Here is a 144,179-nt window from a genome sequence, read left to right as displayed (position 1 = left end):
TGTATATTTTATATGTAGATAAAGATAATGAAGACGATGCAAGTATTAAAACAACCTTGTCTAAGGAAGGATCAAATGATCTAGAAGATATTGATGCAGAGAAAGGAGATGATGGAGAATTAGAAGAATTTGATAATTGATATGGTTCATTTTTTAGACCTCTTTCAAATCACTACATATATGGAATTTGGAGAAAAGAGATTGTTTACATTACTAGACTAAAAGAAATTTCTTTTGCATAATAATGTTTGAATTACAACATGAATAGCTTCACTGCTTCAATAAGCAATTATTCACTAATATACGTGGATGGTAAACTTTTTGCCAGTTGACTGAGATATCAATTACAATTACAGTGATATATTTGAACTCTTGGCGAGAGGATTCACAACCTTCAACATTTTTTAGAGTTGTTGGAAAGAAAATAATGTTTAATTAACCTTATCATGTGTTTTCACTCTTTTTGTACAAAATTTAATTGCTAGCTCTGCAGGACAGTTGCATATTATTTTTCCAGCAACTTGAAATCCCCTTACAGAAGGATACTTGTTCACTATGATAGGATTATTGGATTAGTTATATTTTTCTATTACGACTTATATGTTGATTGCTTCTTCATTTGTTACAATTATTCACTAATTACAACATATATGTTGATTGTTTCTTGCCTCTTCATTTGTTATGACTTGATCTATCCTGTTATGTAGGAAGAGAACTGCGTTAGATTCTTTGTTGAAGGTGGAGAAGTAAATGAGACTTACTAGTGATGTGTTTGGAACAAAGAAAGCTGTCATTGATATTCTAGAACTTTGCTATAAATCACGTGCATGGAAGATATTGAACGATCATAAAATTTTGCCTTTGATTTTGAGCTTGCATGCATGGAAGAACAATATGAACATCTGATTGATTTTTCTTTCTCATAGAGTCATATACTTGCTGCAACCTGCATGTGATCTGTTTTGTGTACAGAGACTAAGTAATTTTGGAAGGATTATATGCCGGATGAACAGATTGTTTTCTAAATTTTGGTTGATTTAGAGATTGATTTTTGAATCTTAGCAGACAACAGTATTATTTATTGTGAGACTTTGTTGATTAAGTAATTCAATATTTCATTAAGTCGTGTATTGATTCAAGCACATAATTATAGATTCTTTTAATTTTTTTTTATTTTTTAAGTGAGTCTGTGGCCCGTGGGTTGGCCCGCCAAACCCGCAGTCCGCCTTAATTTGGGTTGGGTTGAGAATTTTTCAATCCGTTGAGATAGAGGCCCGGCCCGCCCCGCTCTGCCATATGCCCGAACCGCCATGGGTTAGCCCGCCCCGTCATAGGTTGGCTCGTCTGACAACTCTAATCAATACAAATTGAATAATCAATACAATATATATGAATGGCGTTTAGGCGTTGCCTTTTTCGTCTGCTTCTTGAGCACTTTATCTATTCATCTTAACTCGGAAGGTTAGGGGACCTGTTGTAATTATCATAATACTTCTGTGTTCCGCTCCAATTCATTAGCTTCAACTGACTTGGGAGACACACCTCAATCTAATATGATAAGAGTGAATTCTGATCGTACCAAAACTTCAACCAAAAAAGAAAGGTACGAGCGCAGCGACATGAGTAAATGTGTGTGTATATGTATATATATATACAGATATCAGATATTGATAGTCCCTTCATATTGTTCTTCATTTGGATTAGATATTATATCCTCCGTCGGGTTTACAAGAAATTATCATTCCTACTTATCAACTCCCTATTGAATTTTCAATTATCAAATGTCTAGTTAATTATAATCTATTTGAACTTCTTCAATATCATATATTTGATCCATCTTGACTTACTTAATATTTCACTTAAGCATTAAATATATTAATCAAATATCAAAATTTAACTCAAATTTAATTAACCTTGCTTTAGGCTGATTATACCGACATAAATTTGGAATGAAATTAATAAATTGAAAAAAAATTATTACCTCATTGTTTAGATAAAAATTCTGGTATAGCAAAGATACATAACACTAATGAAAAATTCTTTTATAGACTTGGTTTAAGAAAAATATAAAAGCAAATATTCTCTCAGGCCTGTTGTTGGGAAGGCTTGGAATTTTTAATGGTCCATCCAATTGCTTAATATATGATTAATCAGTTTTCTCTCACGGTTTAGTATATGCATTTTGAACCGTCCGATAAAGGAAACATGGACGTCTGGATCTATGCCAGCCCCATGAAGATGAGAAGGCGCCATAGGTCAAAGGGCCGTGTATAAACCTGCCGCACGTCGGATACCCTTGTCCAAAAGTGGCTTGTAGGGTTTTAGTCTTTGGCTTGCTGCACTGCTACTCATGAATTTCTCCCGGGCCATCACCGGAGTGCTATCTCCCCACTCCCGCAATTCCACCAAATGGTTTTTCTCTCTCGGTTCCTCCTTCACAACCCAGCAGCTTGCATCTCTCTCTTCCTCGACGCTGAAGCGCACTTCCAATACAATCACCGAGCCTAAGTCTGAGGCGTCCTCTCCTGGGTTGTCGTCTTTGCCTGCCACCGAAGCGCCTGCTCCCCCCTCCCTGGAAAATTACAAGAAGTCGTCGGACCTGCCGCGCCCGAAGGAGATACCCTTTCAACCGCAGATTCTTAACCAGGTGCACCTCGTCGGTTACGTCGGTGTGCCGGTTCAGCTTCAGATGTCACACAATGGATCCTGTGTCGCCATCTCGGTTCTTACCTCTAAGAAGATCGAGGGGCTACTTTCATTCAGGTGCGCTCGCTTCTAAACTTGACGCCTTGACTTGATGATAAAATTTTACTCTTGTTGACTTTGGTGTGGCTCTAGCCATTCCATTTTTGAAATACTATGAACAAGTGTTTTCTACACTAGAAACTAAAGATTTGTATCAATAGTTATGTTAGACTCATCGTGATTGAAATTCATCCTAGAAATTCGCTTAGTGATGACGTATGCTTTAGAAAAAAATGACCATATACTAGCAGCATGATTTTTAAAAACCACTTTACAAGGCCACAAACCACTTCTCTTCATCCTAATTTATTTGAAGGAGAAACCTCCCAGAAGATTGTTTTCTTTTCGATACTTGATGTAGTGGATTCCATTATACCCTTATAAATGAATTTAAATGGTCTCCTTGTTCACTACAAGTGATGAAAGAGCAAAAATTTGACAGTAGGACCTTCAATTTGCATGGGTAAGGATGTAATTTTGAAAAGAAAGCATTATAATTGTGTACAAATATTGTTGCTTGAGGTTTGGACTTTCTTGGTGTATTCATAGTTGTCAAAAGCGCTCGCTTTGCTTGCTTAAGCGCGAGATGCAAGCTTCATGCTTCTAAGAACTCGAAAGCACAAGAGGTTCAGGAAGCATTCGCCTTGTTGCGCTTCACGCAAAAGTGAAGCGTTCGCTTTTGCGCAAAGCGCAGAACTTTCCTCTTTTGTTCAGTTTTTTTATTTTTTGTTTTTTTATAAGTTTAAAGCCTTAAACCTCTTTAAATTTTCATATGCTTCAAACTGTTGCCTCTTCGCCGGCCTCTTGTCATTGGTAATCGTGCTTCTTTGTTCGCCTCTTCAAGGTAAGTGCTTCGTATCTCTTAATTTTTGTTTATTAGGATTTTTCCAATGTCTCCGCATCTTGTGACGCTTTCGGTGGCTCCGGATGCGTCGTGCCGTCATGGGACGCTTCCTGCGCAGTCGGAGTTGTCTGACAATGCACGTATTTTTTTTAAAGATTTAATTAAATCAAACAACTCCTAACTTAAATGAGGTATTTCGAATAGGTTTTATAAAGCCAAATTAAATTATCCCAATAAAATATATAAAAATATATTTAAAATAAAAAAATCAAATAAATTTTATTAATTAATATAAATCAGATTTAAAATTTATAAAAAATATATTTTAAATATTAAAAATATGATTAATTTATATGAAATCACATTTAAATATATAAAAATATATTTAATTTTTTTATTAATTCAAATAAATTAGAAAATCAGATTTAAAATTTAAATACATAAAAAATTTATTTAAAATAAAAAAATCTGATAAATTTTATTACTTAGATTTGGACCAAAAAAAATCTGATAAATTTTATTTCGAATGCAAGCGAAGCTTTCAAGTAGCTGAAATAGAATTTAGCCAACCTTTTGATCCTCCCAAAGCCTTTGTTGGGGGAGTGGTTGTGGGTGACAACCACTGAAGGAGACTCAGCTTAGTTCTCATCCAACAAGAAGGGGTGGCCCAAAAGCTTATATATTATATCAGTCACCTATTGAAGGGTGTCGAAATAAGATATACCAATTTGAAAAAATTGACCCTGGCACTAGTGATCATGACAAGGCAGTTATGTCCTAATTTTTTGTTGCATCCCATCATGGTGCTGACCAACAATTGCATGGCTAGGATCCTCACCCACCTAGAGTCTTTTGGGCGAATAGTGAAACAGATAATAAAGCTCAACAAGTATGACATATAATATTTGCCGACAATGACCAAGATCCAAGCTGCCTTCTTGGTTGAGACATTCTTTATAAAAGAAGAGGCACAGTGCAAGGTATTTCTGGATGGTTGCACTATTATGGAAGGTAGTGGAGTAGGGTAATTCTAATCTCCCCACTTAGGAACGAGATAAAGTTGATAGTCTGGAGAAAATTAAAACCTAAGTAATGGATGGATAAAGGATACGTAGGGGCAGTTCATTTCGATCTCCATGGGGCTTAACTTGAAGTGATGCAACATGTGATTGTGTAGAAGGTGAGCTACGTCAAACACCCTTCCATGGAGGGTCTCAATGATGAGAGGGAATGGACAAAGGGCTTAGGCAATCTTTAAGTTTGGTAGGGGTGGAAGTTCTTTCACCTAGGCTGTGGGGAATTGAAAAGGAATAGAAGGTCAAAGGTAAAATAATAAGCTCTTCCACCCTTTACGAGAAAGATAACATGCCGTCTAGGAATTGATAATCTGGCCTAGTGGTGAAATATAATACACATGCTTAAAAGGCGGTAGAAGAGAGGAAGCTTGAAGTATCAGTACACAATGGTTGTCTCAGATAGAATATAGAATGAGTTGGGGGCAAATTAGTTTGATGGGATGTTAAGATAGGAGGAAAGGTCACTATAAAAGGGGGAGCAAGTAACCGAAGACCACCCTTGAAATGTCCCACAAAGAAAATTGAGGATTGTTGGGCGTGAGATAGGGACGATCCGTGGGCTCAAGAAAGCTAAGTGAGTGTCATTCAGGATATAGTTTCCGTTATGGTAGATGAAGTTATGAGTTGGTCGTATGGAGGACGACAAGTGCTCATATTGAAAACCCCCACCTTTATCAGAGAGACCAAGTTCTTAGAAGCCATGAGATAGAGAGGAGAGAGATGACTTATAGGTTCGGTTGAAGAAAGGAGAAAACGTAGGAGGGGGTGTAAGGATAATAAAAAAAAGGCAACGAGAACTTGGGCTTTATACCTACTCTTGTGCATTACCAATCTGAGCATACGAGCATTCTTCGCAAAATCAGATGAAGATAAAGTTGCCATGCTATAATAGAGAGACAAAATTAGTGCGAGTGAAGCAATATAATAGCTAACTAAAAAGGGGGTAGGATCTAATTTGGGAAACATGCCTAATTCCACCATGATGATGTGCTTGTGGAGTTAGCATTGTGCGAAGGGTTTTTGGTGGCAGAAGCCGAACCGCCATTGCCTAGGTCACAACCCAACATGTGTGTAGACTTGACCCTGGGCTGGGTCTGGCCCGGGCCCATAACCTGGTCAACGGGCCGGTTGGCCGTTGACCGTTGACCTGGTTCGCCGGGCTGAACCGAAACTAGCCCGGTAACTTGCCGGGCCGGTTCCGACTCCTTAAGTGCAAAATCGGCGGGCCGTCGGTTTGGCTCGCTTGTTCAACAATTTTTTTTTACCGTTGGAATCGGCGGTTCCTAGTCGTTGGAATCGGCGGTTCCTAGCCGTTGGAACCGAACCGGCGGTTCCTAGCTGTTGAGAGAGGAGTGGTGGATTTTTTGTGACAAATAAATTGGTATCAGATAAAATCCCAAAAATCCAGAATGCCCAGCAAGTATCGTAACCTACTCTGATACCAAATAAATTGGTATCAGATAAACCTCGAAAATCCAAAACGAAGAGCAAGTATCGTGTACCTTGCTCTGATACCAAAAAAATTGTCACGCCCCAGGTAGTCCCTGTCAGAAGAAATTTCGACAGCATCTCCCTATACGGGTGACAATATGAATCCAGAATACATATATCTATATCTCGACCACACACGGCCGGAACAATACAATACAAATAAGAAACAAACCACGCAGTTTATATCAACATTCCACACAATTCAACATATAATCAATCCACGCAGTTTAATAAGGAAGGACGATATAGAATCCTCGAAGATATATGTAAACATCCTACTCCACTACAACGAAGAAAACAAATCCACGAAGTAATGAGAAAATCCACAGCGGAAAACAAAAGTAGCAAACCCGAATGTTCAATGTCCACAATACAAACCCACAATACAAGTATATAAGATGCAAAAGCAAAATATAATCCGACAAAGAAAATCCTCGCGATAATGGGCTATTGGAATATCTCCCATAGCCTCAACACGAAAAATAGTAATAACGGGTGAGTTTAAAGAACTCGGCGGGTAATCCAATAGATATATGCAAAGACATATAACCCAATAACATCCTGTACGATTACACTAAACCATGGAGCCTACGATCTGATTTCTAATAATACGACCTACGATGCAGTCTCTAACGATTATAATGAGATATGTATAGATGAAATAAGCATAATAACCAAGAATAGCATAAAGTACAGTCTATAGCAAGAATAATAAGAAAATGCATAATGAAATAAGCGTACTCACTGCGAGGCTTGGACTAGCGTGAGCATACACGGATAAAAATAGTCGGAAGCAGCATATCACATATGCGTATCGATCGTATCGATCACCAAATGCATCAATCATTAAGAATGCAATCCACGTATGATGCGATATACGTAGTCACCCCGAGCCGGCGGGTGGTAGTCTCACCCGTGATGGCGAGGCCGAGTGGGTAGGGCGTGACACCGTGCGCTCTGCCGTCACTACCCACGATGGTGGCCAGGTGGGCGGGATCTTGTCGGAGTACACCTATCCTCCACCTCGCATAGTGAGGGGCCTTGATGCTCTCGTCTCCGTGCGCTGATGGGGAGGGATCCCTACTGACCCCTGTATCGTGCTACCCACGAGCACCCCGGTGCACCTGACGACCACGGTTCGAACCGGGTTCGACGGTTCGAATCGCCGGTTCGGACAGTTCGAGCGAGTCGACCCTTAACCTTGCATTCACGGTTGATTGAAGCATGGTTCATTGAGCAAATCGGTTCACGGTTCGAGCCTTCACGGTTCGGTTCACGGTTCGTCACGGTTCAAGATTAATATGTTAAAAAAAATTAAAATTAAAAATTAAACATTAAACATTAAAAATTAGAAATTAAAATTTATTGAAAAAAGGGCTTGCACTTATTTAAGTTGCCTACGTATCCCTTTAGGGGAATCAAAGCTCACGTAGTTCTTTTACATTTTTATCCTTTTACATTTTCATTCACTTCCATTTCCTGTTCCTGTCGTATTTGTTCCTTCAGTATCAAAATCTTCAACTTCGTCATCTGAAAGTTGCATTCCTTGGATTCTTTTCTCCGCTCTGGTCCAATCGTCCAGTAATGCTTGGGCTTCCAATGAGTCGGGAGACAAAGTTGATCGTCGTTCATCTAATATGTTGCCGCCGGCACTGAACGTCTGCTCCACAGCAACAGTTGACACTGGACAAGCTAAAATTTCTTTTGCGATCACGGAGAGAACGGGAAAGCTTTGAGCCTTCTGTGACCACCACTTTAAGATATCGAAGTTTTCGCTATCTGCTTCATTAAAATCAAAAGAAGTCGTAAAATAATTCTCAAGTTCCTGTGTGGAACTTGAGGATCCTCGTGGACGTGTTGTCCGTTCTTTTAATAAGAGTTGTGCTTTTGTAAGTTTTAAATTACTACTAGTAGTTTGTTGAATTTCAGAAATATTAATTTGTGTTCCATATTTTGCATGATATTGATTATAAATATCATATAAATAAATTCTAACATCATATATAATATTAACTGGATCAGGGGAAGAAGAATCTTTAATTGGAATTAAAGCGTCATAATATAAAGTTAACATTTCTTGTAAAACTTCTAATTTAAATCTAGGATCTAAAGCAAATGCAATTAAATAAATTTCAGGAATTAAATAAAAATATTTTTCTCATTTAGTTTTCATAGCTAAGATGCAAGGAGATAAAGATTCATTATTAATATATTCATTTAAAACTAATACTATATTAGAAAAATTTTCTAAAACTAATTCAGTAGTGGGATAATAAACACCGGAAAGTTGTTCGGTTGCATCATTAAATACTTTTAAAATTTCACAAATACTACTACAAATATTCCATTGTTGTGAAAATAAATATATATTAGTATTAGTGTTTTGTGCAAAAAATGAACATAATAATTCCTTATATTGAAATGAATCTTGTAATAATTGGTATGTTGAATTTCAACGTGTTGGTACATCACGTGGAAATTTTTTAGGTCTCATTCTATTAATTTTACAAAACCTACCCCATTGTTTCATTATAGATGGATGAGATCATAAATAAGAAATTGCAATTCTAATTGGTTTAATATAACTTTCTAAAATTTTTAAACCATCTTGAACACATAAATTTAAAACATGGCATACACAACGAATATGAAAAAATAAACCTCCAATAATAGGTTGACAAACAAATTTTAGATCATCTATACAAGCGGTATTAGAACTAGCATTATCTAATGATATTGAAAATATTTTATGAGTTAAACCATATTCTTCTAAAATTAAACATAATAATTGTGCGATATTATGAGCATTATGTGATTCATCAAAAACTCTATAAGCTAATAATCTTTTTTGGAGGTTCCAAGAGTTATCGATCCAATGGCAAGTCACACCCATATACGAATGTGTTTGCCAATGATCACTCCAAATATCGGAACATAAAGAAACTTTATTATCTAATTTACTAAATTCATCAATTAAATTCTTTTTTCCTTGTTTTACTAATTTTTTAATTATACGAGTAAGTGTAGTCCTAGGAACACGTTTAGCACATGGATTAAGAGATTCTTTACAAAAATCTTCAAATGTGCATTTAGATCCAAAACTAAAAGAAAGATGTTCTACTAAACAAATTTAGCTAATGATTCTCTTAATTTATTATCCGAATATAAAAATAAACCTGAATCGGTACTACCGCTAGTTGAAGAAAATCTTGATAATTGTGTTTGAGAACGGTCGAGTCCATATTCCGTCGGGTGCTTCGTTTCTTCATGCCGTTTCAACGACCCATAGCCACGCCAGCTTGGAATTCATAGGAAGCATTGCAGTGCTTACATTTTGCACGCATTTCTCCGACGGAAGAGTGACCTTCTCAAAATGTTTAGTAAAAATAGAAGACTTTAGAGGAGGAAGTTCCGAACCTTAGAAGTAATTGCATCGGTACTTCCTTGTGTTTCGGGTGTCGGATTAGGAAGATGCTCGATCTCATCATCGGTGGATTGAATGTTGGGGTCCTCCTCCCGCGGATTCATTATTTGTTTTCCCTTCCGAGCTCGAGATGATGCACCTCCGCCCTCCTTCCATTGTAATTGAAAATTGAAAACGAAAGCGTGTAGAGAATACGAAAATGAGATTAAGAGTAGAGAAGATGTGTGTGAAAATGATGAAATGAGCTCTCTATTTATAGAGTTTTGATAGTAACGGACACTAAATTATAGCCGTTGATCAAAAAAATGATCGTAATCGTTAAAAAAATACCCAAAAACCCTCCAATGAACGCGGTTAACGGCTGATTCAATAATATGAATCATGGGTTAACCGTGTTCAGCCGTTAAAAATTTGTTTGGTGAGCCGGTTCAACCGGATTAACCGTGATTCGCCGGATTCTGACCGTGAATCGGAACCGGCCCGTGAGTTGCCGGCCGGCAACGGTCGGCGGCAACCGACCGTTGATCGATTCTGGAGCGGTCGAACGGTTCCGGCCCGGTCTAGGTGCACCACCGAGCAACTCGCTATACACACCACGGGTCGTGCCACTACCCATCAACGGTGGTCACGCGTATGCGAGCCCTCGTGTGGCCGACGAGCTCAACAATAATGAAGTGGTCGATCGCCCGATGCGATCATACAATATGGTGCGTGCGGCTACAGTATGTCATACCTGAACATATCCTCCTCCATATGCGTAGGTGCCAAAAAGGTAAACGCATATATAACAGAGATATAAGCAACATAAATCTAACAACATATAACAAGTACCTACAGCAACTAATCCATTGGAAAGTAACACTAAATGTACCTATCCATCTCCATAAACATATATATACATGGCAAAAGATAAAAGCATGCAGTTCTAAAGTAAAGCAACTAACAGAAGAAGCATGTGATAGGTATCAACTAAGCTAAGACCAGGGAAGAGATAAATCTACCATCTACCACTAGTAATTATATATAAACTATACATATTATAAGACAGTATCAAAAGATAAGTCAAAGGGTACCTGCCTCAAATAGAAGGTACAATCCAAATCCGAAGTCGAGACGCCCGTCTCGAATCAGAGTCTTAAATCTCCAACCTCTGCTCTTGATTCGCAGCCAAAGAGGTGCTGCTGGTACTAAAACAACCCCACAGCAACAGTGCAGAACCTCACTTAATTCCTAGCTCTAATCTGTTGATCCACACAAAGAAATGATGCTGCCAAGAAGGGTAGCTGCTGCTGGAGCTAAAGAAAAACTCCACAGAAATAGAACTTCGGATCCACAGAAACCACCTTGTTGAAATCAACCGGATCAAGAAGGATTCAAGCAAGCAGATGACTGATCAAGCCCACCTTCTAGCCTCTGCCCAATAGCTCAAGAACATCTCATCAAGACCTCCTCGGAATTCCTCCTCACCTCGAAACCCTAGGGCATCTTCCACACCAGCGATCGGATGGCACGGCTCAATCCAGTGGCGTCGATCGGGGAGTCGCAGACCGTGCTAGGGCATAGATCGGGGAAAATCTAGAGAAGAGGAATCGAAGCTAGTTTACCCTCGAAGCCCTAATTGCCTCTGGCTTGATCCATCGGCGTCGATCGGGAAGAAGGGTCGGCACTCCAGAGAACGGCTCGGGCAAGGGTTGAGAAGAGATCCAGATGATCCAAGCCTCCTGGTTCGATCTCCGGCGATGTACTCCTCAGGCGACGACCACGATTGTCGAAGGTTCGCCGGCTTCGGTTCGTCCGCGAGAGAGAACGAGAGGAAGAAGGGAAAAAGAATCGGGATCGGCGATGGGTTGGGGGAGGAAATAAGAAAAGAAAAAGGAAAAAGGGATTTATAATTAGAAACATTTTCTCACTTAAATGTGTATCCCAAACAGGCTTAATCCGAACCCGTTAATTCGTCCCCTCAAAACCTGTCGTACAAGCTCTGAAAAATTCTCAGAAAATTTCGAAAAATTCCCAGAAAATTTCTAAAAATTTTGGAAAAATTCTATAAGGCTATTTCCCAAATAACCCTATTTATTTAAATTTCCCAATATCTCACATTTTTTGTAACGATTAGGATCATTGGACCATTTTTTGATCAATGACTATGATTTAGTGTTCGTTACTATCCAAACTCTATAAATAGAAAACTCATTTCATTATTTTCACACACATCTTTTCTACTCTTAATCTCAATTTTATATTCTCTATACGTTTTCGTCTTTATTTCTACACACTTTTATTTTCAATTTTCAATTACAATGGAAGGAGGTCCTGGAGGTGCATCATCTTTAGCTCGGAAGGGAAAGGAAATAGTGAATTCACGGGAGGACCCCAACATACAATCCAAGATCGAGCACCTTCTGAATCCGATACCTGAAATACAAGGAAGAACCGATGTAATTACTTCTTAGGTTCGGGAAATTCCTCTTTTAAAGTTCTATTTTCACAAAACATTTTGAGGTCATTTTTTCGTCGGGAGAAATGTGTGCAAAATGTAAGCACTGCAATGCTTTCTATAAATTCCAAGCCGATGGCGACTATGGATCGTTGAAACGACATGTAGAAATGAAGCACTCGACCGTTCTTAAACACAGTTATTAAGATTTTCTTCAACTAACGGTAGTATTGATTTCGGTTTATTTTTTCGGATAATAAATTAAGAGAATCATTATCTAAATTTGTTTCCGTAAAACATCTTTCTTTTAATTTTCGATCTAAATGCACATTTGAAGATTTTTGTAAAGAATCTTTTAATCCATATGCTAAACGTGTTTCTAGGACTACACTTACTCATACAATTAAAAAATTAGTAAAATAAGGAAAAAAAAATCTAATTGATGAATTTAGTAAATTAGATAATAAAGTTTCTTTATGTTTCGATATTTGGAGTGATCATTAGCAAACACATTCGTATATAGATGTGACTTGCCATTGGATCGATAACTCTTGGATCTCCGAAAAAGGATTGTTAACTTATAGAGTTTTTGATGAATCACATAATATTCATAACATTGCACAATTATTATGTTTAATTTTAGAACAATATGAATTAACTCATAAAATATTTTTAATATCATTAGATAATGCTAGTTTTAATACCGCTTGTATAGATGATCTAAAATTTGTTTGTCAACCTATTATTGGTGGTTATTCGTTATGTATGTCATGTTTTAAATTTGTGTTCAAGATGGATTAAAAGTTTTAAAAAATTATATTAAACCAATTAGAATTGTAATTTTTTATTTATGGTCTCATCTATTTATAATGAAACAATTAAGTATGTTTTGTAAAACTAATGGAATGAGATCTAAAAAATTTCTACGTGATGTACCAATTTGTTGGAATTCAACATACCAATTATTACCAGATTCATTTTAATATTAAGAATTATTCTGTTTATTTTTTGCACGAAATACTTATACTAATATATATTTATTTTCACAACAATGGAATATTTGTAGTAGTATTTGTGAAATTTTAAAAGTATTTAATGGTGCAACTGAACAGCTTGCCAGTGTTTGTTATCCGATTGCTCAATTAGTTTTAGAAATTTTTTAATATAGTATTAGTTTTAAATGAACATATTAATAATGAATCTTTATCTTCTTGCATCTTAGCTATGAAAACTAAATGGGAAAAATATTTTTATTTTATTCTTGAAATTTATTTAATTGCATTTGCTCTAGATCTTAGATTTAAATTAGAAGTTTTAAAAAAATGTTAACTTTATATTATGATGTTTTAATTTCAATTAAAGATTTTTCTTCTCCTGATCCAGTTAATATTATATATAATGTTAGAATTTATTTATATGATATTTATAATCAATATTATGCAAAATATGAACCACAAATTAATATTTTTGAAATGCAACAAACTACTAGTAGTAATTTAAAATTCACAAAAGCACAACTTTTATTAAAAGAACGGATGAAACGTCCACGAGGATACTCAAGTTCTTGTGTGTGGAACTTGAGAATTATTTTAGACTTCTTTTGATTTTAATGAAGCAGATAGTGAAAATTTCAATATCTTAAAGTGGTGGTCACAGAAAGCTCAAAGTTTTTTCGTCCTCTCCGTGATCGCCAAAAAAATTTTAGCTGTGGAGTAGGCGTTTAGTGTCGACGGCAACATATTAGATGGACGACGATCAATTTTGTCACCCGACTCATTGGAAGCCTAAGCATTACGGGAGGATTGAACCAGAGCCAAGAAAAGAATCCAAGAAATGCAACTTTCAGATGATGAAATTGAAGATTTTGATACTGAAGGAACGAATACAACAGGAATGGGAAATGGAAGTGAGTAACAATGTAAAAGTGTAAAAATGTAAAAGAACTACGTGGGCTTTGATTCCCCATACCCTAAGGGGATACGTAGGCAATTTAAAAAAGTACACCAGCGGTTCCGAACCATGAACCGACGGTTTCGTACTGTGAATCGTAACCATTTTGGGTGATTAAGGTTAAGGGTCGACAATCGTCGAATCGACGATTCTGAACCATCGAACAGTCGGTTCCGAACCATGGTTAGGTCTAGATATGTGAAATCGTGGAATATCATCATTTGAGGTGTCTTAAATTCGAGTAAGGCGGATCGAGGCCCAAGAAGTAGATTTAGACCCAATCTATTTCTCCTTATTGCATCAAATGCCAATCTGTCCAAACACCTGTTGAGATTGAGACTCTGAAAGTTTAACTTCGTTTGACTTTGCTCCTTTAGCTGGGGGGATTCGTGATACCCGATGATATTACCGCCGACCACTTACCTGTTATAGAGGCCAGACACGAGCATACATGGACTAGTTTTTAATGACCTGAATATGATACTCAAACAAATGGGGGTTTTGAGTAGTCCCACGCTTTGTCTCCTAACTACTCCCCCACGAGGCAGGGTCCAATGCCCCGTGTGCTCTCAAAGTCGAATATCCTTCATACTTCCCTAAGCAAGTCTTGTCTAATTGGCGTTTTGTACAATTTCCTCCGATCATAAAGAATACTTGACGTTCTCTATTTTAATCATTCTACTTCTATGCTCTCAATTCTTTTATTTTTCTTATATTTAAAACTTTTTAATAAGGTCGACGAATATCATAGGTAAGTCTTGTCTCTTTTCCCATACTTTTTCAATTAATTATTTAAGAAGATGGATAACTTCTATTGTTGACCTTATAGACGTGAATCCAAATTAATTTTCGATCATTATGATCTCCTTAGTCTTTTTTCTATCACTCTTTTTTAAAATTTCATGTTACAATTCATTAGTTTAATGACTCTATAATTCATTCATTTTTTATATCTTTTTTGTTTTTATGTCGGGGATTATAACATTTAGATCAATTAACATATATTTTATTAAATTAATTAGAGTATTGTTTAGGCTCTCTCTGTTCCTTGTACATTTAATTCCAACATGTTCATCTAACTATAGAAGAAAGAGATCTCATGGGTTTTAGTAGTAATAGCTCTTATATATTAGATAAGAGAAAGCTGCTTTCACTTGACATTTCCATATCCGTTTTCATTCTACTAAAGTGCGCTATTCCACTGTTACTCTATTTCTACTTCATTCTTCCTAGAGTCAGATTTTTATAATCAAGAATAAATGTCAGCCCAAGAATGAGAATTAGGTTCAAATTGAATTGGACGTACTATAGATCATTGCTAAATGTAACAGGCAATGGTGTCCTTATGGCTCCTTTCCTTCTTGAAGTAAGCGGTTGCAATAAAAGGCATAGGGTATGGCAGGGAGTGACCTTTCTTGTTGATTTGACTATGAGTACACATTTCGCTCTTAAAATAATCACTCATTTTTCCCCTTCTCCCTGTTCCTTTCTTTGAATATTGATCAATTCATGGGATTAAAGGAAAGGGAAAAGGTCTAGTTGAATCAGTGAGGGAGTGATGGAGAGAGCTTATTACAAGCTCTATGAGTGCAAGTTGAAAGTTCATGATTCCAGTGAAATATAGCTTAGCTTGATTAATAATGCCTCATGTTGTTGGGTAAGATCATCATGAGATATGCCTGGAAATTGGATGCTTTTACTTAACTAGAATAAAGTTTGCAACTATGGAAATCCTCTTCCCTGCTTCAAGATTGTTTCGTAAGATCAAAGTACTCCTAGTTTCAAAAAAGTCTATATAATTGGAGAGAAAAAAAACCAATGGATCAATTTGTTGCAAGCTTATTGGTCAATTTTGAACATGTTCATACCATTCGAGGCTTTTTTCTCACATCTTATCACCTATTGGGGCTATAAAAGTATATTTCACAAGTTTGTTCTCTTGCATCTCACTCTCTTAGATAATACCACTTTATTTCTTGACCATATGCAAAATATTGCTTCATAACAAGGTTTAAAATCTCATTCTGGGCCATATCATACAAATTATATTTGGTTAAAAATTATATTTAAGTTTTTTAAAATATATTTGTCATTTTTATATTTCTTTGTTTGACCAATTTTAATTTAGATAGGTCAAATCATGCAAATTTGACTAATACCAAACTACCAAGTTCTTGTGACAGTTGTGATTGATCAATCCCTATTGGGATGTAAATGAGCCGAGTTTACCTTTAAACAATAAATTTACAATTAAATATTACACAATTACAGATCAATCCCTACTGGGGTGTAAAGGAGCCGAGTTTACCTTTAAACAATAAATTTACAATTAAATTATTACACAATTTAACAAATAAGTATTCATAAATTGTTTATGAATTTTGTTCATGAAACTTAATGAATCAAGTTTACAGTGTTTAAGCTTGTTTATTTAATATATTCTTTTGCATGAACGTAAACAAGCTTTATCAAGCCACCAAGCTTGTTCACGAACACATGATTCCTAATCCCCGTGTCACTTTGGTAATTTAGACAAGATGATGATTATCAACAAATTCTGAACTGAAAAATATACATGTTTGATTTGGTTGTTTCAAAAGTAAGGAAAAAATTTCGTAAATGATCAAAATTTTAATGTTGATGTAGAATGAACCAATGTCATTGTTGATCCTTGTTTGTATTCCTTTGTGTTATCAGGATCTCAGTAATTTTTCATGGTGATTTGGCACAAATTGCTGCCTGTCACTTGAAGGAAAATGATCTCATTTATGTGACCGGTCAATTAAGTGGAGATACTCCATTTGTTGCACAAGAAGCTTCTTGCACTAGCATTCAGGTAGAAGATATTCTCATCCTATATATATATATATATATATATATATATATATTGCTTATATGGATTTGACTTTATGCTTATCCATCATGTATTATTTTCTATTGATGTTACAATGAAGTTGCTCTAGCCTTTGAATTGATGATTGCCTATGTCCACAAAGTACAGCTGAAAAAGCACAATATTAGAGAGTTAGATTTATCTATTTCTTATTTGGCATAATTGTTACTGTCTATTCCTTTTTCTCTTTGATTAGTCTTTTTTGAAATTTCCATGGAGATTCCATACTATGTAGTAATGAATAAGTCTAATATGGATAAAGAAGTCAAATAAGTAGGATCTCCCTCTACTAGAGTTTGCCCAAATAAATTGTGATTGCAGTGCATCTATAATTAATAACTCAATCTTCAGACAAGTGAAAATGCCTAGAAGTAATTTATGCTGAAATTGGTATTCCAGATTTAGAGCATAAATAACAACATGCCATCTTAATTAGCACGGTGACCCAATTCGTTATAATATATGTTTGCTCATTCTTTACTTTAGTTTCAGTTGTGTTATACAAATTTTGTTATTAATAAAAAAGTCATTATATGCTTATTTAAATTATCTTAAATACCAATCTAATTAGATATATATTTCCTATGCAACTTTGGAATTAATTTATCTTTTAAATTTTGAATGATAGTTGACTTTGGTAATTCTCATGTTAGGTGTTAAAAATTTGGTATCTTTTAGTTTGGTTTGAAATGTTTCTTAATTTGGTTAGAGTTTAGCGAGTAGTTATGCATTCTCTCATTCCAAATGAGAGTTTTTTGTAATTGGGTTAATTTCTCCTTTGGTAAGATTTTGTATTCTTAAATTGCACTTGTTCAAGTCTTTTACATATGTTGGTATTTGTTACCCATTTTGCTTTATTTTATTTTTCGGTCTTAGTTGTGGTGCAATGGTTAAAAAGATCCAATCTCTCTCTCTCTCTCTCTTTCACTTAATAAAGTTCTCTATTTGGTGAAATTCATTATGAAAAATTGGTGTTGTATCAATTGGTATTAGAGATGAAGCTTGGTGGCACACTTCTTTACTTCCTCTCACATTCTTCTCTTATTCACATGCCCACCCTTTGTGGCCCATGTCCACTCATCATTTATTGTCATTATTCACATCTTTGTCTTTGTCTCTACTTGATGCTAGGTCGCCTCCTTATCAATTGACCATCTCCGCACCATATCTCGGTGACGTTGTTGCCACTCCCTATTTTGCCTTCCCATGTCCCTGTCACTCCTAGTGATGTTGTCCTGTGTTGTCATGCTCCTAGCCATGTTGTCCCTTGTTATTGCACTGGGTGATACCGTACCACATTGTTGCTTCCAACAATGCCATCTTGTGTTTTACAAGCTCCTAGCAGTGTCTTCTTGTGTTGTCATCCCTCTCAGTGATGCCTCCTATGCTATAGTTGCATTTCAACATCATCACTTTTCTCAATGTCGCTTCTAAGTTCATCACTTTCTCTTAATCTTTAGCCTACGTTTCACTTTCTCTAATGCATTTTTTTCCTCAACTTTGCTCTCTGATGCCATGACTTCCCATATGGCACCTATTTTGTCCTGAGAGCTGCTTCCTTGAGTAGTGACTCACCCACCCTTTAGTGCCATGAACCAACATCTATTGCTCGATGTGCAACATCATTGTTCAACTGTTGAGATTGGGCAAAGCAATGTATTCTTGTATGTATGTGGAAATTGAATTTGAAATCCAAATCCAATTCAGTTAAATCCAACCTTTTTTTTAAAAAAGAAAAATAGTGATAGTTAAAAAAAGTTTATTCTTGAGTTTTGTTTATAAAAAAGGAAATCAAGTTGAGGGCCCCACCATTTATGTGAGGACTAATATAAGGTAAGATTCACTACAATGTTTATTGCAAAAGACATTTACAAATTGCTAGAGGGAGAGTTGGAAGTGCAACTCATCTCATCAACTAAGTATAACACAAACTAGATGGCAACTTTGATATAGGAGTTGACTTACATGATCCCAACATAAAACATATTCACTTTGAAAATTGTGTTTTGTTCATTTAGTTTCTCAAGTGCATTTAATTAGTTTCTCACACAAATTTTGAACATCATCATTCATTTTAAAAAACACTAAAATACCATTATGTTACTATTTCTTATTGTTATCTGATTATTTTTTATTGTTAATATTAAAATGGTATAGACATATAGTTAGACAACTAATAAATATCTTAGTTAGTTGATGTGAGACCATGACACACATTAATCACGAAAGAGGGAGACAAAGAAGACTTGGTTAGCAATAATAAAACATAATTAAATTTATTTAAGTATAGATATATGAGGATATATTAGGAGATAGAGCTCAATTAGGTAGGAGGATTTATATATCCTACACTACTTAATGAGATAAATGCTTGGATGTTTTTATCGTTAATTTTTCACATTGTTTCTTTATAAGAATCATAACTTACAATTTAAATGATGTTAATGATTATTACTTTGTGTGTGCATATTTATAAATAAACATAAACTTGTCAAGTCACCTTACCATATGTTCAAGGATGATTCAATCGTGTCCCCTCAAGGCGGGGCGGTAGTTGAGGCATAGGGTGTTGCCACATGAGGTCTTGGGGTCAAAACTCGGCGAGTCCGAGCATGCCCTCCCCCATGCCTTGGCCACTTGTACTAATGGCTAGTAGCCACTCGTAATTTGCCTCCTCCGTGTTGGCCTAGGGATGGGTTGGCAGGGCTGCTGGGGCGAGCAAATCGCCTTTTGCCACAAAGAGAATTCAATCGTGCCTCCACAAGTTGGCAGGGCTACTGGGTGGTTACTCCAATAGGTCTTGAGGTCAATTCCTAAAGGTCAGTGGGTGTGAAATGTCTCGTTGGATGCTTGACCTCCCCATGCAAAGGCCGCTATGCTAGGGGAAAAATGCCCCCGTGATTTACTTGGATGTATCTAGCTGGAGGCTAACGAGCTGGAGCCAACGATATTAGCCACCTGAGGTGTGGGTTATCACTTTTTGCTCTAAAAAGAGGATTCAATTGCCCCTGGGGCAATGGTGCAGGGGTAGAGCGCCTTTTTAGTTTCCTAGACATCTAAGGATCAAGTCGCTTTAGTGATTTGACGGATGGATTTTTCTTAATGGGCGGTTGACCTAAGAATGCTGGGTTGACGGGCCGTCCACCGCGAGTGCTTTCCGATTTACCCTGATGACCTTGGCCGGGCTGGTCATCCCGAGTTAGTTGGTGTAAGCTAAATACCTGGTGCTAACTAAAAAAAAGAGGATTCAATTAATTTAACCCCTATTATATTTATTTATTTTTTTGTCTAATTACTTAGATTCCCATAATGAGTTGTAAGAAAAAATATATTTTACAAGTTATTGGATCATTCAATATTAGAAAATAATCAATTTCCCCTTATTTAACCTATTGGCACACCTTGTTCACTCATCTCTCTTCCCGTGCAACTTTTGCTCTTTTACATCTTGATTTTCACTCAAAGCCAATAGCCTACAATGATTTCGGACCATTTCCAACTATCTTTATCTTTAATAAGTGTGTTATTCCTTGTTTCTTGTGTCGAGTTGGAAGTGCAACTCATCTCCTCAACTGAGTAGAACACAAACTAGATGACAACTTTGACATTGGAGTTGACTTACATGATCCCAACATAAAACATATTCACTTTGAAAATTGTGTTTTGTTCATTTAGTTGCTCTGGTGCATTTAATTAGTTTCTCGCACAAATTTTGAACATCATCATTCATTATAAAAAACACTAAAATACCATTATGTTATTATTTTTTATTGTTAATATTAAAATGATATAGACATGTAGTTAGACAACTAATAAATATCTTAGTTAGGTGATGTGAGACCATGACACACATTAATCACGAAAGAGGGAGACAAAGAAGACTTGGTTAACAATAATAAAACAGGATTATATTCATTTAAGTATAGGTAGATGAAGATATATTAGGAGATAGAGCTAATGACGTAGGAGGATCTATATATCCTATGCTACTTAATGGGAAAAATGCTTGGATGTTGTTTTTATCATTAAATTTTCACATTGATTCTTATAAGAATCATCACTTAATGATATTTTACAATTGACATGATAAGAGGAAATTCCCCAACTTTCATAAATGACATGTGATCGTAAAGATTTTAGAAGTGAGAATCATAAAACCTAAATTTCCTTTATATGGAAGATGAGTTTGAAATTAATAGGAATTAGACCAATGATTCGAATGATGTTAATGATTATTACTCTTTGTATGTGTAAAATGCTTCGTTGGGTGCCTGACCTCTCCTATGCAAAGGGTCGCTGTGTTACTGTAGAAATGCTCCACGTGATTTACTTGCCTGTATCTAGCCGAGGGCCAGTATCTGCCTGAGGTGAGCGTTATCACCTTTTGCTCCAAAAGAAGATTCAATCGGCCCCGGGGTACCTTCTTAGTTTTTCAGACATCTATGGATTAAGTCCCCTTGGTGAATTAACGGATGAATTTTCCTTCATGGGCAGTTGACATGAGAACACTAGGTTGATGGGCCGCCCGCTGCGAGTCCTTCCTAATTTACCTTGGTGACTAGTGGAAAATTTTCATGGGGCGGATTAGTCGGCGTAAGCTGGATACTTGGTGCCAACTAAAAAAAGTGGATTCAATCAATTAAACCCTAACATATTTAAAATTTTTGTCTAATTACTTGATTTTAAAAGATTCCCAAATAATGCCTTGCAAGAAAAAATATATTTTACAAGTTATTGGTTCATTCAATATTAGAAAATAATCTATTTCCCCTTATTTAGCTCATTGACACTCTTTGTTCACCCATCTCCCTCCCCGTGCAACTTTTGCTCTTTTGCATCTTGCCTTTCACTCAAAGCCAATGACCTACAATGATTTCAGACCATTTCCAACTATCTTTATCTTTAATAAGCATGCTATTCTTTGTTTCTTGTGTCTTTCTTCTCATTTATTGGTAAATTTTTCATCATTTAATCTCAACATACTTCATACATTCATTAACCTAAGCGTCTCTTTTGAAAAGATTTACTTTCAATCCACTATCTCTTACTTATAATAAAAATTAATTCTTATGCCTATTGATTTAACTTACTAAATTATTTAACTATTAGTTCAACTTTCAAACTATGGGATATACTAATTTATTAAGGACATTTGAGCCTTTTACATATTAACTTTTTACATAAGAGCCATTGAGAGCATTTCCCCATTTAGATGTGTTTTCTTACTCATTGAAAGGGTCAAGCGATATGGAGAACAAAGTCAAGATCAATTCCTCAAAAATTAGAATGGGAAAGAAATACTGCTATTTTCCACATCAACCAAGGAAAGACAATTAAGAAACATACTTAACAAACTTGATGAAATAATTGCTGTGTGCTTAACAACTGATTGATAACTAGATTGGAATCAAGTTCTCCCTAGTTGGGAGAGTAATAGATGAATTAGAATTTAGTTAGAGTTAAATTTAATTCAAGTTTTAAATTTTTTTTTAAAAGTTATTTTAATTTCTAAATAGTTGATTATATTTATTCTGGTAAATTAACGTTGTTTTTAGGCGAATTAGCTAAGAAAACTAACTCTCTTTTAAGAGATCTTTTGATTAATATTTTCTTTATGTGAGAATTTTGTTTGATTTTTGATGTCACATCACTTCTTCGAACTGTTGAACCATTTGTTTCTAATTGGACAAAGAGATGAAGGAAAAGAATAATGCAAGAGTGGGCAGTGTCATGCAGGAAATGCGCTGGTCTTTCCATAGTATAATAAAGCCCTGTAAGAATACGATGCTTTGAGCGGGAGATCTACACAAATGTCAATGTTCCTTTCGTCATACTGTAAAAGCTCCTTTATCTTTAATTAGTCATCAAGTTTTCTTTATTTTTGCTCTGGTTTAGTTTTAGGTTGTCACACCCTTGGGGTGTAATTTCCACTTAGTAGGAGGTATGGTAAAAGGAAAATTAGTAGTTCAAGATAATTAATAAATTTAATAAACTTAATATATTTATATATATATTTTTCTAAAAATACAATGGAACTGTACAATGTAGTATGGTTAAAATAAAAGAATATCAAGCAACTCTATATGGAACCAATTATAAGCTTAAAAGGGTGTCTTTGCCTGCAAAATGGAGGCCAAAGAAAATAAATGAGAAAGTAAACACAAATTTTACTTAGTGGTGATTAGAATAGACGGGGAAAGATTAGCATGGATTTAAATTGTCATTTTTTAATCACTAGTTAATATAATTTTAATTTTTTATCATTTTAGCACCAACTAAAAAATATTGCCAATAATACATCTCCACTAATCTATACTAATGAATCAACTAGAATCACTAGAACTAGTGTCTTTGAGTGCAATAATATCATATGACGTATGGGCTAAAACCCTCATCGATTATATACAACAATATAACATCCTTGCATAAATACATATTGATTAGTATAAACAACTAACTTAAATTAACCTTCTTTTACTATAAGTTGCTAATTTATTGTATATTAGCATGTTATCTTCAAGTATGCTGTATATCTCATAAAGGTATAGGTATCAATATCTAACAACAACAACAACAACAACCAAGCCTTTTCCCACTAGGTGGGGTCGGCTGTATGAATCCTTTTACGCCATTGAGCTCTATCTCCTATTATATCATCATCTATATTTAAATAAATTTTATCTTGTTTTATTGTTGCTAACCAAGTCTTTTTTGGTCTTCCTCTTCCTCGTTTTATATGCATGTTTATCATAGTTTCACATTGCCTAACTGGAGCATTTATTGGTCGTCTAAGTACATGTCCGTACCATCTTATACGTGTCTCTATGAGTTTTTCCTCAATAGATGCAACTCCTACTTTCTCTCTAATGCTCTCATTTCTTATTTTGTCCATCCTCGTATGTCCACACATCCACCTTAACATCCTCATCTCTGCAACTCTCATCTTCTGCTCATGTGCTCAAGTCATAGTCCAACATTCAGCTCCATATAACATAGCAGGTCTAACTGCGGTTTTATAGAACTTACCTTTAAGTTTAAGAGGTACTTTACGGTCACATAAAACACTCGACGCTTCCCTCCATTTCACCCATCTTGCTTGTATTCTATGTAAGACATCTCTCTCAATCCCTCCATCATTTTGTAAAAATGATCCTAAATATTTAAATCCTCGGTTCCAGGCAACTCGTCCTCTCCTATCCTAACAATTGTTTCATTACTTCTAATATTGCTAAACTTAAATTCCAAGGTATCAACATCTAAATTAACCAAAATCATAAAAGGTCAAGAAGATTTGATGATAGGCGTAAATGACAGAGTAATAATAGGTAGTATCAATTGAAGAATAATTCAAAGTATATATTTTAATTTTTAAAATGGCAATTGACCAAAGAGCACAATTAAGTTGCGGAATGCCCAAAAGACACACCTAACTTTTTCAAAGGACGCACTTGTTTCCCATTTTATCCCCAACACTGTGGTGCTATATTCAAAGAGCAACACTACTGCAGTGTTGGATTTCAAAGATCAACACTACTGTGGTGTTGATTTTCAAAGATCAGCACCATGTTGCTAGTATGATGGCTAGAAAGAGCAGGAAGGGGGAAAGGGAAGTTTTGGTTGGGTAAAATGTGGCATTGATAGGGAAGAAGGGAGCGATGGCGGGTGGAGGAGGTATTGTTGGTTAGAAGAACAAGAAGATGAAGATGGTGTTGGTGAGGGAAGAATCTGAATGTCATGTGGGGAAGAAGTTGCACGTGTGATAGTGAGGAGAAGAGAAAAATAAAATGCAAGAGAGAGAAAAGAGATACAAAATTATTCATAACTCTTCAAAAAATTCTCTAATTCCAATCGACTAAACTTGTTCATCTCCACTTAAAATTTTTGTTCAGTCATAAATTGACCAAAATAAATCCTAATTGACCTCGGTTAGACTCATGTAACCCTAATCACCACACCAATTGATCAAATTTGATCCCAATTAAACTTGAATTTGACATTCAAATTTTATTTTGACGGTTCGGTTTAATTTATTTTAGCATTAAAAATTTTTTGAAATTTTTTAAGACTTGAAAAATTATAGTTTAAGTTTAGTATTTAACATCCTCTCCAGTAAAAGAAATTTGGTTGTTAAATTTAATTATTTGAGAAGAATAAGTGGGGGTGTCTTGTGCACACATTTAAACTGGTGTTGCTACCCAAGTTTTATGATGTGGACACACTAGTTTCACAATTGATGCGCCTCACAATCCACAGTACGAATTAGGAATTCCTTGTGAGACACACGAGTGGTTTAGTGAGATCCTCAAGGATGTGTCGAATTTGATGTACTTCTACAACATAAAAACATGGAAGACGTTATGCATTCCTGTCAAGGTCAGGGTTAAAGCAAGTCAATTAACTATTGCACCAATCCGTTCTTCTAAAATTTGAAAAGCTTCTATAAATTTGGAAGCCAACTTTTCTTTTAGATGAAAGCTCTTCACCCTCCTATAAGAAAATTTTGATCACCCACTGCAAACTCTAGGATCCTTTGTCTAGTCCATATAACTTTTTTGTTGACTTGAATTGTAGTAGTTTTTGTTTGACACTCCGCATTAAATCAGCTACTTCCTACTGAATACTTTGTAGTGGGCATAAGAGCTCACGCTTTCCAACTTCATCCTATAAAGTAGGAGATCTATATGTCCTATTATATAATGCCTCAAAAGGAGCTATCATTTAGTAGAATCCTAATTGGGCAAACTCTACCAAATGTAACTGGTCCTTTTAGCTGCCACTGAAATCCAATACACATATCCACAAAAGATTCTCTAGGGTCTTAATAATGCACTCTAATTGCCCATTAGTATGAAAAGCAGTGCTAAAGGAATCTTGGTTAGACATGTTACTAAAGGGAAGGCTACAGAGTAAGGCTTTACTATGAACTATGAGTAAGCAACAAAATGAGCTCTCGACTTTGTCAATCAATCAATCAATGATCACCCAAATCGATTCATGTCCCTTCTAAGTCTTTGTAACCTGGTGACAAAGTCTTAACATGCTCCCATTTTCATTATCTTTTGAAGCAACCCAACTGATCATCCCTGCTATTCTTGCATAATTTGTTGGAAAACTAGATATTGAGCTATAAAGTTTGTAATATCTCTTTTCATACCTTTCCACAAATATGATCGCTTTAGATCTCAATACATTTGGGTACCATTAGGATGAATTATAAATCTCAATCAATGTGCTTCTCGAAGGAGATCTTTAATATTGTATGTGCCTCAGGAATGCATAACTTACCTCAAAATTGAAGAGATCCATCCACATAACAAAAAAACTCTCGTTTTGGGCCTAAATTGAGCTCACTTGCCATTGATTTGCAATATTGGTCTTTATTTTCCATAGTATTCTCAACTAGTTAGGGATGCCAACATACTTTTTGAGTCTGCTCCACTCCAACCAGATCTAAATCTAAAAATTACCTCACTAACTGTGACAAGCCAATACTCTTTTAGATTTCCTACTCAATGTATCTACCACTATATTAACTTTTTTAGGTAGCGGATAATATAATAAAGTGGTTGCCTTTTAGGAATTACATCCCCTTTGCTTAAGATTCAATCCTTTTCATGTGCATAGATACTTCAACTCATACGATCACTTAATATTTTAAAGCTAATCCCATAGAGATAGGGTTTCTATATCCTAAGGCAAAAATAATAGCTTCTAACTTTAAATCATGAATAAGATAATTCTTTTGGCAAGAAGCATAAGCTATCATGCTGCATTAATGAAGTATCTAGTCTTTGAATAGATGTATCTCCATATAAAGAATGAATCCATCCTCTCTAGAAGGAATAACACACGAGCAATCACTCCTTGAGCTCTTGGAAGAGTAAATTTGATCTCTTTCTTAATCAACTAGGTCAAGGGTGTAGTGATGTGAGAAAATTCTAATAATAGCCAGTTTGACCAAGGAAATTATGAATCTACTACATTGATGTTGGCTATTCACATTTCATAACCACTTTAATTTTCTATTGGTCTAATGAAATTCCAGTGCTAGAAATCCCACAGAAGTAAGCCAAAGTCACATTTATTGACTTTCCATATAACCTCATACCCCCTTTGACAAAGAATATGTTAATATATTATTAATAAGAACAATTAGAAAAACAATCTAAGTACTCTAAAAATGCCAACTTATTAAATTCATAAAGGTTGAAGGAGCATTGGTAAGCCTAAATGAAATTACCAAAAACTCATAACATCTATATCGAGTATGGAAGATGGTCATTTAAACCCTTGTCTAACAACTCTTGGAGTTTGACCTTAGTCCTCCGAAGTGCCATCCGATATGAGACTTTTGATATTGGAGAACATCTGAAAGATGTACTAAGCTTTCCACATCGGGACTCACCAAGGATAGAAGATACCCGCCATTTCCTCAAGTTAATAACTGTTGAGAGTGTCGAGATAATAGATATCTCATAGTCTTTAATTCCAACGAGCTCCCATGGTGGCTGCCGGTCTAACATTCACCACTTCGACTCGACAATCAACAGTAGTATGCTATCTAGCACCTGTTGTAGATCCAATGCAAGGACATGACCATCGAAGTCTAGGGACAACTCTTAACCACCTGTCACATCAACACTCCATGTGATCGTATCGACATTGCTAATCCACAAGATCTGGGAAATCTCCCAATATTATATATGAACTTGAGAAATAAAGGAATGTGAGCCACTAATATCTATTAATATACCTCGGATAACTGAGCCTTCAACTTGTTGTGCTTTCTCACAAATCACAGGGCACACACGTCTTGATGGACCTTTTGAGACTCTGTTCTTGGAGAGGTTGATATGGTTACTGATAGGTTGGAGGTGGTAGGTATTACTTTTGTGGTGGAGGTGATGGATACTAATGGGGTGAAGGTAACAAATATTATACCAAATAAATTAGCATAGCCTTCTTTTTCCATTTTCTGATTTTGTGATTTTCGAATATTGGTTATGTTAATTTATTATATATTAGTATGAGTATGAGGTATACATTACAAGGGTACATGTAACAATATCTAAGTTCATAGGAATTATAAAAGGTAAAGAAATCTAACAATAGGTATTTATTAAAGAGTAATTTATAATATCCATTTTAATTTTTAGAATAATCCTTCCTATGATAATCCCCATTTAAAATCTTCATATGCACATAAAATATTAATTATTTAACACCCAATAACTTATTTTGTTTTTGTTTAAAAAACCCATTTTTCTATTTGAATTATTATGTTAATCTTCATAAATAATCATTTTGTATTTCTATTCATGTACAAAACAACATGTAAAGAGATCAAAGGATAGATTTATCAACCTCTATGTACAACAAAAATCTCTGAGTGCATATGAGCATGCTTCATTTGAATTTGTATCTACAAATACAATATGAAAATAATCAAAAAATTAACTAAATTTTTAAGTCGGTGGATCAAATTTTGATTCTACAATGTTGATATAATCTCAATTTCTAGATGAGACACTACAATCAAATGACAATTTTTTTTTTCCATCCTACACTAGATATGCCAACCCAAAACAAAAACATAATGAAATAAAATTTACCTTTTCCCTCAATTGACGAAACTAGAGAGATTGAATAGATATCAAACTTTTGACACCCATCATGTAGACTCTAAGCAAGTTAAAAAGATATCACACACACACCTAGAATGTGACAATTACCAAAATCATCTATAATTCAAAATTTAAAAGATAAATTAATTTCTAAGTTGCATCATTCTTATCTTAACTCAAGGCAAGTCGTGACATCTTCAATTAAGGCATTCTTTTCAACATGGAAGGAACAATAACAATGGATAAGAAATTAAGACATCCTTATTCATCATCTTATTCTTTGAACATTCCTTCCAATGGATAAGAAATTAATATACTTATTCTTTCTTCTGAACTTTGACTTTATTTTCTTCCTTGTAAGTCACTATTTCCAACAAATAAAGAATGATCTCAATTTGAAATAGGGCAATGGTAATGTCCACACATTCACAATTGCAATAAGGCGTAAAAGTGGCAGTGTCAAGAATGAATCTGTAGAACCACAAGCAAAGTCAAACATATAAAGATGAATGCTCAAAATTTCTCCCTGCAAATTAGCATATTTTTGAACTTGAAAATATAACTAGTGTTTAGTTAAGCTAGCAAATTAAATAAGAATTCATCAAAATCAATTTTCCTTGTAATGTGAGTAAATAAATTGAGCATGAAGATTTCTAAACTAAATGACGTGAAAGGAAACTAACTCAGTAGATAGATGAAAAAACAGATACCAATTACATCTTAGTTGATTAACTTAAAGTGTTATCTTGCACTCTTTGTTCATGATCCTCGTTGTTTAGTTGTTTAGGTTCCTCGGGCTTCTCTCTAAACGACATGAATAAATTATAATTTGTGAGCCTAAGTTCCAAGCAATGTCAAGTTGATTGTTTGTTTAAAGAGGTCAATAGGAGATTCTTCTAAAATATCATTAAGGGGCTCATCTATGGTGTTCTTACGGGGCTTTTCAATTTGTCATCTTAGGACTTATCCTAAGGACTTTCCATAGGTTGAGTTATTAGGAAGTGCTTTTGAGCCTAATTCATCAATTTTAACCAAAAGTTCTTTGATTGAAGGTGACGTAAATGTTTTGGATGTCTCTCAGTTTCATTCACTTGGGAAAATTGTTTTCTATTTATATCCTTATTTGACAGTCATCTCTTAAAATATGGTAGAACATATTTTCCCATTGATTTTTTGTTTCATTTCATACTAGTGTAATGGGTTTTGTGCCTATCATGTGATGTGTGGTTTTGGACGATTTGCAAAACTCTCTAGTGGTTCCAATGAGCTTATCATTGACAAATTGTACTTTGTTCAATGGAGGTCTATTATTCAATTAAAATATTGTTCAACGTTATTGGTACGTGAGTTTACAACATTGTTTGTGCTAATATTTTTGTGCATGCTTTTTTTTTTTTTAAATTATCACAAGATGCGGTTAAATAAGTTATGTGAATGGTCAAAATTCTTCAAATTTAAGTGAAGGGCTTAGAGCGTAGTCTTTAAATTCGGTTCTAATTTTTTAATATGTTTTTCAACAATTTTAATCTACAACTAGTTATTCATTTGGTCCAAATTTTTTAGACATTCTTTTGCTGATTCTTTATCACCGACTGATCCTTTTACTGAAATTAAAGCAAGTGGGATTAGTTGTCATGGGTTCTTTATACATTTAAATGGTTATTTAAATTTATCTTCTACTTGGTTTATTCTCATGTCCTCATCTGGGTCACCCTATTCCTTGTTTGAAATTTGACTTGTATTGTAGTCATATGTAATATGCTTTTATTTGCCAGCAATTTCTCATTTGTAAAATATTTTTCTACTTGCTGAGGTTTCAACAATCATTTCTCATTTGCTAACACATTTTTTCTATTTGCTGTGGTTTCAACAATGTTAGGGTTGATATACGTTATATATCTTGCAGGTTATAGCAGATAAGTTAAGTTTTGTGCATGATGGGAATTCACAATCGACTCCCAGTTTTAAAGGTAAACTAGTTGAGAAAGATTGGCCAAATGCTGATTTCTTCATGCCTACCTATTGTTCTGTATACATACTAGCTTCTGTTGGTTAATTAACATTTTTTTTTTCCTTTTTTTTTCTTAATTGAAATTTTTATGCTCCCATTTTTGGTGTCCTTTTTGTGTTCTATTTTGCATGAAGCAAAATTTTTCTTTTTATTGTAATTATAAGATGATGCATTGATTTATGCTTCTAGTCAGTCTTTTTTTTGGCTTGTAATATTAGTATGCCTAACTTTCTCATAGATTTGTAACTTTGTAACACAGATTAATGGATTATCTCTTCAAACTTAGCTTTAACCATATTTTTAGTTATTCTTCGTGGTTGACATGGCATGGTTGTAGGTGTTCTTCATATAACAGTTTTGATAAGCATAATTATATTAAATTCATGATTGCAATGATCTGTTTTTTTTTTAAAAAATTTTTATTTAGTGTTGTAGATCTTGTGTCATGCTATTAGAGGGTTTCCTCTCTGATAGGCATGCCCCTCCCCTATGGCAATGACGAGACAGTTTGTCGAGACACTTGCTAAGTACAGTTTGTCAAGACACTTGCTAAGTCAATCAACTATTCCAGGAACACATAGGTGTTCTAATAGGAAATTAAAAAAATGCCATAAAAGTCCCAACTCTCATTAAAGTCGTACTTTACTTACAACAAATAAATGTTAACACAGGAAGATATATAAAGAACTCTAACTTAAGGAAACAAGATCAGCTTTGAAAACTTAGCAGGTGAATTAGTGTGATGAATTGAAATATGATAAACAACAAAGAATATATCATGTAATATCATGCAATGAATTGTAATATGAATAACTACAATTTGCAAAACCAGAAAGCACACAATCACTACCTGCAGAGCCATGCAATTGGTGCAAATAACTAGTTACTAATCAACTAATAAGCTTAAAATCATCCAATGGGTGAGGCCTTGCACTCATCCTCTCTATGATAGAGAGTGATGCCCACATATGCTCCAACAAGTGCACGACTATCGAAGGTAGCTCGGGCATGTTGTGTCTTACACATTACTAGGACTTCACCTCGATATCAAGTCCTCTAGACCTATTGAGCCCATTTGCCAAGTGTCAAGTCCTCGATCCACCTGAACTTTCCTGCCTGGCTTCCATGATCTGCTAAGACTTCCTTGCCTAGCCACGACTAGGTCTTTACCAATCGAGTAAACAACCTGCACACTTAGTTAATTCATCAAATCACAATAAGACTTAATTTGAATCTTTGACAACATCAAAACTCAAGTTCGATTCTGGTGCACTCTATAAAGACTTCCCTGCACCAACGTAAAGGTGAAGAGAAATCTATATAGATTGATATGTGGTATGAAATCAACCAAAGGTTCAATCTACAATAGAACACCACTACAATAATCCACATTTCCGAAAAGAGATCCTTTTTTGTTGTGCCTTAGGATTACTATCTCATAGTCTAGGCTCATCACTAAATCTATAACCACTAACAGAAGAATTGTTAATGCATTAATGATACAACATAAACATCAACATTTAATCAACAAATGAAGACATGCATTTCACTTTAACAACTTATGAATCTTACGTGATGTTGACATTAGAGAGAAATAAATTGAGTTCAACAGGAATTATACAAGCAATACAAGCAGGTGAGTAAATAAGGTTACTCTAGGACTTTCACAATGTTAGATATATAAATGGATGATGATCCTTTCATATAAGAGATGAACTAAAACTTACCAATATGCTATGATTTACAGAATTAGGCAAGAATAAGTCCTTGCAGTTGGATGAAAATGTTCTTAGCCGCTACAATCAATATTCAAATACCCAAGGACTGCTTAACAGGATTATCAACGAAGAACAATGATTTTAAGCATATCAATATATTTATAAATAATATGACTTTGCAGGAGAGTGTACAAACCCATGTTGCACATGAGACAAAAGGGCCGATAACAATGATTGCTAGGTGTGACATAAACAAATTGTGCCGCTGAAAACTCAACCCCAACGAACGAAGAGAGAAAATATTATTAAATTGTGGATAATTGAATACAAGAAATTCTACCCCTTCTATAAATCAGGAATATGATCCTTTATAAAAGACAATTGAGTTTATAAAGAACTCTAATAATCCTAACAAATTCTAGATAAATCTAAACATCCTTTATTTTAAAAAATTTAAATTACAAAATTTAGAACTCATAATTTAAGTAACAAAATTTATAGACCCTAACTACATTCTCCCCACCAAGAAGAATTCAGATTAATCGATTCTCCCCACCAAGAAGAATTCAGCTTCTTCGAGTAAGGGATCTTGATGTTCCGTCAAATCTTGCAATGCCTCACATAAGTGTGAAGTAGACAATCAAGGGGTGCCTTTGTAAAAGATTATTCTAGTTCCTCCTATTGATCTCAACAAATATGTTGAATGTCGTGTTCTGATTCCTCTTCTATGATCCATGCATTTGTATGGTATGTCTGATTTTTTCCAATACACTAAGTATCTTTTACTGCTCACATGGAGAGATATCACAATCTGCATATTAGTGTTTCTTTTAATTATTTGGGTTGGTTATGATGAGGGAGGCAGAGCTGATGCTAAAGTTGCTTGAGGACTACTAGTTGGCAAATCAATAGACAAAGAAGGCGTTCAAATGCCTCTTGATAAGATATTAGCTTTCACATGATGAAAATTTGACTTACCTATTTTTCTCAATATAAGTTTTCTTCCCATGGAGGTGGTAGGTGGTAGGTGGTGAATGAGGAAATGGTTGGTAATGAAACTAAATCGATTGGTTGTCAAGCTTTAGACCTATATATGACCCAAATGATTTTTCTTTTACTGTAGAATGATTTAGAAAACTATTATAAGTAAACTTAACAATGGGTAAGACATTTCCATATCCTTGTTTTTTTCCCTATAGATAGCAAAACAGATTTTCTAATCTATGATCAAGTTTAATGATCTGTCTATGGGTGAAATACATATAAGGTTTAAATTATGTTCCAAACAATTTCCAAGGGTCTACTAAAATTAACTAATTTGGCATCCTTACCCCACACTATCAATGTGGGTGACCCATGCAAGATAACATCCTCTGTAAAGAACAATTTTGCTTTGTTTTAAGTCTTGTATGAAGGATGAGGATAAAGTCCCTTTAAAACAAGGGCCATAATTTTTTTAAAAAAAAAATGCCCCAAAGTCACATTCAGGAGTACACATGCGTGTCCCCAGAAATAGATAATAGTCCTTAATCAAAAAGTTGACTACTAATAATGATTTGCATCTTAGATGTGTTGAAAAATTATTTCAAAGTCAAAGCAGGTAGCACATAGGGTCCTCATCCTTCAGGTGTTTGAATTATGTGGTTCCATCTGTGTGAGTGGCTACTTGATCCAATGCGTTGATAGACTTGTTATCCCTACTAGGTCTGGTGTGCTTTAGTACAAAAGTACCTTTGGAGGAATTCAATCCACCTAAAGTGATTAATGCTCAACTTTACTTGTTACTGAATGTCGCTAAAAGCTTTATGGCCAGAATGCTGTATGAATTCATTTGGTAATTAGAGAAATAAAGTATTACCACAGCAGAGTTTTGTTAAATTCAAGTTTGTTGCCAAATCTAGGTATTAGAAACTTGCATTGTAGTCTTTTTATTAACAAAATGTCTCAACGTATATTCACCAAGAGCTATTTTTTTTCAGAATTATTAATGCATCTATGTATATGGACTCATATTGGGAGTTATGTCCTGATACTCATCTAAGATCTTGACCTTAAGTGTACGATGTTCTAGCAAGGTGCTGGGCCAATTTTATCTTGTGTTGTTGAGGCTATTATAATTTTTGATCGCTTTCTTATTCAAATTGGGAATCTATAAGAAGATGAAGGAACTAGCTTGAAGACTAGATTGGCATAGGTCTTGGTTTCACTAGGTTAGGTTTGGTTAGTAACAAGTGTATTTTACCTATTGTTTTTAAAGATGTAGTGATTCTTTCTTGTGGTGAAATTATAGAGAAGTTGTAATTAGGGTCTACAAGGATGATATAGGCAATGTTCATTAGGATAACATCACACAAAATCTTATAATGTAAGGGCTCATCTCAATAATGTCCAACTATCTTTGTGGAAGAGGGAAGTTTGGTTTGCCCATGCACCTTGTAGTTATTTGGATAAGTTGAATTGTAGAATGGGTATGTATGGAAACTCTATTTATGTTTCTTTTATTATCTATAATAATGTTGCACAATTTGTTTTCACACTTTGCACGAGAATAGAAATTGTTAGCGTTTTAATAATGGGTTATCAATTGTGGGTATGGATAGGAAGAGGCACAAACATGAATTCCTATAGTTTCTTTACGTCTAGATTCTAGGTAATCAATATGAGCTTCAGCCTCTTTGTCCCTTCTCGAAGTTGGAAGTTTGACTTCATGTTTAAGATCATGTTTGGGTACTTTTGACAAGACACTGCAAATTTTTTGATGCTATGTGACCTATGCCATGACATTTAAAACATTGTATGATTTAATTGTGACAACTTTGAGATGGGCTGAGTTAAGTTTTTTAAGATTTTCTATAAGCTATGATGGTTTTGGTGAAAAGTGTTTGTCGACACGTAGATACCTTAATCACATTTTCAAGTTTCATGGTCTTCTAGTTGGGGCATCTTCTAGTGATTGAGAGGAAAATGAAGATGAATTAAAAGCCCAATGTTCATTACATGAATAAATGTGCATTTAGAGTTTGTTGAACTTAGGTATTCTGTCACACTTATGGATGATTATTTCAAAATTATTTATTTACTATCAATTTGTCCTCTTATAGTGTTGTGTTGACGAGTGTGATTTCTTGTCAACACTTGACATCAAGTTGTCTCCATACGATGTCAAAATCGTAGCATTTTAGATGCTAAACAAATATTAAACATAGCTCTATAATTGTGTATCTTTTTCATTTTCTTTTTATCTCTTTTCTTAAACCACCTCCCATTTGTCATTGGTGTTAAATATTAGAATGTTGGCATAATGCTGAAACAGTATCATTAGAGTAAAGATCGAAACCATGATTTAAAATCTTGACTTGTGTCGAGGTTTCAGTCCCATATCAGAACGATATGGTTTCAGTATCGTATCATGCTGTGCCGATACAGTTTTGATATTTTTTATTTATATATAGTAATTATTAGATAAATATGTTTATTGTGTATATAATTTAGAAATAAGTTGTATATTGATTTTATATAAATTCTCAATTATAAAATAATTAAATATAGTTTTTTAAAGAAAATTAATTATTTATTCATTTAATTAATTATTAATTTAAATAATATATATTTTACATAGTAAAAAAATATTAATTAGATAGTAAAATAGTAAAAAAATATAAAAAAATAAAAAATTACATAATATAATTTTTTTATTAAAAAAATTTAGGATTTTTAAAATTTTTAAATGAAATTTAAAATAATAAAAATTAATAGAATATAAATTTAAATTATTATATATTTTTAGAATTTTTAAATGGAATTTAAAACATTAAAAAATAAATTTTCAGAATATTAATTAATAAAATTAATTTAACAATGTTAATTTTAAATATATTTTATTTGGATAATTTAATTAGAGTTTATAAAAGTCATGTTCGAAATATCACACATACATTAGGAATTATTTAAATTAATTAAATTAAAATTTTAATTTACTGGGTTACAAACAATTCCGAATTGTTGCGGGGGATTGTGGGGGCTTCTCGCAAGGCCTCTGGCACCGCAGAAAGTGTCACGGGAAGCTTCCAACGACGTCATAAGCGTCGCGGGAAGCTTTCGGTGCTGCCGGACACCCCCCGCAGCCGCTCGTGCCATGCAAAACTTCGGTGTGTGAGGTAGTGGTTTCGCCCGCGCGGTGGAACGGTAAATATTGTTTGTACCCAGCACGGAATGACATTTCACTCCATGATCGAAACACCTATGTGACTCGACATTTCGAATCTTACACATCATCCCACCTCGTGTAGTTTGAATGTTTTGCTAAAATATAGTTCATATCATATTAATAAATAATCCTCATTCTAACCTATTGTCAAAATTGGGGTCGTCCACCTTAAATTATCTATTGATTCCTCTTTCTTCTTACTTAACCTTAACCCTATGCCTATGGCCGAGTTCAAGGAAATAGTCATCCTCGTTGAGGTGGGTTCAGAGTTATGGTTCCAATTATGTCTAGGTGAAATGTGTGGATGTATTTTTTTTATATAAATTTGAATGATCTAATATGTTAGAGTTTCTTTCTTTACCCATATTACCTACCTATTTTTTTTAATAATTTGTTCTCTAAATTTTTCTACGCTACTATTTGAGTTTTTAGGAAAGTCTAGTTAGATCTGCTATATTATATGGAGTTGAATGTTGGGCTATGAATCGAAATCATGAGCAAAAGACGAGAGTTGTTGAGATGAGGATGCTGAGATGGATGTGTGGACATACGAGGATGACTCGGATAAGAAATGTGAGCATTAGAGAGAAAGTCAGATTGTATCTATTGACGGAAAACTACGAGAGACACGTTAATGATGGTACGAACACGTACTTAGACGATCAATAAATACGTCAGTTAGGCGTTGTGAAATTATGACAAATATGCACATCAAACTAGGAAGAGGCAGACCAAAAAAGACTTAGTTAACAATAATAAAATAAGATAAAATTTATTTAAATTTAGATAATGATATAACCGAGGATATAACTTAATGATGTGGAAGGATGACGTAAAAGGATCAATATAACCGCCTCACCTAAGGCTTGGTTGTTATTGTTATTGTACTATTTAAGTTTTAGGGTTTTATGCTTTTCTTCTAAGTTGCTACAACTAATTTTTAGAATCTCACACACATTTTCTTTACATTTTTCATTGAGGAGTTTAGCATACTTGATAAGAGTTGATATGTAATAAAATTTGTATCACTATTAAACTAAAGGTACAGAAGGGGAGTTTCGGCGCAATGATAAAATTGCTGCTATGTGACCTAGAGGTCATGGGTTCAAGTCTCAGCTTCTTGCAAAGTATTAACATGGTGTACAATAGACTCTTCCTCGGGATTCCGTTTTGACGGAAGCTTCATGCACCGGGCTATCTTTTTTTTAGGTACAAATAAAGGACTACGGTAAGTTCTTTTAGTGATTAATTAAACTTAACTAAGTATGATAAGCAAAAGAAAGCTTATGATAAAATTATACTACAAAAGTATGATAAGTAAATGAAGGTTAAACAGCTTAAACTATAGTAAATGCTGAAAATTTGATAATCATCTAGATTAAATAAAAGTATTTTTTAAATAAGGAATAGTTTTATCAAGGTGATGCGACCTTGTTCTATTCATGAAGTTATAGTGCAGATGGCTCCAATATGGGATAATGTCCTTGAAAACAAGTAAATTCCAATGTTGTACATCTGGAAAATAGAGGGTAGATATAGATATTATAGGTCAATAAGACTAATATGCACAAGCCATTGCTACACCAATAATTAATCCCAAGAAAAGGTCTCGATCTTGCATGGCAGTAGTTGGGTTGTGGGTGTCATTTTGGTATTGTTGAACTAAGGGTGCGTGACTAATCTGCTGACGTTAGGGTCTTTGGTAGTTGCTTGCAAGATTAATTGTAGAGAGGTGATCGCTTGAGGTGAACAACTAAGGGAAATAAATGAAGCAAATCTACTGGGCATGAGTGTCAGCAGATGAAGCTAGGCTGATGGTTTGTGTTGATGTTGTGGGTGACTTACGATAACACTGCGGAGGTACGAGCATGATTAACTAAGATGTTCTCGGGCAATTAATCCAAAATATGAATTATATGGTCGTGGTTCATAGATGGGGGAAATTAGAGGCACTAAATCAAGGACTAGCATATAGGAAGATCAAAATGAGCTGAAACAAGAATTTTGGCTGTGCTACCACTTTATGCAACATGAACAAGTTGTGCAACCCTAAACTCAACTATCTCTGAATGAAGCCGAAAAATAATATTATTGAATTGAAGACAATCGTTCTTAACCCCTTTTATAAATCAAGAATATATTTGGTTCTATGCAAACCATTTCCTGCAGCATGAACAAGTCATGCAACTCTAAACTATCTACAAACGAAGAGGAACAAAGCTTCACGTGCTCATGTTAATGACATCCAATGGTAATGACTGAAGTGTTGTAGGGCATCCCATGACAAATAATGACAATGGGTGATGATCCAAAGTAACAACGTAGTATTTGATTGAACAATAGTGAAGAATGGGACAGTGATGAAGATCACATTAATTAAGAGGGGCTTGTGGTTGCAAGGGCTTCAACTAATTTGCGAGGATGGGACTGTGGAGTTGCCTTAAAGAGAGATTAGTGAGTTCCAAGTGGGCCACACCGAACAGGAGAAAGGAGAGGAGACTTCATACAATCAGAATAAAGGGAGTAGAGAGAAATAAAGGGGCATTTAAAATCTCCAAAACCTAACTCTATTAAACCTGGTCTACTGAATTGGTTCAATTAGTTTATGACTGTTTCAGCTATAAAACCTCCAATTGAAATTCGGTTTGAGCGTAAAGAGAGATTAAATTGTTTCCAGCTTAATCACAATCTCAAACAACCAATTTAACTATTAATTAATCCTCAACGGAATCGGAACCACTAAATCAGTTTTCAAAATACTTTGTTCACCTCTAAAACCCTCAATCCTATTAAAACCCAATTATCCCAAATCAGATTTAACTAAATTTTCTGAGTATAACATCTTGTGTGTGATTGGTATAGCAGATCCCACTAGTTGTGCTGGTGCTATTGTGGCCATAGATCATAATGAAAATGCATGTAGCATCTGTTTTCATGTTTGAAATTGTCTCATACTGTACTTGGAGTTTTACTGTTACATTATACTATCTTTAAGTTATTTAATTACTTTTTATGTTGGGGAAACCAAAGTGACTTTTCATCTGAGGTTGTTTCCCTGGAACACTTTCCTTTTGTTTCTAGTTTAATTGTCTTACTCGGACTAAGTATTTTTTAAATGGTTCTATTTGTAATAACCCTACTGGTATTTGCAACGATGTTCAGAATTAGCTTTGAACTTTCCATTTGAAATGAAAGGCAAGGAAAATGTTTTCTTGCAATTGCAATGTTTAAGAATAGTTCATCAGTCTCGCATATACTGAAAACCCGTGCTTATCTTGATTGTGAGAAGGTAAGTTGGTTTTCCATAATTAGCCATTTTGCAAGATTGAACCTACTCTGGTTTCATCCATGTTTTGTTTATTAATTCTTAATTCTACATTTTTTTTTCTTTAGCCAATGCATCGAAGGTGTACTCTCAGAAGTTATGGGATGATCTTGTTCTAAATCCACTCGACTGGTTTGATAATCGAGAAGATAAGCTGAATGGACTGGTTTTCACTTTCATATCGCATCCTCATGTTTTTTCATTTCCTACTAAGTCTGTCTTATTCACTTGTCTTGCTGTGCAGATACACCCAAAATATCCAGATTTTAAAAACCGAAAGACTTATCAAGGTTTATGGGTAAACAGTGCACCAAGTTGGGTATCAGAGAGGCTGGAACGATTAGTGTTTGCAAGTAGAGAGAAAGAAAAACTACCCCCTCAGCAAAGTAGTGTGGATCTGTTGAATTTTGGTGCTATTAAAAGTGTGAATTCACTACTTTGTGCTAATTCTATATTTGTTCTTTTCTGTTCATAGGTGAATACCATGAAGAGGCTGGTATATCTAAACAAAAAGAATACACTTTTGCATCATCTATCAAAAATAATGGTGGGTATTGAAATTAAGTTTTGCGCAGATAGTCAGTCATTTTTTTTCCTTTTGCTAAATTTGATTGGATAAATGATTTACCCTCAAAAATAATGGTCAGTGTTGCAAGAGAACAATCTATATTTTTATATCCTTGATACTCCAACCTGATGTGTGGGTGCACATACTTCACTTTTTAAAGTAACTTTTGAATATAGGACTTTTTGCATATTAAAGTTGATAGACTATTCACTTATCCAAAAAGTTGAACCTTATATCCTTGATACCATCCACATCATGGAGATATTGCAAACATGTTCTTTTTGCTTCTTCCACATGTTAATGATTTTCCATGATATCATTCCGTGATTTGCTACATATTAACTTGATACTAGCATGGTCTTTATCAGACAAGCAGTTCTTTTCCTTACATTTCTGACTGTTTTCTTTGAATTAGCATTTAGATCAATATAGATTCTCTCTTACAAGCACATCCCTTTAGCAAAAAGGTAGAATCTGCCACCCGAGCGGTCCCACACGGTCGGCCTTACGATTGTATGTGAGGAGGTAAATCGAAAAATTGTAGTTGACTACTACGGGGGAGGGTTGTTCGTTCGGCTTTGTCGAGAATTGACTCATGCCCATTGTAGGAAGTTCTATCTGCAATAGCCAACTCAACCTTGTCTCGGGGGTTGATGCTACAATGGTTAATTCCATTATCTGATTTGTTTTATCTTATTGGCTCTTGAACCAGCATTGTAACAATAAACAACTTTAAGTGCATGGATCCCCTCCCTCAATCCATTATTCTACTTTGTGGTATCAAAGCATCCTTAGTTACATTAAGAGGGATGAAATCTCTTGTTATTCTTTCATAATAAATAATCAATATCTAATCTTTTTTGCATGGTTTCCCATTTCCATAATACATGACTTATTTTTCCTTTTTTTTTTTTGTGAATTCTTTCCATCTATTTCTATTGTGTCTCGGACTCTGCACATTCACCTGAAGATTCTCACACAGAATATAGTAACTTTGTTTTCATGTTCTTTTACTTTTAGAGGTGATTTAATGTCTTCTCTACTTAGTAACATGACATGTATACCTCAACACTTCTGTCTTCAATGGAATAGCTCAAGTTTGTTCTCATAATATATGCAACAACCGATGATCCTGATACCTCTCTCTAAATTTTGTATTTCCTTTTTACAACATAAGGAATCATTTCATCATATTTGCATTCTTCATAAGGAATCATTTCATCAAATTTGCATTTTTTTTTATCAACGTTTAAGATTTTTGTCTTATAGGAACTTCTTGTGCATCTACGACTACTATGCTTTTGATTGATCTATTGGGCTTGTTTTCTGGGGAAAAACTGGGATACAAACTAGAAATTTTGAAGAGTTTATTAGAAGATACTATTTTTCATTACCCTATTTACTTTCCTTCCATTTCTGGGATGTAAATAAGCCCTTGAGCATTTTTGCTATTTAGCATCTTTCATGCTGTGTCAACTTTGTAGTTATAAGCTTCCAGTTTGAAAAAAAATCAAAATCAAAATCAAAATCAAAATCTAAATAAAGGCTGTCTCATAATTGTAATATTTTCTGTATAGTGCTTATTCTCGAAAATTGCTCATTTTATTTAAGGAGAGAAATTCCAAACCAAATCAAACCTAAATAGTATGAAATCTTGAAATTGAGAAGATCCCCTAAATAGTTGAAGCAAATCATAGCTTTTGATAAACCGTTGGGTCTGTAGCTTATGTTTTTGTTTATTTTCTTAACTTTTAACTTTTAAGTTCTCACCCACAGAAACTTCATGGAAGAACCTAATTGATAATCCAAAGGACTGGTGGGACAACAGATCAATGAAGGTATAACCATTGATTAATATGATATTTATTTTAGTTCATCCTGAATCTGGATTGGCTGGTATTGTCACATTAAACCTTTATTTATTATATATATATATATATATATATATATATATATATATATATATATATATATATATATATATATATATATATATATATATTTGTAGCTAAAGAAGACATCTCCTGATTTTAAGCACAAGGAGACGGGCGAAGCTTTGTGGCTTAGTTCTTTCAACACTCCTGACTGGGTTTTGTCAAAGCTGCCCCCAGTGGAGACAACATCGTAGGCAGAAATGGTTCTCAGTGTTTTGTCTCTTTATTTTTTAAATTATTAAAAGAGCGTCCCACATATAATTTGTTATTTCCAATTCTGTGTTCCACTATTTAAAGTAGCTTTAGTGAAAGTTACATCATCTTTGGAAGCTACTCAAAGGTGCCAAGTTTGCAAGGTCAGATGGTTTTTGGAGTTGTAGTCAGTTGTGCCTATGAACTCAAATAAATTAGCTTTCTTTTGACATAATATATTAAACGCAAATGTTAGTTGAGAGGATCATCATATACTGCCGCAACATACATTTTCTTATAAAAATTAATTAGGCAACTCATGCAGACAGCACCGAATTTGGACTATCAATTTAGTCTAATTATCAGGGTAAATAAAAAAGGGTTTATGGTGGATGGTTTTGAAGCTCGGTATCTTATGATTGCGTACCTCATTGAGATGAAAAATTACTATAAATATGTTAGGGATCGGACTGTGGGTGTTTTGGTGACAACTTGATATTCTTTCATTGCACCAAACTATTGGGATAAAATGTTGAATTAGATAATATTGAACTTGGGATGATTGATTCAATCTCATAAAAATTTTTCACTAGTCGGTTAGATGGTCATGGAAAATTTTCAGGGTAATTTAGAAAGCGTTCACAGTAAATGATCTAAATATCCAAAATTGAAGGTTGTTTTTTATTTAGAGAAAAATTTCTATAAATATATCATAATTGAAAATTAAACAATAGAAATTTGAGTGATAATTTGATATCCTATCATTGCACCCTAATCTCGAGAGCTCCACATGCATATTAACATCTCCTATTTGGATTAAATCTTTTCATCGACAATGACTCCTTAGCACTCAGTGGAGAAACGACATCCACAATGGAGGCTTTTTCTAGCTTGTTCATTTATATCTTTCGTACATGTCATCAAAAATTAAGGACCCACTTCTAAATCTCTCTTTTCAGTTTTGGTGGGAGTCACAACAAAAAGTTAAATAACCCATCCACGGTTGAAGATGACCTTAAGATTCAGTGGAGAAGTCCAACTGAATTTGCATATAGAGTCACTGTCTCAATTGTTGCAATATTTGTCAATATATGTATTCTAGAAAAGACACCAAACATTCTCTATATGAGCCTCTATTAAGGCAACGCACTCTATTTCGGTAATTGAAAGTACAACTATATTCTATAATTTTGAAACCAACTAGTTGCAGTACAACCTTGACTAATCTAGTAGTAGTCATTTTGCCATCCACATCACCACCCATATTAGCATCAACAGATTGATGTTACTTGAACGGGCTGGCGAATATACTGGGGGAGAGCAAATTATCTTTTGCATCTCATCAACACATTGATTTTCATAAATTATGTATATTTTTAAGCATTATTCGTCGTATATTTATTTGTATTTTATGATCCATATTATTGCACCATATTTCATAATGATATTAGTACTTGTACTCTTTTAGTTCGGAGATATATTCTTTTTATATTTTGATTGATAGGATACTTTTTGGAACAAAAATGAAGCTTATTAGATGTTGGGTGAGTTTAAAAAGAAAGAAGTCAAGACATAGCCGTGCCTCAACGACACGACCATGTCTTATCGTCGTGTCTCAAAGGAATGACCATGTATTTCAGAGGAGTACAGCTTGTGCCACGATTTAACTACGCCCATGGGGGCATAGTTGTGCCTTGCTCCCAGCTAGCCTCATAGTTCGATCGTGCCTTAGTTACAGTACGTCCCACGTGCTGGAGTCTGATGGATGCGTGCATTGTACACATTTCCTAAAAGTGCAGTGAAAGACAAATAATAATTCAACTAATTATTATAACACAAACATACATGATACAATATGCCAGACATAATCATAATATAACATTTTACAACAATAAATTATACCTATGAGTTCGTTATCGAACCTTGTAGATGTTGTTCCCTTGGCGACCGGTTAGAGGGGGGTGAATAGCCTGCACAATAAAAACAAACCTTTCTCGACTTTGTAGCTATATTAACATAACCACTTATACAAATAAAAAATTAATCAAAGAAGGAAGAGGCTCAGAGATTTTACTTGGTTACAATTGGAGAGGTTGTTAATTCAAAGAAGATGAAAAACTCACTAAACGATCTTCTTTAGGTGGACAAGCCTTTTACAGCAGTTGAAACATTCAATTACAGAACAAGACTGAAAAGGAATCAATTACAAGTATTGTTCTACTTTCTGGGACCAGGGTTGTATTTATAGCCCTAATTGGGTTGCCTGGAGGGGGATAAACTTTTATCCTCGTCGCAACCACTCGCGACACCTAGTGTTTGGATGAAATTCTTGGTTGGGGCACCTGGAAGGGTTCCTGGTACCCAGACTGTGCAGATAAGGCTCCCCCTAGGTGAGGCGCCCAGAGGGTGCTCAACAGATCGGGCGCCCGGACGGTCCGGGTCTTCCGCTCCGGTTCCGCTCACATTGGTCCTAATCTTCCACTCCGATTCCACTCGCTTGGGTGATTTCGACCATCCAGAATAGGGCTCACTCGAACCCAACTTCCGGCCTTCTCTAGCAAACTTCCGCTTCGGCTTCTCGTCCCTCGGAGAACGTCGCGTGCCTCCTTCTTGTCCGCCTACGTAATCTTCCGCGGCACCTCGTATCTTGAATGCACCGAGCTCGTTGGCTCTCTTCCGTGTCATCCTTCTCGCTAACTGCGTCTTTCGCTCGACTTCCTATGTTCCTAAGTTCCTGCACACTTAGACATAGGGGTTAAATACCAACAAGATCTAACCTCACTTGGTTGATCACATCAAAACTAGATTGGGGTACTAACAATATCCCCCTTTTTTATATGAACAATCCAAGTTAAGTTAGGGAAAAAACATAAACCAATAGTAACAAAGTAAATTTTTGAAAGTAATAATGTGCAAAAAAAAATAATGAAAATTAATAGCAAAAAATACCCTCTCCCTAAACTTAATCTTCACTTATCCCCTTTTGATCACATTAAAAATGAGTTTCTAAAAAAAAAAATCTAAAACAAGGTCTAAGGGAAAAACTATGAAAAATTAAAAATAATCGAGTCTTATAACGAATTTAAATTTTTTTTTACTAAGGGTTGAGTAGACATAAAATTTTTCACAAAAAAAATCTTTTCCAAAAATATGATAATTTTTCACAAAAAAATAGAAAATATTTTAAAATTTTGTACAGCTAAGTGATGAATTTTTCTTTTTTAAAAAATTATCTTCTAAATAATTTCTAACAATTTTTTTGAAAGTATTTTTTTAAAATTAATTGCTTCACAGTTAGTAATTAAATATTTATTTCAGTAATTCGCTTCTAGACTATGGCGAGACACTAGGCCTTGTCTTTGTTCTTCTCTTTGTCCTTGTTCTTGTTCTTGCTCTTCAATTTAGGGCAGTTGTCTTTCATGTGCCCTTCTTCATTGCAGTGGTAGCATCTTATTTTTCATTTTCTTCTTGTACCCTGCACTTGATTAAATTTTTTAGTTTTAAATAACTTTTTTAATATTCTTACCATGAGTGTTGTTTCGTTATCATCGAGAGAAGATTCAGAATCTCGTTCGTCCATCTTTGCCTTTAAGGCAATGTTGTGCTTTGGCTGCTTCTTCAGATCTGTACATCTTGTTTCATGGACTTTAAATATTGAAAATAATTCTTCTAAATTACTTAATTCCAAATCCTTAGATATATAATAAGCATCTACTAATGATGCTCATTCAGTAGTCCTAGGAAATGTGTTAAGCACGTACTTTAATAAATCTTGGTTGCTTACCTTTTCTCCGAGATTTGAGAGACCGGTGATGAGTTCCTTTATTCTTGAGTGAAGGTGTACAACAGTTTCTCCTTCTTCTAATTTGATGTTGTTGATCTGGTTCCTGTACAGATCTCGTCTCGCGAGTTTTGTCTCAGAGGTCCTTGGCAAACTCGTAGGCTCCGATCCAGTTAACTTCTTGTGGCAATAAGACGCTCAGCAGATGGAGTTCTGATTTGTCGTTTGACACGAAGTCGGCTTACTACTTCGTCCATTGATATTCTTCTTTACCCTCAAGTGCTATAAAATCAAATTTTATTATTAAAAGTAAATCGAAATCAGTCTTAAAGAATACCTCCATCTTTTAACCAAACCCATTGATCAACATTAAATGAAACCAAACCCCTAGAACACTTACCTTGACCTATTCTCCTCAAAACTCTCTTTCTCTCTTTTACTTCCTCAACTTTAGTCCATAAGATTTTAACCAATATTTTGATCATCTAGTTAGCTAGCCATGCGAACTCACTAGTGCTCAGCAATCCTAGTGGGGTAGATATTCTATTACTGACGACATAACTGTGTACCTATGGTAGCGTAACAATTAATAGAACTTATATTCAATGAGTCTAAGAGTTTTCTCATTGCTTCCAATCTTGCCACTGTAATATCCACTAAAATTATAGAATGCATTCCTGGGGCTTTTATAGGGACACTTCTTTCATTGGCCCACTGATTATGGTTAATTGTTATACTCTCATTGATATCATCAACTTCTTCAATTGTTTTATTTATAATAACTCCTCCTACAGCTGAGTCATGGGACACTTTAGCAGCATAAGGAATTTCATTATAGAATGTGTGAATAGTTAACCTGTTAGTCGTACGGCTAGAGAGGGGGGGTGTGAATAGCCGCCCCAAATCGCTCGTTTCTTCCTACAATTCGTTAGCGCAGCGGAAAAATAAACTAGAAACGAAAGGAAGAATATCAAACCTTAACACAGCTATGTACGAGGTTCGGAGATGATGCTCCTACTCCTCGGCGTGTCCGTAAGGTGGACGAACCCAATCAATCCGTCGGTGGATGAGTCCCCGGAAAACCGACTAATAAAAACTCCTTCTGGGTGGAGAAACCTCGCCACACTTATTTGCAACAGCAAACAGGAGTACAAGTACAAAGAATAAGCAAGAAATACAATAAGAATACACAAGCACTCTACCAATCTTGCTTTCTCGTCGACTGGAGTCCAGATGAAGCAGCAGCTTCAAAAACCCTAACAGCAGCAGCTGTTCCAGTCGGGGAAGCTCACGCGAAGCTTTCGGAAGGAACTCAACAGAGCTCTTATCGCAGCCCACAAATCTTCAGCAGAAGAGAGGAAAAGTAGGAAGTAGAAGCACAGAAGATGCCCTCGATCCTTTATACCTGTGAAGGAGAAACAGCGAAGAAACTAGCCGTTGCGTCGCAACGGCTAGAACCCTGATCGGTCTGTGGACCGATCAGGCAACATCCTGATCGGTCCATGGACCGATCAGGATCCTCCTGATCGGTCCACAGATCGATCAGGGAACTTCCTGATCGGTCCGGGGACCGATCAGGCTTTGTGCTGATCGGTCCCCCGACCGATCAGCCCCTCTTGCGCCTCGCTCCTGTTCGGCTTCTGATCGACTCCTGATCGGTCACCAGACCGATCAGTTATCACACAGTATGCTACTGATGTGTTACTGATCGGTCACCAGACCGATCAGAATATTCGCGGTATCACTGGATCGATCACCAGATCGATCCAGCTCATGGTTTTCGCCCAAACCAAGTCCAAACCAACATCCGGTCAATCTACATTATGCCTAGCATCTGGTCACTCCCTTGACCTGCTAGCACTCCCCGCTAAGTGTCCGGTCAATCCTTTTGACCCACTTAGACTTTTCCACACCAGATGTCCGATCATCCCTGATCCATCTGGATTTTCCACTTCGTGCCAAGTATCCGATCACTCCCTTGACCTACTTGGACTTTCCAACACCAGAAGTCCGATCATCCCTGATCCATCTGGATTTTCCCTTGCCTGGCTTCACTCACCAGGACTTTCACCTGGCTTCACTCACCAGGATTTCCACACTGCCTAACATCCCAGTTAGGACTTTCTCACTGCCTGGCTTCACTCACCAGGACTTCTCCGTGCCAAGTCTCCATACTTGGACTTTTCCCGTGCCAAGTCTCCATACTTGGACTTTTCGCGTGCCAAGCTCCCTGCTTGGACTTTTCCAGTGCCAAGTCTCCATACTTGGACTTTTCCAGTGCCAAGTCTCCATACTTGGACTTTTCCAGTGCCAAGATCCCTGCTTGGACTTTTCCCAAATCAGGTCAACCAGGTCAACCTTGACCTACAGTTGCACCAACAACCTCCCAAACATCTATTCTTGTCCCATATCAAGAATAGAACTCTCTCACGAGTGTCAAACATCAACATGCAACTCAACTAGGTCAACCTTGACCTAAGGTTGCATCGACAATCTTCCCAAGTCAAACATCAAAATACAACTCGAGTCAAGTCACCTCGAGTCGGGTCAACCAGGTCAACCTTGACCTAAGGTTGCACCAACATAACCATCTTCCAAGCCCATGATGTGGGCATAGTTGTAATAGGGTCTTGTATCTATCTCAAGATTCAAACAATGATTCCCCATCCTTTTGCATGAAATTTGTGATAATGTGTCACATGTGAGCTGTCTTGCTTGGGGATAATATTTGATCAGAAATCTCAACTCATATTTATCCCACATTGCTCAACATTCCTGAGGAAGCAATGAAAGCCACATCTTGGCTTTGTCCCTCAATGAGAAAATAAAGAGCATAAGCAGGATAACATCTGTAGAAGCCCCATTTTGCTTTAAAGTTCCATAAATTTCCATCAAATTCTCCAAATGTATATTCAGGTCTTATATAGGTGCTCTACTAAATTGATATTATTGAACTATGTGTATCAAAGTCAACTTAAGCTCAAAGTTATTTGTCTCAATTGTTAGTTGGGCAATGTTAAATCTCAGTCCTCTCAAACTTGGCACTACATAATCGCTAAGTGGCAGATTGTTATTATTCACCATAACAAATTTCTAGAGTGTCTGATTTGGATCCATTGCTCTTTGTTCAATAAGCCTTCAATGAAATGTTCAATCTATCTCTAAATCAAATGGCAACAATTTCCCCAACCTTGTGGTTTTGTGCATGAACTGAATTGATTCTCTTAAAAAAGAAAAGAAACAAAGTAAAGAAGAAATGAAATCAAATGCAAATAAAAACTATAAAGACAAATAGTATAATCCAATCAACTTATTATTCAACAAATATTAACCAAAATAGTCCCTGATAATGACACTAAAAACTTGATATATGATAAATCTGCAAGTATACGAAAATGTTGTTAAGTAATAAAAAGATATTTATACCATAGAGACTGGTGGCTAAGTACTAGTTTATTAAGAAAATTTAATTATCTAGGCTAATTACAAGGTGTATAGAGTTTGAGAACTAGGGATCTTTAGAAGAAGAGTGAAGGCAAGTGAGAGACAAGAATTAATCATGAAAAAGAGAAAGACGGAGTGTGAGTTGAGAGAATTTGATTAGTGAAGCAATTCTAGGATTTTGGTTTCACCACTATGATTGTAAACACTCAATCTAAGTTTGGTTTTCTATCCTCATTGGTTGTTTATGTAGGTAGACTATCCCTAGGTTTCTGATATAGACTTTTAGAAGTATACCGGCATATATGTCCTAATTCATCATCTACTTTCAGAGTGATAGACCTGAGAGATTGCTTTATTAAGTAGATCCATGTCATGTGAACACATAACTGCCAAGATATCCTCTCTTACTATGTGGCGATAAATGGGAATTGATCCTTTAATATTTATTATAGTTAATTGCTCCTTATGGCATATGATCTACTCTAATAATTGACTCTCCATTTCTCAGGTTTCTATAGATCGGAGAATTAGGTTCTCCTTTTAGTTCATGCCAAAATCCTCATGGAATATCAATCTCATACTTTTGGCATCTAAATCATGTATACACAGTAGATTCAGACCATAAACATACAATTCATTAAATAAAAATCATGCAAACTTAATAGATTTAAAAAAAAAGTGTCTATAATTTATAGGGCTAATCCCTAATCCTAGAAGTGAGAATCTACTCCATAGAAATGGAGTTACAAGCAAAAATCATCTTACAAATGATTACAAACAAATTCAAATTTAGAAAACGAGAAAGGGATCTTAGTCTTGTTGCGTGAATACTTCTTCGAATGCTCCCGATCCAAATTGTAGGTACAAAGGCATCGAATCTCCTTTAGATCATCCACCAAGGTCTTCTTGGAGCCTTTGGATGACTCTAAATCAAGATCCCCAACTCATATCTGAAATCCACCTTTTATAGGTGAGCTGTAGGTGCCCACCACAGACCCATAGTAGCCTCCACAGGCTCGTGGTGGCTGTCACGACCCCCCTATGGTGGGCTTAGTGACTTTACTAAAAGTCTAGCTTTTGTATAAACATTTATTTTGAAATAAGAATCGCATTGGTCAAATGTCTATATTTATATGCTAAATATAGTTACTTATTTAATTTATATTGAAGATAACATGGTGTGTGATGTCACACAGAAGATCATGTTATCAGTTCCTTATAAATTATAAATAGTTGCTCACAACCAAGATGGAATGGGACAAACCATTGGAATGGTTGTAGTATAATTTGGTATTAGTTTATCTTGACTATAAAATTACACTAGTACACTTTGAATATATTGAGCAGGACCATTTAAGGTTGTTCTTTTTATACTAACTGTAAAAAAGAATAGGACCTTTGTGTTGGAACCCCAAGGTTATTTTGGTGTGATCAACAAGCTAAGTTAGGTCATGTGTGTTTCTAACCTTGTGTCTAAGTGTCAAGGAGCTTAGGAGCACAGGTAGTCGAGCGGAAGACGCAGCTAGCGAGAAGGATGATAGTCCGAGGGACGAGGTGCTGCGGAAGAGTACACCGGCGGACGAGAAGGAAGCGTGCGGTGGTTTCGAGGGACGAAAGACGGAGCGGAAGATTGCTCGGGGAGCAAGAGACGCAGCTAGCGAGAAGGACGACATGCGGTGCGTCCGAGGGACGAAGACTGTAGATGAGTACGCCGACGGACGAGAAGGAAGCATGCGGCGATTCCGAGGGATGAGAAGCCGAAGGGAAACCTGCTCGAGAAGACCGGAAGTTGGGTTCGGGTGAACCCTTTTTCGGACAACATAGATCACCCAAGCGAGCGGATCCAGAGTAGAAGACCCAGACCGAGCCGAACCAGAACAGAGCAGTGGTCCCGGATGAAAAAGTCAACAACTATTGACTTTTTGGCTCCGGGGCGCCCGAAGCAGCCGCCCGGGGCGCCCGGAACCCTTCCGGGCGCCCGAACCAGAGTTTTTGACCAGATCACGTCAAACACGATTTGAACGTTGGGGATAAAGTTTTATCCCCCCAGAGCGCCTGGAACCACTTCCAGGCGGCCCGACCAAGGTTATAAATATAGCCTTGGTCCAGAAGCTTTTCATCAATTCAGAAATTGTAAACAACACTTGTGCGCTTCCACTGTTTAGATAAGCTTCTGTCTTTCTGTGCCTACATTGCTGTAAAAAGGCTTCTCCGCCAGAAGGAGATAATAGTACGATATCTTCCTTGGATTAACAACCTCCCCGGTTGTAACCAAATCAACTCTCTGTGAGCCTTTTACTTTTTGTTTTCTGATTTTATTTGTTGCTTTTATTTGATGCAAGTGTTCTGTTGAAAGCTCGAGAAGGGTACTTTTGTTTTAGATTTACAAGGCTATTCAACCCCCCTTCTAGCCGGTCGCAATGGTCCTTCAAGTGATATCAGAGCCGAGGCACTTCAGGAGGACTAACCGCCGAATGAAGCAACGAGATGGCCGGACCAAGCATCCACCTGCCGAAATACGAAGGGGACTTCGCTACCTGGAAGAAGCAGATGCAGGTATTTTTTACAACAGACTTTGAATTAACCTTAACAAAGGAATCTGGCTATGTAGCTCCAGAAGGTAAAGAAAAATGCCAATGGACAAAAAAGGAGCAGACTAAAGTCGTGGAGAATGGCAAAGCAGAATACCATCTGCTAAGCGTTCTTCCACCCCAAGAAGTCAACAGGATCGGGCACTATGACTCGGCAAAGGAACTTTGGGAGAAGTTCCTCGAGCTGCACGAAGGGACTGTTGGTGCAACCTTAGGTCAAGGTTGACCTGGTTGACCTGACTCGAGTTGACCTGACTCGAGTTGTGTTTTGATATTTGACGATGTTTGACGAGAAGAGAGTTGTATTCTTGAAGTTTGACAAGAATAGGTATTTGGGAGATTGTAGGTGCAACCTTAGGTCAAGGTTGACCTGGTTGACCTGATTCGGGAAAAGTCCAAGCAGGGAGCTTGGCACGCGAAAAGTCCAAGTGTGGAGACTTGGCACGGGAAAAGTCCAAGTATAGAGACTTGGCACGGAGAAGTCCAAGCAGGGAGCTTGGCACGAGGGAAAGTCCTAACTGGGATGTTAGGCAGGTGGAAAGTCCTGGTGAGTGAAACCAGGCAGTGGGAAAGTCCTAACTGGGATGTTAGGCAGTGTGGAAAGTCCTGGTGAGTGAAGCCAGGCAGTGAGAAAGTCCTAACTGGGATGTTAGGCAGTTGGAAAGTCCTGGTGAGTGAAGCCAGGCAGTGGGAAAGTCCTAACTGGGATGTTAGGCAGTTGGAAAGTCCTGGTGAGTGAAGCCAGGCAGTGAGAAAGTCCTAACTGGAATGTTAGGCAGTGTGAAAACCCTAGTGAGTGAAGCTAGGTGAAAGTCCTGGTGAGTGAACCCAGGCAAGGGAAAATCCAGATGGATCAGGGATGATCGGACTTCTGGTGTTGGAAAGTCCAAGTAGGTCAAGGGAGTGATCGGATACTTGGCACGAAGAGGAAAATCCAGATGGATCAGGGATGATCGGACATCTGGTGTGGAAAAGTCTAAGTGGGTCAAAGGGATTGACCGGACACTTAGCGGGGAGTGCTAGCAGGTCAAGGGAGTGACCGGATGCTAGGCATGATGTACCAACAGGTCAAGGTTGACCGGATGTTGGTGTGGAAGCCTTAGGTTTAGGGCTGAGAAGTTTGGATCGGTCTGATACATGGCTCATCTGATCGGTCTGGTGACCGATCAGTGACCGATCAGTATGCTACTGATGGTTATCTGATCGGTCTGGAGACCGATCAGAAGGAGATCAGTGGCAAACTAGCAGAGAAGAGAAGCCTGATCGGTCTACGGACCGATCAGAAGGTTCCCTGATCGGTCTGTGGACCGATCAGGGATGGAACAAAAGCGAAGGCTTCTTCCCTGATCGGTCCACAGACCGATCAGGGTTCTAGCCGTTGCAACGCAACGGCTAGTTTCTTCGCTGTTTCTTCTTTGCAAGTATAAAGGAGACGAGGGCATCTTCTGTGCTGTTTCTTCTTCCTCTTCTTTCTACTGAGCTGCTGTTGTGCTTCGGCTGGGTTCCTGCTGTTGTAGGCGTCGCTTGAAGCTGCTGCTTCATCCAGTCGAAGAGAAGGCAAGTAAGCGAAGGTTTTACAGTTGTATTGTATTTTGCTTCTTGCTGTATACTCCTTCTTGTATTGCTTTTGCAAAACTTTGTGGCGAGGTTTCTCCACCCAGAAGGAGTGATTATTAGCCGGTTCTCCGGGGACTCATCCACCGACGGATTGATAGGGCTCGTCCACCTTACGGACACGCCGAGGAGTAGGAGTTTATCTCCGAACCTCGTTACATCGACGCGTTGAGGTTTGATCTTCTTGTTTTCGTTTCTTGTTCTTATTTCCGCTGCGCTAACCCTAGTTTGTAGAAAGAAACGCGAACGATTTGGGGCGGCTATTCACACCCCCCTCTCTAGCCGAGGACCATCGATCCTAACAAGTGGTATCAGAGCGAGGCCGCTCTTCATCGGATTCACACCCGTGGGAGCACAAGCTAGAGATGGATCCATTTGGAGAAGACATCACCATTTCACCCTTATACAACGACAACTTCGCATATTGGAAGGTAAGGATGATGTATTTTCTTAGGACTAATATGTGGAACTGGTTTTGTGTACAAGAAGGGTTTACTCCTCCAATGGATAAAGAATGAGAGCCTCTAGAGAAGAACAAGTGGACGAAGGAACAAGTCCACCAATCCACGATCAACAATGAGGTAACTAAAATAATTGAATTTTCATTACCTACTAGTGTTTTGTGTAAGATAGGTAAATACAACAATGCCAAGGAGTTGTGGGATAACTTGGCCAAGTACCATGAGGAGAGCTCCACTTCAAGCCATGAAGAGGAGCCTAGTGAGCCAAGTAGCTCACATCATGGAGGGAGCGAATTGGGAGTTGAGGGCTACTCAACATCCAAGGAAGAAGAGGAGGAGAGTTCCTCTTGTTCAAGTTCGGAGCAAGAAGAAGCATCTACCTCCGGAAGGGATGAAGAAGAAAGCTCATCTACATCCACAACCCTAGGTAACTCAAACACTGTGATTTTAAGCAAATTACACATAATGTGTTTTGAGTGTAGGAAGTTTGGGCACTACAAGAGTAAGTGTCCAAAGAGGGTTAGAAAGACTCCACCGGCGCCAAAGATCAAGGAAGTCGGAGTCCCAACACGCAAGGGCAAGGAGCACGTGGTGTGCTTCCAATGCAAGCGAAGGGGACATTATCGGAGTCAATGTCCGAGGGGGAGGCAATCTCACAAGGACAAGAGACCGAGCACGTCGATAGGGGGAGCTAAGGCAAACCCTAAGGTAACATTTAAGGCACACTCTTGCAATAATAATAAGACTCATGCTAGTAGTTTTATTGCAATTGTCAAGAATGATAAGCATGATAATTCTAGGAACCAATATATGTGCTTAGGTGCCAAAGATGTTAGTCTAGATAAGGATAACACTAGGAAAGTCAACCCTAGGATTAACTCATCTAAGGTTAAGGGAAACCTAGATAGAAATCCCAAATCATCTAGACATATGCCTAGGAATACCTCAAAGAAAAATGAAAAATTAAAAATTGAGGTATTAGAGAAGGAGAATCAAGTCTTGAGGTCAAGACTTGATACTTTGGAAAAGGCTCTTAAGAACTTGGAGAAGTCATCTCTAGGGTTTAAGGGTCAAAAACCAATGTCCAAGAACAAGAAAGGTTTGGGTCACAAACCTAAGTCTCAAGTGGTCAAGCCCACTTATCATAATGTTCCATTCGATTATGGAACAAAACCTAGGGCTAGGAAGACCAACATCAAGGTCACAAGGGGAGTCACCCCTAGAGTTGATCTTGATGAGTCCCAAATGGCCAAGGCTTTAAAGCCTAAGAGGGTCATTAGGAGGGTTGCTAGGGAAGTTATCCCTAGTGAATATTTAGTGAACCCAATGAGCTCTAATAGGTATTGGGTTCCTAGGAGCATCTTCTCTACCCCATAGATGGGTTAGAGAGTGTCAACTCCGATTAGAAGGGTAGTTAACCCAACTTTGAGGAAATTGACACTCAAGGAGCATTTTCAAGGTTTTAAGAACTTTTGAAAATGAAATGGAATTATCATTTACTCCTTTGAAGAGTTAAATGTGCCTAAAGATTGGAAATTTCATTTTCAATCTTAATTGGCACAATTTGGGAAAATCTAGAGTTCAAGAAGTGTCAAAATTAGGATTTTGGCATTTTGGGGCAATCTAGGATTAAATTTGAAGTTAGCCAAGTGGTTAAGGATATTTAGATAGGTAATCTAGGTATATTTATTTATGCTAAATCTTGCCATGATTGTTTGCCCTCACATGTCATGACATCATGTTTAGTTTTATTATCATTTGAAATGTCATGATAATGCTTAGGCTAGTTTTTATGTCATGTTTATTTAAGTTTCAAACTTTATGCCATGACATCATGACTTTGGAACATGTTTTCATTTATGATACCATCTTATGCCATGTCATCATCTCTTGCATTAATAATCAATTGAATTGATTTAAGGATGAAAAACACATTTTGATATTGAGATCAAATTTGTGTTTAGAAAATGCATGAGACCTTAGTCTAAGATACCTAAACTCATATCTCACATCAAAATTGACTTGGATGTGTTTGATACATCTTAGATGTGTGTGAGATATTAGGATTGTGAGTTAGGATCAAGGTGCATAGTTCTTGTACCTAGATGAGCCTAATTCTAATTGGGGATCATAGGGAAAGCTTATGTACAAGTCATGTACATATAGCCCAAAGATTGTGGTCCCAAATTAAAGGTTTTAAAAGCATTTTGAAATTGATTTGGAAAACCTTGATGAAGCCATCTTAGTGATTGCATTCATCATTGAACATTGTGATACAAAGTTGAGTTAAACTTGAACTATTTCAAAGTTTTTGAACTTTGTATCAAGATTGAAAAATGGAAGTTATTTTCATAGAAAACTATTTTTCCATGATAGTATATGTTATGAGGAATGTATCCTCAAAATTTCACAATTTTTTGAATTTTCTGGAATTTTCTAGGAGTTTCTGAATTTCGGGAAGGAAATTTCAGAAATCTCCTGTCAGAGTCTGGATCGGTCTGGGGACCGATCCAGGGAAGTCCTGATCGGTCTGCGGACCGATCCAGTGAAGCATGGATCGGTCTGCAGACCGATCCAGTAAGATCCAGAGAGCTTGGAGCGATCTGGTGAGGGCCTGATCGGTCTGGTGACCGATCAGTGACGATCCAGTGCGATCAGTGAAGCGTGGATCGGTCTGGGGACCGATCCATGGGGCTTCTGATCGGTCTGAGGACCGATCAGTGCGTGCCAGTTTCTGATTTTCAGCAGGTGTCTGAAATTTCAGTTTTGGGAGTGAGTTTCGGGTTTCTAAAGGTTTGAACTCTCCAAGACATTGTTGGTGCAATGGTCAAGGGGGAGTTGACCTTTAGGGGGAGTTTTACCTATTAGTCAAGGGGGAGTTGACTTTTAGGGAGAGTTTTTACTCCTAAAGACTTGAGTGATGTGGGATTATCACTAAGTTGATTGTTGAATTTAGTTTCAAGGGGGAAATTAAGGATTTCAATGAAAGTTATGGGACTTTCATTAGGAAGAAACTCTTGACCTTGATTCCCTCTTTTTGATGTGTGTCAAAAAGGGGGAGAGATGTCCCAAGGGGGAGAGTGTAGGTTTTGGAAGAATGTTCAAGGAAGAACATTGGAAAACCTAAGTTAGGTTATCGGCTTAACCCAACTTGATTTTGGATTTTGTCAAACATCAAAAAGGGGGAGATTGTTGGTGCAACCTTAGGTCAAGGTTGACCTGGTTGACCTGACTCGAGTTGACCTGACTCGAGTTGTGTTTTGATATTTGACGATGTTTGACGATAAGAGAGTTGTATTCTTGATGTTTGACAAGAATAGGTATTTGGGAGATTGTAGGTGCAACCTTAGGTCAAGGTTGACCTGGTTGACCTGATTCGGGAAAAGTCCAAGCAGGGAGCTTGGCACGCAAAAAGTCCAAGTGTGGAGACTTGGCACGGGAAAAGTCCAAGTATGGAGACTTGGCACGGAGAAGTCCAAGCAGGGAGCTTGGCACGAGGGAAATTCCTAACTGGGATGTTAGGCAGGTGGAAAGTCCTGGTGAGTGAAACCAGGCAGTGGGAAAGTCCTAACTGGGATGTTAGGCAGTGTGGAAAGTCCTGGTGAGTGAAGCCAGGCAGTGAGAAAGTCCTAACTGGGATGTTAGGCAGTTGGAAAGTCCTGGTGAGTGAAGCCAGGCAGTGAGAAAGTCCTAACTGGGATGTTAGGCAGTTGGAAAGTCCTGGTGAGTGAAGCCAGGCAGTGAGAAAGTCCTAACTGGGATGTTAGGCAGTGTGAAAACCCTAGTGAGTGAAGCTAGGTGAAAGTCCTAGTGAGTGAACCCAGGCAAGGGAAAATCCAGATGGATCAGGGATGATCGGACTTCTGGTGTTGGAAAGTCCAAGTAGGTCAAGGGAGTGATCGGATACTTGGCACGAAGAGGAAAATCCAGATGGATCAGGGATGATCGGACATCTGGTGTGGAAAAGTCTAAGTGGGTCAAAGGGATTGACCGGACACTTAGCGGGGAGTGCTAGCAGGTCAAGGGAGTGACCGGATGCTAGGCATGATATACCAACAGGTCAAGGTTGACCGGATGTTGGTGGAAGCCTTAGGTTTAGGGTCGAAGTTTGGATCGGGCCGCACCGATCCAATGATACATGAGTCATCCGACGGTCCGGTGACCGATCGACCGATCGATGTTATCGATGGTTATCGATCGGTCCGGAGACCGATCGAAGGAGATCGCGGCAAACTAGCGAGAAGAAGCTCGATCGGTCTACGGACCGATCGAAGGTTCCCGATCGATGCCCTTCGATTCAGATCGTTTCTGATCGGTCCATGGACCGATCAGATGGAAGCGAGCTTCTTCCTCGATCGGTCCGCCGATCAGATGTTCGATCGGTCCACGATCGATCAGGTTCTAGCTGCTGCAACGCAACGCCAGTTTCTTCACTGCTTTCTTCTTCGCGGTATAAAGGAGACGAGGACATCTTCCGTGCTATTTCTTCTTCCTCTTCTTTCATCTTGCTGTTGTGCTCTTGAGCTTTGTTGAGTTCCGAAGCTTCGTGGCTTCTGTTAGGGTTTCTTGAAGCTGCTGCTTCATCCAGTCGAAGAGAAGGCAAGTAAGCGAAGGTTTTACAGTTGTATTGTATTTTGCTTCTTGCTGTATACTCCTTCTTGTATTGCTTTTGCAAAACTTTGTGGCGAGGTTTCTCCACCCAGAAGGAGTGATTATTAGCCGGTTCTCCGGGGACTCATCCACCGACGGATTGATAGGGTTCGTCCACCTTACGGACACGCCGAGGAGTAGGAGTTTATCTCCGAACCTCGTTACATCGACGCGTTGAGGTTTGATCTTCTTGTTTTCGTTTCTTGTTCTTATTTCCGCTGCGCTAACCCTAGTTTGTAGAAAGAAACGCGAACGATTTGGGGCGGCTATTCACACCCCCCTCTCTAGCCGAGGACCATCGATCCTAACAGGGACGTCCAAAGCCAAGCTCGCCAGAAGAGATCTACTTCGCAATCAGTTCACCAGCCTACGACTTGGGGAAGACGAGTCAGTCGCACATCTGCACTCGAGAATAAAAGAAATTATTACCGAACTTTCGAATCTCAGAGAAAAGGTAAGTAACCGAGATTCGCTCAGGTACGCTTTAAATTCCTTTCCTAGAAATACCAAATGGGCATCATTAGTAGATGCATTTTACATTTCTAAAGATTTAGAAAAGATTTCATTAGAAGAATTCTTTTCAACATTTGAAGTATATGAGTCAAGATGTGTAGGAATGAAGGAGCCCAAGAACAACGTCGCCCTCAAAACCTCGAGAGACGAACCAGAATCGGAATCCTCGCTCAACGTCGAGGAAATGGTAATGATGGTAAGAAGATTCAAGAAACTTTGTAAATCCAGATATACTAACCATCCGCAGGAAAAGAAGAAAAGAATGATCCGCTGCTACCACTGCGACGAAGAAGGGCACGTCAAGGACAATTGCCCCAAACTGAAGAACAAGGACAAGGAGAAGGGTAAGAAGCCTATCCAAAAGTAAAAGGCCCTAAAAGCGACGTGAGACGATACGTCGTCCGACTCGGAAGTTGAGGCATTCTCTGGACTCGCACTGATGGCGAGTCATCAATACGACGACTGCAAGTCAAGCTCTTCCGAGATGAGCATCGAGAGCATCGATGAAGAGGGAGCTTCGTCAGAAGAAAGCAGCAGTTTAGGGGGAGACACGGATAACGAACTCGACAAGGTAAGTCAGGTACGTTCTCTTCCTCCCGATAAACTTTTTAAATTTGTTAAGTTATTAACTAAAGTCTGCTGTAAATTAGAAAAGGAAATCAAAAATTTAAAAATAATTTTAGCTAAATCCTGCCCTTTTGAAGAATTAGATAAATCAAAATTAGAAAATGAAAAATTGAAATTAGAAAATCAAAATTTGAAAATTCAAATAGATAACTCAAAAAACTATGCATGTTCATCTAAAACCAATTTTAGAAGATTTAATAATTTAAATTGGTACTTTAAATATCACCCGGGACAAATTAGGAACATTTCAAGAAAATATGTCCCTAAAAACTTTTTAGTTAATCCAGTAGGTTGGAACCTATATTGGGTTCCTAAATCATGCTTAAACTAAATTTTAAAATTAAAATTAGCGCTTTAAGTGAGAAAATTAAACAATGAATTTCTCTATGAGGTTTCGTCTAAGGAAGTGGTTGTTGCTCTAATAACCAAGAAGGTCTAGTGTCTCGCCACGACTTGGATGCCAAAATATTGAAATAAATATTTAATTAACTTACAAATGAATCATTAATACAAGAATTAATTAGTGCTTGAAAAATATTATTCAAAATATTTTATTTCAATTTAAAAATTTACTTACTTAGAAACTTTTTTAATTGCCTAAGTCATTTTTCTTAAAAAAAAAAAAATTGCTTAAAAATTCTCAAAAATTTAAGTTAGAATTTTTTTTTAAAATTACTTATAAAAATTTTCTGAATTTCTTAAAAACTTAGTACTTTTTTATTTTTTTCTAAGTCTTTAACCCTTAGATTATTTTTCTTGAAATCCCATTTTTTTTGTGATCAAAGGGGGAGAAGGGAAAGTATAAGTCAAGGGGGAGGTAGATAGATTTAAATTTTTTTTATCTTGTCTATCTTTTTGCCCTTAAGTTGCAAATTAAGTTAATTTACTTAATTTTATTTAATGTCTATTTTAACCCTAGCTTAACTTGGGTTGATCACACCAAAAAGGGGGAGATTGTTGGAACCCCAAGGTTGTTTTGATGTGATCAACAAGCTAAGTTAGGTCCTGTGTGTTTCTAACCTTGTGTCTAAGTATGCAGGGGCTTAGGAGCACAGGTAGTCGAGCGGAAGAAACAGCTAGCGAGAAAGACGGAAGTCCGAGGGACGAGGTGCTGCAGAAGAGTACGCTGGCGGACGAGAAGGAAGCGTGCGGTGGTTCCGAGGGACGAAAGCCGGAGCGGAAGATTGCTCGGGGAGCAAGAGACGCAGCTAGCGAGAAGGACGACATACGGTGCGTCCAAGGGACGAAGACTGCAGATGAGTACGCCGGCGGACGAGAAGGAAACATACGACGATTCCGAGGGATGAGAAGCCAGAGGGAAGCCCGCTCGAGAAGACCGGAAGTTGGGTTCGGGTGAGCCCTTTTCTGGATGGCAGAGATCACCAAAGCGAGCGGATTCGGAGTACAAGACCCGGACCGAGCCGAACCAAAACAAAGTAGTGGTCCCGGACGAAAAAGTCAACTACTGTTGACTTTTTGGCTCCGGGGCGCCCGGAGCTGTCCGGGGCGCCCGGAGCAGCCCTGGGCGCCCGGACAAGAGTTTTTGACCAGATCACGTCAAACGCGATCTGAACGTTGGGGATAAAGTTTTATCCCCCCAGAGCGCCCGGAACCACTTCTAGGCGCCCCCGACCAAGGCTATAAATATAGCCTTGGTCCAGAAGCTTTTCATCAATTCAGAAATTGTAAACAACATTTGTGCGCTTCCACTATTTAGATAAGCTTCTGTCTTTCTGTGCCTACACTGTTGTAAAAAGGCTTCTCCGCTAGAAGGAGATAATAGTACGACATCTTCCTTGGATTAACAACCTCCCCGATTGTAACCAAGTCAACTCTCTGTGAGCCTTTTACTTTCTGTTTTATGATTTTATTTGTTGCTTTTATTTGATGCAAGTGTTCTGTTGAAAGCTTGAGAAGGGTACTTTTGTTTTAGATTTACAAGGCTATTTAACCCCCCCTTCCAGCCGGCCACAACGGTCCTACACTTTGTTATTATGTAAGTGCGTACTCTTAATCATGATATAATAACAAGCACGTATACTTAATATTTATTTCTTTAATTTATCAAAGGGTGAGATTTAGTTCGTTAAATCAAAAGGTCCGATAAGTTGGGAAATGATATTATTTATATGGTGTGTTGTTAATTATAGAATGAAACTGTGTCCTAGTGATCTAGGTTGATGATGCCCCCTTGAGGAGCTCATAAAGATTGTCATGTAAACCCTATAGGTGGACTTAGTCCAACATGATAATAAGGTTGAGTGGTACTACTCTTGGAGCTAGATATTAATTAAATAAGTTGTCAGTAACTCATTTAATTAATGGATATCCGATATCTTAAATACAGAGAGATTAGCGCACTCATGATAAGAAGGAGCCCATATTGTAATATGAGATTGGTGCGGTAGTGCAATAATAACTCTTTAGTGGTATGAGTTATTATTGATGAACTTGAGTTGAGTGTTCGGTGCGAACATGGGTAGCTCAAGCTCATCGGGAGACCAAAATCAATTCCTCCTCTCGGTCCCTGTTGTAGCCTCTTATTTATAAAGCCTTATATCTACCCAAAGCCCAGCTTCTTAACCAAGTTTAAGGGTCGACCACATCCTTTCTTGGAGCCCAAGCAAGGGGCCGGCCAAGCCAAGCTTGGAGCCCAAGTTAGGGCCGACCAAGCCTTGCTTGGTGCCCAAGCAAGGGGCCGACCATCCGCACATAGAAAAGGAAGTTTTATTTTTTGTAAAATCTTTCCTTTTATAGAGATCCATTAAAAGGATTTAAACGGACGATTTTAATTATAAAACTTTCCATTTTTAGATCGATTACAAAAGGAAATAAAAGGGAGTTTTTATTTTGTTAAAAACTTTCTTTTTATGATGCTTTCCACATGGTTTTAAAGTAGATTTTTAAATTTTAAAATCTTTCCTTTTATAGCTTTTTACAAAGGATTAAAAGAGAGATTTGAAATTTTTCTTTATTTGTAGTTATCTATAATGTTTAAAAGAAAGATTTTAATTTTAAACTTTCTTTTTTTTTGTAACCATGATATAAAAGGAGTTTTATTTTAAATCTTTTCTTTTATAGACATCCACAAAAGGATTTAAAAGAGAAGATTTTAATTTTATAAAACATGTCTTTTATATCTAACCACAAAAGGGATTTTAAAAGAGAGATTTTAATTTTTTGTTTAAAATCTTTCCTTGTTTGATGCACAAGTGGTGGCCGGCCATGTAAAGGAATAAAAGGAAATTTTAATTTGTTTGTTTTAAAAATTTCTTTTTTTGGATTCACCAAGGATTATAAAAGAGATGGAGAGGGTGCCTCATTGAGAACAACCTAAGCCTTGCATCCTCTCTATTGTGGCTGAAACTCCTCTCTTCTATTCCCTTGGTGGCCGACCCTCTTCCTTCTCTCTTCTCCTTTTGTTTTCTTTCTTGTAGGCTGGCGGCATCAAGCTTGGTTTTCTCTTGGTGGCTAGTTGCTTGAAGGAGAAGAAGAAGAGAAGGAAGCTCTTTTGTCTAGTATTCCTTGGAGGTTAGTTGGTGGCCGAAACTTAGAAGCAAAGGAAGAAGCTTGGGTGGATTTCATCTTGGTAGATCATTGCCCACACGACGTCCAAGAGGAGGAGAGGAATACAACAGAAGATCAAGATGTTTATAAGCTACTAAGAAAAGTATAACTAGTTATTTGTTTCCTCATCATAACTAGTTCATTTTCTTTATATAGATCTTGAAAAACCAAACACAAGAGGCTATCGGTTTTAGGTTATCATTTTTTTATCGATTTTATTTTTTGGTTTCATGTTTCGATATTGTGCTTCTATTGAGGTCTCTGTAGTTAAACCTAGTTTATTGTAAGAAGTTAAATATCCGATTTCTTAGAAAGTCTTTGTCTTGGAAGTGGTGGATGATCCCATACCCACTACACTCACTTATGAATACATTGGCGCGTCGTACCCTTTGACTTCTCATTCGCCCTTGCCCTTATAAGAAGTTTGATTTTAGTTACGTCAGTCTTGTCTTCAACCCAGTTCTCCGATCAATGGCTTATCATATAATGGGAGGAAGAGAGGTTGACTTCTGACTCTATTCATGCCCAAGCATAATGAACGATTTAGAATATAACGGAAGGAAGGGAAGTTGACTTCTGACTCTATTTATACACAGAGTAGGACGCATAAGGAATGATTTAGAATATGACGGGTGGAATGGAATAATCAATACAAATTGAATAATCAATACAATATATATGAATGGCGTTTAGGCGTTGCCTTTTCCGTCTGCTTCTTGAGCACTTTATTTATTCATCTTAACTCGGAAGGTTAGGGGACCTGTTATAATTATCAAAATGCTTCTTTGTTCCACTCCAATTCATTAGCTTCAACTGACTTGGGAGACACACATCTCAATCTAATATGATAAGAGTGAATTTCGATCGTATCAAAACTTCAACCAAAAAAGGAAGGTACTAGCGCAACGACATGAGTAAATGTGTGTGTATATGTATATATAAATATACGGATATCCGATATTGATAGTCCCTCCATACCCCTCTCCATTTGGATCAGATATTATATCCTCCGTCGGATTTACAGAAAATTATCATTCCTACTTATCAACTCCCTATTGAATTTTCAATTATCAAGTGTCTAATTAATTATAATCTATTCGAACTTCTTCAATATCATATATTTGATCCATCTAGCACATGAGGTGTTGCCACAATGAGGTTTGAGGTTCGAATCTCGGCAAAGTCGAGGTAAATACCCCCCTTATGTGCTAGTCACTATTCCAAAGGCTAGTAGTCGCCCGTGATTATCTCCTCCGTGTTTACCTTGGGACGAGTTGATGGGGGCACTAGGGACGAGCGTATTCATCTTTTACCATAATATATTTGATCCATCTTGATTTACTTAATATTTCACTTAATCATTAAATATATTAATCAAATATCAAAATTTAACTAAGTTTAATTAACCTGGTCGATTATACCGACATAAATTTGGAATGAAATTAATAAATTTGAAAAAAATTATTACCTCATCGTTTCGATAAATATTCTGGTATAGCAAAGATAAATAGCACAAATGAAAAATTCTTTTATAGACTTGGTTTAAGAAAAATATAAAAGCAAATATTCTCTCAGGCCTGTTGTTGGGACGGCTTGGAATTTTTAATGGTCCAACCAATTGCTTAATATATGATTAATCAGTTCTCTCTCACGGTTTAGTATATGCATTTTGAACCGTCCGATAAAGGAAATATGGACGTCTGGATCTATGCCAGCCCCATGAAGATGAGAAGGCGCCATGGGTCAAAGGGCCGTGTATAAACCAGCCGCGCGTCGGTATACCCTTGTCCAAAAGTGGCTTGAAGGGTTTTAGTCTTGGGTTGCTGCACTGTTACTCATGAATATCTCCCGGGCCATCACCGGAGTGCTATCTCGCCACTCCCGCAATTCCACAAAATGGTTTTTCTCTCTCGGTTCCTCCTTCACAACCCAGCAGCTTGCATCTCTCTCTTCCTCGACGCTGAAGCGCACTTCCAATACAATCACCGAGCCTAAGCCTGATGCGTCCTCTCCTGGGTTGTCGTCTTCGCCTGCCACCGAAGCGCCTGCTCCCCCCTCCCTGGAAAATTACAAGAAGTCGTCGGACCTGCCACGCCCGAAGGAGATGCCCTTTCAACCGCAGATTCTTAACCAGGTGCACCTCGTCGGTTACGTCGGTGTGCCGGTTCAGCTTCAGATGTCACACAATGGATCCTGTGTCGCCATCTCGGTTCTTACCTCTAAGAAGATCGAGGGGCTACTTTCATTCCGGTGCGCTTGCTTCTAAACTTGACGCCTTGACTTGATGATAAAATTTTGCTCTTGTTGACTTTGGTGTTGCTCTAGCCATTCCATTTTTGAAATACTATGAACAAGTGTTTTCTACACTAGAAACTAAAGATTTGTATCAATAGTTATGTTAGACTCATCCTGATTGAAATTCATCCTAGAAATTCGCTTCGTGATGACGTATGCTTTAGAAAAAAATGACCATATACTAGCAACATGATTTTTAAAAACCACTTTACAAGGCCACAAATTGACTATAGCTTGTCCAATGCATAAGTGTTTGCTTATGGCGATGCACTAAATTGACATGAACATTTATTTTGTGAGGGATATAAGATATTTCTTATGTTCATGTTATTTATATATTTGATTTACATATATTGTTGGTTAATATCAATTGCCATATCTAATTTATTTTGTATTGTGTACTTGACATTTCTGTTGATAAGAATTTATGAGTTAGATGAATTTATTTATTTATTTTCTTGTAAATATGTTAATTATTTTTACCAGTATACGTATTGTTTTTGGTTTTTTGATATTGGTTGCATATGCCACCATGTACCACATATATACTAAGTGGTGGGTTGACCACATTAATGATTTTCGAGACCTTGCTAAGTGGTACACTTGTACTAAGAAGTACAAGAGATATTCAAATTTATGGTTTTCCTTTTGAAGTAATATGCACTAGTTGTGTTGGTAGGTGGTATTTATTAAAACTTTGAAACATAGGGGGTGTGAGAAAATATGATTTTGTAATCATGTTTATCCAAAAATAAATTAGGTTAAAAATATTCCATAAATTATGGGATATAATAGAGTAGAGTTTTTATTGAAAAAGTCTACTATTTTATGAAAGATACTTCGTGATATTAGTTTATAAAAGGGATTAAGGTCCTATATATTGGATAAGTTTTAAAGTTAATTCAATTTTCAATTTTTAACATGATATGAAAACAAACACTAGCGATCTTTCATGTCGCAACAATTAAAGCACCGCTAACCCTAGTCTCCTTCTCCCCTACCATGGAAGAACAAGATGAGGGTTTGGGTCCAAATATGCAAATCCTAACTAAAGCAAAGGAAAATAAGAACAACAGTGACATGGAAGGCGAAGAATAGAAGCTGCAAGCCATCGGAGGCCTATTCTTTTGATGACCTTTGCCTCCATGCTACGTTGTGCCAACACCTCTAGGATAAAATGGGTTTCAGGTTCCCATGCAGCTTTTTCACAGGCATTTCCACACTTCTTAATGAGGATGCTAGAACTGCCAAAATGATTGTGTACCTTGCCCCAATTGTCCATCTCCTTCTCATATATGAGCCTCAAATTCAGTGCTCTGGCAGAACCTATGCCTTGATACTTGCACCAATGAGAGAACTTTGCATGTAGTTTTATGAAATTCTGCAGAAATTGGTGCATTATCTTCATTGGATAGTTCCAGGTTATATTATAGGTTTAAAAAACAGGGCAAAAGAAAAGGCTTGATTGCGCAAAGGAATATCCATTCTAATGGCTACCCGTGGGCATCTGCTAGATAACCTAAAGAATACATCATCATTTGAACACAAAATTATGCTGGATAATCTTTTATGAAGCAGATAGGATTCTTGAATTGGGATTTGGAAAAGTAGTAGAGGAAATTCTAGACGATATTCTGGGTTCAAGTCAAACAATCATATTCCTTTAAAAGGAAAAAATTCCAACTCTGTCAAATGTTCCTCGTAGAACTTCCTTCTTTCAGCAATCTTGAATGAAAAGTTGAACCATTTAGTCAATATCAGCTTAAAGAATCCAATCATGATTGACATGGATCAGAAGAAAAATCCTCACATGGCAAACACACTTCCAGTTGGAAATGTCACTTCAGCATATGCGATGGAGATTTGAAAATCTATAATGGACTTTCAAGTCTGACATTAGTAAATTATAACCTATCTGCTCAGGTAATTCAAAAATATGTTCCTTAGTGGTTCAAGATTTGTGATTCTTCTCTTCATCCTAATTTATTTGAAGGAGAAACCTCCCAGAAGATTGTTTTCTTTTCGATACTTGATGTAGTGGATTTCTATTATACCCTTACAAATGAATTTAAATGGTCTCCTTGTTCACTACAAGTGATGAAAGAGCAAAAATTTGACAGTAGGACCTTCAATTTGCATGGGTAAGGATGTAATTTTGAAAAGAAAGCATTATAATTGTGTACAAATATTGTTGCTTGAGGTTTGGACTTTCTTGAAGTCAAGTGTATTCATAGTTGTCAAAAGTGCTCACTTTGCTTACTTAAGCACGAGATGCAAGCTTCATGCTTTCGAGTTCACAAGAGGTCCAGGAAGCATTCGCTTTGTTGCGTTTCACGCAAAAGTGAAGCGTTCGCTTTTGCGCAAAGCGCATAACTTTCCTCTTTTGTTCAATCTTTTTTTGTTTTTTTGAAAGTTTAAAGCCTTAAACCTCTTTAAATTTTTCATATGCTTCAGACTGTTGCCTCTTTACCTTGTTAGCTAGAGCCCTAGAGCCAATCATTTGATGATTGTATTTTGGACTTGTTGTATCATATTTTATATAAATAAAGGCATTTGGTTTTTGGTTATTATACTTACTTGTATTGGTGCCAAATAAACTGAGTATAATAACGTCCTTGAGTAGAAGGTTTTACCTATATCAATCGATTGGTTGAATCGATAGTGAGATGATATAGGGAACACTACTCTTAATCATTCCTAGTCAAGTATTAACATTCAGGGATGATCCGGCGGTTAGAACAGGGGACCCCCATTCTGAGGGGTCTATGCCACGCTGGAGTCAAAAGGCCAAGTGGCCGACCGGATAGGCAGACCGACCGGTGAATAGCTGAGGCAATAGGCGCCCCGACTAAAGTTGGGGTTCCGACGCTCAATGGAACAGTAGCAAAGAGCCGAGCGAAAGGCCTAAGAGAAGGTGATGTACTGCTAACAGTTCTTACATAGCACCCTACCGAAATTCTCCCCATCATATCGCTGCAAACGGCAGTCCGGACGTGAGGAGAGTGCCGCCCGGACTGCGCATGAGATGAGATCCGTCCGGCCGGCGCGTGAACTCCCCGTTCAGCCGGACGGACAGACGTCCCGACCGGCGGTGGGTAAAGGAGAACAGGAACATCTTCTGACAACCGTCAAGTCTGACAACGAGGTGTTCTGCTGTCCCATCGAAGACGTGATTGGACTATAGCAGTATGGCGTCAGGTAAGCGTTCTGACATACACATACCGAAGTATGGGCTACGGACATGTATGTGCCTCGGTGGACGCACAGGAAACTTTTCACCATCCTATATAACGAGCCTCATACTTCGTTGGAGGTACGCGTTCAAGGCCTTTGGAGCTACTTTTTCCACCATCTGCTTACCTGACTTGAGCGTCGGAGAGTCACCGCCGGGAGCCCCTTCCCGGCCCGACTTCTGTGCAGGTTCGCCGGAGGTTCGTGCGACCAGTCGAAAATCCACGCTAGCAGCTGGAAGCGCCACGTGCCCAGCGTCCGTTAATTCGGCATTCGGACAGGATCAAATTGGCGCCGTCTGTGGGAACGTTCCTGTATCCGAGCGGAAACAATGGACGAGGCTGGACGACAACACATGGTGACGCTTTCAAACGAGGAATCGAGATAAGGGCCGCCAAGCTTGTGGAGCAAAAACAGAAAGCCACAGCCGAGCGGCCGGAGCAGCAAGCAACGTCAGCTTCTGGCAGTCGAGCGGAAGCACCGCCGGCCACCGTTGCATTTTATCGGGCCTTATTCCGCACTCCTGAAGCCGCAGCAGCTCATAGAGATCGGGGATATTCTTCGGACGAAATGCCTAGACGAGATGACCGAAAAGGGAAAGCCCCCCGAGCGGACGCATCGCCCGAGAGGATTAATCGCCAATTTTCAGAGGCTATTCTACGAGATCCTCTGCCGAAGCACTACGTGCCTCCGACGATCGGCGAGTATAATGGGACAACCGACCCAGATGATCATCTGGGTAAGTTTGATAACACGGCAACCCTGCATCAATACACAGATGGGGTGAAGTGTCGGGTTTTCCTCACCACCCTCTCGGGATCGGCTCAACGGTGGTTTCGGAGGTTGCCGGACGGATCCATCACCAGCTTCAAGGACTTCCGAACGGCCTTCCTCCACCATTTTGCGAGCAGTCGACGTTACCAGAAAACGAGCGTGAGCCTGTTCGCCATCAAGCAAGAAGCCCGTGAATCGCTTCGAGCTTACATCCAGCGGTTCAACAAAGTGGCGATGGACATTCCAACGACCACCTCGGAAACCATGATGAATGCCTTCACACAAGGCCTAGTGGATGGGGATTTTTTCCGATCGCTCATCCGAAATCCGCCCCGAGACTATGATCACATGCTACACCGGGCGAACGAATACATCAACGTGGAAGAAGCGCAAGCGGCTAGGAAAAAAGAAACTCCACCCGAGCGGGCTCCTCCTGCCGAGGAAACCGCCGCTCATCACCGCCCGAGGACCAAGGGTCAAGCAATCCGATCCCCAGCCAGTCCCTATGCAAGAGGTAGCCCACCCAAGCCAAGGAAGAAATGGACCTCGATGTTCTCCTTCCACCGGACGGATACACACAACACAAGGATTGTCGAAGTCTTCCTTCGTGACTCATCCGTGCCCGGAACGCCGGACGACGGTCTCCCTCACTCGACAGGACGGAGAACGGACGCGGCCGATGGCGATAGCCATGACTCCGATCGACATCGTTCTCCAGGCGAGAGAATCGCCGGCGTCAGAGAACGGTCTCGTCCGCTCGGGAAGAGGAAAATAAAGCAATACTTCTCGAGGCGAGATCAACATCATAGTCGGTGGTCCGACCGAGGAGACTCAACCGATCCGTAAAGGCGGCGTCCGCGGCTCCGGATCCATGCGATCGGTATGGAGAACAGCGAAGGACCCAAATCGGGCCGGGGACTGGAAGGAGTTGAAGTGCTCTGACGACGCTCTTCATCAAAGCGGTAATAGCCAACTACACTATTCACCGTATTTATTGACACGGGAAGCTCGGTCAACATCATATTTAAGGCGTTCGATCAACTACAAATCGACCGAGCCGAGCTGCCCGACCCGCCTACGGGTTTACTGAGCGATGAAGTCCCGGGCAAATCCATCGCTATCTCACTGGAGAGGAGCGCTCAGGGAGGACGAGGACAACAACTTCGTGAGCGACTCTCCTTCTTCCTACAACATCATTTTAGGACGACCGACGCTCGTGAAGTTCGGCCGTCTCCACCTTCCACCGAAGATCAAATTTCCCGTCGAAGACAAAGTGGGAGAGGTACGGGAGACCAATGGCGGCTCGGCGATGCTACATTGAAATGGTCCGAGTAGAAGCAAGTTCCGCTCGGAAATCGCCCGGATCGAGGTAAACGCCATAATCGAAAGGCCTCCTCTTTGGTTTATGAAGAAAACGAGGAAATACATCCGACCCGATCGGAGGCCACGACCTTCATCGCGTCCGATCTGGAGGAGAAGCGGAAGAAGAGGCGATCCAATGCCTCAAGAAATCATGATGTCTTCTCGTCGTCATGAAATGCCCGGAATTTCACGAGCATGACTGAGTTACATGTCCAATGGACGCCACGAAAGCGTAGAAAAGAGATTTCGCGAGCGTAATGCCATCATCCAAGGAGGTGGAGAAGCTTCAGGCCGCTATATACGCTGTGAGGTCGGTTCAACGAGTATTGGTCTCAAGGGCAACAAATGGAGAGTATCGTAGATTTGGGATCTCAAAAGCTCGCAGAAGACTTTTATCCCCGCCTGATAGATCGTGGACTCTACGGTGCGAATTAATACGCTCGACGCTTGCAAGGCTATCATCAGTCTTGGCTGCAAGATCAAGAAAAGTCAACATTACGTACGACACCTCATCGCTATAATGTGATCTTGGTTCGGGTTGAAGAATCACGGGAGCCACATATCGGCTTGATGAATAAAGTATTCAGAGAGCAGATTAGGCGAAATCTGGAAGTGTATGTGGCGACATTCTCATCAAATCCGTCCGAGGCCGATCTCTTCAGCATGGAGGAAACCTTCCGAGCAGCGCAAATATGGGTCAAGCTAAATCCCGTAGTGCCTGTCGAGCAAAAGGAGGGCGCTACGGGTACATAGTGAAGCGGGAATCGAAACAAATCCCGGAAGGTGAAAGCTCTACAAGACATGCCGTCTCAGAAATACTGAGGAAGTGCACGTTTGGCCTGATAATCGCTTTGTTAGATTCATTTCAAGCAGTACCGGAGCCTCCTTTCTTCAAAATTGAGGCCACTAAGTTTCACTGGGATGAAGAATGCGATCGGGCGTTCAAGACTTGAAGGCATATCTGAACTCTCTCCCGATATCCGACGGCGGGTGAGCCACTTTATATGTACTTGTCTTCAACCGAGCATGCAATCGGCTCGGCTTTAGTGAGGTCGAGCGGAGAAGAGCCTGTGTATTTCCTTAGTCACATTTTAAAAGATGTTGAATCTCGCTACTGGCCGCTCGGCGCCTCCGTCCATACTTCCTAGCGCATACGATCATTGTCAAAACCAATAGCCCGCTCGGACGTGTCCTACTAAATCCGGAGGCATCCGGACGGCTCATCAAATGGACGACGGAGTTAAGTGAATTTGATATCCAATACCAGCCCCGCCCGGCGATCAAAGCGCAATCCTTGGCCGATTTTGTGACTGAGGTGCAAAGGCCGAAGCCGGAAGCTATGTGGAGAATATATGTGGATGGGTCGTCCACTCGGCTCGGAAGCGGGATTGGAATATTGTTACTCTCCCCTCAAGAAGAAAAGATGCACTTATCCGTCCGGCTGGATTATAAAGCTACCAACAATGAAGCAGAGTATGAGGCCCTCATAGCTGGCTTGCAGGCTGCCCGGCATGTGGGAGCCGGTCGGGTAACGCTTCACTCGGATTCGCAGTTGGCCGCTCAGCAGCTCTCTGGTACCTTTGAAATCAATAATGCTCGGCTCAAGCTCTACGCTGAAGCCTTCGAGAAGCTCAAAGCCGATTTTAGAGAAGTTATTGTCCAGAAGATACCCAGAGCAGAAAATCAAGCAGCCGATGAGTTAGCCAAACTCGCGAGCTCAATAACGCCGGTCGCCATTCAACAGCCAATTGAAAAAGTACTGTTGGTGGCGCACGTCGACCGGATGGAAGGCCTCACATTTCCAAGCGACTGGCGGACACCCATCATAGAGTTCCTCCGCTCGGGCGCCACACTATCCAATGAGTATGAAGCCCAGCTGCTAAGGAGGAGAGCCGGTCGGTTCACACTCATCGGCGATCAGCTTTACAAAAAGGCTTTCTCACGCCCGCTGTTGAAATGCGTGAGCTCGGAGGACTCAGCTTACATACTCCAAGAAGTACATCAAGGATCGTGCGGGGGGCATCCGGGCGGACGATCGTTGGCCAAGAAGATCCTCTTGGCCGGGTACTTTTGGCCAACCTTACAAGCAGACGTCGGTCGGACAGTATCTACGTGCCTTTCGTGCTAGAAGTATCACAACTTCTCCCACCGACCGACAGAGGAAATGAAGGCATCAACCGTTTCATGTCCGTTCGATCAATGGGGAATGGATATTATTGGTCCATTTCCGATGGCGACCGGGCAGAGGAAATTTTTGCTAGTGGCAGTCGACTATTTTTCCAAGTGGGTGGAGGCTGAGCCGCTAGCAAAGATCACCGAACAGATGGTCAAAAAATTCATCTGGCAACACATCATCTGTCGGTTCGGCATCCCCCGTCGACTTATCTCCGATAATGGGCGGCAATTCACGGGAAAGTTGCTCGAAGATTGGTGCAAAAGTTATGGCATCGAGCAACACTTCACGTCCGTAGCATACCCCCAAAGCAATGGTCAAGCTGAAGTAGCTAATCGGGAAGTTCTTCGTATTCTGCGCGCTCGGCTCGACCATTTGGGAGGAAGTTGGCCGGATGAAGTGCCGGACGTCTTATGGGCCATCCGAACGACGCCGAAGGAAGGGACGGGCGTTACGCCATTCCATTTGGTGTATGGTGGCGAGGCGGTCATTCCGGTTGAAGTCAGCGTTGAGTCCGTCCGGATCCAGAGCTATGATGATGGCAACGCCGAATGGAGGAACATGGAGCTGGATTTGGTCGACGAGGAGCGAGCCAAGGCGTCCGTTCGGTTGATGGCGTACCGGCAGCGGATGAAGCAAAATTACAACCGCCGCGTAATCCCCAGATCATTCCAGGTTGGCGATCTTGTCTGGAAGAAAGTCAAGCCGGTCGGCGACGTCGGCAAGCTAGAGGCTCCTTGGGCGGGTCCCTTCAAGGTTATTGAAAAACTCCGCTCGGGCGCTTACTACTTGGAGGATGAAGACGGGCGACAGCTGGATCAACCGTGGAGTGCAAATCATCTCCAGCCTTATCGAGCTGGATGAAAGGTGCACGAATGTAACTCATTTTTGTGTATATGCTAGTCGCCCGTGTCCTTGTAATGCAGGAAGCAAAATTAATTCAAAGGATGGCCAAGGGTTCCGCCGATCGGCAGTGTCGAAGTTAGCCGTAAAGGCCGTCGAGCTCCGACGTTAAATATCGAGAGACGAGCCGGCGTCTATAAACGTCCGAGCGGAAGACCGTCGAGCTCCGACGTTAAATATCGAGAGACGAGCCGGCGTCTATAAACGTCCGAGCGGAAGATCGTCGAGCTCCGACGTTAAATATCGAGAGAGCAGCTATAAACGTCCGGGCGGAAGACCGCCGAGCTCCGACGCGTTAAATATCGAGACGAGCCGCGTCTATAAACGCCCGGCGGAAGACCGCCGAGCTCGGCGTTAAATATCGAGACGAGCGGCGCCTATAAAGCGTCCGGCGGAAGACCGCCGAGCTCAGGCGTTAAATATCGAGGCGAGTGGCGTCTATAAGCGTCCGGCGAAGGCGTCGAGCTCGGCGTTAAATATCGAGACGAGCGCCTATAAACGTCCGAAGCGGAAGACCGTCGAGCTCCGACGTTAAATATCGAGACGAGCCGGCGTTTATAAGCGTCCGAAGCGGAAGACCGTCGAGCTCGACGTTAAATATCGAGAGCGAGCAGGCGTATAAAGCGCCCGGAAGATCGTCGAGCTCCGACGTTAAATATCGAGAGACGAGCCGGTGTCTATAAACGTCCGAGCGGAAGACCGTCGAGCTCCGACGTTAAACATCGAGAGACGAGCCGGCGCCTATAAACGTCCGAGCGGCTCGCATTGCGAAAATCTAGCGAAAACCTCTTTGAGGTAAGGCGCGAAGCAAAAGATGGTTAATCAGAATTAAAATTGCGAGCAAGTGAACGAGTGACGTTCGCGCGCCGAGCGGCTGCTTAATTGCGTGGCGAAAGACGTTATTGAAGGCAGGCGGCTTGGGTCCATGTTAGAGCGTGAAGCCGAGCGGAGGAGTTTTAAAGAACACTTCACACATGACGAAAGAAAATTTTCTTCCCAAAACAAAGGTGACAAGAACAGAAAGATGGTCTATTTACGCCAAATACTAGGCAAACAAAAGTTACAGCGAAAATCAGTCTTGCCGAACGGCGAAGATACAAAAAAGTGGATAAAATACACTCCTCATGCGTCAAAATAAAAAAGGGCATCAGGAATGACGCCCATCACATTAGCCAGATCCTCTGGGGGGATGGTCAGCTCGGCGGGAAGGTGGCCTTTAGTCTTCAAATAATCTACCGCCGCCTTAATCGCTTCTTCGAAGGTGAGGGAAATCTTGTCGGTGAACTTCTCCTCGAAGTCGTCCGAGCGGACAAACGCCTGCCTCACTTCGTCAGAACGAGCCGACTCCCCATCCTGATACTCTTTAAGCGCGGCTTGGGAAGCATCGTTGGCGGCCTGGAGATCCTTTAAATCCCCTTCAAATTTGAGTAAATCGGTCGAGCGGCCCTCCTTCTCGGTGGCCAGAAGGGCATCCAGATCCTTGATGCGTTGCTCTAGCCCTCTGATCTCCACCTTCATTCGGTCCATGTCATCGATGGCCTGGCGCTTTCGGGTGGTCGCCGTCTTGATCTCCTTATCTCGTTGTTTGACCACCGCTTCAAGCCGAGCGACCTCGCTCGCCAGATCGGAAGCTCGTTTCCGTTCGGCTTCCAGTAATTTTTTGGCCTTCTCCAGAGCGACCGTCGACTGTCGGTTGTCCCCTGTGGCTTTAAGTTTTTTCAATTCATCCTCCATCTCGGCCAACCGATTGCTAACAGCAATCTGCTCCACCCAGTTCTACGAGCAAAAGTGAACAGGTTAAAAACTTAATTCAAATACACGAACAAAGAAAAAGAGCATACCCCGGTGGCCTGTTGAAGGTTGCTGTCGCCGAGCTGCCCGGGAGTCATCGCTTTTATTCGGCGCCGAGCGTCCTCCCAAGCTTTTGCAAGAGGGCCCGTCAAGGTGATCTGCTGCTCGGGGATTCGAGCCGCTTGGCTCGCTCTGAGAAGCATCGGCCTTATCGGTGGACGAGGAGGGAAGCTCGCCCAAACGCCTGATACGACGCAAAGTTCTTGAAGGGCTGGACAGCAGCACCTCATAGCTTGCCCTCGGAGAGTCATGTGGGGTCGGGGTACTCTCTAGAGAAATGGTCCCCGATATCATCGGAGCATCCGCGCTCCGCTCGGGCTGTGGCTCATCCAAGGCAGTTGATGCAGATGCCGGCTCTGGTCGTCTGCGCTTCCGAGTGAGCAGGGGAACATCATCGGCCGAACGGCCTTCCACCTCGGCTTGGGTAGAAGGTTCTGTGCCGCCCACTACCTCGTCGTGGGAGGTAGCAGCTGCTAAGGCTTCTGGGGCATCCTGAGTCCCCTCACCTAATTCGCCGGTCGGATCGGCTGGATCAAGGCCCCGCTCGGCGACCTCCTTGTTCTTCACCGCCTCAATCTGAGCGGCTTTCAATTTGAGCTTCTCGGTCGCCTTAGCGCGCCACATAACTTCAGCTGCAGAAACAAAAATTAAATCAATTAGAACAAAAGAAAAAGGAGGGATGAGAATTGCTTACTCATGCTGCAGGGCAGATCGGCCAGGGTAGAAGATAGGCCAAATATATACATTACTCCCGGAAGGAGCAGCTTGTCAATGTGATAGCGCTGACCCACCAACCGCTCGGCCGCATGAAGGTAGGCCGCATCGCCTCTAAATTTGCCGAGCTCCGGTTGCGCCGGCATCGCCGTCTGCCACTTGGTACGAATACAAGTAAGTATAATAACCAATACAAGTAAGTATAATAACAAAAAATCAAATGCCTTTATTTATATAAGAATATGATTCAACAAGTCCATAATACAATCATCAAATGATTGGCTCTAGGGCTCTAATTAACAATATTTATGAGTCAATCGACAGGGCCAAATAAGCTATTGCTCTGTCATTTAATGATAATGAAGAGAAATATCATAGTATTTTGAATTCATTGATAAAAGATGGAACGTTAACTGTTTGTACAAGTGCATATCTAGATTGGTGAGAGGTGAGAATTTACAAGAAAAGGTCAAGAATCAATTAGAAAAAAAAATAAATCAGAACCTTTTGGTTTGCCCATGGCTATTCGACAAAGAACTTCAAAATCACTAAGTAAATTTGTAAATAATATATTGTGTTATATCAATATTGAATGATAATAAAGTTAATCTTATAATTTATATGTTTTTGTATTTTAAGTTGATTGGTGGTTTTTTTGTGGTGCATCAATGTCTGAATTAAAAATATTTGCAATGAAGATTTTAAATCTCACATGCTCTTCTTTAGGTTGTGAACGTAATTGGAGTGTTTCTAAACATGTAAGTTGGAGTTTTTTTAATACATATTAAAATTTATATTATAGAATTAACCTTTTACTTTTTATTTTTTTTGTAGATGCATTCTAAGAAAACAAATAGATTGTCTCAACACGATTGAATGATTTAGTATATATTAAGTACAACAGAGCTTTGATGTGAAGATATGATTTACAAAATAAGATTGATCCTATTACTTTGTTAGAGATAGATAATAGTAATGAATGGTTGTTGGGAAAATTGGATGATAATGATTGTCTATGAAGGTGAAGATTTGCATTGGAGTGATGTAACATGAGCATCTAGGGTTGGTGAAAGAGCATATGACTTTCGATCTCGAAATGCATCTTCTTCAAAAGGAGCATCATCACCTACTTCGAAAAAAAAAGTAATTTTCAACTCAAATTAGTCTTGTAAATGAAGAAGAGATTAACCTTGATGATAGAACTGAAGAAAAAGAAACTAATGGATTCAAATCAAGCGAAGGAGCTGATGACGTAGATTTGGACAATGATGATGAAGAAAATGATTATTTTGATATTTGATATTTCATCTATCACATTTTTAAAGACTTTTGATTTATTTTTAATTTTTTGAATAATATTTTGTTTATGGTTATTTGGATTTTCAAAGACATTTTCAAAGGCTTTTAATATATATATAATAGTCCTTTTTTTATTACATTTTTTTTCGTAAAGCCCGCGCTTTGCTAAGTGCACTTTGCACTTTAAGCTCCAAGTCCCTTGAGTATTTTTTTGCGCCTTACGCATTTGACAGCTATGAGTGTATTGTCTAATATAATTGGAAGAACAATATAATTGAGGGACAAAGGTGAAGCTTTTCTATTTCTTTAGCTTGTTGAAATGGATAATTTACATGATTTGCAATAGCATGGAGTTAAACCAGAAGGAAATTAAATTTGAAGGCATTTATATGGGTTCACATCATATGGCAAGAATTATTACTAGTAGTTCGTCTCTTTAGAAACATATCCTATTAGCAAAGAATGGATTTTGTTCCTGGGTTCGTGCATACATTGTTCATAGAGTTGAGATTAAGCAAATTTCTTTTGGTAAAAAAACTCCATCTGCGGTATGCAACAAGTCATTCTAGAAATTCCATGACGTTGTTTCCCCTAATTACAACAATATCAAGCTTCCTACTCTATCATGAACTTTGCCTCTGATTTGTGCTTGCTTAGTTTCCAACTTTAATTCATCTCATGAATCTCCTTTGCTGTCGTAATTATGTCCCTCAGTTAACCATTGCTTGAATTACGTTAGTAAACATAGGAGGCACCGATATTCGGATGTTGACTTTAGCTATAAGGCTATAACTAATTTAGGAGTTTTCTTTAACTTTCTCAATGCGCTAGGAGTCAACGCCTTCTTGTATGCAGGGCATAATGTCATTCTCAAGATCCAGTATATGGGGTGTAACATTATTCTCAAGATCCAAGTGATGATATCTTTGACTCTTGAAAAACCTTCAATGTTCAATGTAGAAGGGCATTCTCGTTGCTATTTGCTACTTTCTAGTTGCCATTCTGATATCCAAGGGTATTGCCCCAGCAACATTCCAACCACATAGGCTAGACACGAACATATATGGATGAGTATCTAGCAATCTAACTACTTGATACTCACAAGTAGGGTTATGAAGTAGTCCTATAATTGGCCTCCTTGGCTACTCCCTCAGGGAGGTAGGGGCTCAATGCCCTGAGTACTCCTAGAGCTGAATATCCTTCGTACTTCCCTAAGCAAGCCTTGACTACCTTGCAAGCCATCCCATTCGAACCCTAGGGTGGCTCATAAAGTTGTGGGAGGAGGGAGAAGGTTAGGAAGGGGACTTCTTGAAAGCCTACCCCTTTTTCATCCGATATCCCAGATGGGTTCTTGGCTCACTTTCACCCCTAGGTAGGGGAATATAATGGATCCTTAGACCCGATGGACCACTTATGTTGATTTAACAATGCAACACTCCATCAGTACACTAATGCGGTGACGTGCCAAGTTTTTCTAGCAAGTTTAGTGGGGTTGTCACAGTCGTGGTTCAATACTGTAAAGGTGGGGACCATCTGTTACATCGATGATTTATGCTCAGTATCCTTGTAACATTTTACCGACTGCAAGAGATACCAAAAAATGACCCTAAATATATTTAATATGAAGACCCTACAGGAATATATCTAGCGTTTTACCAAGGTAGTGTCGGAATTCCCTTCAACCATTTCAGAAATACTAATTAGTGTCTTCTCCAAGGCTCGAGGGAGTAGACATGCTCGTTTTTTAGGTTCGGTCCAAACGATTTGAAGGGTGTGGTGGCTCCTCGCAATAATGTCATGGTCATTTGGGCCACCATAACCAATTACAACATTGTTAGGATCTTAGTTGATTTCGAAAGCTCGGTGAATGTCCTAATCGAACAAGCTTTCAAGCAAATGTAATTAGGGGAGGCATAACTATACCCCATAGCTATTGTCTTATTCAACCTTTTAGGATGGTGCAATTATTCGAGAATATTTATTTGCCCCAGTTAATGGGGGAGCAGCCCCTACGGAGAATGATCATAGTTCTGTTCGTGATAGTGGATGCACTTTTAGCTTATAATGTGATATTGGGATGCCCCATGTTGGGCACGTTTGTGGCGGTGGTCTCTACTTATTATTTTTCCTTGTGAGTTGAAGGTGGGAGAAGTTTAGGAAAGCCACCTCCTAGAAGTATTATGTGGAGATCGTGTGGGCCAGCCAAAAGTGTGCAAGAGGAGTTGATGAAGCCGGGCGATACAATATGATGGTGATCGAGTGTACCTATTATGAGAACATTTGTAGAGGACGGACCAGAGTTGGTGAAAGTAACTCTAGATGACTTAGGGAAAACCACCCATATAGTTGCTGACTTGGACTCAAACATGAAGGAGTTGACCTCATGTTTTATTCGAAATTAAGACATCTTCGCTTAGGACACTCGAGACTTGATCGGAGTCTCCCCACAACTAATGGAGCACCGCCTCATCATCTCACTAGAAGTTTGATTGGTGAAATAGAAGCGACACTTCAACCCTGATAAAATCATACATACTAAATTGGAAAAGTTATGTAAGGTCGGTCATATCCATGAGGTACAATTCCTTGCCATCTAGTGTCATATTGGTCCCTAAACCCTTGAGATAATGGAGGATGTGTATTGACTTTTGGGACCTTAACCATGTATACCCTAAGGAATCTATTATCTCAGCGGATGATCAACTGATAGATTTAATTGCGGGATGCACGATGGATACATATCAAGGATATCACCAAATACCCTTGGCTTAGGAGGACCAAGATAAGGTTACTTTCATCGCATCGAATGAGATATTTTACTACAGGTCCTGCCCTTTGGTTTCAAGAATGTGGGGATATTTATCAAAGACCGATGAACAAGGTGTTCAACGGAGTGATAAGGAGGAATATGGAGGTCTACATAAATGACATAGACTAGTGTTGAACTTGGACGAGACCTTTCTGACCCTCCGAAAGCATGACTTAAAGTTGAATCTCTGCAAGTGTGTTTTCATAAATTGGAGAGCCAGATTCTTATGATATATGGCCACAAAGAGGGGAATTGAGACTAACTCAGAGAAGATCTGAACCATTTAGGACATGTCCTCTCCTAGAACTTCAAAGGAAAGCCACACTTAATGGTGCGGATAACCGCTGTATCCTAATTCATCTCTCAATTGGTCAATTGCAGCCTACCTTTCTTCAAAACGTTACGGAAGGCTACTAGATTCTAATGGGATGAGAGATGCAAGTGAAACTTTCAAGTAGCTGAAATAGAATTTAGCCAACCTTTTGATCCTCCCAAAGCCTTTGTCGGGGGAGTGGTTGTGGGTGACAACCACTGAAGGAGACTCAGTTTAGTTCTCATCCGACAAGAAGGGGTGACCCAAAAGCTTATATATTATATCAGTCACCTATTGAAGGGTGTCGAAATAAGATATACTAATTTGAAAAAATTGACCTTGGCACTAGTGATCATGACAAGGCAGTTATGTCCCCATTTTTTGTCGCATCCCATCATGGTGCTGACCAACAATTGCATGGCTAGGATCCTCACCCACCTAGAGTCTTTTGGGCGAATAGTGAAACGGATAATAAAGCTCAGCGAGTATGACTTAATATTGGTCGACAATGACCAAGATCCAAGCTGCCTTCTTGGTTGAGACATTCTTTATAAAAGAAGAGGCACAGTGCAAGGTATTTCTGGATGGCTGCACTATTATGGAAGGTAGTGGAGTAGGGTAATTCTAATCTCCCCACTTAGAAACAAGATAAAGTTGATAGTCTACTTATCCTTCAAGATCTATAATAATGACTGCTTCATAATCCACATTGATTCTCAGTTGGTAATCTGCCAAGGCAACAAACTTTTCTAGTCTAAGATGAGAGAATGTAGCAGTACATCTAAGCGTATGAGTAGGCCAAGGAGGACAAAGGACTTATGGAGCTTATGGTATGACAAATCCCTTGGGAGGAAAATGCTCGATCGAAACACTTGACCAAGATGGCAAGTGTTTTGGGGAATTAGTCTTCTCAAGGGACCATCGCCCATGAATAGTTAATCTCCTAGGTGGAACTTCCCTTAAGGATCAATTGACGATCTAAGTTGTTATCTTATCTATAGGAGGAGTCTTGCTTGATTGACCCAAGAAGGGCTTCTCGTATTCGGGGGAGGGCTCAATGCTTCACCCTCATTAATGGGATCATTTATAAGAGATCCTTCTCCTGACCACTACTCCGATGCCTGGCTTGAAGTCAAATATGTCATGGAGAGATACATGAAGGATGTTGCGGGAATCACTTGGCCAGATTGGTGCTCTTGCGTAAGGCTCTTCTCGTCGGATATTTTTAATTGTCGTAGGGACACTGTCCCAGACAATATGGGGATGGCCGCCTTTAGGAGAAAGGCCTTGTTGTCTTCACCGGGGGTGCTCCTTTAGGGATATCTAGTGGATTGTTAATACTATCTATATAGGGATGACTAATCTCCTTTGAGGAAGGTTTGCGCAAAGTTGCCTCATGAGGGCTAGTTGGGTGAGCGCTCGAGCTCGATTGGGGAAGGCGTAGCAACTTGGGGGTTGGTGGCCACCTTAGGTGTTGTTTCGACAACCTTGGGTCGAAGCTATAAGCAGAGGAGGGTAGGGAGATTCTTGGAGAGTGGTAAGGGGCCTGCTTAGGATGAGGGGGTCGCTTGCAAAGACTCGGTGAGGCAAAAACAACGGGAGTCTCACTCGTCTCTCCTGATGCTCTCCTCTTCAGCTTGGAAACATTCTTAACTATGAGTGCTCGGACAAACATATCATTTGCATGAGAGGAGAGAAAGGGAAGAGAGTAAAGTGAAATCGGTGAGAACATAACAATCGATTACCCCTTCTAGGAGGAGAAAATTAAAACCTAAGTAATGGATGAATAAAAGATACGTAGGGGCAGTTCATTTCGATCTCTATGGGGCTTAACTTGAAGTGATGCAACATGTGATTGTGTAGAAGGTGAGCTACGTCAAACACCCTTCCATGGAGGGTCTCAATGATGAGAGGGAATGGACAAAGGGCTTAGGCAATCTTTAAGTTTGGTAGGGGTGGAAGTTCTTCCACCTAGGCTGTGGGGAATTGAAAAGGAATAGAAGGTCAAAGGTAAAATAATAAGCTCTTCCACCCTTTACGAGAAAGATAACATGCCGTCTAGGAATTGATAATCTAGCCTAGTGGTGAAATATAATCCACATACTCGACTATTGTTGGCCGATATAATGAGTAAAAGGCGGTAGAAGTAAGAGGAAGCTTGAAGTATTAGAACACAATGGTTGTCTCAGCTAGAATATAGAATGAGTTGGGGGCAAATTAGTTTGAGGGGATGTTAAGATAGGAGGAAAGGTCACTATAAAAGGGGGAGCAAGCAACCGGAGACCACCCTTGAAATGACCCACAAAGAAAATTGAGGATTGTTGGGTGCGAGATGGGGACGATCCGTGGGCTCAAGAAAGCTAAGTGAGTGTCATCCAAGATATAGTTTCCGTTATGGTAGATGAAGTTATGAGTTGGTCGTATGGAGGACGACAAGTGCTCATATTAAAAACCCCCACCTTTGTCAGAGAGACCAAGTTCTTAGAAGCCATGAGACAGAGAGGAGAGAGATGACTTATAGGTTCGATTGAAGAAAGGAGTAAACATAGGTGGGGGTGTAAGGATAATAAAAAAAAGGCAAGAACTTGGGCTTCATACCTACTCTCGAGCATTACCAATCTGAGCATATGAGCATTCTTCACAAAATCAGATGAAGATAGAGTTGCCATGCTAGATTAGAGAGTCAAAATTAGTGCGAGTGAAGCAACATAATAGCTAACTAAAAAGGTGGTAGGATCTAATTTGGGAAACACGCCTAATTCCACCATGATGATGTGCTTGTGGAGTTAGTATTGTGCGAAGGGTTTTTGGTGGCAGAAGCCGAACCGCCAATGCCTAGGTCACAACCCAACATGTGTGTAGACCTGACCCTGGGCTGGGTCTGGCCCAGGCCCGTAACCTGGTCAACGGGCCGGTTGCCCATTGACCTAGTTCGCCGGGCTGAACCGAAACCAGCCCGGTAACTTGCCGGATCGGTTCCGGCTCCTTAAGTGCAAAATCGGTGGACCGTTGATTCGGCTCGCTTGTTCAACAGTTTTTTTTACCGTTGGAATCGGCGGTTCCTAGCCGTTGGAATCGGTGGTTCCTAGCTGTTGGAATTGATGGTTCCTTGCCGTTGGAACCGAATCGGCGGTTCCTAGCCGTTGTGAGAGGAGTGGGGGATTCTTTTCAACAATTAGGATCATTTAACCGTTTTTTAATCAATGACTATGATTTAGTGTTCGTTACTATCCAAACTCTATAAATAGAAAGCTCATTTCATTATTTTCACATACATTTTCTCTACTCTTAATCTTAATTTTGTATTCTCTATACGTTTTCGTCTTTATTTCTATGCACTTTCATTTCCAATTTTCAATTACAATGGAAGGAGGTCGTGGAGGCGCATCATCTCGAGCTCGGAAGGGAAATAAAATAGTGAATTCACGGGAGGACCCCAACATACAATCCAAGATTGAGCACCTTCTAAATCCGACACCTGAAACATAAGGAAGAACCGATGCAATTACTTTTTAGGTCCGAGAAATTCCTCCTCTAAAGTTCTATTTTCACAAAACATTTTGAGGTCACTTTTTAGTCGGAAGACATGTGTGCAAAATGTAAGCACTGCAATGCTTTCTATAAATTCCAAGCCGGCGGCGGCGACTATGTATCGTTGAAACAACATGTAGAAATGAAGTACTCGACCGTTCCTAAACATAATTATCAAGATTTTCTTCAACTAACGGTAGTACTGATTTTGGTTTATTTTTTCAGATAATAAATTAAGAGAATCATTAGCTAAATTTGTTTCCGTAGAACATCTTTTTTTTAGTTTTGGATTTAAATGCATATTTGAAGATTTTTGTAAAGAATCTTTTAATCCATGTGTTAAACGTGTTCCTAGGACTATCCTTACTCGTACAATTAAAAAATTAATAAAATGAGGAAAAAAGAATTTAATTGTTGAATTTAGTAAATTAGATAATAAAGTTTTTTTATGTTCTGATATTTGGAGTGATCATTAGCAAATACATTTGTATATCGGTGTGACTTGCCATTGGATCGATAACTCTTGGAACCTCCAAAAAAACATTGTTAACTTATAGAGTTTTTGAAGAATCACATAATACTCATAACATCACACAATTATTATGTTTAATTTTAGAATAATATGGATTAACTCATAAAATATTTTTAATATCATTAGATAATGCTAGTTTTAATACCGCTTGTATAGATGATCTAAAATTTATTTGTCAACCTATTATTGGTGATTATTCGTTGTGTATGCCATGTTTTAAATTTATGTGTTCAAGATGGATTAAAAATTTTAAAAAATTATATTAAACCAATTAGAATTGTAATTTTTTATTTATGGTCTCATCTATTTATAATGAAATAATTAGGTATGTTTTGTAAAACTAATGGAATGAGATCTAAAAAATTTCTACGTAATGTACCAATACATTAGAATTCAACATACCAATTATTACCAGATTCATTTTAATATTAAGAATTATTATGTTTATTTTTTTTTGCATAAAATACTTATACTAATATATATTTATTTTCATAACAATGGAATATTTGTAGTAGTATTTGTGAAATTTTAAAAGTATTTAATGATGCAACTGAACAACTTGCCCGTGTTTATTATTCGATTGCTCAATTAGTTTTAGAAATTTTTTAATATAATATTAGTTTTAAATGAACATATTAATAATGAATCTTTATCTTTTTGCATCTTAGCTATGAAAATTAAATGGAAAAAATATTTTTATTTTATTCATGAAATTTATTTAATTGCATTTGCTCTAGATCTTAGATTTAAATTAGAAGTTTTACAAGAAATGTTAACTTTATATTATGACGTTTTAATTTCACTTAAAGATTCTTCTTCTCCTGATCCAGTTAATATTATATATAATAGAATTTATTTATATGATATTTATAATCAATATTATGCAAAATATGAAACACAAATTAATATTTCTGAAATATAACAAACTACTAGTAGTAATTTAAAACTTACAAAAACACAACTTTTATTAAAAGAACAGATGAAACATCCACGAGGATACTCATGTTCCATACAGGAACTTGACAATTATTTTATGACTTCTTTTGATTTTAATGAAGTAGATAGTGAAAATTTCAATATCTTAAAGTGGTGGTCACAGAAGGCTCAAAGCTGTTTCGTCCTCTTCGTGATCGCCAAAAAAATTTTAGCTTGTTCAGTGTCAACTGTTGCTGTGGAGCAGATGTTTAGTGTCGGCGGCAACATATTAGATGGACGACGATCAATTTTATCTCCCGACTCATTGGAAGCCTAAGCATTACGGGACGATTGAACCAGAGCTAAGAAAAGAATCCAAGGAATGCAACTTTCATATGACGAAATTGAAGATTTTGATAATGAAGGAACGAATACAACATGAACGGGAAATGGAAGTGAGTGACAATGTAAAAGGGTAAAAATATAAAAGAACTACGTGAGTTTTGATTTCCCTATACCCTAAGGGGATACGTAGGCAACTTAAAAAAGTACAACCACTTTTTTAAAATAATTTTTAATTTTTTTAATATAATAATCTTGAACCGTGGTGAATCATGAGCCGGCGGTTCCGAACCATGAACCGACGGTTTCGAATTGTGAATCGTAACCATTTTGGGCGGTTAAGGTTAAGGGTTGACAACCGTCGAATCGGCGATTCTGAACCATCGAACAGTCGATTCCGAACCATAGTCAGGTCTACATATGTGAAATCGTAGAATATCATCATTTGAGGTATCTTAAATTCGAGTAAGGCGGATCGAGGCCCAAGAAGTAAAATTAGACCCAATCTATTTCTCCTTATCCCATCAAATGCCAATCTGTCCAAACACCTGTTGAGCTCGATTGAGACTGAAAGTTTAACTTCGTTTGACTTTAATGACCTGAATATGATACTCAAACAAATGGGGGTTTTAAGTAGTCCCACGCTTTGTCTCCTAACTACTCCCCCACGAGGCAAGGTCCAATGCCCGTGTGCTCTCAAAGTCAAATATCCTTCATACTTCCCTAAGCAAGCCTTGTCTAATTGTTGTTTTGTAGAATTTCCTCCAGGATCATAAAGAATACTTGATGTTCTCTATTTTAATCATTCTACTTCTATGCTATATAAGACATCTCTCTCAATTCTTTTATTTTTCTTATATATAAAACTTTTTAATAAGGTCGACAAATATCATAGGTAAGTCTTGTTTTTTTTTCCATACTTTTTCAATTAATTATCTAAGAAGATGGATAACTTCTATTGTTGACTTTATAGACGTGAATCCAAATTGATTTTCGATCACTATGATCTCCTTAGTCTTTTTTCTATCACTCTTTTTCAAAATTTCATGTTACAATTCATTAGTTTAATGACTCTATAATTCATTCATTTTTTTAAAATCTTTTTTGGTTTTATGTCGGGGATTATAACATTTAGATCAATTAACATATAATTTATTAAATTAATTAGAGTATTGTTTAGACTCTCTCTGTTCCTTGTACATTTAATTCCAACATATTCATCTAACTATAGAAGAAAGAGATCTCATGGGTTTTAGTAGTAATAGCTCTTATATATTAGATAAGAGAAAGCTGCTTTCACTTGACATTTCCATATCCGTTTTCATTCTACTAAAGTGCGCTATTCCACTGTTACTCTATTTCTACTTCATTCTTCCTAGAGTCAGATTTTTATAATCAAGAATAAATGTCAGCCCAAGAATGAGAATTAGGTTCAAATTGAATTGGACGTACCAATGGTGTCCTTATGGCTCCTTTCCTACTTGACATTAGGAATAGAGTAAGCGGTTGCAATAGAAGGCATAGGGTATGGCAGGGAGTGATCTTTCTTGTTGATTTGACTATGAGTACACATTTCGCTCTTAAAATAATCACGCATTTTTCCCCTTCTCCCTGTTCCTTTCTTTGAATATTGATCAATTCATGGGATTAAAGAAAAGGGAAAAGGTCTAGTTGAATCAGTGAGGGAGTGATGGAGAGAGCTTATTACAAGCTCTATGAGTGCAAGTTGAAAGTTCATGATTCCAGTGAAATATAGCTTAGCTTGATTAATAATGCCTCATGTTGTTGGGTAAGATCATCATGAGATATGCCTGGAAATTGGATGCTTTTACTTAACTAGAATAAAGTTTGCAACTATGGAAATCCTCTTCCCTGCTTCAAGATTGCATCGTAAGATCAAAGTACTCCTAGTTTCAAATATTTGAAAGTCTCCATAATTGGAGAGAAAAAAAAGCCAATGGATCAATTTGTTGCAAGCTTATTGGTCAATTTTGAACATGTTCATACCATTCGAGGCTTTTTTCTCACATCTTATCACCTATTGGGGCTATAAAAGTATATTTCACAAGTTTGTTCCCTTGCATCTCACTCTCTTAGATAATACCACTTTATTTCTTGACCATATGCAAAATATTGCTTCATAACAAGGTTTAAAATCTCATTCTGGGCCATATCATACAAATTATATTTGGTTAAAAATTATATTTAAGTTTTTTTTTAAATATATCTGTCATTTTTATATTTCTTTGTTTGACCAATTTTAATTTAGATAGGTCAAATCATGCAAATTTGACTAAGGGTGGCAATTCGGTTCGGATTCGAGTTGATGGGTTCGGGTTGGCAAGTTGGCGGGTTGGAAAATGACAACCTGAACCCGACCTGATTATGAATTCGGGTCAAACTATTCAACCTGAATCTGATATGTTTATTTTCACTTGACCCGAACCCGACCCGTTTGACCCGTTTAACCCGTTTGACCCGGTTAACCCGTTTAACCCGTTTGACCCGTTTGACCCGTTTAACCCGTTTGACCCGTTTGACCCGTTTAACCCGTTGACCCGTTTAACCCGTTTGACCCATTTGACCCGTTTGACCCGAACATGACCTGAATTCAATAAAGAAATTTTGTATATTAAATTAAAAATTAAAAATTAAAAATAACATTTATCTACGTAAATTAAAAATTCATATCATAAATGATAAATCATAGCAACATTGCTATCAATGGCACATCTCTATGTTTAGGATTTTTAACTTTTTTAAATTTGTAATTTTAGTTTAAATTTATAATTATAAACGGGTTCACGGGTTATAATTGGGTCATTTCAGGTTGACCCGAACCCGACCTGTTTATTAATTGGGTCAATTGGGTCGACCTGATTTCGACCCGAACCCGAAACTACCCAACCCTAACCTGATTTTTTCATGTTCGGTTCGGGTCGTGTTTTCGTGTCGGGTCAAAAATTGCCACCCCTAAATTTGACTAATACCAAAATACCAAGTTCTTTGTGACAGTTGTGATTGATCAATCCCTATTGGGATGTAAATGAGCTGAGTTTACCTTTAAACAATAAATTTACAATTAAATATTACACAATTGCAGATCAATCCCTACTGGCATGTAAAGGAGCTGAGTTTACCTTTAAACAATAAATTTACAATTAAATTATTACACAATTTAACAAATACGTATTCATAAATTGTTTATGAATTTTGTTCATGAAAGTTAATGAATCAAGTTTACGGTGTTTAAGCTTGTTTATTTAATATATTCTTTTGCATGAACTTAAACAAGCTTTATCAAGCCGCCAAGCTTGTTCACGAACACATAACACATGATTCCTAATCTCCGTGTCACTTTGGTATTTTAGACAAGATGATGATTATCAGCAAATTCTGAACTGAAAAATATACATGTTTGATTTGGTTGTTTCAAAAGTAAGGAAAAATTTTTGTAAATGATCAAAATTTTAATGTTGATGTAGAATGAACCTATGTCATTGTTGATCCTTGTTTGTATTCCTTTGTGTTATCAGGATCTCAGTAATTTTTCACGGTGATTTGGCACAAATTGCTGCCTGTCACTTGAAGGAAAATGATCTCATTTATGTGACCGGTCAATTAAGTGGAGATACTCCATCTGTTGCACAAGAAGTTTCTTGCACTAACATTCAGGTAGAAGATATTCTCATCCTATATATATATATATATATATTGCATATATGGATTTGACTTTATGCTTATCCATCATGTATTATTTTCTATTGATGTTACAATGAAGTTGCTCTAGCCTTTGAATTGATGATTGCCTATGTCCACAAAGTACAGCTGAAAAAGCACAATATTAGAGAGTTAGATTTATCTATTTTTTATTTGGCATAATTGTTACTGTCAATTCCTTTTTCTCTTTGATTAGTCTTTTTTGAAATTTCCATGGAGATTCCATACTATGTAGTAATGAATAAGTCTAATATGGATCATAGTTGTCAAAAGCGCTCGCTTCGCTCGCTTAAGCGCAAAGCGAAGCGAGGCGCAGCCCTTGCGCTTCCGAGAACGTGGAAGCGCAGCAGGTTTAAGAAGCGCGCACGTCGCTGCGCTTCGCGCAGAAGCGAGCGAAGCGCAGCTCTTCTGCGCGACCCTAAAAGTTTCCTTTTTTGTTTTACATTTTATTTAAAGCCCTAATTAATCTCTTTAAACCTGTCTCTTCGTCTCCCGCGGCTGTTCGTTGCGTCCGCCGCTGCTGCAACTAGACGGATTTGCCGTGGCTGCTTCTTCACGTGTGCTGCTGCTTCTTCACGCGTCGCCTGCAGGTAAGTTTTCAATTTCTGTTACTTAAATTCAGTTTGAAGCATCCTGGCCATTCTGCGATCGCCTCCGGCGGCGTCGCGGGATGCCTTCGGCGGCGTCGGAGGCGTCGCGGGAGGCCTCCGACGCCTCCAGCTACATCGCGGGAGGTCCCCGACGCCTCCAGCGGCGTCGCGAGAGGGACCCGACGCCTCCAGCGGCGTCGCGGGAGTTCTCCGACGCCGGAGGCTTCCTGCGACGCCGCCGGAGGCTTCCCGCGACGCCTCCGGCGACGTCGGTGGCCTCCGGCGACGGCTTTGGCAACGTCGCGAGCATCGCGATGACATCGCCGTGGTCGAACTCGCGTGAAACAGTGGAGGAGAAAAAGTTTGATTTTATTAAATCAAATTTAAATATATAAACGAAATTAAAAATATAAAAAAATTGATAAAGTTTATTAATTCATATAAATTTAATTTAAAGATATAAAAAATAAATTAAAATTTTAAAAAATTTAATAAATTGCATTAATTTATATAAATCAGATTTAAATATATAAAAATTATTTAAAATAAACAAAAATCTAATAAATATTATTAATTTTAATTTCTAAATCAGATTTAATTATTTAAATTTTAATTAAATGTATCAAAAATATTTTAAAAATCTAATAATCTTATTAATTTTAAACTAGATTTAATTATTTAAAATTTAACCTTAATATTTAAAAAAAAATCTAATAAACTTTATTAATTATAAATCAGATTTAATTATTTAAACATATAAAAAATATATTTAAAATAAAAAATCTAATAACTTCAATTAATACATATAAATCAGATTTAAATATATAAAATATATATAAAAAATAAAAATCTAATAAATATTATTAGCACATATACATCAGATTTAATTATTTAAATATATAAAAAATATATTTAAAATAAAAAATCTAATAAATTTTATTAATACATATATATCAGATTTAAATATATAAATATATATATTTAAAATTAAAAATTCTAATTAATTCATATAAATCAGATTTATGTTTTGATATTTTTTTTACCGTTTTATATTTTTTTTTACTTATTGATTGTTTATTTCTGATTGCAGCGCTCTTGACTCTTGATTCTTAAGTTAACTATGTTAAATATAACAATTTCATCCACTCGAAAAGATATTGCTTGGAATTATGCAACATGTTCGGATCCTAAAAATCCAAATGTTTTCAGTTGTATTTTTTGTGGTAAAATAGCAAATGGTGGAATTTATCGGCACAAGTTACATTTAGTTGGGGGCAATAGAAATGTGAAAGCTTGCCCGAAATGTCCCGAGCATGTTAAAGAAGAAATTAGAGAGTTCATGCAAAAGAAGAATAATTTGAAGAATCAAATGGATGAAATTCCTCATTCTGATGATGTTGATAATTTGGAGGATTTGGAAGAACATGAAGATGATCATCAAACTAAAGTGAAAGGGAAACGACCAATATCCGATTCAAGCAACCATCTTACGGCCCAAGGTAAAAGGTGTAAACAAACTGGACCTATTAATCTTTATTTTATGAAAGATGTCGATGAAATTGTCAAACAAAGACGTGCAAAAAGCAAAGGACAATTTGATGATAATAAAAAGAAGTTAAGAGATATTGCAGTTGAGAAATTTGCAAGATGGATGTATGATGCTAGAATTCCCTTCAATGTTGTTAAATATGATTCTTTTGAGTCTTGTATTGAAGTTATTGGACAATTTGGATCGGGGATGAAACCTCCATCATATCATGAAGTGAGGGTTAAGTATTTGAAGGAGTTGGCAAATACGAACTCACTTTTCAAATCCCATGAAGAAGATCATGCTAAGTTTGGGTGCACAATCATGGCAGATGGATGGACAGATAAAAAGGGTAGGACTCTTATAAATTTTTTGGTGAATGGTCCCAAAGGAAGTGTATTTGTCGAATCAGTTGATGCTTCAGGCTATTCTCACACAGCGGACAAAATGTTTGAATTGCTTTCTAAATTTGTGTATCGCATTGGAGAAAAAAATGTGGTTCAGATTGTAACAGATAATGCAAGCTGCAATGTCAGTGCAGGTAATATTTTAAATTTTTGTTAAATATTAGTCTGTTATTTCCAAGTTCCAATTAATAATTGAATTATATTTTTAATTTTTTTGATTAAATATTTTTTTTAGGTCGTCTTTTGGAAAACCGATTTCCACACTTATACTGGACTCCCTGTGCAGCTCATTGTTTAGATTTGTTGCTTGAGGATATATTCAAAATTCCTCATCTCAGAAAATTGCATGAACGGGCATTGATGGTGAATGGATATATTTACAACAGACCACAAGTATTAAGCATGATGAGAGAGTTTACTGGACAGAGAGACATGGTAAGAACCGCAAAGACACGTTTCGCAACCGCTTTTTTGACTTTAAAGCGGTTTCATGTACAACAAGCAAATCTGAGAAAAATGTTTACATCTGAAAAGTGGGCAAATAGTCGATTTTCCAAAGAGGTCGCAGGAAAACGTGTAGCAGAAGTAATATTGATGCCTTCTTTTTGGAAAAATATGGTTTTTGCATTAAAAGTTGGTGGTCCATTGGTAAAAGTATTACGGTTGGTAGACGGTGAAAAACGATCTCCTATAGGTTATATTTATGAGGCAATGGACAGGGCCAAAGAAGCTATCGCTGCGTCATTTAACAATAATGAAGAGAAATATCGTAGCATTTTTGAATTCATTGACAAAAGATGGAACATTCAACTGCATCGACCTTTGCACGCAGCCGGATATTTCTTGAATCCAGAGTGTTTTTACTCAAACCCTGATATAGAAAATGATACAGAAGTGATGGAGGGTTTGTACAAGTGCATATCTAGATTGGTGAGAGGTGAGGATTTACAAGATAAGATCACGAATCAATTGGAAAAATACAAGAAAGCAGAAGGACTTTTTGGTTTGCCAATGACTATCCGACAAAGAACTTTAAAATCGCCAGGTAAATTTATAAATAATATATCGTGCAATAATCAATATCAATATTGGATGGTAATAAAGTTAATCTTATAATTTATATGTTTTTGTTTTTCAAGCTGATTGGTGGTCTTCTTATGGTGCATCAACGCCTGAATTAAAAACATTTGCAATGAAGATTTTAAACCTCACGTGCTCTTCTTCAGGCTGTGAACGTAATTGGAGTGTTTTTGAACATGTAAGTTGAATTTTTTTTTAATACATATTAAAATTTATATCATGAACTTAACCTTTTACTTTTTAATTTTTTTGTAGATACATTCTAAGAAAAGAAATAGGTTGTCTCAACAACGGTTGAATGATTTGGTATATATCAAGTACAATAGAGCTTTGAGGAGAAGATATGACATGCGAGATAAGATTGATCCTATTACTTTGTCAGAGATAGATGATAGTAATGAATGGTTGTTGGGAAAATTGGATGACAGTGATAAAGACGATGATAATGATTTTGTCTTTGAAGGTGAAGATTTGCGTTGGAGTGATGTAGCACAAGCATCTGGGGTTGGTGAAAGTGCATATGGCTTTCGATCTCGAAATGCGTCTTCTTCAAAAGGGACATCATCATCTGCATTAGCAAAAAGAAAACAGTCTTCAGCTCAAACTAGTCTTGTAAATGAAGAAGAAATTAATCTTGATAATGAAACTGAAGAAGAAGATACTGATGGATACAAATCGAGCGATGGAGCTGATGACATAGATTTGGACAATGAAGATGAAGAAGATGATTATTTTGATATTTGATATTTCATGTATCATATTTTCAAAGACTTTTAATTTTCAGTAATCTGCAACTTCATCAAAGAATATTTTGTTTATGGTTATTTGGATTTTCAAAGACATTTTGAAAGTTTTTTTAATAGATATAATAGCTCTTTTGTTTATTATGTTCTTTTCCGTAAAGCCCGCGCTTCGCCTTGCGCTTTGCGCTTTAAGCCCCAAGACCCTTGAGCGCTTTTTTGCGCTTCGCGCTTTTGACAACTATGATATGGATAAAGAAGTCAAATAAGTAGGATCTCCCTCTACTAGAGTTTGCCCAAATAAATTGTGATTGCAGTGCATCTATAATTAATAACTCAATCTTCAGACAAGTGAAAATGCCTAGAAGTAATTTATGATGAAATTGGTATTCTAGATTTAGAGCATAAATAACAACATGCCATCTTAATTAGCATGGTCATCCAATTCGTTATAATATATGTTTGCTCATTCGTTACTTTAGTTTCAGTTGTGTTATACAAATTTTGTTATTAATAAAAAATTCATTATATGCATATTTAAATTATCTTAAATACCAATCTAATTAGATATATATTTCCTATGCAACTTTGGAATTAATTTATCTTTTATATTTTGAATGATAGTTGACTTTGGTAATTCTCATGTTAGGTGTTAAAAATTTGGTATCTTTTAGTTTGGTTTGAAATGTTTCTTAATTTGGTTAGAGTTTAGTGAGTAGTTATGCATTCTCTCATTCCAAATGAGAGTTTTTTTGTAATTGGGTTAATTTCTCCTTTGGTAAGATTTTGTATTCTTAAATTGCACTTGTTCAAGTCTTTTACATATGTTGGTATTTGTTACCCATTTTGCTTTATTTTATTTTTCGGTCTTAGTTGTGGTGCAATGGTTAAAAAGATCCAATCTCTCTCTCTCTCTTTCTCTTTCACTTAATAAAGTTCTCTATTTGGTGAAAATTCATTATGAAAAATTGGTGTTGTATCAATTGGTATTAGAGATGAAGCTTGGTGGCACACTTCTTTACTTCCTCTCACATTCTTCTCTTATTCACATGCCCACCCTTTGTGGCCCATGTCCACTCATCATTTATTGTCATTATTCACATCTTTGTCTCTGTCTCTACTTGATGCTAGGTCGCCTCACCATCTCCACACCATATCTCGATGACGTTGTTGCCACTCCCAATTTTGCCTTCCCATGTCCCTGTCACTCCTAGTGATGTTGTCCTGTGTTGTCATGCTCCTAGCCATGTTGTCCCTTGTTATTGCACCGGGTGATACCGTACACATTGTTGCTTCTAACAATGCCATCTTGTGTTTTTACAAGCTCCTAGCAGTGTCTTCTTGTGTTGTCATCCCTCTCAGTGATGCCTCCTATGCTATAGTTGCATTTCAACATCATCACTTTTCTCAATGTCGCTTCTAAGTTCATCACTTTCTCTTAATCTTTAGCCTACGTTTCATTTTTTTTGTGCTAAATTGTATTGTTTAACCTTTAATTTATAATGCTAATGTGTTTTCTTCCTCAACTTTGCTCTCTGATGCCATGACTTCCCATATGCCACCTATATCATCCTGAGAGCTGCTTCCTTGAGTAGTGACTCACCCACCCTTTAGTGCCATGAACCAACATCTATTGCTCGATGTGCAACATCATTGTTCAACTGTTGAGATTGGGCAAAGCAATGTATTCTTGTATGTATGTGGAAATTGAATTTGAAATCCAAATCCAATTCAGTTAAATCCAACCTTTTTTTTAAAAAAGAAAAATAGTGATAGTTAAAAAAGTTTATCCTTGAGTTTTGTTTATGAAAAAGGAAATCAAGTTGAGGGCCCCACCATTTATGTGAGGACTAATATAAGGGCGAGATTCACTACAAGGTTTATTGCAAAAGACATTTACAAATTGCTAGAGGGAGAGTTGGAAGTGCAACTCATCTCATCAACTAAGTATAATACAAACTAGATGGCAACTTTGATATAGGAGTTGACTTACATGATCCCAACATAAAACATATTCACTTTGAAAATTGTGTTTTGTTCATTTAGTTTCTCAAGTGCATTTAATTAGTTTCTCACACAAATTTTGAACATCATCATTCATTTTAAAAGACACTAAAATACCATTATGTTACTATTTCTTATTGTTATCTGATTATTTTTATTGTTAATATTAAAATGGTATAGACATGTAGTTAGACAACTAATAAATATCTTAGTTAGCTGATGTGAGACCATGACACACATTAATCATGAAAGAGGGAGAAAAGAAGACTTGGTTAGCAATAATAAAACAGGATTAAATTCATTTAAGTATAGGTAGATGAAGATATATTAGGAGATAGAGCTAATGACGTAGGAGGATCTATATATCCTATGCTACTTAATAAGATGAAATTCCCCAACTTTCATAAATGACATGTGATCATAAAGATTTTAGAAGTGAGAATCATAAAACCTAAATTTCCTTTATATGAAAGATGAGTTTGAAATTAATAGGAATTAGATCAATGATTCGAATGATGTTAATGATTATTACTCTTTGTATGTTGCAAAATGCTTCGTTGGGTACCTGACCTCCCATATGCAAAGGGTCGCTGTGTTACGGTAGAAATGCTCCGCGTGATTTACTTGCCTGTATCTAGCCGAGGGCCAATATCTGCCTGAGGTGAGCGTTATCACCTTTTGCTCCAAAAGAGGATTCAATCGGCCCCAGGGCACCTTCTCAGTTTTTCAGACATCTAGGGATTAAGTCCCTGGAATTCTGTTTTGTTTCCCCTGTACAAAATTTGTACAAGTACAGAACTTTTTCTAGCAACCCATGTGTTCTTCAAAAGTTAAACTTGGATTGCAAACGAAACTTAACATTATTAATCCAAGTTCAACTCATGTGTCCTTCAAAAGGTTAAATTTGGATTGCAAACGAAACTTAACATTATTAATCCAAGTTCAACTCATGTGTCCTTCAAAAGGTTAAATTTGGATTGCAAACGAAACATAACATTATTAATCCAAGTTCAATGTATGAGTTCTTCAGAAGTTAAACCATATTACAGAAGTTGATTAAATATATATTTCAAGGATTGACTTCCAAGTCGTTGGCGAGACACTCGGCCTTCTTGGTTATGGGATCATCCACCACTTCCTAGACAAAGCCTTTCAAAGAAATTGAATATTTAAACTCCTTACAGTAAACCCTAGGTTTAACTAAAGAGATCTCAATCGAAGCACAAGGTCGAAACATAAAATCGAAGCACAAAATCGAAACACAAAATCGCTAGTCTCTTGTGTTGGTATTTCAGGATCCATACAAAGAAAAACTAAACTAGTTCACCGCGGAAACAATAAACTAGTTATATCTTTTTTTGTATCTTAAAGACCTTTTGATCTTCTGCTGTATTCCTCTCCTCTTCTTGGACGTTGTGTGGGCGACGATCTACCAAGACGAAGACATCCGACCTTCTCCTTCTTTTCCAAGCTTTCGGCCACCAGAGAATATAAAGCGAAGAGGCCTCCTTCTTCTTCTCCTCCAAGCAACCGGCCACAAGGTGAAGGTCCTTCTCCAAGTGCCGCCGTCCCTTATCAAAAGGAAAGGGAAAAGGGGGAGGAACCGACCACAAGAAATTAGAAGAGGAGCTTAGGTTGTGTTAGTTTTTGGGCACCTCCCTCCTCCTCTTTTATAAACCACTGTAAATAGCTATAAAAGGAAAGATTATAATAAAATTTTGTTTTAAACAAAATCTTCCTTTTATTCCTATAATGGTTGGTTACAAAAAAGGAAAGATTTTAACAAAATTAAAATATCTCTTTTAACCATTATAGATAACTACAAAAAAGGAAAGATTTTAACAAAATTAAAATCTCTCTTTTAACCATTGTAGAAAGCTATAAAAGGAAAGATTTTAACAAAATTTTGTTTTTAAAACTTCCTTTTCTCTTCTTGTATGACCGACACCATGCTTGGGCACCAAGCATGGCTTGGTCGGACCACTTCATCGGTACTAAGCAAGGATGTGGCCGACCCCTCATTTGGGTAAGAAGGAAAATCAAAATAGGTGAACGCGAGGCTTTATAAAGGCTACAGCAGGGACCTAGAGGAGGAATTGGTTTTGGCCTCCTGATGAGCTTGAGCTTCCTGTGTTCGACCTGAACACCCAACTCAAGTTCATCAATAATAACTCACTAAAGAGTTATTATTGAACTACCGCACCAATCCCATATTACATTATGAGCTCCTTCTTATCATGAGTGCGTTAATTTCCCTGTGTTTAAGATATCGAATGCCCATTAATTAAATGAGTTACTGACAATTCACTTAATTAACAACTAGCTCCAAGAGTAGTATCACTCAACTTCATTGTCATGTCGGAACTAAGTCCACCTGCAAGGTTTACATGACAATCCTTATGAGCTCCTCAAGGGGACATCATCATTCTAATAAATAAGACATAGTTTACTTCTATAATCAACAACACACCATATAAATAATATTATTTCCCAACTTATTTTGCCTATTGATTTAACGAATAAATCTCACCCTTTGATAAATTAAAGAAATAAATACTAAGTACATGTGTTTGTTATTATATCAGGATTAAGAGTACGCACATCCATAATAACAGAGGTTCTGTTATTTTATACAGTTAGTATAAAAGGAACAACCTCAAATGGTCCTGCTCAATACACACAGTGTACTAGTGTAATTTTATAGTCAAGATAAACTAATACCAAATTACACTACAACCATTCCAATGGTTTGTCCCATTCCATCTTGGTTGTGAGCTACTATTTATAATTTATAAGGAATTGATAACATGATCTTTTGTGTGACACCACACACCATGTTATCTACAATATAAATTAAATGGACAATTGCATTTAACTAAATACAGACATTTGACCAATGTGATTCTTATTTCAAAATAAATGTTTATACAAAACGCTAGGATTTTAGTATACATTCTAATAGAATTTTCCTTCATAGGCAGTTGATATAAGAACACTAGGTTGATGGGCCGCCCGTTGTGAGTCCTTTTTGATTTACCTTGGTGACTAGTGGAAAATTTTCATGAGGAGGATTAGTCGGCGTAAGCTAGATACTTAGTGCCAATTAAAAAAAATGGATTCAATCAATTAAACCCTAACATATTTAAAATTTTTGTCTAATTACTTGATTTTAAAATATTTCATACTTGATTTTAAAAGATTCCCAAATAATGACTTGCAAGAAAAAATATATTTTACAAGTTATTGGTTCATTCAATATTAGAAAATAATCTATTTCCCCTTATTTAGCTCATTGACACTCTTTGTTCACCCATCTCCCTCCCCGTGCAACTTTTGCTCTTTTGCATCTTGCCTTTCACTCAAAGCCAATGACCTACAATGATTTCAGACCATTTCCAACTCTCTTTATCCTTAATAAGCATGTTATTCTCTGTTTCTTGTGTCTTTCTTCTCATTTATTGGTAAATTTTTCATCATTTAATCTCAACATACTTGGGTTTTTTTTCTTCATATTTTGTGGTGATTTTTCTTGATTGCAATGTTAAATATGAAATATTTTATTATTATATTTAATGATTACCAATTATGTATTATTTATTTGTGATTGTAAACTTATTAATTATAAATACCATTGTTACATAGTAAGATTAACGTTAGTCATTCTTTATTGTTACATAGTAAGATGACCTAAAAGTCACCATATAGGATATCACCGTACATTCATTAGCCTAAGCGTCTCTTTTGAAAAGATTTACTTTCAATCCACTATCTCTTACTATAATAAAAATTAATTCTTATGCCTATTGATTTAACTTACTAAATTATTTAACTATTAGTTCAACTTTCAAACTATGGGATATACTAATTTATTAAGGACATTTGAGCCTTTTACATATTAACTTTTTACATAAGAGCCATTGAGAGCATTTCCCCATTTAGATGTGTTTTCTTACTCATTGAAAGGGTCAAGCGATATGGAGAACAAAGTCAAGATCAATTCCTCAAAAATTAGAATGGGAAAGAAATACTGCTATTTTCCACATCAACCAAGGAAAGACAATGAAGAAACATACTTAACAAACTTGATGAAATAATTGCTGTGTGCTTAACAACTGATTGATAACTAGATTGGAATCAAGTTCTCCCTAGTTGGGAGAGTAATAGACGAATTAGAATTTAGTTAGAGTTAAATTTAGTTCAAGTTTTAATTTTTTTTTTAAAAAGTTATTTTACTTTCTAAATAGTTGATTATATTTATTCTGGTAAATTAACGTTGTTTTTAGGCGAGTTAGCTAAGAAAACTAACTCTCTCTTTTAAGAGATCTTTTGATTAATATTTTCTTTATGTAAGAATTTTGTTTGATTTTTGATGTCACATCACTTCTTTGAACTGTTGAACCATTTGTTTCTAATTGGACAAAGAGATGAAGTAAAAGAATAATGCAAGAGTGGGCAGTGGCATGCAGGAAATGCGCTGGTCTTTCCATAGTATAATAAAGCCCTGTAAGCATACTATGCTTTGAGCGGGAGATCTACACAAATGCCAATGTTCCTTTCGTCATACTGCAAAAGCTCCTTTATCTTTAATTAGTCATCAAGTTTTCTTTATTTTTGCTCTGGTTTAGTTTTAGGTTGTCACACCCTTGGGGTGTAATTTCCACTTAGTAGGAGGTATGGTAAAAGGAAAATTAGTAGTTCAAGATAATTAATAAATTTAATAAACTTAATATATTTATATATATATTTTTCTAAAAATACAATCGAACTGTACAATATAGTATGGTTAAAATAAAAGAATATCAAGCAACTCTATATGGAACCGATTATAAGCTTAAAAGGGTGCCTTTGCCTGCAAAATGGTGGCCAAAGAAAATAAATGAGAAAGTAAACACAAATTTTACTTAGTGGTGATTAGAATAGACGGGGAAAGATTAGCATGAATTTAATCTTGGTTAAGTAGGTTAACAAAATCAAGCAAGTCATAATTCTCTAGTTTTTATATTTAATCAACTATTTTTATTTCTTTTCTTTTAATCATTTATCAACATTTGGAGTTACTATTATTACTCTAAATTGTCATTTTTTAATCACTAGTTAATATAATTTTAATTTTTTATCATTTTAGCACCAACTAAAAAATATTACCAATAATACATCTCCAATAATCTATACTAATGAATCCACTAGAATCACTAGAACTAGTGTCTTTGAGTGCAATAATATCATATGACGTATGGGCTAAAACCCTCATCGATTATATACAACAATATAACATCCTTGCATAAATACATATTGATTAGTATAAACAACTAACTTAAACTAACCTTTTTTACTATAAGTTGCTAATTTATTGTATATTAGCATGTGATCTTCAAGTATGTTGTACATCTCATAAAGGTATAGGTATCAACATCTAAATTAACGAAAATCATAAAAGGTCAAGAAGATTTGATGATAGGCATAAAAGGCATGGTAATAATAGGTAGTATCAATTGAAGAATAATTCAAAGTATATATTTTAATTTTTAAAATGGCAATTGACCAAAGAGCACAATTAAGTTGCGGAATGCCCAAAAGACACACCTAACTTTTTCAAAGGACGCACTTGTTTCCCATTTTATCCCCAACACTGTGGTGCTACATTCTAAGAGCAACACTACTGTGGTGTTTGATTTCAAAGATCAACGCTACTGTGGTGTTGATTTTCAAAGATCAACACCATGTTGCTAGTATGATGGCTAGAAAGAACAGGAAGGGGGGAAAGGGAAGTTTTGGTTGGGTAAAATGTGGCATTGATAGGGAAGAAGGGAGCGATGGCGGGTGGAGGAGGTATTGTTGGTTAGAAGAACAAGAAGATGAAGATGGTGTTGGTAAGGGAAGAATGTCATGTGGGGAAGAAGTTGCATGTGTGATAGCAAGGAGAAGAGAAAAATAAAATGCAAGAGAGAGAAAAGAGATACAAAATTATTCTTAACTCTTCAAAAAATTCTCTAATTCCAATCGACTAAACTTGTTCATCTCCACTTAAAATTTTTGTTCAGTCATAAATTGACCAAAATAAATCCTAATTGACCTCGGTTAGACTCATGTAACCCTAATCACCACACCAATTGATCAAATTTGATCCCAATTCAACTTCAATTTGACATTCAAATTTTATTTTGACGGTTCGGTTTAATTTATTTTAGCATTAAAATTTTTTTGAATTTTTTTAAGACTTGAAAAATTATAGATTAAATTTAGTATTTAACATCCTCTCCACTAAAAGAAATTTGGTTGTTAAATTTAATTATTTGAGAAGAATAGGTGGGGGTGTCTTGTGCACATTTAAACTGGTGTTGCTACCCAAGTTTTATGACGTGGACACACTAGTTTCACAATTGATGCGCCTCACAATCCACACTACGAATTAGGAATTCCTTGTGAGACACACGAGTGGTTTAGTGAGATCCTCAAGGATGTGTCGAATTTGACGTACTTCTACATCATAAAAACATGGAAGACGTTATGCATTCCTGTCAAGGTCAGGGTTAAAGCAAGTCAATTAACTATTGCACCAATCCGTTCTTCTAAAATTTGAAAAGCTTCTATAAATTTGGAAGCCAACTTTTCTTTTAGATGAAAGCTCTTCACCCTCCTATAAGAAAATTTTGATCACCCACTGCAAACTCTAGGATCCTTTGTCTAGTCCATATAACTTTTTTGTTGACTGGGCATAAGAGCTCACGCTTTCCAACTTCATCCTATAAAGTAGGAGATCTATATGTCCTATTATATAATGCCTTGAAAGGAGCTATCATATAGTAGAATCCTAATTGGGCAAACTCTACCAAATGTAACTGGTCCTTTTAGCTGCCACTGAAATCCAATACACATATCCACAAAAGATTCTCTAGGGTCTTGATAATGCACTCTAATTGCCCATTAGTATGAAAAGCAGTGCTAAAGGAATCTTGGTTAGACATTTTACTAAAGGGAATGCTACAGAGTAAGGCTTTACTATGAACTATGAGTAAGCAACAAAATGAGCTCTCGACTTTGTCAATCAATCAATCAATGATCACCCAAATCAATTCATGTCCCTTCTAAGTCTTTGTAACCTGGTGACAAAGTCTTAACATGCTCCCACTTTCATTATCTTTTGAAGCAACCCAACTGATCATCCCTGCTATTCTTGCATAATTTGTTGGAAAACTAGATATTGAGCTATAAAGTTTGTAATATCTCTTTTCATACCTTTCCACAAATATGATCGCTTTAGATCTCAATACATTTGGGTACCATTTGGATGAATTATAAATCTCAATCAATGTGCTTCTCGAAGGAGATCTTCTTTAATATTGTATGTGCCTCACGAATGCATAACTTACCTCAAAATTGAAGAGATCCATCCACATAACAAAAAAGCTCTCATTTTGGGCCTAAATTGAGCTCACTTGCCATTGATTTGCAATATTGGTCTTTATTTTCCATAGTATTCTCAACTAGTTAGGGATGCCAACATACTTTTTGAGTCTGCTCCACTCCAACCAGATCTAAATCTAAAAATTACCTCACTAACTGTGACAAGCCAATACTCTTTAGATTTCCTACTCAATGTATCTACCACTAACTTTAAATCATGAACAAGATAATTCTTTTGGCAAGAAGCATAAGCTATCATGCTGCATTAATGAAGTATCTAGTCTTTGAATAGATGTATCCCCATATGAAGAATGAATCCATCCTCTCTAGAAGGAATAACACACGAGCAATCTAAGTACTCTAAAAATGACAACAATTCATAAAGGTTGAAGGAGCATTGGTAAGCCTAAATGAAATTACCAAAAACTCATAATATCTATATCGAGTATGGAAGATGGTCTTTTAAACCCTTGTCTAACAACTCTTGGAGTTTGACCTTAGTTCTCCGAAGTGCCATCCGATATGAGACTTTTGATATTGGAGAACATCCGAAAGATGTACTAAGCTTTCCACATCAGGACTCACCAAGGATAGAAGATACCCGCCATTTCCTCGAGTTACTAACTGTTGAGAGTGTCGAGATAATAGATATCTCATAGTCTTTAATTCCAACGAGCTCCCATGGTGGCTGCTGGTCTAACATTCACTACTTCGACTCGACAATCAACAGTAGTATGCTATCTAGCACCTGTTGTAGATCCAATTCAAGGACATGACCATCGAAGTCTAGGGACAACTCTTAACCACCTGTCACATCAACACTCCATGTGATCGTATCGACATTGCTAATCCACAAGATCTGGGAAATCTCCCAATATTATATATGAACTCGAGAAATAAAGGAATGTGAGCCACTAATATCTATTAATATACCTCGGATAACTGAGCCTTCAACTTGTCGTGCTTTCTCACAAGTCACAGTGCACACACGTCTTGATGGACCTTTTGAGACTCTGTTCTTGGAGAGGTTGATATGGTTACTGATAGGTTGGAGGTGGTAGGTATTACTTTTGTGGTGGAGGTGATGGATACTAATGGGGTGAAGTAACAAATATTATACCAAATAAATTAGCATAACCTTCTTTTTCCATTTTCCGATTTTGTGATTTTCGAATATTGGTTATGTTAATTTATTATATATTAGTATGAGTATGAGGTATACATTACAAGGGTATATGTATCAATATCTAAGTTCATAGGAATTATAAAAGGTAAAGAAATCTAACAATAGTTATTTATTAAAGAGTAATTTATAATATCCATTTTAATTTTTAGAATAACCCTTCCTATGATAATCCCCATTTAAAATCTTCATATGCACATAAAAATATTAATTATTTAACACCCATTAACTTATTTTGTTTTAAAAACCCATTTTGCTATTTGAATTATTATGTTAATCTTCATAAATAATCATTTTGTATTTCTATTCATGTACAAAACAACATGTAAAGAGATCAAAGGATAGATTTATCAACCTCTATGTACAACAAAAATCTCTGAGTGCATATGAGCATACAAATACAAATGAAAATAATCAAAAAATTAACTAAATTTTTAAGTCGGTGGATCAAATTTTGATTCTACGATGTTGATATAATCTCAATTTCTAGATGAGACACTACAATCAAATGACAATTTGTTAAAAGATAAATTGATTTCTAATTTGCATCATTCTTCTCTTAACTCAAGGCAAGTCGTGACATCTTCAATTAAGGCATTCTTTTCAATATGGAAGGAACAATAACAATGGATAAGAAATTAAGACATCCTTATTCATCATCTTATTCTTTGAACATTCCTTCCAATGGATAAGAAATTAATATACTTATCCTTCCTTCTAAACTTTGACTTTATTTTCTTCCTTGTAAGTCACTATTTCCAACAAATAAAGAATGATCTCAATTTGAAATAGGGCAATGGTAATGCCCACACATTCACAATTGCAATAAGGCGTAAAAGTGGCAGTGCCAAGAATGAATCTGTAGAAGCACAAACAAAGTCAAACATATAAAGATGAATGCTCAAAATTTCTCCCTGCAAATTAGCATATTTTCGAACTTGAAAATATAACTAATGTTTAGTTAAGCTAGCAAATTAAATAAGAATTCATCAAAATCAATTTTCCTTGTAATGTGAGTAAATAAATTGAGCATGAAGATTTCTAAACTAAAAGTGAACAAGGAAACTAACTCAATAGATAGATGAAAAATCAGATACCAATTACATCTTAGTTGATTAATTTAAAGTGTTATCTTGCACTCTTTGTTCATGATCCTCGTTGTTTAGTTGTTTAGGTTCCTCGGGCTTCTCTAAACGACATAAATAAATTATAATTTGTGAGCCTAAGTTCCAAGCAATGTCAAGTTGATTGTTTGTTTAAAGAGGTCAATAGGAGATTCTTCTAAAATATCATTAAGGGGCTCATCTATGGTGTTCTTACGGGGCTTTTCAATTTGTCATCTTAGGACTTATCCTAAGGACTTTCCATAGGTTGAGTTATTAGGAAAGTGCTTTTGAGCTTAATTCTTCAATTTTAACCAAAAGTTCTTTGATTGAAAGTGACGTAAATGTTTTGGATGTCTCTCAGTTTCATTCACTTGGACGATTTGCAAAACTCTCTAGTGGTTCCAATGAGCTTATCATTGACAAATTGTGCTTTGTTCAATGGAGGTCTATTATTCAATTAAAATATTGTTCAACGTTATTGGTACGTGAGTTTACAACATTGTTTGTGCTAATATTTTTGTGCATGCTTTTTTTTTTTTTTAAATTATCACAAGATGCAGTTAAATAAGTTATGTGAATGGTCAAAATTCTTCAAATTTAAGTGAAGGGCTTAGAGCGTAGTCTTTAAATTCGGTTCTAATTTTTGAATATGTTTTTCAACAATTTTAATCTACAACTAGATATTCATTTGGTCCAAATTTCTTGGACATTTTTTTTGCTGATTCTTTATCACAGAAGATGTGGACAATTTTTACAGTGTTAACATTTAGGAATGTCGGGAGTTATCCTTTTACAGAAATTAAAGCAAGTGGGATTAGTTGTCATGGGTTCTTTATACATTTAAATGGTTATTTAAATTTATCTTCTACTTGGTTTATTCTCATGTCTTCATCTGGGTCACCCTATTCCTTGTTTAAAATTTGACTTGTACTGTAGTCATATGTAATATGCTTTTATTCGCCAGCAATTTCTCATTTGTTAAAATACTTTTCTACTTGCTGAGGTTTCAACAATCATTTCTCATTTGCTAACACATTTTTTCTATTTGCTGTGGTTTCAACAATGTTAGGGTTGATATACGTTATATATCTTGCAGGTTATAGCAGATAAGTTAAGTTTTGTGCATGATGGGAATTCACAATCGACTCCCAGTTTTAAAGGTAAACTGGTTGAGAAAGATTGGCCAAATACTGATTTCTTCATGCCTACCTATTGTTCTGTATACATACTAGCTTCTGTTGGTTAATTAACATTTTTTTTTTCCTTTTTTTTCTTAATTGAAATTTTTATGCTCCCATTTTTGGTGTCCTTTTTGTGTTCTATTTTGCATGAAGCAAAATTTTTCTTTTTATTGTAATTATAAGATGATGCATTGATTTATGCTTCTAGTCAGTCTTTTTGTTTTTTTTTTTGGCTTGTAATATTAGTAAGCCTAACTTTCTCATAGATTTGTAACTTTGTAACACAGATTAATGGATTATCTCTTCAAACTTAGCTTTAACCATATTTTTATTTATTCTTCGTGGTTGACATGACATGGTTGTAGCTGTTCTTCATATAACAATTTTGATAAGCATAATTATATTAGCTTCATGATTGCAATGATCTGTTTTTTTTTTTTTTAAATTTTTATCTAGTGTTGTAGATCTTGTGTCATGCTATTAGAGGGTTTCCTCTCTGATAGGCATGGCATGCCCCTCCCCTATGGCAATGATGAGACAGTTTGTCAAGACACTTGCTAAGTCAATCAACTATTCCAGGAACACATAGGTGTTCTAATAGGAAATTAAAAAAATGCCATAAAAGTCCCAACTCTCATTAAAGTCGTACATTACTTACAACAAATAAATGTTAACACAGGAAGATATATAAAGAACTCTAACTTAAGAAAACAAGATCAGCTTTGAAAACTTAGCAGGTGAATTAGTGTGACGAATTGAAATAAGATAAACAACAAAGAATATATCATGTAATATCATGCAATGAATTGTAATATGAATAACTGCAATTTGCAAAACCAGAAAACACACAATCACTACCTGCAGAGCCATGCAATTGGTGCAAATAACTAGTTACCAATCAACTAATAAGCTTAAAATCATCCAATGGGTGAGGCGTTGCACTCACCCTTTCTATGATAGAGAGCGGTGCCCACATATGCTCCAACAAGTGCACGACTATCGAAGGTATCTCGGGCATGTTGTGTCTTACACATAACTAGGACTTCACCTCGATATCAAGTCCTCTAGACCTATTGAGCCCATCTGCCAAGTGTCAAGTCCTCGATCCACCTGAACTTTCCTGCCTGACTTCCACGATCTGCTAAGACTTCCTTGCCTAGCCACGACTAGGTCTTTCCCAGTCGAGTAAACAACCTGCACACTTAGTCAATTCATCAGATCACAATAAGACTTAATTTGAATCTTTGACAACATCAAAACTCAAGTTCGATTCTGGTGCACTCTGTAAAGACTTCCCTGCATCAACGTAAAGGTGAAGAGAAATCTATATAGATTGATATGTGGTATGAAATCAACCAAAGGTTCAATCTACAATAGAACACCACTATAATAATCCACATTTCCGAAAAGAGATCCTTTTTTGTTGTGCCTTAGGATTACTATCTCATAGTCTAGGCTCATCACTAAATCTATAACCACTAACAGAAGAATTGTTAATGCATTAATGATACAACATAAACACCAACATTTAATCAACAAATGAAGACATGCATTTCACTTTAACAACTTATGAATCTTACATGATGTTGACATTAGAGAGAAATAAATTGAGTTCAACAGGAATTATACAAGCAATACAAGAAGGTGAGTAAATAAGGTTACTCTAGGACTTTCACAATGTTAGATATATAAATGGATGATGATCCTTTCATATAAGAGATGAACTAGAACTTACCAATATGCTATGATTTACAGAATTAGGTAAGAATAAGTCCTTGCAGTTGGATGAAAATGTTCTTAGCCGCTACAATCAATATTCAAATACCCAAGGACTGCTTAACAGGATTATCAACGAAGAACAATGATTTTAAGCATATCAATATATTTATAAATAATATGACTTTGCAGTAGTGTACAAACCCATGTTGCACATGAGAGAAAAGGGCCAATAACAATGATTGCTAGGTGCGACATAAACAAATTGTGCCGCTCAAAACTCAACCCCAACGAACGAAGAGAGAAAATAATATTAAATTGTGGATAATTGAATACAAGAAATTCTACCCCTTCTATAAATCAGGAATATGATCCTTTATAAAAGACAATTGAGTTTATAAAGAACTCTAATAATCCTAACAAATTCTAGATAAATCTAAACATCCTTTATTTTAAAAAATTTAAATTACAAAATTTAGAACTCATAATTTAAGTAACAAAATTTATAAACCCTAACTACATTCTCCCCACCAAGAAGAATTCAGATTAATCGATTCTCCCCACCAAGAAGAATTCAGCTTCTTCGAGTAAGGGATCTTGATGTTCCGTCAAATCTTGCAATGCCTCACATAAGTGTGAAGTAGACAATCAAGGGGTGCCTTTGTAAAAGATTATTCTAGTTCCTCCTATTGATCTCAACAAATATGTTGAATGTCGTGTTCTGATTCCTCTTCTATGATCCATGCATTTGGATGGTATGTCTGATTTTTTCCAATACACTAAGTATCTTTTACTGCTCACATGGAGAGATATCACAATCTGCATATTAGTGTTTCTTTTAATTATTTGGGTTGGTTATGATGAGGGAGGCAGAGCTGATGCTAAAGTTGCTTGAGGACTACTAGTTGGCAAATCAATAGACAAAGAAGGCGTTCAAATGCCTCTTGATAAGATATTAGCTTTCACATGATGAAAATTTGACTTACCTATTTTTCTCAATATAAGTTTTCTTCCCATGGAGGTGGTAGGTGGTGAATGAGGAAATGGTTGGTAATGAAACTAAATCGATTGGTTGTCGAGCTTTAGACCTATATATGACCCAAATGATTTTTCTTTTTCTGTAGAATGATTTAGAAAACTATTATAAGTAAACTTAACAATGGGTAAGACATTTCCATATCCTTGTTTTTTTTTCCTATAGATAGCAAACAGATTTTCTAATCTATGATCAAGTTTAATGATCTGTCTATGGGTGAAATCAATGTTTGAAATGTTGTTTCGTGCCGCTCGGCACGGACGGTTTTTACCGTTCCACCGGGCGGCCGAAACCGGCACGGGAGGTGTCTCCGTCTCGGCGGCACCGGAGGAGACGCGGGACGCCTCCGTCGACGGCAGAGGAGATGCGGGACGCCTTCGACGGCGTCCCGCGACGCCTTTTGCAGCGCCGATGGCATCGTGCGCGACGGCTTCTGCGGTGTCGGAAGCGTCCGACAGGGTCACCGGACGCCCTTCGCGGGATCACCCGCGATCATTGCGGCGCGATCTCGCGTACTGCCCGATTTTTTTTTTTTTTTTTTTTTTCTGTTTTTAATAATTATTTATTTTATTTAATTAATTTAAAGAATTCTCAAGGAGAATGTGTGATATTTCGAAGAGGCTTTTATAAACCTAGTTAAATTATCCTAATAAAATATATAAAAAATATATTTAAAATTAAAATAAATTAAATAAATTTTATTAATTAATATTCTGAAAAAATAATATTTTAAATTTCATTTAAAAATTTTAAAAAATATATAATATTTCTTATTTATATTCCAATATTTTTTTTATTATTTTAAATTTCATTTAAATTTTTAAAAAAATTTAAAAAAATTTATAAAACTTCTAAATTTTTTTTAAAAAAATTCTAATAAAATATATTTATATTCTGTTTTTTTTTAAAATTTTTTTTACTTGATATTTTTTACTATTTAAAATATATATATTATTTAATTAATAATTAATTAAATGAATAAATAGTTAATTTATATAATTATTATTAATATAAAGTAATATCTTGTATTAATTTATATACTTATTATTATTATTATTATTATTATTATTATTATTATAGATACTTCCATTGAGAACTTATAATAAATCAATATATAACTTATTTTTATATACACAATAAACATATTTATCTTATAATTACTATAGATAAATAAAAAATACCGAAACTGTATCGGCATGGCACGATATGATACTGAAACCGTATCGTTCCGGTCTGAGACCGAAACCTCGGCACGGGTCGAAATTTTAAACCTTGTGTGAAATATATATAAGGTTTAAATTATGTTCCAAACAATTTCCAAGGGTCTACTAAAAATAACTAATTTGACATCCTTATCCCACACTATCAATGTGGGTGACCCATGCAAGATAACATCCTCTGTAAAGAACAATTTTGCTTTGTTTCAAGTCTTGTATGAAGGATGAGGATAAAGTCCCTTTAAAACAAGGGCCATAATTTTTTTTTAAAAAAAATGCCCCAAAGTCACATTCAGGAGTACACAGGCGTGTCCCCAGAAATAGATAATAGTCCTTAATCAAAAAGTTTACTAATAATGATTTACATCTTAGATGTGTTGAAAAATTATTTCAAAGTCAAAGCAGGTAGCACATAGGGTCCTCATCCTTCAGGTGTTTGAATTATGTGGTTTCCATCTGTGTGAGTGGCTACTTGATCCAATGCGTTGATAGACTTGTTATCCCTACTAGGTCTGGTGTGCTTTAGTACACAAGTACCTTTGGAGGAATTCAATCCACCTAAAGTGATTAATGCTCAACTTTATTTGTTACTGAATGTCGCTAAAAGCTTTATGGTCAGAATGCTGTATGAATTCATATGGTAATTACAGAAATAAAGTATTACCACAGCAGAGTTTTGTTAAATTCAAGTTTGTTGCCAAATCTAGGTATTAGAAACTTGCATTGTAGTCTTTTTATTAACAAAATGTCTATCAACGTATATTCACCAAGAGCTATTTTTTCTCAGAATTATTAATGCATCTATGTATATGGACTGGGAGTTATGTCCTGATACTCATCTAAGATCTTGACCTTAAGTGTACGATGTTCTAGCAAGGTGCTGGGCCAATTTTATCTTGTGTTGTTGAGGCTATTATAATTTTTGATCGCTTTCTTATTCAAATTGGGACTCTATAAGAAGATGAAGGAACTAGCTTGAAGACTAGATTGGCATAGGTCTTGGTTTCACTAGTTTAGGTTTGGTTAGTAACAAGTGTATTTTACCTATTGTTTTTAAAGATGTAGTGATTCTTTCGTGGTGAAATTATAGAGAAGTTGTAATTAGGGTCTACAAGGATGATATAGGCAATGTTCATTAGGATAACATCACACAAAATCTTATAATGTAAGGGCTCATCTCAATAATGTCCAACTATCTTTGTGGAAGAGGGAAGTTTTGTTTGCCCATGCACCATGTAGTTATTTGGATAAGTTGAATTGTAGAATGGGTATATGTGGAAACTCTATTTATGTTTCTTTTATTATCTATAATAATGTTGCACAATTTGTTTTCACACTTTGCACGAGAATAGAAATTGTTAGGGTTTTAATAATGGGTCATCAATTGTGGGTATGGATAGGAAGAGGCACAAACATGAATTCCTATAGTTTCTTTTTACCTCTAGATTCTAGGTAATCAATATGAGCTTCAGCCTCTTTGTCCCTTCTCGAAGTTGGAAGTTTGACTTCATGTTTAAGATCATGTTTGGGTACTTTTGACAAGACACTGCAAATTTTTTGATGCTATGTGACCTATGCCATGACATTTAAAACATTGTATGATTTAATTGTGACAACTTTGAGATGGGCTGAGTTAAGTTTTTTAAGATTTTCTATAAGCTATGATGGTTTTGGTGAAAAGTGTTTGTCGACACGTAGATACCTTAATCACATTTTCAAGTTTCATGGTCTTCTAGTTGGGGCATCTTCTAGTGATTGAGAGGAAAATGAAGATGAATTTCTAGCCACATGAATAAATGTGCATTTAGAGTTTGTTGAACTTAGGTATTCTGTCACACTTATGGATGATTATTTTAAAATTATTTATTTACTATCAATTTGTCCTCTTATAGTGTTGTGTTGACGAGTGTGATTTCTTGTCAACACTTGACATCAAGTTGTCTCCATACGATGTCAAAATCGTAGCATTTTAGATGCTAAACAAACATTAAACATAGCTCTATAATTGTGTATCTTTTTCTTTTTCTTTTTATCTCTTTTCTTAAACCACCTCCCATTTGTCATTGGTGTTATATATTAGAATGTTAACATAATACTGAAACAGTATCATTAGAGTAAATATCGAAACTATGGTTTAAAATCTTGACCTGTGTCGAGATTTTAGTCCCAGATCAGAACGATATGGTTTTAGTATCGTATTATGCTGTACCGATACAGTTTCGGTATTTTTTATTTATATATAATAATTATTAGATAAATATGTTTATTGTGTATATAATTTAGAAATAAGTTGTATATTGATTTTATATAAATTCTCAATTATTGGACAACTTAATATGGTTAGAAAAATAATTAAATATAGTTTTTAAAGAAAATTAATTATTTATTCATTTAATTAATTATTAATTTAAATAATATATATTTTACATAGTAAAATTTTTTTAATTAGATAATAAAATAGTAAAAAAATATATTAAAAAAAATTACATAATATAAATATAATTTATTAAAAAAATTTAGGATTTTTAAAATTTTTAAATGAAATTTAAAATAATAAAAATTAATAGAATATAAATTTAAATTATTATATATTTTTAGAATTTTAAAATGGAATTTAAAACATTAAAAAATAAATTTTCAGAATATTAATTAATAAAATTAATTTAAAAATGTTAATTTTAAATATATTTTATTTGGATAATTTAATTAGGGTTTATAAAAGTCTGTTCGAAATATCACACATATATTAGGAATTATTTAAATTAAAATTTTAATTTACTGGGTTACAAAGAATCCCTGATCGTTGCGGGGGATTGTGGGGGCTTCTCGCAAGGCCTCCGGCACTGCCGGAAGTGTCACAAGAAGCTTAAAACGGCGTCATAAGCGTCGCGAGAAGCTTTCGGTGCTGTCGGATGCCCCTCGCAATCCCCCGCAGCTGCTTGTGCCATGCAAAACTTTGGAGTGTGAGGTAGTGGTTTCGCCCGTGCGGTGGAACGGTAAATATTGTTTGTACCCAGCATGGAATGACATTTCACTCCGTGATCGAAACACCTATGTGACTCGACATTTCGAATCTTACAAATCATCCCACCTCGTGTAGTTTGAATGTTTTGCTAAAATATTTTAAGCTATTTTAGTGCCAATTTGGAGAAGTGGGTTTGTTCAATATAGTTCATATCATATTAATAAATAATCCTCATTCTAACCTATTGTCAAAATTGGGGTCATCCACCTTAAATTATCTATTTATTCCTCTTTCTTCTTACTTAACCTTAACCCTATGCCTATGGCCGAGTTCAAGGAAATAGTCACCCTCGTTGAGGTGGGTTGAGAGTTATGGTTCAAATTATGTCTACGTGAAATGTATGGATGTATTTTTTTTTTATATAAATTTGAATGATCTAATAGGTTAGAGTTTCTTTCTTTACCCATATTACCTACCTATTTTTTTTTAATAATTTGTTCTCTAAATTTTTCTACGCTACTATTTGAGTTTTTAGGGAAGTCTGGTTAGATCTGCTATGTTATATGGAGTTGAATGTTGGGCTATGAATCAAAATCATGAACAAAAGATGAGAGTTGTTGAGATGAAGATGTTGAGATGAATGTGTGGACATACGAGGATGACTCGGATAAGAAATGTGAGCATTAGAGAGAAAGTCAGGTTGTATCTATTGAGGAAAAACTACGAGAGACACGTTAATGATGGTATGAACACGTACTTAGACGATCAATAAATGTGTCAGTTAGGCGTTGTGAAATTATGACAAATATACACATCAAACTAGGAAGAGACAGACAAAAAAGACGTACAAAAAAGACTCTTCCTCGGGATTCCGTTTTGACGGAAGCTTCATGCCCCGGGCTGTCTTTTTTTTTTTTTAAATTAAAGGTACAAATAAAGGACTATGGTAAGTTCTTTTAGTGATTAATTAAACTTAACTAAGTATGATAAGCAAATGAAAGCTTATGATAAATTATACTACAAAAGTATGATAAGTAAATGAAGGTTAAACAGCTTAAACTATAGTAAATGCAGAAAATTTGATAATCATCTAGATTAAATAAAAGTATTTTTTAAATAAGGAATAGTTTTATCAAGGTGATGCGACCTTGTTCTATTCATGAAGTTATAGTGCAGATGGCTCCAATATGGGATAATGTCCTTGAAAACAAGTAAATTCCAATGTTGTACATCTGGAAAATAGAGGGTAGATATAGATATTATAGGCCAATAAGACTAATATGCACAATCCATTGCTACACCAATAATTAATCCCAAGAAAAGGTCTCGATCTTGCATGGCAGTAGTTGGGTTGTGGGTGTCATTTTGGTATTGTTGAACTAAGGGTGCGTGACTAATCTGCTGATGTTAGGGTCTTTGGTAGTTGCTTGCAAGATTAATTGTAGAGAGGTGATCGCTTGAGGTGAACAACTAAGGGAAATAAATGAAGCAAATCTACTGGGCATGGGTGTCAGCAGACGAAGCTAGGCTGATGGTTTGTGTTGATGTTGTGGGTGACTTATGATAACACTACGGAGGTACGAGCATGATTAACTAAGATGTTCTCGGGCAATTAATCCAAAATATGAATTATATGGTCGTGGTTCGTAGATGGGGGAAATTAGAGGCACTAAATCAAGAACTAGCATATATGAAGATCAAAATGAGCTGAAACAAGAATTTTGGCCGTGCTACCACTTTATGCAACATGAACAAGTCGTGCAACCCTAAACTCAACTATCTCTGAATGAAGCCGAAAAATAATATTATTGAATTGAAGACAATCGTTCTTAACCCCTTTTATAAATCAAGAATATATTTGGTTCTATGTAAACCATTTCCTGCAGCATGAACAAGTCATGCAACTCTAAACTATCTACAAACGAAGAGGAACAAAGCTTCACGTGCTCATGTTAATGACATCCAATGGTAATGACTGAAGTGTTGTAGGGCATCCCATGACAAATAATGACAATGGGTGATGATCCAAAGTAGCAGCGGTATTATTTTATTGAACAATAGTGAAGAATGGCACAGGGATGAAGATCACATTAATTAAGAGGGGCTTGTGGTTGCAAGGGCTTCAACTAATTTGCGAACAGGAGAAAGGAGAGGAGACTTCATACAATCAGAATAAAGGGAGTAGAGGAATAAAGGGGCTTTTAAAATCCCCAAAACCTAACTCTATTAAACCTGGTCTACTGAATTGGTTCAATTAGTTTATGACTGTTTCAGCTATAAAAACTCCAATTTAAATTCGGTTTGAGCGTAAAGAGAGATTAAATTGTTTCCAGCTTAATCACAATCTCAAACAACCAATTTAACTATTAATTAATCCTCAACGGAATCGGAACCACTAAATCAGTTTTCAAAATACTTTGTTCACCTCTAAAACCCTCAATCCTATTAAAACCCAATTATCCCAAATCAGAATTTAAATTTAACTAAATTTTCTGAGTATAACATCTTGTGTGTGATTGGTATAGCAGATCCCACTAGTTGTGCTGGTGCTATTGTGGCCATAGATCATAATGAAAATGCATGTAGCATCTGTTTTCATGTTTGAAATTGTCACATACTGTACTTGGAGTTTTACTGTTACATTATACTATCTTTAAGTTATTTAATTACTTTTTATGTTGGGGAAACCAAAGTGACTTTTCATCTGAGGTTGTTTCCCTGGAACACTTTCCTTTTGTTTCTAGTTTAATTGTCTTACTCGGACTAAGTATTTTTTAAATGGTTCTATTTGTAATAACCCTACTGGTATTTGCAACGATGTTCAGAATTAGCTTTGAACTTTCCATTTGAAATGAAAGGCAAGGAAAATGTTTTCTTGCAATTGCAATGTTTAAGAATAGTTCATCAGTCTCGCATATACTGAAAACCCGTGCTTATCTTGATTGTGAGAAGGTAAGTTGGTTTTCCATAATTAGCCATTTTGCAAGATTGAACCTACTCTGGTTTCATCCATGCTTTGTTTATTAATTCTTAATTCTACATTTTTTTTTCTTTAGCCAATGCATCGAAGGTGTACTCTCAGAAGTTATGGGATGATCTTGTTCTAAATCCACTTGACTGGTCTGATAATCGAGAAGATAAGCTGAATGGACTGGTATTCACTTTCATATCGCATCCTCATGCTTTTTCATTTCCTACTAAGTCTGTCTTATTCACTTGTCTTGCTGTGCAGATACACCCAAATTATCCAGATTTTAAAAACCGAAAGACTTATCAAGTTTTATGGGTAGACAGGGCACCAAGTTGGGTATCAGAGAGGCTGGAAGGATTAGTGTTTGCAAGTAGAGAGAAAGAAAAACTACCCCCTCAGCAAAGTAGTGTTGAATTTTTGTGCTATTAAAAGTGTGAATTCACTACTTTGTGCTAATTCTATATTTGTTCTTTTCTGTTCATAGGTGAATACCATGGAGAGGCTGGTATATCTAAACAAAAAGAATACAGTTTTGCATCATCTATCAAAAATAATGGTGGGTATTGAAATTAAGTTTTGCGCAGCTAGTCAGTCATTTTTTTTCCTTTTGTTAAATTTGATTGGATAATGATTTACCCTAAAAAATAATGGTCAATGTTGCAAGAGAACAATCTATATTTTTATATCCTTGATACTCCAACCTGGTGTGTGGGTGCACATACTTCACTTTTTAAAGTAACTTTTGAATATAGGACTTATTGCATATTAAAGTTGATAGACTATTCACTTATCCAAAAAGTTGAACCTTATATCCTTGATACCATCCACATCATGGAGATATATTGCAAACATGTTCTTTTTGATTCTTCCACATGTTAATGTTTTTCCATGATATCATTCCGTGATTTGCTACATATTAACTTGATACTAGCATGGTCTTTATCAGACAAGCAGTTCTTTTCCTTACATTTCTGACTGTTTTCTTTGAATTAGCATTTAGATCAATATAGATTCTCTCTTACAAGCACATCCCTTTAGCAAAAAGGTAGAATCTGCTACCCGAGCGGTCCCACACGGTCGGCCTTACGCTGTGTGTGAGGAGGTAAATCGAAAAGCTGTAGTTGACTACTACGGGGGAGGGTTGTTCGTTCGGCTTTGCCGAGAATTGACCCATGCCCATTGTAGGAAGTTCTACCTGCAGTAGCCAACTCAACCTTGTCTCGGGGGTTGATGCTACAATGGTTAATTTCATTATCTGATTTGTTTTATCTTATTGGCTCTTGAACCAGCATTGTAACAATAAACAACTTTAAGTGCATGGATCTTTCATCTTCTTTTACCTTTAGAGGTGATTTAATGTCTTCTCTACTTAGTAACATGACATGTATACCTCAACACTTCTGTCTTCAATGGAATAGCTCAAGTTTGTTCTCATAATATATGCAACAACCGATGATCCTGATACCTGTCTCTAAATTTTGTATTTCCTTTTTACAACATAAGGAATCATTTCATCATATTTGCATTCTTCATAAGGAATCATTTCATCAAATTTGCATTTTTTTTATCAACGTTTTAAGATTTTTGTCTTATAGGAACTTCTTGTGCATCTACCACTATTATACTTTTGATTGATCCATTGGGCTTGTTTTCTAGGGAAAAACTGGGATACAAACTAGAAATTTTGAAGAGTTTATTAGAAGATACTATTTTTCATTACCCTATTTACTTTCCTTCCATTTCTGGGATGTAAATAAGCCCTTGAGCATTTTTGCTATTTAGCATCTTTCATGCTGTGTCAACTTTGTAGTTATAAGCTTCCAGTTTGAAAAAAAATCAAAATCAAAATCAAAATCTAAATCTAAATAAAGGCTGTCTCATAATTGTAATATTTTCTGTATAGTGCTTATTCTCGAAAATTGCTCATTTATTATTTAAGGAGAGAAATTCCAAACCAAATCAAACCTAAATAGTATGAAATCTTGAAATTGAGAAGATCCCCGAAATAGTTGAAGCAAATCATAGCTTTTGATAAACCGTTGGGTCTGTAGCTTATGTTTTTGTTTATTTTCTTAACTTTTAACTTTAAGTTCTCATCCACAGAAACTTCATGGAAGAACCTAATCGATAATCCAAAGGACTGGTGGGACAACAGATCAATGAAGGTATAACCATCAATTAATATGATATTTATTTTAGTTCATCCTGAATCTGGATTGGCTGGTATTGTCACATTAAACCTTTATTTATTATATATATATATATATTTGTAGCTAAAGAAGACATCTCCTGATTTTAAGCACAAGGAGACTGGCGAAGCTTTGTGGCTTAGTTCTTTCAACACTCCTGACTGGGTTTTGTCAAAGCTGCCCCCAGGATTGGCTGGTATTGTCACATTAAACCTTTATTTATTATATATATATATATATATTTGTAGCTAAAGAAGACATCTCCTGATTTTAAGCACGAGGAAACTGGCGAAGCTTTGTGGCTTAGTTCTTTCAACACTCCTGACTGGGTTTTGTCAAAGCTGCCCCCAGTGGAGACAACATCGTAGGCAGAAATGGTTCTCTTTTAGGCTTTTGCCAAAATTATTTTAAGTGTTTTGTCTCTTTATTTTTTAAATTATTAAAAGAGGGTCCCACATATAATTTGTTATTTCCAATACTGTGTTCCACTATTTAAAGTACCTTAAGTTACATCATCTTTGGAAGCTACTCAAAGATGCCAAGTTTGCAAGGTCAGATGGTTTTTGGAGTTGTAGTCAGTTGTGCCTATGAACTCAAATAAATTAGTTTTCTTTTGACATAATATATTAAACGCAAATGTTTATGGTTACAAACGATACGTCAAATACTTGAAATCCAAAATTATTTTTTCTCTTATTTTTTGCTTTTTTAGTTACGGCTGCAACATACATTTTCTTATAAAAAATAATTAGGAAACTCAATTACAGAATAAGACTAAAAAAGAATCAATTACAAGTATTATTCTATCTTTTGCGATCAGAGTTGTATTTATAATCTTAATCGGGGTGCTTGGAGAGGGATAAACTTTTATTCCCGTTGCAACGGCTGGCGACACCTAGTGTTTGGATGAAATTCTTGGTTCGGGCACCTGGAAGGATTCCTGGTGCCTGGACTGTGCAGATAAGGCTCCACCTAGGTGAGGCGCCCAGAGGGCGCTCAACAGATTGGGCGCCCGGACGGTCTGGGTATTCCGCTCTGGTTTCGCTCGCATTGGTCTTGATCTTCCACTCCGGTTCTACTCGTTTGGGTGATTTCGACCATCCAGAATATGGCTCACTCGAACCCAACTTCCGGTCTTCTCTAGTAAACTTTCGCTTCGGCTCCTCGTCCCTCGGAGAATGTCACGTGCCTCCTTCTTGTCCGCCTGCGTAATCTTCCACAGCATCTCGTATCTCGAATGAACCAAGCTCGTTGGCTCTCTTCCGTGCCATCCTTCTCGTTAACTGCGTCTTTCGCTCGACTTCTTGTGTTCCTAAGTTCCTGCACACTTAGACACAGGGGTTAAATACCAACAAGATCTAACCTCACTTGGTTGATCACATCAAAACTAGATCGGGGTACTAACAATATCCCTCTTTTTGATATGAACAATCCAAGTTAAGTTAGGGAAAAAACATAAACTAATAGTAACAAAGTAAATTTTTGAAAGTAATAATACGCAAAAAAAATTATGAAAATTAATAGCAAAAAATACCCTCCCCCTAAACTTAATCTTCACTTATCCCCTTTTGATCACATTAAAAATGAGTTTCTAAAAAAAAATCTAAAACAAGGTCTAAGGGAAAAACTATGAAAACTTAAAAAAAATCGAGTCTTATAATGAATTAAAAATTTTTTTTACTAAGGGTTGACTAGATATAACTTTTTTCACAAAAAAATCTTTTCCAGAAATATGATAATTTTTCACAAAAAAATAAAAAATATTTTAAAATTTTGTACAGCTAAGTGATGAAATTTTCTTTTTTAAAAAATTATCTTCTAAATAATTTCTAACAATTTTTTTTGAAAGTATTTTTTTTTTAAAAGTTAGTAATTAAATATTTATTTAGTAATTCACTTCTAGACTATGGCGAGTCACTAGGCTTTGCCCTTGCTCTTCTCTTTGTCCTTGTTCTTGTTCTTGCTCTTCAATTTAGGATAGTTGTCTTTCATGTGCCATTCTTCATTGCAGTGGTAGCATCTTATTTTTCATTTTCTTCTTGTACCCTGCACTTGATTAAATTTTTTAGTTTTAAATAACTTTTTAAATATTCTTACCATGAGTGTCGTTTCGTTATCATCGAGAGAAGATTCATAATCTCGTTCGCCCGTCTTTGCCTTTAAGGCAATGTTATGCTTTAGCTCCTTCTTCAGATCTGCACATCTTGTTTCATGGACTTCAAATGTTGAAAATAATTCTTCTAAATTACTTAATTCCAAATTCTTAGATATATAATAAGCATCTACTAATGATGCCCATTCAGTAGTCCTAGGAAATGCGTTAAGCGCGTACCTTAGCAAATCTTGGTTAGTTACCTTTTCTCCGAGATTCGAGAGTCCGATGATGAGTTCCTTTATTCTTGAGTGAAGGTGTACAATAGTTTCTCCTTCTAATTTGATGTTGCTGATCTGGTTCATGTGTAGATCCCGTCTCGCGAGTTTTGCCTTAGGGTACTTGGCAGGCTCGTAGACTCCGATCCAGTTAACTTCTTGTGGCAGTAAGATGCTCAGCAGATGGAATTCTGATTTGTCGTTTGCACGAAGTTGGCTTACTCCTTTGCCCATTGGTATTCTTATTTACTCTCAAGTGCTATAAAATCAAATTTTATTATTAAAAGTAAATCGAAATCAGTCTTAAAGAATACCTCCATCTTTTTCTTTCAGCTCGCGAATTCCCCCTCGAACTTCGATGGGTTGATGCTCGGTCCGACCATCTTTTGTGCTCTGTTTGGCGGTTAGTTCTCTTGAAGCTGTTGGGCTCTGATACCACTTGTTGATCCCTTGGCGACCGACTAGGGGGGTGAATAGCCTGTACAATAAAAACAAACCCTTCTCGACTTTATAGCTATATTAACATAAACACTTGTACAAATAAAAAACTAATCAAAAAAGAAAGAGGCTTACAGATTTTACTTGGTTACAACTGGGAAGATTGTTAATCCAAGGAAGATGAAAAGCTCACTAAATGATCTTCTTCAGGAAGAGAAGCCTCTTACAGTAGTTGAAGTACTCAATTACAGAACAAGACTTAAAAGGAATCAATTATAAGTGTTGTTCTACCATTTGGGACCAGGGATGTATTTATAGACCTAGTCGGTGCACCTGGAAGGGTTCTAGGTGCCTGGAGGGGGAACACTTTTATTCCTATTGGAACGGCTCATGACACCTGGCGTTTGGATGAAATTCCTGGTCCGGGCACTTGGAAGGGTTCCAAGCGCCTGAACCATGCAGATAAGGCTCCCCTGGGCGAGGCTCCTAGGGGCGTCCAGCTAATCCAGGTGCCGGAACTAAAAGCCTGGTTGACTTTTTGGTCTGGGTCTTCCGCTCAAGTTCCGCTCGCATTCATTCGGATCTTCCGCTCTGGTTCTATTCGCTTGGGTGATTTTGGCCATTCGGAATGGGGCTCACCCGAACCCAACTTCCGGCCTTCTCGAGCAAACTTCCACTCCGACTTCTCGTCCCTTGGAGAATGCCGCACGCCTCCTTCTCATCTGCCTGCATACTCTTTCGCAGCACCTCGTACCTCGGACGCACCTAGCCTATCAGTTCTCTTCCGTGCCATCATTCTCGCTAGCTGCGTATTTTGCTCGACTTCCTATGCTCCTAAGTTCCTGCATACTTAGACACAGGGGTTAAATACCAACAGGACCTAACCTCACTTGGTTGATAACACCAAAACTACCTTGGGTACTAACAGTACAAAGCGTTTCTAGCCTCACAAGGCTAGCCTTCATCAAAATCAACTATCAAGCCTAATGAGGCTTGCCTCTACTAGTATCCATATCGAGTTATCCTGAAAGCGACTTCGCTAAGTCACGAGTTTTTCATTTCTGATCGGTACTAGCCAAGCATGAAAACAAGTGATTCGAGAGAGGAACCTAAGGCTCTACTTGGTGCCCGACGGCTTAAGGTAATTTGGCGACACCAAATGAGGTGGCGGCGCCTAATGGTGATGGCGCCGATCGATGGTGGCATTGAATAATAGTGATGATCAGTATCAACGCCAAATAGTGATGGCACCAATCGGTATCAACATCGAATAGTGGTGTCGCCACCTCATTTGGTGGCGGCAACCCTTCTTTGTGGTTGACGACAAGAGGGAGAGAACAAAAATCTAACATTTAGGTTTTGATTCAATTCCTTAATTTTTCTCTTCAATCTATATCAATATATAGATCTCCTATCGAGTTTGATTAATGAATCCAAACCCATTACTATTAGCCCAAAGTCCAAACCATTAGCCATAATTTTGTTTCAAAATCAAACCATATTGATTCAAAACCAAACCACTTGGTTTAATAACCATACATCTTTTAATTAAAACCAAACCAATTTGATTTATAATTCAACCAAAAAGGGTTCAATTCATCTTCAACATATGTGGCCCATCTGCACTTCAGTTTTAATAAAATATCTTCCATATTTATCCGTCATCTGGTCCAACCAGACTCAATCTCTCTTGATATGAGAATCCAATTTTCAAACTCATTTTAAGTCTTTTGGATAAACTCATAGTACATGTGACCTCATAGGTTTTCAGTTTATATTGATCATGCATAATTAACTATTAATTATGAATCAATAATAAGTGACACCTAGTAGTACATCATGATCCCTAATTAATGAAAAAAATATAGTAGATTCTAGAACCACTTCTGAACTCTTTAGCAGCTATATTTGTAGGGATCTAGCGGGCTAAACACGCGAAAAGCACAACAGAAAATTTACTAGCTCCTCTCCAGAAGATCCATGCGAAGAAAAAACTATCATATATTAAGTTTGATTAGAGGGTTATGTAGGATCGATGATGTGCTAGGGGGGGGGGGGGGGAGTGTGAATAGCACTCGTGGCTAATTCATTCATTTTGTAAAACACACAGAATATGCAGCTGAATATAGAACAAGACAAAAGCAATGCTAATATAATTTCTTTTACTTGGTTCAGAGCCTGTACGACTCCTACTCCAAGACCTGCGATCGTTGATCGCTTTCGGTGGACAATCACTAATATTTTGAATAAAGATTACAAAACTTAAAGTACAATATAACAAAGTTACCGACAAAAATAGAATTAGAAGTCTTTCTTTGGTTGTCGGAGCAACGTTAAAGAGAGCAGCAGTTGTTTAATCTTGATCTCAGAAATTGTATTATTGAAGCAAATAGTCGAACCCTCCTTAAATAGACAAACAAGGCCTGATCCAGATCCATTGATCTCGGGATCAGGTTTGACTCATCGCTGATCGGTCGACCGATCCCCTGGTCTGGTCGACCGATCCTGCCTGAATCGATCCATCTTCCTATCCAGATTTAGCTTCAGATGAGTCCTCATTCGGTCGACCAATCCTGCCATTCGGTCGACCGATCTTGCTATCCTCGCTGGTTTATCTGGTTTGATCCGATCAATCCGGCCTGATTTTGGTCACCGTATATCCAATGTTCGGTCGATCGAATCCTAGGTTCGGTCGACCGATCCTTCGATCGAACCCGTACATCTGGCTGGATATCTATCTGTTTGCTTTAGAGGTTCGATCGACCGATCCCCGATTCGGTCGATCGATCAAGCCCAAGTCCAACTCTGCAAAACTGTTAGTTTCCTACAAAACAAAGTTAGGCAAAATAGAAAATAATATATAAATAACTTGACATCTTTCGGACTGTCCGGTTCTGACTTCAGATTTCCTCCGAAAACCCTAGGTCGAACCGACGCCTATTGTTCCCTCAACGGGGAACATAGCTTCACCTACTCCTCTCAAGAGTGATTGCCTGTTGTCAGACTGGTCCTCCAGACTGACTGGACTTTCCACTTAGGGTTACCATCCCCTAGGACCTAGGGTTACCCCCCTAGGGTTTTTTATAACCTAGGGTTACCACCCTCTAGGACCTAGGGTTACCTCCCTCTAGGGTTTTCTATAACCTAGGGTTATCACCCCTAGAACCTAGGGTTACCTCCCCCTAGAGTTTTCCACCTATCTAACCACAGCTAGGACTTTCCATCACCTAGGGTTACCGCCCCCTAAGATCTAGGGTTACCTCCCCCTAGGGGTTTCCACTTGCCTAGAGTCCACTAGGATTTTTGCCTAAGACAACTTAGATCTTTTCTGCAAGCTCAATTAACCTTATTAGATCACAAGACAACTTAACTTTGGATCTTTTGACATAACCAAAACTCAGGTTCGATCATCTGGTGCTTCCTACACCAATAGGTTATACCTTTGGTACGTGCACTCGATCTCCTAACAACTAGGATCTTAGCACGATCGCGTGTCCGTGCCTCTACGGTATCCACATGAACAAGCCTTCGTTTGTCTCACAAACTCACAAAGTGGAGAAGGAAACCATCTAAGGTTGTGCTAGCGACCAAGAGAGGTGGTTTGGCCAAGATGAAGAAGAAGAAGAAGAAAAAGAAGAGGAATCTAAATATACACAACAAGTTTTCATCCATTCATAAATTATATTTATATCCATCTAAGGAATACCAAAGGGTTTTACCTTTTGGTATTTCTCTCATCAATCTAATGGTTCAAAATTGACCATTCAATCCAATGGTTCAAAATTGACCATTCATTTTCCTTGATGAACTCGAGTTCACCCAATGAGTCTAACTCATTGAACCTTATCAATCCAATTGACTCCATGAACATCAATCTAAATTGACTCTATGAATCTAATTAGAATTAAACTCAATCCAATAATTGGATCCAATTGAGTCTAACTCAATGAGTCTAATTCATATTAGACTTAATCCAATGATCCATCATATGAACCCATTTCCAAATCAACTTATTCTTTATGTGTGACACAATAGATTCTCGTAACGTTAGCAATGTATCCAAATCAACATTTTAGATACATAAACAATGAGTGACATCTAGCAAGACATCATTGCTACCCAAGTGATGAGAATGTCGAGATCCGACTTAACCTTTCTATAGCTATTATCTTGTATGACTTAGTCCTTCTACCTTAATATCTAGATTGATCAATGAGGCATAGACTATGTCATTCTCTTATCAATTTTTGTGTTTCTTGATTTCTAAGTAAATATACTTATTCATTCGACACTGAATTAAAGTAAATATAATAATCAACTTTGTCTTTTATTAATAATGAAATATGATACAAATGTAACGCCCGCCCTCCCACTGCTTAAGGAGGGACGGGGTTACTTACTTACATACATGCATACATATAAAATCATGTCAGCGGAAACCGTTATTTAATTTTTTTTCTACACTAATCATCATGCTTATCATACTGAACATGTAGACTTACTAGTATTTATGCATGCAACTTAATTAATACCAACTACTTGAAACATAATTCATGATATCATAAGCATACTAGCATGAAACATGAAGAACATAAGTGCATAACTATCCATACTAGTTAAAATACTATCAAAGCATAAAGATAACACATGGTTCATATGCAAACTTAGAACTTAAAAACATATAGCAGTTTTCTTCCACCGTGCCACTGCCACACACACTCTTTCCCTTCCTGCTGCTCCCCTAAGTTTAGCCATTCGTTTCCTTTTTCTGCAGTACAAGGAAACATAAAAACTATAAGCCCATAGGCTTAGTAAGTCCCTTTCCTACTCACAAAAACCATGATTCAGGCATGAACATAAAGTGATAACATGTTCATTTGGTAAATCATAACATAACATGTGAGAGCATAACATAAAGTCATATCATATCATATGAGAGCATAAACGTAAAGTCATATCATATCATGTGAGAGCATAAACATAAAGTAGTAACATGATCATATAAACATCATAGACATATTTCAAGAGCATCTTTAAGAAGCATAAAGAAAAACATATAACATGAATATGTAGATGCAAGATGTTCTTTTGAAAACATGTATCATGAAAATGAGTATATGCAAGATGTCCTTTTGAAAATATATATCATATACATACTTAAACATAATCTTAACATGAGGGCCCGACTTGTACTACATACATACATAAATGCGCGCATCCTAAATAGATCCAAGGTAGCTAATCTTGAACCTACTAGGAACTAGGCCCGTTTCATAGACCATCGACTTAGGGGCACTTAGGAGCCCATCCCTTTTTACTAGGCCCGTTTCATAGACCATCGACCTAGGGGCGCTTATGGAGCCCACCCTTGGTACAAGCCATAAAAAGTAAAATAGCATGTCATATCATAACATATCATGTTCTTGTCATATCATAACATTTCATGTTCTTGTCATATCATGAAGAGAGATCCCAACTTAAGGGAAGCATCTCTTAGGCTTTTTCATCTTACATAAGCCTTGCAGAAACATAGCATGATGGCACCAACTGCACATAACATATAGTATATCATAAAAACATAACATGATAACATGAAGTGCACATTATATAGCATCTCATAAAAACATAACATGATAACATGAAGTGCACATATCGATTAACATGGTGACATAAAAATTCATATCACATCATAAGAGTCAACATCATACATGATTAAGGTTTTTTTTTTTTTTGAAACTTCTAACAAGCCCTAATAATGCTTGGCCGAAACATATAAACATACATCATAGGTTTTCAAACAACATGGATACATGAAATCAACTACCTAAGTCTTCATAATCATTGATCATAGCATGTAAGACCTTAGGAACCCTAGGTAGCTTCTTAACCTCATTCTTCTTATCTTGGCCGAAACATGAAGGCATGTTTTAACTTTCCTTTAATCAATTTAAAGCATGAAACTTTTGCAACCTATATAGCATAGCAAGTGAGTCCTTTGGTAACCATAAGTGAGGTTCTAACTCTAATATTCAACCTTGGACGAAACCTCAAGGTAGTGTTTCTAGGTTTTTCATGCAACATAAGCCATGGAAATTTAACCTAACATTGCATAGGAAATCATACATCATGAGGAAGCATAAAACAAGCATGGTTAGATTTCAAAACCTTGCCCTAGACCTTGTGTTCATCCTTGGCCGAAACCTAAGGTAAGACTCTAGGTTTTGTTTATACATCATGTAGCATGAAAACTTAACTAACAACATGTAATAGATCATGTATCATGAAGGAGCATAAACAAGCATGTTTAGGTTTCAATACTTTGCTCTAAACCTTATGTTCCATCTTGGCCGAAACCTAAGGTAAGGTTCTAGGTTTTATTTATACAACATGTAGCATGAAAACTTAACTACAACATGTAATAAATCATGTATCATGAAGGATCATAAACAAGCATGTTTAGGTTTCAATACTTTGCTCTAAACCTTATGTTCCATCTTGGCCGAAACCTATGGTAAGGTTCTAGGTTTTGTTTATACAACATGTAGCATGAAAACTTAACTAACAACATGTAATAAGTCATGTATCATGAAGGAGCATAAACAAGCATGTTTAGGTTTCAATACTTTGCTCTAAACCTTATGTTCCATCTTGGCCGAAACCTAAGGTAAGGTTCTAGGTTTTGTTTATACAACATGTAGCATGAAAACTTAACTAACAACATGTAATAAATCATGTATCATGAAGGAGCATAAACAAGCATGTTTAGGTTTCAATACTTTGCTCTAAACCTTATGTTCCATCTTGGCCGAAACCTAAGGTAAGGTTCTAGGTTTTTTTTATACAACATGTAGCATGAAAAACTTAACAAACAACATGTAATAAATCATGTATCATGAAGGAGCATAAACAAGCATGTTTAGGTTTCAATACTTTGCTCTAAACCTTATGTTCCATCTTGGCCGAAACCTAAGGTAAGGTTCTAGGTTTTGTTTATACAACATGTAGCATGAAAACTTAACTAACAACATGTAATAAATCATGTATCATGAAGGAGCATAAACAAGCATGTTTAGGTTTCAATACTTTGCTCTAAACCTTATGTTCCATCTTGGCTGAAACCTAAGGTAAGGTTCTAGGTTTTTTTTATACAACATGTAGCATGAAAAACTTAACAAACAACATGTAATAAATCATGTATCATGAAGGAGCATAAACAAGCATATTTAGGTTTCAATACTTTGCTCTAAACCTTATGTTCCATCTTGGCCAAAACCTAAGGTAAGGTTCTAGGTTTTGTTTATACAACATGTAGCATGAAAACTTAACTAACAACATTTAATAAATCATGTATCATGAAGGAGCATAAACAAGCATGTTTAGGTTTCAACACCTTGGTCTAAACCTTCTGTTCCATTTTGGCCGAAACCTCAAGAGTGAGGTTCTAGACTTTTTGTTACAACATGAAGAATGAATTGTAAACTTGACAACCATAAGTGACCACAACTCCTTATCTTGGCCGAAACTTGCAAGGATATCCCTAAGTTTTTTTCAACAACCTTTAAACATAAAGCGTACGAAACCATTGTACTGCAGGTGAGTGGATACTTACATCTCTCGCTTAATTCTCTAAGAGAAGTAACCTTGGTTGTGAGGCTTTTCCTAGAGAGAAACTCCTTTGCTTGGTTCGGCAATGGTGAGGAAGGAGAGGTTTGTTTGGTTTCGGTGGAGAGGAGGAGGGAGGAGGAAGAGAAGAAAATGAAATTTTCTCTTTCCTTTTCTCCTTTTATTCCAAATGAAAGGAAGAAGGAAAAAATGAACTTTTCCTTTCCTTTTCTTTTACTCATCCTAAATGAAGGGAGGAAGTAAAACTCTCTTTTCATTGTAAGAAGAGGAAGGAAACTTAGACTTCTCCTCTTTAGTGAAGAGAGCCTTCACTTTCCTTACCTTTAACCATAATTTCCCTCTTTTCATATCAGCACACCCTTGCTGGGGCTACTGGTTATAACATGGAACCACTTACTAAGAGGTCCAAGGTTCAATCCTTGGTCATGCCTCTTTTTGGTTCTTTATATATATATATATATATATATATATATATATATATATATATATATATATATATATATATATATATATATATATATATATATATATATATATATATATATATATATATTTTAAAGAAGAATCCACATGAAACCTATTTAATCATGCATAAATTCATGTAAAATTTCTAGGGATCCTATGGGTGTTACAACAAAAGGAGCCCTTTACAATCATCTCATAATTGGTACTAGGGCTAATACTAATAATATTGAGTCGCGCCTCGTTCCTTTCACTCATTTTATATCCACTTGGTAATAGACATGGTCTATGTGTCAGTTCCTACTAGGCTGACTACGTCACACCTAGCTCAAGTTATCTTTCTTGTCCTGTGGATTCAAATTACTCAGGCATGTGCCCAAGAGTATCATACTTTTGACATATAATACTTTGGCCAAAGACTTTGAGTAATAATCTTAATAAGTGGCCATAGGTATACATCACCTTTTACAAGGAGCGGTGAATCCTTTGTAGGCTATCCAAATACCTTTGAGTACTTCAACTTATACCCAATTATCTTAGGTTTACATCTCCAAGGAGATTCTTCCTTAAGATGTAAAGTATAAGTCTCTATGACTAAAATGACTTGAATACCTCAAGTCAAAGGAAACTCGTATTTAAACTATAATGAGATCTTCATTGAAATATACATATATGTATAGAACCATATGAAGTCTCATGGCAGATCACTCCAATGAACTAGTTACCTTTAACTGACATCCATGTTTAACTCTCGATATTCTATTATCTTTAGCTAGTGAGGAACAACTACTTTGTTAAACCAAGGAGTATAATACGTGCTAATCTCTCAGAATCGATGATGTCCAAACTCATCAATTCATCGACTAAGGAATATTTTAATACAATCATAATTACACATAAAGAGATGTTCACTAGTTGTGATCCAATCACAAGTTTTCTTAAGCTATGAATCATATTGCGAACATTCAGTAAATGAGTTTAAGATTCAATCATATACATAAAGAATCTACACTCAAATAATGAATATTTATTTATCCAATAAACAGTACATTCCATAAGGTGATTGCTTTAGAACATCTTTTAAATATAACACCATGGTCCAGCTGTGCCTCCTCCCAGAGTAGATTCGACGGTTTGGCTGTGCCTTCTCTATAGAGCCTTTCACACCACGACCATGTCTTTTGACACGGCCGTGTGGCATGGATACATGCCCGTGTGTCACCTATAAAAGGGGAGTGAGATACCCTTTTCATGGGAGAGAGGGGTTTCCCTTTAAGGGTACCCTCAAGGTCCATTTCTGAGGAGTTTTTGATGATTCATCCACCATTTGAGGCAGATTTCATCAATCTGTCTATCATCTAAAGAGGATTTCAATCCAAGACATCGGCTACATCTTGCTAAGCATTTCTTCCTCTCTATTATCTATTTGGATTGTAAGAATGCTTCTTTCATTATCTTTGGGTTGTAGTTTCCTTACTATGGAGTAGATCTCTGGATGCTAGGATGTATTATGATGTGATGTTGATGTATGAACTATGAATTTACCCATTTCCTTATTCTATGATATGCTTGTACCTTGTTCTTGTTTGATTAAATGTGTGCTGATGAATGATTAATTGTATGTGTTGTTTGATTAAATGAATGTGAAGGATTGGTCTCCATGTAGGGGAGATGCTTTAAATCATATAACTGGGGGGCCTTTAGTGACAAAGAGAATCCCTTTAATCGGACTTTCTAGAGTATCACTTTGAAATGGAGACCAATTCTCTACAAGGGATTTGCTAATTAGAGTTTAATGACTTTTCCTCAATTTAATGTTGGGAAGTAACTTATGTAATCTAGACTGTATAACAGCATTGGGGGGGGGGGGGGCATGTGACAAGGGTATCTTTTTATCCGGACTTTTTATGTTATCTCTTTACTTAATAGCATTGAAATTCAATAGGATAAACGCTCTGATGTAACCTTCATTGGTCCATACCGATAATTTGATTAGAATCTATACAAGACATAAACATAGAGATAAGGAGATGAATAATTTATAGAACATCAACTAGCATCATGATGAAACTGAAATCCTATAATCGCTTCCCCAAACCAATTTCTCTCTCACCGATCATTTTCTCTCATTGGATCTCTCTCTCTCTCTCTCTCTCTCTCTCTCTCTCTCAATCTCTAGTTCTCAAAATTTCACAAAACTTTGATTGTTTAGATAACTTGTTTTACAAACTTAACTAATGCTTAATCAACAATTCCTATGGATCAATATTTTATTATTTGATGACTTAACCGTGCACTTGCAGTTGTGACAACATATATCCATGTAAGTAAACAATTTGACTTTCAAAAGCATAAAGCAGAGTTTTTGGTATCTCTCAAATACCTAAGAATCATTGCCTCCCGATGTTGTTTTCTTGTATTACTCATAAACCTACTCACAACTTCCATTACATGTGTTATGTTTGGTTTAGTGCATACCATCACATACATATATAGGCTCACTTCTTCGTAATTGATTTGTGGATAAATGAAAATCTCTAGCTAAAGGTGTGTTCACTTGCTTTGCTCCATCTATGTAGAAGCTACTAAGCACTTTCTTTATATATTCTTCTCAGATAACTTTAGGACATCTTTGTCCCTAATAATTCTCATCCCAAGGATTTATTTTGCAATACCCAAATCATTCATCACAAATTCCTTTGACATTTTCTTTTTCTTCTTGTCAATTTCTAATATACTAGCTTCAAAAATCAATATATCATCAACATATAGTAATAGAATGATATATGATCTACAAAACCTTTTGATGAAACAACAGTGCTATACCTAACATCTTAAAAACCCATTATTACTTATAAAATTGTCAAACTTTTTATATTGTTGTCTAGGCCCCTATTTTAAGCCATAAAAACTCTTTTGAGGTTTACACACATTTTCTCCTTTCCCTGTACCTCAAAACCTTGTGGCTGCTTCATGTAAATTTCTTTCTCCATGTCACCATAAGGAAAGGTAATTTTTACAATTGTGTATGTTGAAGAGGTAGATTTTCCTTTGCTACTAACCCAAGAATTGTTATGATGGTGGTCAACTTAGCCACAAGAGAGAAAATTTCAGTGTAATCAATTCCTTCTTCCTATTGAAAATATTTTGCCGCCAACCTTGCTTTATAGCGCTTGCTAGTATCGTGTTCTTCTTTTACTTGGTAAACCCACTTATTTTTTTTTTCATATGGTAACTCTGCTAATTGTCATGTTTGATTAGACATCAAAGATTTCATCTCATCTTGTATGGATGACTCTCACTTGATTGATTCATCAACCTTTATTGTCTCCTCATAACTTTATAGTTCACTTCTACATAATTACTTAGCTAATCTTACTTCATTTAAGCTTGACTTAGCCAATTTTGTAGTCAATTTCAAGTCTAATTTATTTTAATTTATGGTTCATTAAGCTTAATTTTTGACTTAAGTACTTACTTATATTGTTCCATTTTAGCACATGTTTGTTTAGCATGCATTTAAAATATATGTTGACTTCATTTGACTTAAAATGTACATAGTTAAATTTTACTTGCTTAAAGTTAAAGTATTTGACTACAAACTTGCTTATTTTTTAAAATCTTTTTAAGATAAATTATTTGTTAGCTTTTAATATTTTATTTTCAAGCTACATTTTAGCAAGTAAGTAAAATGTCATTTTCATTATTTAATATTCTTTCTTATCTATTTTTGTATGTATGAAAAAGAGGAGAGAAAGATTTAAAGTTAAGAATTTTCCAAATATATTTTTTTTCCCAAGTCAACTTTATTTACAATTAAGGGGGAGTTTTATATTGAGGGGGAGAGTTTAAAAATTTTAAGTGCATTAATGTATGAGTGCATTCATATTCTTTTCTTAATCATACATATGATGCACACCTTCCTATTTTTATTTTTGGTTTAAGCTAACTTTAAACTAAATTTCTATACACTAAAAAGGGAGAAATTATTGGTATTGGGAACCTATGTTTTAATTTGATATATGACTTAGTTTAAAGGTAGTCTATTGGTGGTCTAACAAAGTTGTGTCAAGTATGCAGGTATAGATAACTTGAGAAGAGTCAAAGACTTGGTTTCGAACCATTGGAAGGATAAAACCTAGTGGGACTAGGCAGTTGGGAACTAGGTAATGCAAAGCCCTAGTGGGACTAGGCAAGGAAAACTTGGTTGGCAACTATTGGTGCTGGAAGAATAACATTTTACCAGAGTTTTGATGTATGCCTAAGATTAAAGTTATGTTAGTTCTGATCTAATAATTTATGTCAAGCGTGCAGGTACATGTTACTTGACAAGTGGTGAAGTCCTAGTTGGGTGCTAGGCAATAACTAAGTCCTAGTAGAACTATGCAACTAAAGACCTGATTATGAGTCAGGGATGAGTTAAGTCTTGGTTGGAATCAATCAAGAAAGTTCTAACTGGGCTGCTAGGTGATTCAAGTCCAAGTGGAGTCAACTGCGAGCTGAAGGCTTGGTGGACAAGATCAAGTGGAGTAAGCTTGGTAGCTGACGCTTGGTGGACAAGTTCAAGTGGAGTAAGTTGTGAGCAATCTTGGCAGACAAGACCAGGTGGAGTAAGTCGGGAGTTGAAGCTTGACAAACAAGTTCAAGTGAAATAAACTGAGAGCTATAGCTTGGCAACTCATTCTAGATGAGTCAACTGGGGGTTGAACATTTAGACTCAAAGTAAGTGCGAGTAACTTTACCTTTTCTATCATACTCATTACGTGTAACAATTGCAGTAAAGCAATGTTTGATGGTTCCAGACGATTGGAGAGAATTAGGGGCGACTAGCTACTGATAACTCTGGACAAGGGAATTTAGAAGGTTCAGGTAACCATATCGGGTTAGGGCAATTGGAGGATACGAGCGACTGAAGTAGCTTACAAGCGATTGATAAATGACATTATCAGCAATCCAAGTGAATCAGGTTTAATTAATAATTGAAAAAGAAGCTTGGTGAAGTAAAGCTTCTACTTCAGAAGGTAGAGAAGCTTGTCTCATGAGCTATATAAATACAAAGGCCACAAATAGCTACAAGGAAGCTCTCAAGGCTACTGAAGAAATTGAAGCACTAGCAGTTGGATTCTTAAAACCAACACAAGAAGGAGGAGTAGCTGTAGCAACCAAAGCAGTAATAAAGAAAAACAATACTCAGCTCCAGCTTCTTGTCAGTATTTTAGAGAAATTGGAAGTTTAGGATTGACTCCTCTTCAGGCGACTAGAGAGCTTCTATGCAATCAGAGGGCTTCATTAATGTTATCTAACATATAGAAATTACAGTCATGTCAGCACTTATCTAGGTGATTGTAATATTTGAGAGGTGTCTTAAGACAATCACCTTAGATATTGTGTTATTTATTTGATAAATAAAATTTACTATTTGAGTGTACATTATATATATGTTTCCGTTAAATGTCATCTAACAGGTATAATTTCTAAATAAAATTTTATTCTACAATTATGTCTACACATATATGTTCTTGTGGATGTGTGTGATGCATGTTCTAATAATTTAGAAAATTATTATACTTCCATTGCATATTTTTTGAAAAAATATTTTTGTAGGCGCTTAGAAACATCAATAGTGGTATTGGAGCTACTTGTGTTTTGACATAGATCATAGATCTCTGTTTTTACATGTCCAGGTTTTCTAAAATTTTAATTTAAAAAAATTAGAAAATTTCGGATACGGAAATTGTTTCCTAATCTGATGTAAAATTTTTAATTGTAGAAATTATTTCCTAATTTGTTAGGAAAATCTAGTCTTGGATATTATTTCCTAATTTTTTGGGGGAAAAAAATTAATTTAGGAAATTATTTCCTAATTTAACAAGAAACTTCCTAATTAGAATATTATTTTCTAATAAGATAAGGAATTAGATTTGGAAATGGTTTCCTAATCTAATCAAGGAATTAAGGTTTATGGAAACCAATTTCTTTATAATATTTTATTTCATAATTAATTTATGACAACTATGCTATGATTTATGCCATGATTTATGTCATGATTGTTGCCATGATCTATGCCTATATAAATAGTGTCACGCTTCGAAAGAGTCCCTGCCTGACAAATGGATAGTATCTCTCTCTTTATGACAACGTATGGAACCTACATACATAGCACATGACTACACAAATATAATAACAACAACCCACATTATTGAATCAACAATCATGTAGTTGTATAATAAGTAGCCCACATGGCTGAAATAAAAACCTAGTGGAAAATAATAATAATACACAACCTACATGGCTGGTACAAAACACAACCACGTAAGATAACTGACTAGACTGTGCACTGGTACGACTTACCACATCAAGTACATAACCAAATAAAAGGACACTACAAGTTCAAAAATCCACACACAAGTTATTCAATACATAAACAAGTCTGAAAACCAATAATGCAAGTAAAGGCAATAGCGGAAGAAGACTCTCAATGTGACATGGGACTGATGGACATGATCTCTAGGTGACTCCATAAATCCTAGACATGTTCCCTGGCGAAAGGAAAACAGTAAAAGGGGTGTTGAATGCGGTGACTCAATGGGTAATAGACATAGACAGCGCATGAACAATGTATATATATATATATATATATATATATATGGGTATACAGTCTCATAAAGGTATACAATCTCATAAAAGTAATGCCATAATAAGTGTACATATCTGAACGATGTAATGAGTACCTAATAACTGCAAGAGCATGAGTGAATCTACAATAGAACTGCTTGTATCTACTAAAGCATCATATATAGCCTATCCAGCTACTAATAAGCAGGCCAATGTCAAGTACATGTAACAGACATATCTCAACCATATGTAAACATATCACAGATATCACAGACATATAGATATAATCAATCATAAGCATATGCAATCATATATCATATGTATATGCACGGCATGGTTACTCCGGCCCACCCCTTAGCTACCACAACTTTTGTATAGTTGAGAGGTCGAGACAATGATAAATGTACACACTACCAATAGCCACTACTCTTGAGTAGTGCGAGTGGATAGTTTGTTGAGTAGCTATCTAGATACATAGCAACGGGGTCCCTGCTGCTTGCAACTCCAGCTAATACTACCATTGAGTGAAGCGAGTTGGGCACGACAAGATATGTTGCACTCACTCCAAGCACACTACCCTGAGCGGCCGAGTGAGTAGCAATGGTCGATGACTCTCTCAACTATTGGGACACCTAAAGTTGGGGGGGGGGGGGGCGTAGGGGTGAATCGTTGATGATGATCTTGCAGTAGAAAATCTAAGCGAAACTCCACTAATCCTAACGCTAAGGATTTACTTGGTATCCACCTTAAATGAGGTGAAAATCCAAGGATCTGGTTCCCTCTCACACATCCATTATCAAAATACTCATTCTCAGAAACACTCCAGAGATAGAGAAACCTCGTAGAAGACTCGAATACAACAAGAATAAAATGGAGAATCTAATATAAACAAATCTTACAAGATTTACAACATTGAAACACTAGTTTGCTCCTTCTTGCTTGTCCACCTCTTGATCAACTTGGAAATGCAACAACACTTTTCTCTAAGTCTTCAAGAACTCTGGTGTTGACTTGGAGAGAATCGATGAAGAAGATGTGAAGAGAAAATATCCTGTTTGAAGCTATCGAAATTCTTTTACCTGTAACCTACGCCAACGGTCATATCCCAATCAATCAGCTGATTGATTAGGGTATTTGGATCGATCAGCTGATCGATCTAGAAGGATTTTGTGTTCTCATGAAAAGCCCCAATATTGATTGACTAATAGATTTTGGCTACCTCATAATATCGTGAGAAAACCTTCCCTAATCGATTGGCTGATCGATTGGAGTGTCCTAATCGATCGGGGAGCATACTAGCTCTCTCGTGAAGTTCCTCAATCAATCAGCTCATTAATTGAGCTCTAGCTGAATCGATCGGTTGATCAATTCACCTTGCCTCTTCGTAATGACATTCTCAATCAATCAACTGATCAATAGGGTTCAACACTAACTCAAGTATAGGGTTCCTTGTTCAACATCCTATCAACCGTGACCTATTAGGACTTTCTCATGCCTAGCATCTGGTCAACCTTGACCTACTGGAACTTTGTCACCAAGTGTCCGGTTAATCCTTTGATCCAATTGGATTTTCCTTCTCGTGCCAAGTGTTCGGTCAGCCTTGACCTATTTGGACTTACTATATTTTTCCAAGTGTCTGGTCTTCCATGATCGACTTAGATTTCCAATCACCAGGTGTCATGTCAACCTTGACCCATTAAGATTTACCATCTCGTGCTAAGTGTCCAATTTTCCATGACCCACTTAGACTTTCAAACACTAGGTATCCGGTTGTTATGCTTCCGTAAGTGCACGGATACGTCGTTAGTAATAAAAGATTATCGATCCCACGAGGACTAGTTATAAGCACTAGTGATTGTTCACGTAGAATTAGCTAAACTACCGATGGTTGTAAGCGAACTGTTTCTTGAGAAGAAAAGAACATGGGAAGTAGATGTGAGAACTGGCAAGAGAAAGAGAGTTTTACTTGGTTTGGAAAGAGCTCTAGGAGTTTGGTTTCGTTGTGGTGGTAACTAATGCATCATGTTCTATCCTTTCCTCATTGTCAATCAACATGTAGTCGTTGAAAGTTATAGCTACTACCCCTAAGCACTAAACAGAGAAGATCCCTGTGAAATCCTATTATGGTTAACCCTTGTCACTAGGGCGCCTCGGTAGATCACAAGAATACAAACCTGGTCGGTATCATTAAGGATAGAGATAGGGGTTTGGTTTGGTTTCTTACTTCCTTGCGAAGGAATTACCTCTCCTTTCGAGGGAGTATCCTAGATATCCGTGAACAGGTTACCCCTGTCACTAGGGCCCCACGGGTATACGATCTAAGATCCTCTCTTTACAAAATTAGCAATCCCAACATAATTAATTAATACGACATGGCAAACAAGTCTCATGCATATCAAATTGAAACAAGATAAATGAAATCATTCAAAGAGTGAAAGCATAAGCATGAATCTTACATCATAACCTATCCACAACTACTACCTGATCCTAGAACAAAGAATGTACTCCATAGACGCAGGAGAAAAACCCAAAGACATAGTATAATTAAACATTCAATTCCTAGACAAGAAGAGAGAGGGAATAGAGATACTTATTCAATGATGTCGAGTGATCTTTGGATCCAATCCTTTGCTTCTAGAGTTGATGCGGTGATGGAGGTGATCTCGGATCATCGAACAGAGGTCCGGGATAGCGTGGAACGACACCAAGGTGTATTTCCCCTTTTTCGGATCTTCCCCCCTAAGGGGAAGGGTTAAAAACCCTTTTATAGGCTAGGGCATGGGCACTACACGACCCGTGCCACGACAGTGCGAGATTCGTACGGCCAGCTCCTCTCATTCTTCGGATAGAGTGGCACGACCATGCGAGAGCCGCATGGCCATGTCATCCTTTGTCTCTGGTCGTGAGGCACGGTCATGCAAGGTCACACGGCCGTGTACTGCTCTCTCTCTTGGGAATGGCCAAATGGTCATGCAAGGTTGCACGACTGGTGTCAAGTTTGCTGCTTTTGCTCCGATGCGTCGACAATCACCGTTTTCGCTCCAAAAGTTATCCCTGTCAACACAAAACCAAACAAAGAGCATATCTCCGACAAAAGAATAATTAATACTGAATAAATAATATGAGAGATGATCGTGCGAAGAATATATACAAATAAAGCAAGTGAATGTGTGTTAAAACATGCATAAACGATCATAATATCTACGCACATCACACCCCCAGACTTGAACTTTTGCTTGTCCTCAAGCAAAACGCTGCAATCTATGTTCATGAGTTCCTATAGTGTATCATGATCCCTAGTGCATTCGCCTAACTCTATCAACTAGTTTCATTGATAAGCATGTTTGTGGAGTAACCTAAGTATCGCCTAAGCATAAGTTCTTTGTGCTCGGTGTAATAAGTGACTCAAGCTCTTTAAGTTTTGATTTTTTGTCCTAATCAAGTCGTCATACAATTGAGTTCCTAATGTTTCCGGTGATAGGCACTTACCTGCCACACACTTGGTTCGTTTCCTTTAAATTACACAAGGTCTCAAAGGATACTACTCGGAATCAAGAGAAACATAACATTTATTTCCCCAGTAACCTAACTCGGTCTCAAAGGGGTAAATTGTTAGTTTCCACTCACGACAACGGTTTTTATCCCTTATTCAACTTTTTTTTCATTATATATTTTTTTTGGTGTTATAGAAGTGTAGCACTAATCACAAATGTAGATGCAAATGTTGGGATTTAGATTTTTCCGAATGAGCTTCCATAATTCGAGGTCATCTAGTAATCAAAATATAACTAAGGAATCCCCATGAGAACACAAGTACTAAACAAATTGGATGAATCCTAACTATTTCAAAATATTTCTACTATTTAAGCTTAAGTGAAGTGAAAGTAAGATCCTTAAGGTTAGGCCAAAACTTATACTAAAGTCCATACAATACTAAGCTTATTTCATGCTACTAAAGATAGAGAAAGGAGGTACACCAAACATACTAACACTATCTCTAGGACACATGAACAAAGAAAATACACGTGCTAGTCATTTTGCTATTGGACAAGTCAGCAGAAGAAGTAGAAGGTTTGATGCTCTCAAATATGCCTCAAAACTATTCAAAATAAACACGATGAAAAACTACAAGTGGGAAAAGAAAATGCAATATGAAACTGAAAAATAGTATGAAATGCAAGTAGATAAAGCAAAATAAATAAATATGTAGAAGGACAAGGAAAAAGACTCGACTCGACTCAAGTTGTGCAAATACAACACCCCCCCAGACTTAGACTTTTCAATGTCCCGATGAAATCAAAACGACCGATGAGCTAGGCTGAAGTTCGGGGAGATCGGGAAGGTCAAGATAAGCCTCAACTGTTGGTTGCTACTCGGAATACCGTTCTAGTTCCCCTGTACAAAAATTTGAACAAGCATAGAACTATCCTAGCTACCCATGTGCTCTACTGAAGTTAAATTTGGATTGCAAATGATACTTAACATTATTAATCCAAATTATCCTTCAGAAGTTAAACTTGGATTGGAAACAATACTTACCATTTTTACTCCAAGTTTGACCGATGTGATCTTCCTAAGTTAAATCATATTACAGAAGTTAATTAAATATCTATTTCAAAGATTGACTTCCAGGTTAAATATAGCGAGACACTAGGCCTTCTTGGGTATGAGATCATCCACCACTTCCTAGACAAAGCCTTTCTAAGAAATCAGATATTTAACTTCTTACAGTAAACTAGGTTTAACTACAGAGACCTCAATAGAAGCACAATATCGAAACATGAAATCAAAAAATAAAATCGATAACAAAACGATAACCTAAAATTGATAGTCTCTTATGTTTGGTTTTTCAAGATCTATACAAAGAAGATGAACTAGTTATGATGAGGAAACAAATAACTAGTTATACCTTTCTTAGTAGCTTATAGACGTCTTGATCTTCTATTGTATTCCTCTCCTCCTCTTGGACGTCGTGTGGGCGACGATCTACAAAGATGAAATCCACCCAAGCTTTTTCCTTTGCTTCTAGGTTTCGACCACCAACTAACATCCAAGGGATGCTAGACAAGAGAGCTTCCTTCTCTTCTTCTTCTCTTTCAAGCAACCGGCCACTAAGAGAAAACCAAGCTTAATGCCGCTAGCCTCCAAGAAAGAAAACAAAAGGAGAAGAGAGAAGGAAGAGGGCCGACCACCAAGGGAATAGAAGAGAGGAGTTTCGGCCACAATAGAGAGGAAGCAAGGCTTAGGTTGTTCTCAATGAGGCACCCTCTCCCTCTCTTTTATAATCCTTGGTGAATCCAAAAAAGGAAATTTTTAAAACAAATAATTAAAATTTCCTTTTATTCCTTTACATGGCCGGCCACCACTTGTGCATCAAACAAGGAAATATTTTAAACAAAAAATTAAAATATCTCTTTTAAAATCCCTTTTGTGGTTAGCTATAAAAGGCATGTTTTATAAACTTAAAATCTTCTCTTTTAAATCCTTTTGTGGATGTCTATAAAAGAAAAGATTTAAAATAAAACTCCTTTTATATCATGGTTACAAAAAAAGGAAAGTTTAAAATTAAAATCTTTCTTTTAAACATTATAGATAACTACAAATAAGGAAAGATTTCAAATCTCTCTTTTAATCTTTTGTAGAAAGCTATAAAAGGAAAGATTTTAAAATTTAAAACTCTCTTTTAAAACATGTGGAAAGCATCATAAATGGAAAGTTTTTAATAAAATAAAAACTCCCTTTTATTTCCTTTTGTGACCGATCTAAAAAAGGAAAGTTTTATAATTAAAATCATCCTTTTAAATTCTTTTAATGGATCTCTATAAAAGGAAAGATTTTATAAAAAATAAAACTTCCTTTTTCTATGTGTGGATGGTCGGCCCCTTGCTTGGGCATCAAGCAAGGCTTGGCCGACCCTAGCTTGGGCTCCAAGCTTGGCTTGGCTGACCCCTTATTTGGGCTCCAAGCAAGGATGTGGCCGACCCTTAAGCTTGGTTAAGAAGCTGGGCTTTGGGTAGATATAAGGCTTTATAAATAAGAGGCTATAATGGGGACCGAGATGAGGAATTGGTTTTGGTCTCCCGATGAGTTTGAGCTTACCATGTTCACCCCGAACAACCAACTCAAGTTCATCAATAATAACTCATACCACTAAAGAGTTATTATTGCACTACCGCACCAATCCCATATTACAATATGGGCTCCTTCTTATCATGAGTGCGCTAATCTCTCTGTGTTTAAGATATCGAATGCCTATTAATTAAATGAGTTACTGACAACTCACTTAATTAATATCTAGCTCCAAGAGTAGTACCAATCAACCTTATTGTCATGTCGGACTAAGTCCACATTCATAGTTTACATGAAAATCCTTATGAGCTCCTCAAGGGGACATCATCAACCTAGATCACTAGGACACAGTTTCATTCTATAATTAACAACACATCATATAAATAATATCATTTCCCAACTTATCGAGCCTTTTGATTTAACGAACTAAATCTCACCCTTTGATAAATTAAAGAAATAAATATTAAGTATACGTGCTTGTTATTATATCATGATTAGGAGTACACACTTCCATAATAACAGAGGTCCTGCTCTTTTTTACAGTTAGTATAAAAAGAACAACCTCAAATGGTCCTGCTTAATACACTCAGAGTGTATTAGTGTAATTTTATAGTTAAGATAAACTAATACCAAATTACACTACAACCATTCCAATGGTTTGTCCCATTCCATCTCGGTTATGAGTAACTATTTATAATTTATAAGGAACTGATAACATGATCTTCTGTGTGACACCACACACCATGTTATCTTCAATATAAATTAAATAAACAACTACATTTAGCATATAAATATAAACATTTCACCAATATGATTCTTATTTCAAAATAAATG

General features: G+C 36.9%; 2 protein-coding genes across 4 annotated transcripts; both read left to right on the top strand.

Annotated features, from left to right (window-relative positions):
• The first annotated feature begins 2,291 nt into the window (after nt 1–2,291).
• Nucleotides 2,292–42,710, top strand: LOC122025967 (protein OSB3, chloroplastic/mitochondrial-like). 3 transcript variants are annotated; one of them, XM_042584703.1, is made up of 8 exons: nt 2,292–2,763; nt 16,665–16,803; nt 30,391–30,454; nt 39,814–39,911; nt 39,990–40,131; nt 40,221–40,292; nt 42,090–42,151; nt 42,322–42,710. In XM_042584703.1, the coding sequence occupies exons 1-8, from the start codon at nt 2,351–2,353 to the stop codon at nt 42,439–42,441; spliced, it is 1,110 nt and encodes a 369-aa protein (XP_042440637.1). In that variant the 5' UTR covers nt 2,292–2,350; the 3' UTR covers nt 42,442–42,710. The 3 variants fall into 3 exon arrangements, with proteins under 3 accessions (XP_042440637.1, XP_042440636.1, XP_042440635.1); XM_042584702.1 differs by having other exon boundaries at nt 39,814–40,131; nt 42,349–42,710; XM_042584701.1 differs by having other exon boundaries at nt 39,814–40,131.
• A 22,769-nt stretch (nt 42,711–65,479) lies between these two features.
• Nucleotides 65,480–120,399, top strand: LOC122026003 (protein OSB3, chloroplastic/mitochondrial-like). Its single transcript, XM_042584704.1, has 9 exons — nt 65,480–65,937; nt 90,268–90,406; nt 107,590–107,653; nt 117,665–117,762; nt 117,841–117,982; nt 118,064–118,135; nt 119,683–119,744; nt 119,853–119,964; nt 120,044–120,399. Exons 1-9 carry the CDS (start codon nt 65,525–65,527, stop codon nt 120,073–120,075), a joined length of 1,134 nt encoding a protein of 377 aa, XP_042440638.1. The 5' UTR covers nt 65,480–65,524; the 3' UTR covers nt 120,076–120,399.
• The last annotated feature ends 23,780 nt before the right edge of the window (nt 120,400–144,179 follow it).

Source organism: Zingiber officinale, chromosome 1A (genome assembly GCF_018446385.1).
Source record: "Zingiber officinale cultivar Zhangliang chromosome 1A, Zo_v1.1, whole genome shotgun sequence".
NCBI classification, from domain to species: domain Eukaryota; kingdom Viridiplantae; phylum Streptophyta; class Magnoliopsida; order Zingiberales; family Zingiberaceae; genus Zingiber; species Zingiber officinale.
This window is presented reverse-complemented; position numbering and strand designations above follow the sequence as displayed.

Coding starts and splice junctions, on each gene's coding strand:
- LOC122026003 (XM_042584704.1), top strand. CDS start 65,525: ATGAATATCTCCCGGGCCATCACCGGAGTGCTATCTCGCCACTCCCGC. Junction 65,938..90,267: donor GAGGGGCTACTTTCATTCCG/GTGCGCTTGCTT, acceptor TTGTGTTATCAG/GATCTCAGTAATTTTTCACG. Junction 117,983..118,063: donor AAAACTACCCCCTCAGCAAA/GTAGTGTTGAAT, acceptor TTCTGTTCATAG/GTGAATACCATGGAGAGGCT.
- LOC122025967 (XM_042584701.1), top strand. CDS start 2,351: ATGAATTTCTCCCGGGCCATCACCGGAGTGCTATCTCCCCACTCCCGC. Junction 16,804..30,390: donor CTTCTTGCACTAGCATTCAG/GTAGAAGATATT, acceptor TATATCTTGCAG/GTTATAGCAGATAAGTTAAG. Junction 42,152..42,321: donor GGGACAACAGATCAATGAAG/GTATAACCATTG, acceptor ATATATTTGTAG/CTAAAGAAGACATCTCCTGA.